Below are 137,231 nucleotides of genomic sequence, written 5' to 3' on the forward strand. Positions count from 1 at the left end.
AACAATTTTTTTCCGATGTCTATGCTAGTGCTTTCAAGATTAACATAAATACTGAAAATCAAGGAAGATAACTGTAAACTCCATAGTTACACACTCGTACATACTCACTTGTTAGGTTATAATGACTTTGATCACAAATAGGAAAATCATGAATAAAGAGGAAAGGATGTGGAAGAGATGTAAAAGAAAACCTCTTCTCTTTTATAAGATGTTCCTTAATCTAACAGTTAGGATTAGATAGCTACTCAGAATAATAATAATAATAATAATACTTTATTGTACAACCCATTCAGCAAAATATTAGCTACTCTCCCAAGATGGAGTGAGGAATATATAACCCTCCACTGCCTAATGTCCTGATCTGATAGTTCCAGTCTTTATCTAGTAAATGAAAATGTGATCTTAAGGCTGTATCCATCAACATTTATTTCGTACACTTTGAACATTCTCTCCAAGAATGCTGAAACAATTCTGACCAAACTTTATGGAAATATTTCCTACTGCATGTTCTACATGTTTGTGTGTGACTTCTCTAGCAACCATCTGACTTCCTTAACTAATCTCCTGGTTATAAAATATTCGACATGTTTGTGTGTGACTTCTCTAGCAACCATCTGACTTCCTTAACTAATCTCCTGGTTATAAAATATTCGACATGTTTGTGTGTGACTTCTCTAGCAACCGTCCGACTTCCTTAACTAATCTCCTGGATATAAAGTATTCTACATGCTTGTGTGTGACTTCTCTAGCAACCATCTGACTTCCTTAACTAATCTCCTGGTTATAAAATATTCTACATGTTTGTGTGTGACTTCTCTAGCAACCGTCTGACTTCCTTAACTAATCTCCTGGTTATAAAATATTCGACATGTTTGTGTGTGACTTCTCTAGCAACCATCTGACTTCCTTAACTAATCTCCTGGTTATAAAATATTCTGCACATGTACACAATATTTAAAAAAGATAATGTACTTGTGAACTGATATCATAAAATATTTCACTGACTAATGTAGATGTATAAAATCAGATGGTAAACTGACTGGACAGAAATATTACATGGTTTGGTTGCTTTGATCACTGCATGACTGTCAGGATGTTTAGTACTGGAGGTTGATCTGGTATATGTAATGACATTTCAGTGCATTAGTTCTTGGTTTGGGTAGTTTTAAACTTAGGTTTGATGTTGATCTTAGATTACATACAGGTTTTATTGCTAGTTTGACCAAGAATATCACTCAAGTTAAATTATGAAGGGCTTTATAAACCATAAATAAATATATCAGAAGATGGCATCAGTAGATCAACATCTAGTACAATTCTAGCTGAATTATTTTCAGGTTTAATTAAACAATGTATGTGTGCATGAACCCCAAGTGGTGCAACTGCAGTCCATATCAGGTACTGTACAAGTTGAATAGAACAGCTTCCTTGCATGAACTGGTAGATATTTCTTGAGGATGTTTAGTATGTTAGTTTGGAAAGCTATAACATTCCATATGATGATCTGAAGTTAGTTTTTGAAAAAGATGGTAAACATATATTTTCCTGTAATGCAAGTTTCACCAAACCAAATCTACAATGATAGAGAGCTTAAGTTTCTATGAAATTTGATGCAAATGATTTTTTCAATGGATGAGAAAATACTTATATGTTCTGAATGGAAAAGAGATCACATTTCAGTAATAAAACCAAATTTCAATGAATGACTTGTAATTTAATGCCAAATAATTTTAAACACTGAATCTCCACTCTTTTATTAAAAGTTCTCTCAATCTAAAGTACCACAATGTTATTTCCATTCCTTCAAAATAAATATACAGATGTTTTTGGTTGAAATAAGATCTGTCCCATTATAGATGTAGAGTGGGTTAAATATTCAATAAATATTTATCTACAAAAAATATAGAGACATGACCAAAGCACACATTTTGCTGAGGGATTAAATTCAAAAAAAGAGTAGTAACTTTGACATTGCAAAAAAAATAAAGTGATATAAGCAGATGTGTGAAACGTAACTTCATGTTAAACACAAATGTCCTTTGAGCCAACTGCTGAATACAACCAATAGTCATTGTTAGGGAAGATGACAAAGGTGTACAGATTGTCTCCATTGTGATAGAAGCTATGCTCTCTTTGTCCCCAGGAAACAGGACTGTCCATGAAACCATGCACTGTCAGGCTGGCCCATGGCAAGTTCATCTTTTGTACAATTTGCCTAAGAAATAAATAAATTTGAGGTCAGTAATTAAAACAATGTTTATTATTACAAGTCCAGGTGTGGTTCTTAACAACAGTCTGAATTAAACTGGAAACTAAGATTTTATTTATTGGCATTAACAAATATAGAACAATATTTTTCACTGAGTAACAGAAATATCACCTGGAATACTAAGACAATGAGAATGTTCTTCGTATTACAAACAACAAAATTACTTCAAATGCATCCAAGGTTAATTTTCCTTAAAATGGAAACCAAATTTTTGTCTAAAAAATCAAAACCTGATGAGTCACAAGGCTCCAATAGGATAAGACACAGATTCCCCTCTTTGCCAAAAAAATGAAACCTGCCTTTAACAGCTGGCAACATCATATAAAGGACACATAGATTCTTCTTTGTATATCATCAATTTAACTTGTATATAAAGGACATCATTCTAATGGGACCACTTGGTGTGCATTTCTTTGGTCTTCTACAGACAGTTATTATTGTATTGTCTTCAGTCTGCATATTGATTAAAATCTACATACACATTCATTACAACTGTCAATCTTTACAAATAACCAACATTTATTCATTTTCTTTTGAATGAAATATTTCATGGAATTTAAAAAAAAAAAAAAAAAAATAGCGCATCTTGCAGGCACTGTCCTTAAAACATAAAAATGCTTTTTGAGTGCAGTGGTACATTACCATAGAATATTAATGCTGTATTGTATGACCAAAATTAATGTATTATGAATTCAACTGCTTTTCATATGTAAACATAATGACCACATGCAAAAGCTTTTATTCAGTTGTTAACAGTGGATGTTCCAAGTTGATTTCTTTTAATACATATATATGCTATTTATCTATTTATAGTTCAAATTATTGAATAATCACATAGCTACTAATAATACAATTTCAGGCTAGTAACTAACATCCCCTTACCTCAGTTTGGTCAGTACATCTTTTATTGAATTGCAAGTAAGCATTCCCTTGCAGACACAGGTCACACACCTGTCTTTCAGGCTAGTAACTAACATCCCCTTACCTCAGTTTGGTCAGTACATCTTTTATTGAATTGCAAGTAAGCATTCCTTTGTAGACACAGGTCATACACCTGTCTTTCAGGCTAGTAACTAACATCCCCTTACCTCAGTTTGGTCAGTACATCTTTTATTGAATTGCAAGTAAGCATTCCTTTGCAGACACAGGTCACACACCTGTCTTTCTGGCTAGTAACTAACATCCCCTTACCTCAGTTGGGTCAGTACATCTTTTATTGAATTGCAAGTAAGCATTCCTTTGCAGACACAGGTCACACACCTGTCTTTCTGGCTAGTAACTAACATCCCCTTACCTCAGTTTGGTCAGTACATCTTTTATTGAATTGCAAGTAAGCATTCCTTTGCAGACACAGGTCACACACCTGTCTTTCAGGCTAGTAACTAACATCCCCTTACCTCAGTTTGGTCAGTACATCTTTTATTGAATTGCAAGTAAGCATTCCTTTGCAGACACAGGTCACACACCTGTCTTTCTGGCTAGTAACTAACATCCCCTTACCTCAGTTTGGTCAGTACATCTTTTATTGAATTGCAAGTAAGCATTCCTTTGCAGACACAGGTCACACACCTGTCTTTCAGGCTAGTAACTAACATCCCCTTACCTCAGTTGGGTCAGTACATCTTTTATTGAATTGCAAGTAAGCATTCCTTTGCAGACACAGGTCACACACCTGTCTTTCTGTTCTTTGGGAGAGGGACAGGTGTAGGAGGAGGTGTAACTGTCCACAGATGTTGCACTCCTGCAATTGACATTCAAACACTTACATCAGTTTTCATAAGTATTGACTTGAAATATTTGTTATGGTGGTAGTTGCTAAATATATGCCTACAACATGACCAACAATCTGTCTCATGCAATGCTATGCTGATAGAACCATGAAAAAGACTGTCAACTTATATTGAATAGGAATACAAATCATATGATGAGTTTCCCAATAAACAGAACTGTCTTACCCTGAAAAAAATTAAAAAATCTGAGACTAGAAGGAATGACACATATATGATGGAACAGGCATATCTAGGTCTATGCAGTTTGTTAGGAGTGACCAGTAAAATGAACCAGATAGACTCCGACATGTTGGTACATGATGAAATGGCACATGAGGTTATATGCAGTTTATTAGGAGTAATCAATAGAGCAAACAACATGGACCCTGATCTGCTGGCACATTATACAACAAAAGATCAGTGTTTGTTTCTTTTGCAGTTAGACCTGATTTATAAGTGTGTCTGTCTGTCTGTCTATGTCTGATGTCTGTCTGTCTGTGTCTGATGCACTCCATGCATATACTGTGTGTCTGTCTGTCTGTCTATGTCTGATGTGTGTCTGTCTGTCTGTCTGTGTCTGACGCACTCCATGCATATACTGTCAGATATGGCTTACCTTTTTAAGAAATATGGTAAGAAAGAAAACAACATGAAGATTAGAATTATATTTTTATTTATAAAACATTATTATTTTACATAATTTGGTCATTCCCACTATATTGCAGTTCAGAACATAAGCAAGTTTTGCTATGCCATGGTTTGAGTACACAATGCCATTCTCATTATACTGTGGTTTGAGTACACAATGCCATTCTCATTACACTGTGGTTTGAGTACATAATGCCATTCTCATTACAATGTGGTTTGAGTACACAATGCCATTCTCATTATACTGTGGTTTGAGTACACAATGCCATTCTCATTATACTGTGGTTTGAGTACACAATGCCATTCTCATTACACTGTGGTTTGAGTACACAATGCCATTCTCATTACACTGTGGTTTGAGTACACAATGCCATTCTCATTACACTGTGGTTTGAGTACACAATGCCATTCTCATTACACTGGTTTGAGTACACAATGCCATTCTCATTATACTGTGGTTTGAGTACACAATGACATTCTCATTACACTGACTGTGGTTTGAGTACACAATGCCATTCTTTCTCATTATACTGTGGTTTGAGTACACAATGCCATTCTCATTATACTGTGGTTTGAGTACACAATGCCATTTTCATTATACTGTGGTCTGAGGACACAATGCCATTCTCATTATACTGTGGTTTGAGTACACAACATTATTCTCATTATACTGTGATTTGAGTACACAATGCCATTCTCATTATACTGTGGTTTGAGTACACAATGCCATTCTCATTATACTGTGGTTTGAGTACACAATGTCATTCTCATTATACTGTGATTTGAGTACAGAATGTCATTCTCATTACACTGTGGTTTGAGTACACAATGCCATTCTCATTATACTGTGGTCTGAGTACACAATGCCATTCTCATTATAATAATAATAATGAGGACTTTGTATAGCACCTAATCTTTAGAAGCTCTAAGAGCTTTACAACATTAGACAACCTCTGTAACATAAAAAACATATATAATGATATGATTACAAAAAACAAACACCATGAAATTAGAAAACATAAAAAACATGCTGAAAATATTTTAGTTAGGAAACATTATTAGGTCTTTGAGTTTGTTCTTGCAGTCGAAATAAGTGTTTTAAGAGCACTCTGTGTCTTTGTGTCTAAGTTCAGTGGGCAATTCATTCCACATTGCTGGGCCCTGGTATGCAAAAAAACATCCATATGACTTTGTTTTCATAGTGGGAATAATGAGTATACGATTGTCAGAAGAGGAGTGTAAGTATCTTGCTGGTGTGTACACATGGGTGAGGTCGGATAGGTATGTTGGACTGGAGTCCGTCAGTGAAACGTAGCACAGAGAACAAATTTTGTGTTTGATTCTGGATTGAATGGATAGCCAGTGTAGGGTACAGAGCAGAGGGGAGGTGTGCTCTGATCGTGGTACTCTAATTATGATCCAAGCAGCTGTGTTTTGAACTTTTTGAAGTTTCTGGAGTAGATATTGAGATGAACCAGACAGAATTGAGTTACAATAGTCCAGTCTTGAAAGTACTAATGGACACACAAGTGTTTTAGTGGCATCCACTGAAAGATATTTGTGAATGGAGCTGATGCGTCTCAGCTCAAGATATGTAGCCTTGCATATGTCCATGACATGTTGGTGCAATGTGAGAGTACTGTCCAGAGTAACACCTAGGTTTCATACGGACTGTGTGATTTTAATGTTGGTGTTGCTGATATCTATTGTTTGAGGTAAAGGATGTGAATGAGAAAGTCTTTGTGTTGTGATCAGAATGGCCTCAGTTTTATCATCATTCATCTGCAGCCTGTTACATGTCATCCATGATTTCACATCAGAAATGCACCTCTCTACACCTTATATGGTAGCATCAACTTCAGTTGGGTGGCTACATTTGTATATTTGAGTGTCATCAGCGTAAAATTGGTGAGACACTGGATGATGATCGATGACACCTGAGAGCGGCTGAGTGTATAGAATGAAGAGAAAAGGTCCAAGAACAGACCCCTGTGGAACACCACAAGATAGTTTAACTGGGCTGGAGTATATTCCATTTGCAGACACAATTTATGTCCTGTTGACCAAGTAGGATTTGAATCACAGTAAGGCTGTATCATGAATGCCAAATACATGCTGGAGATGGTGAAGTAATGAATCATGGTCTATTGTGTCCAATGCTGCAGACAAATCAAGGAGGGTGAGGACTGTAATCTTTCCGTTATCCAAAGCAGAGAGAATGTCATTAACTACTTTTAGAAGAGTAGTTTCAGTACTGTGGCAAGGGCGATATGCAGACTGTACATTGCTAAAAAGACTGTTTGAATTCAGATGAGATACTTGAATGGGAGATTAGAAACTGGGCGGTAGTTCTTTAAATTGTTATGGTCTAGTGTTGGTTTCTTCAGTAGAGGCTTTACAATGGCAGTTTTGAAAAATAACAGGAATTCCCCGGATGAGAGAGAGGTATTAATAACATCAGTTAATGAAGGCAATACTGGATCTAAGCACTCAAGCAGAAGTGAAGTTGGCATTGGATCAAGTTCACATGACTTTTTGTGAACTTTTCATCAAGATTTTACGTACGAAATCTATAGAGACAGGTTCAGATGCTGCTAATGGTTGCCGCTCAAATTGTGTATCCCAACTGTATGGTGATGACGAGTGAATTGAAATTGTGGTGTCAAGCTTATCTCTAATGGCATGTACTTTGTCACAGAAGAAATTTGCAAACATGTCTGGAAGGTTGACTGGAGAGAAGGTAGTTGGAAGTGGTGTAGATTTGTTCTTTGACATTAGCTTGTTAGTAATCTCGAAGAGCTCTTTGCAGCTGGAACTTTCCATGATCTTAGTAGTGCAGTGGGCTGATTTCACTGCATGGACTATATTTGTGACATTCTTCTTAGTGGCTTCATAGATTTGCTTATGAATATTGAGTCTGGTGGAAAGCCAAAGCCTCTCAGCTTTAAAGCGGTCTCTTTTAGTAGTGTGAAGCTGGTCCCTAACACTGCTATACCATGGAGAACACTTTTGAATTGATACTCTGCACTTGGTAGCTGGGGCATGTTTGTTGAGCAATGAATGCAGGCAGTTATCGAGTTGTTCTGCTGTAGTAGGTAAGCAAGTTGTTAGGTTTGCTTGGATGTCGTACATTAGTTTGGTTCTTTTTATCATACTGAGGTTTCTCTTAGTAGCAGATAAAGGTGGAGGGTTAGGGACTGATACGTCAAGATGGCATATAATGCAGAGGTGATCTGATGCAAGTTCATGGGATACCAGGGAGGACCTTAGAATGTTATCATCAGGTCTATGAAGAATCCAGTCTAAAATGTGACCATGTTTATGGGTGGGTTGGTTAACTGACTGCTTGAGGTTGAAAACATTAATGGAATCTAGGAGTTTTGATGTGCTTGGGTTTCCAGGACAGTGAAAGTTAAAGTTGAAATCTCCAAGAATAATCAGGTTGCCACTTATTGAATTTCCATAGTCCAGGAGATTCGGAAACTGCTCCAAAAAGAGAGATTCAGTCAGCATTTTTCCTACTAGGAGGAGGGTGGTATAGGCAGAAAAAATGGACTAACCTTTGCTTCAGTGTGAGTGTGGTTTGGACTAGTTTGATCATGGAGTTCTTTGTGATGACAGCAATTCCACCTCCGCGAGAGTGGTGGGGGAATGACTTGATGGAGTAACCAGTGGGTGTTAGTTCCACGCACTTGGGCTCATCGCCTGATTTTTTTAGCCATTTTTTCTGTCAGGAAAAAGACGCAGATATTCTGGTCGTTGATAAAATTAACTATTTCAGTGCGCTTTTCCGGTGGTCCTACTGATTTGGCATTGAATAATGCAATACACAGAGTTATCTCTTGGATAGTTCACACAAAGGTTGACGATTTAATAGGGATTTGAATTAGGTTATCTAAATTAATGGTCAAATTTTTAAATTGTTGAGTTGGAAAGGGCATAAGGGAGATAACTGGAATTCTTCTTCTTGTTCTACGCTGGCCAGCTTTGAAACAACGTTTCTTTTTTTAAACAACGTTTCTTTTACTGTGGTTTGAGTACATAATGCCATTCTCATTATGCTGTGGTTTGAGCACACAATGTCATTTTCATTATACTGCAGTTTGGTATATAATGCCATTCCCATCATACTGTGGTTTGAGTACACAATGCCATTCTCATCATACTGTCGTTTGAGTACACAATGCCATTCTCATTATACTGTCGTTTGAGTACACAATGCCATTCTCATTATACTGTGGTTTGAGTACACAATGCCATTCTCATTATACTGTCGTTTGAGTACACAATGCCATTCTCATTACACTGTGGTTTGAGTACACAATGCCATTCTCATTATACTGTGGTTTGAGTACACAATGCCATTCTCATTACACTGTGGTTTGAGTACACAATGCCATTCTCATTATACTGTGGTTTGAGTACACAATGCCATTCTCATTATACTGTGGTTTGAGTACACAATGCCATTCTCATTATGCTGTCAGTTTTTACCAAGGAGTTTTAGATTGTAACCAAATTTGGTGTTTTAGATTGATGAGATCTAATGTGTGTTTAATTTTCATTTGTCTGCATCTCGGGAGATTCATTGTAAGGTTACATTATCATTAATTACTGGATGGATTTATATTTTGTCACCTTTGGATTTTGTACACAATGCCATTCTCATTACACTGTGGTTTGAGTACATAATGCCATTCTCATTATACTGTGGTTTGAGTGCACAATGCCATTCTCATTATGCTGTGGTTTGAGTGCACAATGCCATTCTCATTATACTGTGGTTTGAGAACACAATGCCATTCTCATTATACTGTGGTTTGAGTACACAATGCCATTCTCATTACACTGTGGTTTGAGTACACAATGCCATTCTCATTATACTGTGGTTTGAGTACACAATGCCATTCTCATTATACTGTGGTTTACTGCACAATGCCATTCTCATTATACTGTGGTTTGAGTGCACAATGCCATTCTCATTATACTGTGGTTTGAGAACACAATGCCATTTCATTATACTGTGGTTTGAGAACACAATGCCATTCTCATTATACCATGTTTTGAGAACACAATTCTCATTAATCTGTGGTTTGAGTGCACAATGCCATTCTCATTATACTGTGGTTTGAGAACACAATGCCATTCTCATTATACTGTGGTTTGAGAACACAATGACATTCTCATTATACTGTGGTTTGAGAACACAATGCCATTCTCATTATACCATGGTTTGAGAACACAATTCTCATTAATCTGTGGTTTGAGAACACAATGCCATTCTCATTATACTGTGGTTTGAATACACAATGCCATTCTCATTATACTGTGGTTTGAGAACACAATGCCATTCTCATTATACTGTGGTTTGAGAACACAATGCCATTCTCATTATACTGTGGTTTGAGAACACAATGCCATTCTCATTATACCATGGCTTGAGAACACAATACCATTCTCATTATACTGTGGTTTCACACATGTGGTTGTTGACTATGAAACCCATCAATTGCCTTATAAGGTGGGAAAATGTACAATGTGAAAAAACTATTTACAACTTGGAATTGTTCTGATTAATTATGAAAATAATTTTTTATCTTCTGATTTTGGAGACATCCATATCCTTTAAAATTTAACCAAGAAGCTTGAAAAAACCCAGCAATTTATTGAGGTGTAATAAAACTGACTATTAGTTATTAATTTGTTCTAAATAGTACAAATATTACAGGGTTCATACAGGTAAAATATGAAAAAATTAAAGGACTTTTCAAGGACTTTCTTTTGATTTTCAAGGAGTCTTATATCTTAACTCACCATAGATATCTACTTTTTGGAACAACCTTCAGACTGACTTTTGGCTCATGTAACTGCATTTTTCTCTCACAATAAAGTTCACTAACATAGGCACCATAAACAAAAAAAATATCAAACTAACAAAAAGTTTATTAACAAGTTCTTCCTCTGTACTTAATTTCTCTTCAGCTCATTGATCTTAGCATCCAGCTTAATGCAAAGACCTTCATAAATTCCAAGTTTCTCCTCAGCTCCTTTTCTATTAGCATTGGCCTGTGCAAGAAGTTGCCACTTCAGTGTCTTTTATGCTTTTAAAGACAGTTCATCTGCTTTCTTCACAAGTATTTCATGATCTAATATGGCCTGCTTTTTTCTTAATTTCAGATCTTCAATGTCATCAAGAACATGCTTCCTCTGTCCAAACTCAGACTGCTTCTTTTCCCTCTCCTTTTCTAAATAAGTTTCATACTTCTGCCTTGCTGAAGCTGCACTTACAAGAAGCTGATTGATGACTGGAACATTCAGTACTCCTCTCAAATTTCTAACATAATCACATATGATCCTCTGTGCAACCACACTTTGCCCCTTCAAATTTTCACACTCTACTTCCTTGTTCACAGAAAAGCCATGTTCTACTGTATCTTGTCCATGGGGAAGGGTCAACAATAGCTTAACAATCTCCAGCAGCTTCTCATACCTAGCATCTGACAAGTGCTCCACAAAACATTTGCCCAGTCTATCCTTGTATGGATCAAAGCCTGTAAATGTATCAGTACCAATAACTATTATACTGTCAAGAAAGTCATTTTATTCTTGCAGTATGACCTCACCATCAAGCACATTGATTCTTTTTGTTGCAATAATCAACATCATAAGTTTCTTAAATTTGTCCCTGCTGAGATTTGTATGTCTGGCCATTTCCCTTGGACACAAAGATACCATATTTCTGACCAAAGAATAAGTGATGGGAGATTTCACAGTAATCTTTTTCAACACTTCACTTACAAAAGCCGTAAATTCCATTCTGAACTCCATTACTTCCTTTTCACTTGTAGTTGCACTTCTCAACTTTTCTTCGGCTAGTAAACCGATGTCCACCTTCTTGTATGTAAAAGATTGGAAGATTGGTCTTCTCTAAATCTATCCTTAGCAACTTTTCTGGTGTGGTTGCCTGGTCCAAAACTTCAGGCTTGACAGCTTTCTGCATATAGCATTTGATGACTGTAGTCCAGTCATCCACCATAAAAGGCACCATGGGCTTATCTGTTTGGTAGTTAGCTAGGAAAGGCTGCAATATTGTTGCAATGAAACAAAAAAACTCTAGCTTTGCTCTGATTAGCTTGTCCTTCACTGCTTGACTTTCTACATCATATGATTTGTTGGTAGGTTTAGGTAACTGTTTTGACTGAACCTTCTTTGACATAAAGTTCAACTGAATCCCACACCTGCAATGCTTGCTGAGAAATGGGTATGTTTTCTAACCATCTATGGTCTACAAATTTTAGTGGCATGATTATAATCTTCTCTCCTGGCAGGTGAATCTTTAAAAAGATAGTACAGACTGCACTGAAGTAAAAGCGATTCCCCATTCTGTAACAAGTGCACCTGCCTTAAATTTATCATGCAATGTATGCAGTCTACATTAATTAAATCATGGCCTATTTATCTGGTTTTGGATAATGTCTAAAACTTTCAAATTCACATGGGATAAGTATGGGCCTGTCCATACTTATTTGCACCATGTTGTGGATATTCAAGTGGTTCGTTGTTTCTTCTCTGAAATGATCAACTATGTCATCAGTTGTAGCATGGCCTGCAATCAGAGAGGATAAATACAGATAAATCTTCACCATCTTGGTCCATGCTAAATAATAATTAACATACAAAGTGTCAATTTATTTATTTTTAGTTCATGCACTTCATTATATAGGTATGATTTATGCTCATTTAGTTTATTTTTTTAAGTCACCTATCTTTAGTAATTCCAAGGAAAATGTGAATGCAATCAATATTTATAAACTTGACAGCTGATGATAAAAATTAAAACAAACTATAATTAAACTATAATTAAAAACAAAATAACAATAACAATAATAAACAATATACTTACCTAAAAACTGTGATTCCAAGTATCTGGTCACAACCTGTTTTGTACCACCATCCCATAATCTGACACGTAAGTCCATCTGCTTTTCTTGCATTTTCTTGTTCAAGGAGTCACCAAATAGAATCACAAACACACCACTGACACTTGATAGAATTAATTCTATAAGGTGTTCTCCAATGCAAAAAACACACAAGTAAGATGTTTTCCTTTCTGCACATGAAAACTTTGCAGCCAGAGCACTGTCTGGGAACAGAGCATGAGAAACGTCAGCAATATGTTCATTTAATTTGTAGGATGCATGTGTGACCACAGTATGCAATGTCCATAACATGTCTGACTTCAGAACATCGTTCTTGGAAAGGATGTTGACTGTGTGGTTGAAGCTGCATCAAACAGGGGTGGGGGTAACACCAATCCCATCATTAATTTATCGGAATGTGACTCGGTCTTAGATATAATGTCAGTGTCTCTGGCACATGTCTTGATTTTGTCTGTTTTTATTCTGAAATAATCCAAACTCACTGCTGACACTGACTCGTCACTTTTTCGGTATTTTGCACCTTTATGGTGTGATTTAAGGGCACTCTCACCCATAGCCCCAATGTCTATAACTTTGTTGCACACACAACACAAAGATTTATGTCTATCCTGGGTCTCCTTGACACACTTATAGGAGCCTTTCCATTCACAATTAAAAACACACTTCCCTGGTGGCATTTTCATGTAGAAACCAAGGCCAGGCGGTATGATGTTAGGTGGTGCTCTACAGTTTTTCATTTTGCATAGGGTTAGAATTTTAAAGGAAAATAATTTCCCCGGCCTTCCTCACTGGTTATACTGGCTATTTAAAAAAGACCTTGTATATCTTAGGTACAGTTCAAAGAACCTTTAATTCCCTTTATTTTGGGGTATGATCAATTGGTGTAATATGGGTTATAGAGTATACAGCTTGGACTTACTCTAGATGTGCACCTTCCAAAAAGTGCTAGCTCCACATGGTAATTTTCACTTATTGAACTTCAGAGGTAAATTGTATAAAAAAGAACTGATAACTTTTTTAAATTTTATATATTTGGTAATTCATTCATTACACTTTCAGAAGCTGGTATTGTTTAGTCTGGCAAAATTCATTTTCCCTATTTTAATAGCTGCTATGGATAGTGTACTTGAGACTAATTCAGGCTGATTTTTTGAGCACAAGGGAGCAGTCATTTTAGTTAGAAGTGTGCTTAAACCATGTGCAATTTCCATAAGTACAATATCCAAAGAAATGTCAGCCACACTACATTAAAGTAGCTTAGAGGTATGCCATCATTCTCTCCACTGTGCATGTTTTAAATGCAAACAACTTCACCTTACATACGTCACTCTCTAAAAACGGCATAATAACTGGTGAGCAGCCCCATAGAAATAGAAAGCCACCATACTGCCATTTCCACAATGCTGTTAAATGAAAATATTGAGTAATCTCCCCTTCCTTTGTTACCAACCAACCCACAAAGTAAAATGCATATAATCGATCGAACATTTTCTAAAAATTTTCAACCAAGGTTTTATTTTATAATTTTTTTTTTGTCTTTTATTTTCTTAAAACTGAAAACACTTTTTAAGGATTTTTGCTGATTTTCAAGCATTTTTTAAGGACTTTTTACCACTTACATTAAAAATAAGCACTTTTCCTCCAGCAGTTGAAAATTCAAGTACTTTTCAAATCTGTGCAAACCCTGTATAATTACTAAGCCCTGATATTTCGTTTTGTAATTACAATTATTACTGTCAATGTGGTTGCTGTTTATCAACCAAGTGCTCATGGCACTAAAATAAGGAAAACTTATATGTGTAGACCTTCACAAGAATACTATTTCATAGATTACAGACAAGACAAATTTGGCAAAGAAATATCTCAGCTTCAATTAAATGATCATTCACATTCTTTTGCTCTTCATTTAAGTGTAAAATTAAGACTCACAACATCCCTCTTGATTGTTTACTTTCAACTAGCAACATTATGTTTTGACCAAGCACCTGTTTCCGTTAGTCCTACAATGTAAGACATAGCACATGTTAATTTTGTTTCAGTGCTATGTCTTACTACCCAAATAACAGGCTTGTATAGCTTGTATAGCGTGTTCTGATGTCGGATGACATTGGAATGATTAGACAAAGTTTCAGGAATATCTTACACACTTGGCAGCCCATATCAACACTCTTCCACAAATTGATATGTAATTAATATACTTACTGTGCTGTTTTTATCCTGGTGGAATCAAAATCTGAGACTAGTAAATGGATGCATTTTCATGTTCCGCTGACATACATCTGAATTTGTTGAAATGTGATAGTAGTTAAGGTAGGGGATAATGAATGAAATGAAATGTTGCTTACAGTAGGCATAATACATGTTTATTCGTTTCATTAATATTTCAACTTAACCTGATTTTGGCTTTCATCGCTTGCCAGCAAACTGAAATGTAGGCCAATGAAACTTTAAAACAGGTCCATTTCTTTTGTGAGAATTTGAATTTATTGGAGAAAAGACAGCAGAGTAAGTAAAGTCTGACTAAAACACTATGACTTTGCTTTGTAGAAAAGCATCGTTATTTTAGTTGTCAGTTGTGTGAAATATTCCTGAAAATTTGACTTTCGTAACGATGTTAGTCGACATCAAAACACGCTACACATCGCCGTTAGTTAGGCTGTAAGACCTTGATGCTCACAACATAAATATCAACGTCAGGTCCTACATGTAAGACTACTGTTTATGTTAACATCACTCAAAACTGTTTGCTCTCCATCTACAACAATGTGTTTTTGACCAAGCACCTGTCTCTGTTAACATCACTCAAGATTGTTAACTTTCCATTAACAACAATGTGTTTTTGAACAAGTACCTGTCTGTTAACATCACTTTAGATTGTTTCCTTTCTGTTGTCAACAAAGTGTTTATGACAAAAGCACTTCTCTATGTTAACATCACTCTCAATTGTTCATTTTACACTTACTCAAGATGTGTTTTTGACAAAAGCACACTTCTTTATTAAGATCATTCTAGAAAAGAACAGAACAGACCAAACCTTTTATTAATAAAAAGAAAATCCTGGCCACACATAGGTGGAAAATGGGAATATCACAACTGCTACAATATTGTAAGGCGACATCACTAACATATGGAGATACAAATCATGTCATAGGTCAATATTTACAACCAGTTCAAGTATATACATTCTGATGTAATGTGAGATCATTTCGGCATATAAATGTAACATTGTTAGGGTAGAATCCACTACTAGGGTGGCCTAAGAGGTTAGAGCATCTTGCTCAGATGGAGGAGGTTGTGGGTTTGAGAACCCTGGCTGGGTATGAAAGATTTATAAAAATGGTACTAACAGCTGCCTCGCTTGGCGCTCAACATTAAGATGTTAATGTTAGGACTGGTCAGCCTGGTGTCAGGATAATGTAACTGGGTGGAATATGATGATACATATCTGCGGCATGATGCCCAGTGCTAGACATCACTATAAACTGCCACACTGTAGGCATCATTGCGATATGATGTTAAAGCTACATTAAAAATTCAAAACAAAACACACATTATGGTAGAATACAATAGCCCAAGATTGTTTACTTTTCATTTGCAACAATGTTTTTGACAAAAGCACCTTTTTCTGTTAACATCATTCAAAATATTTTACTTTCCATCTGAAACAATGTGTTTTTGACAAAAGCACCAGTCTCTCATCAACTTTCATACTGCTTGAAACTAATAAACTGATCCCATGTTATATCATCTAGTACTGAAACAGAAATGGGAATCAATGCAATCTCTATCATCTAGTACTAAAACATAGAAATGGGAATCAACACAATCTCTATCATCTAGTACTGAAACATAGAAATGGGAATCAATGCAATCTCTATCATCTAGTACTAAAACATAGAAATGGGAATCAATGTAATCTCTATCATTTAGTACTAAAACATAGAAATGGGAATCAATGTAATCTCTATCATTTAGTACTAAAACATAGAAATGGGAATCAATGCAATCTCTATCATCTAGTACTGAAACATAGAAAAGGGAATCAATGCAATCTCTATCATTTAGTACTAAAACATAGAAATGGGAATCAACGCAATCTCTATCATCTAGTACTGAAACATAGAAATGGGAATCAATGCAATATCATCTAGTACTAAAACACAGAAATGGGAATCATTGCAATCTCTATCATTACGTACTAAAACATAGAAATGGGAATCAATGTAATCTCTATCATTTAGTATTAAAACATAGAAATGGGAATCAACGCAATCTCTATCATCTAGTACTGAAACATAGAAATGGGAATCAATGCAATATCATCAAGTACTAAAACACAGAAATGGGAATCATTGCAATCTCTATCATTTAGTACTAAAACATAGAAATGGGAATCAATGTAATCTCTATCATTTAGTACTAAAACATAGAAATGGGAATCAACGCAATCTCTATCATCTAGCACTGAAACATAGAAATGGGAATCAATGCAATCTCTATCATCTAGTACTGAAACATAGAAATGGGAATCAATGCAATCTCTATCATTTAGTACTAAAACATAGAAATGGGAATCCATGTAATCTCTATCATTACGTACTAAACATAGAAATGGGAATCAACGCAATCTCTATCATCTAGTACTGAAACATAGAAATGGGAATCAATGCAATCTCTATCATCTAGTACAGAGGTTCCCAAACCACGGCCCGCGAACAACTTGTGGCCCGTCAGCTCTCAGAAAGTGGCCCCTGGGGCCTCTATATTTACTATAATGTATTTTAATAATTTCAAAAAATTATTGACGTTCAAATAAATAAATAATAACTAGGCAAAAGTTGCAATAATGCGTGATCTACAGTATTCTAGAATCTAGAATGTTATTTCTAAGAAGTCTGTCATTTTGGTCGAGCACTCGGAGCTCTGTCAGCATTCGATAATTCACTCTGCGCATGGTTGTTGTGCTCGGATATAATTATCGAATGCGCCCGTTGAGTTAGCGAACGAAACGTTTGGAAACACCCTTTTCCCAGCCTTGTCGACCAATTAGAGTGCGCAAGACGCCATGATGTCATCTGTTACAACTGTTTAGTAGTCTGCAGTTTCGTGTTGAAATTAGATTTTTCAAATAAAAATTTACCCTTAAAGCCAATAAGCATGAATGTGGATAACATAGAATCAAACAATGCTAATAAGTGAAAACGTGAGGATGTTGCTTGTCGTGAATTCAACGCAGATTGGACAGATAAATTTGTCTGTGCCTAGTCGTAGTGGTAAACCGGTTTGCTTAATCTGCGGATTTGATTTAAAACTGAAAATGAATGTAGTGCAGGACTGACACTGACTGCTTTTAAAGTTTTAGAATTTGGTTGCTGAAAGTTAATATATATAAGAATGATATTACACGACTTTTATAATTTTATAAACAATGATAAACATCTATAATTTTATAACGTTGTGGCCCGCTTAATTACCGAAAATAGTAGATATGGCCCTCTACTTGAAAAGCTTGGGAACCACTGATCTAGTACTAAAACATAGAAATGGGAATCAATGCAATCTCTCAGAGATTAATTTTTCAGTGCTCTGAAATAAGATAATATAAAATAAACATTAAAAAAAACAGTTATTTATTGGCTTTTGCAAAGTGTGGAAATGATAAAAATATTCTCAATGTGCTGGTTTCATATGTCTGTTGAGAACAGGGCAAAAGAGGAAGGCTTTTAGTGGATAATAGTCTGAAGAAATATACTACAATGATTTACACAAATGAAATTGGTTTTGGTCTATATACTACAATGATTTACACAGATGAAATTGGTTTTGGTCTATATACTACAATGATTTACACAGATGAAATTGGTTTTGGTCTATATACTACAATGATTTACACAGATGAAATTGGTTTTGGTCTATATACTACAATGATTTACACAGATGAAATTGGTTTTGGTCTATATAGTACAATGATTTACACAGATGAAATTGGTTTTGGTCTACATATTACAATGATTTACACAGATGAAATTGGTTTTGGTCTACATATTACAATGATTTACACAAATGAAATTGGTTTTGGTCTATATACTACAATGATTTACACAGATGAAATTGGTTTTGGTCTATATACTACAATGATTGACACAGATGAAATTGGTTTTGGTCTATATACTACAATGATTGACACAGATGAAATTGGTTTTGGTCTATATACTACAATGATTTACACAAATGAAATTGGTTTTGGTCTATATACTACAATGATTGACACAGATGAAATTGGTTTTGGTCTATATACTACAATGATTTACACAGATGAAATTGGTTTTGGTCTATATACTACAATGATTGACACAGATGAAATTGGTTTTGGTCTATATACTACAATGATTTACACAAATGAAATTGGTTTTGGTCTACATATTACAATGATTTACACAGATGAAATTGGTTTTGGTCTACATATTACAATGATTTACACAAATGAAATTGGTTTTGGTCTATATACTACAATGATTTACACAGATGAAATTGGTTTTGGTCTATATACTACAATGATTGACACAAATGAAATTGGTTTTGCTCTATATACTACAATGATTGACACAGATGAAATTGGTTTTGGTCTATATACTACAATGATTTACACAGATGAAATTGGTTTTGGTCTATATACTACAATGATTTACACAGATGAAATTGGTTTTGGTCTATATACTACAATGATTTACACAGATGAAATTGGTTTTGGTCTATATACTACAATGATTTACACAGATGAAATTGGTTTTGGTCTATATACTACAATGATTTACACAGATGAAATTGGTTTTGGTCTATATACTACAATGATTGACACAAATGAAATTGGTTTTGCTCTATATACTACAATGATTGACACAGATGAAATTGGTTTTGGTCTATATACTACAATGATTGACACAAATGAAATTGGTTTTGGTCTATATACTACAATGATTGACACAAATGAAATTGGTTTTGGTCTATATACTACAATGATTGACACAAATGAAATTGGTTTTGGTCTATATACTACAATGATTGACACAGATGAAATTGGTTTTGGTCTATATAAAGGTTGTGGTTTTGTGGGTCTATTGTCCTTTCATCAGCACATGCTATTCTATACATGGTGACCAGCATATTTAGTGACCAGCATATTTAGTGGAGGAAGAACATGGCAAAACCCTTGCAAGAATCACATACCAACAGGAAGATACTGGTAAGTTTTCTCATATACCAATGTTAGCCAAGCAAAGACTTGAACTGACACAGCAATGAGGTGTCAGTGATCTGTAAAGGCGAGTGCATTAGACCACTTCACCATCTGGAGCCCTTCGAAATAAAGGATTTTTTTTATCTTGCCAGAATAATTGATGCAGTTTAAGCAATGGGTATAACAAAAATTTCAGCATTATTACTTTGCGACAGAATGAACTTTTAGTACCATTATACACTTTTATAAGTTAAGTCCAACTGTAAACAACATATGTTGTTTGTTCTATTGATTACTCATAACAAACTGCAAAGATCCAAATCTGCTAGTGAATCATGAGACAGAAATATCCAATTCCTAACAATTCTAGTTCTTGTAACAAACTTGTTCATTAAAACAGTGAACATACATATAAATTTGTCCTGGAGGTTTTACGACTTGTCCTAAGCATCTGGGCAATTGATTTATCCTGCACAGAGAGAGACAGAAAGATATGTTCTGAACCACTCAAAGAATGCCATGTAACCATTCTGACATTCTATGTTCTCTGGCAAACATACATGTATGGTCACTTCTTTTGCAAAATTTCGTAAAATTATACTCAGTGTATCCTGAACTGAGAGAGAGAGAGAGAGAGAGAAAAACTGAAAGTTTCTTACAAATCGACCTCTGTGGCACATGCCCCAAGCCACTCATAGAATTCCATGGAATCACAGCAGCACTCAGCCTCCCCAGCAGGGTTGTCAGCAGAGATAACTGGTACTGCTAGATTTACATATTCTCTCTGTTTCCTCATTACTGGTAGTCTGTTACATAGGAAGCCATTACACTGAAAATAATACTGTACAGATGCAGGGGATACCTTCTCATCTGCAAGACAAGATAAAACAAATTCTAGTTTTGATGTGATCATGTCTATTGTACACAGGAAAATTATTGTTGAAAGCCAGCAGCTATAGAATTCACTGTTTACAATGGGTTTTTTTCCTGGATAACTCTTCTAAGTTTAGCACCTGGCAATAAAGCCCAATGAGTCTAACAAAGATGGAAATACCTTCAAACTTCTTCTCAAAATCCCTTACCAGATCACCTTTCAGAATTTATGCAATGTCATACAAATAATCATGGCCTTTCAAATTTATACAAATGATGCCAATTCACTATAAAAAATATGATTTCTAAAAATCAAAAAATCAAATGACCTCTCAAATTCCTCTAAACAGAGATGGACCAATTTTCTACAAATGTTGAGTGTCTATTAAATATAACCACTGTTACTAAAACTTCCCAGAAACCACCAAGTGACCAAATTTTTAAAAAATTATCCAAGCAAAACTGCCTTTAGATTTTGTACAAATAATGCCAACCTGTCCAATTTGGTTGTCATTACTAAAGTGTAAAAACTTTAACAAAAATTTAAAAACTGATTAAGAGAAAATGACCAACTCTGACATTTCCTATGGCATAAGGTATCTGACGTTTGCACAAGCAATGTCAACTCCCCCCCGCCATCAAATATGATACCATTACTAAAAACAGAAGAAAAAAGTTTTTATGTCAAAATGCATTCCGCTAACACAAATTTCTTGGCAAAATGCCATGTCATTTGGCTCTGAGGTAGGTGAACCAGTTGGATTATCTCATGTTCACTTGACTTCCTGCGGAATAAGAAATTTTATATTTTGCTGCTTGTGAAATCCTTCATCATAGTTCATGATAGTCATAAGAAATAAGGCTTCTTATAAACCAATGAATTGTATGGCATCTTTGATATATAAATTAATCCTTCTACTTGTTAAGTTAATGTTTTTAATCTCTGATATACCATATATACTCATGTATAAGCCCATTCACGTATAAGCCCACACCCAAACTGAACAGATGTGATGTGATGTGATTTTTATTTTTAACGTAGATTTAACAATTTTTCAGTCATATCGCTACGATGTCTGCAATGTGGCAGTTTATAGTGATGACTAGCACTGGGGCATCATGCTGCAGACATGTAGCATGATGTCCTACCCGGTCACATTATCCTGACACCAGGCCGACCAGTCCTAACACTAACCTCTTAATGCTGAACGCCAAGCGAGGCAGCTGTTAGTACCATTTTTGTAAGTCTTTGGTATGACTCAGCCGGGGATCGAACCCACGACCTCTGTAAACACTATCAAGTGCATGACCCACGTATAAGCCGACCTACAACTCCGAGACATCTCTAGATGCACGAGGTAAGTTCTAAATGCATTTATTTAGGCAAACTTATATGTATACTTATCTCAAGGTTTGTGTGCATGATTACCAAAAAAGAAATGCATAGCTGCCAACCTTCCAGTCTCGCAATTAGTGAAAATAGGGATAAAAAGTAGTGAATTTGGCTATGAAATAGTGAAAAATACTACAATATATCAAGATCGCAATATAGAACTAAAACACTACATATATGCAGAAATATATCTGCATTTCTATTTATTATGGTATTCATAAACTTCATTTGTTCTTGTGGTTATTTATTAAGACATGATACTGTGGCAGACTTGAACTTCCTCAACTGCTTGATCATAAATTTGTTTTCTAAACAGTTTAGACTTCTTGCCTGCTGGTTGATCTTGGTGACTAAAATTGCTGACAAATTTTCTGCAGCTAAGGAGGCCCTAAAGTTTGTCTTATTTTTCCTCACTAGAGAAAATACTCTTTCGCTGTCACTGTTGCTGTGACGAGCTTCAGCACTTTTGGTTCTTCAACAGGAAAATTTGGAAGTGATTTTCGAGTCTGGGAACATTTGTCAGAACAAATGTTTAGCATGGTCTCCAGCTGATAAAGGAAGATTGTGTTCAACAAGAAAACTCACAAATAATGCTTCAGCGTTGGTAGCTTGCAGGTCTTCAGCCGATGGCTTAAAATATTCCAGAGCTGAAATCTGCGAATTCTTAATTTTCCCAACTTCTACGTGTTTTTTGCAACCGATGTGCTTCCTCACATCATCTCTGCCCATGCCCAATACTAAAATTTGTGTGCAAAAAGCATGATGTATATCAATGTTTAATGGCATAATGCACGGCCAATTTTTGATATATTCCAAATATTAAACTTCACTTTTTGAGCAATACATTTCTTTTTCCTTGGTGGTGAAGACATTTTTAAGATCTTACATGCGATGCCTAACGGTAATTCAAATCAGTGTTGTTGATGCATGCACGGAGCAAAATTCCAGTTAGGCCCCAGTTTCTCTCAAAAGCATTTGTAAAACTACTCTTACACATATAGATTAAAATAGGCTAAAATGCTTGCTACCGGGCCAACTGTACCAATTGGCTGCAGTTCTCCTAATATCACGACCAGCAGTACCGGACCGTTTTGGCAACTGCCAATATCATGACTAGCGCTTAAAGGGAAATCGGTTATTTTATTAAAGATTTAAAACAATTGAGAATTGGAGAATTTGTAAATTTTTTGCTTGCGGCGTGAATTCATGAATCGCTGAAAAAGCTATGTATGTATTACATACCATATTTACAGTACACTGTACGAAAAATTGAAATTTATTTTTGCTACTGATCTGGATCTACAGCTGGTCAAAATTCTTGGCAAAAATGGGTAAAACCCATGTTGATTAGAACCAGAATGCAAACAAAAATTACTGACAAATTATTTATATTCAACACTCACTTTAACTTGGGGCTACCTGAATGTTAAGTCTGTGCTACCATATAGTGAATTCAGGTAGGATTGAATGTTGGGTCTGTGCTACCACATGTTTAATTCAGATAGGCTGGGGCTACCAAAATGCTGAATTCAGATAGGCTGGGGCTACCAAAATGCTGAATTCAGATAGGCTGGGGGCTACCACATGTTGAATTCAGATAGGATGTGGGCTACCAAAATGCTGAATTCACATAGGCTGGGGGCTACCAAAATGTTGGATCTGTGCAACCTGCTACCATATATGCTGAATTCTGATAGTTCAGGGGTTGCCAGAATCTTGGGTCTGTGCTACCATATGTTGAATTCTGGTAGTTCAGGAGTTGCCAGAATCTTGGGTCTGTGCTACCGTATGTTGAATTCTGGTAGTTCAGGGGTTGCCAGAATCTCGGGTCTGTGCTACCATATGTTGAATTCTGGCAGTTCAGGGGTTGCCAGAATGTTGGGTCTGTGCTACCATATGCTGAATTCTGGTAGTTCAGGGGTTGCCAGAATCTTAGGTCTGTGCTATCTATGTTTAATTCTGGTAGTTCAGGGGTTGCCAGAATCTTGGGTCTGTGCTATCATATGTTGAATTCTGGTGGGTTATAACATCAGTTGATATTGTACAATATTTCATTACTAAATTATTTAACTTTGGAGAATTATATTTATTCAAAAGAAAGAAAACAAAAAGTCATAAAGCTCTGAGTTTAATGTTAACTGGGCAATTAATGTGAAATGGGCTATCAGAATACTTTGGTAATATATATTTTGAAATTCGGAAGACCCTGATGATGATGCTCTTGTTCATGGAGTTGTTGTTGTTAACTGTACTACTGCTACTCTTGTTCATGGAGTTGTTGTTGTTAATTGTGCTACTGCTACTCTTGTTCATGGAGTTGTTGTTAATTGTGCTACTGCTATTCTTGTTCATGGAGTTGTTGTTGTTAATTGTGCTACTGCTATTCTTGTTCATGGAGTTGTTGTTAATTGTGCTACTGCTATTCTTGTTCATGGAGTTGTTGTTGTTAATTGTGCTACTGCTATTCTTGTTCATGGAGTTGTTGTTAATTGTGCTACTGCTATTTTCTTGTTCATGGAGTTGTTAATTGTGCATCTTCTATTCTTGTTCATGGAGTTGTTGTTGTTAATTGTGCTACTGCTATTCTTGTGATATTATTTTTCTAAATCATTCAGACGGCTATCAAATGACTCACCTTCAGGGCACCAAGTCAGCAAAAAATCAAACTTCAGATTTAGATGTTCTGTCAAACATCGCTTGATTCTTTCATATCGCTTCTTGCCAGGCACAAAGGTGGGGTCTTTCACATTGATTTCTATCACTGAAAAGGAAGTAAAATTATCTGAAACAAAACTTACAAGATGATATATCAGTAATCAAGTTCAAAGATAAAGAAATTTTGTAAAAATACTAATGTATTCTTTTATAAATATAAACAAATTTGAGCTCTTTGAAAGTCAAAAACTTGTAAGCTGGTGGCTGCCATGACAACCATATTTACTTGTGTACATGTGGCACCATAGGCTGACAGCATAAGCAAGGACATGCCTTTGCATAATTCAGTATTGCCAATTTATGTGTGTGTGTGTGTGTGTGTGTGTGTGTGTGTTAATTCCCTAGTAGGGTAGTCTAATTCAACCAAACTTATACGGTTCTAAGAGACCTTCAATATAAAAGGGTCTGGCAAGAAACTTTTTTTTCTTCATATGGAGCTTTCGAAAAGTGATATCACTGGCTGATGAGATGAAATGACAAGATGATCACATGCTTCACCAACAAATCTGGACATTCGGAATGGCTGATTCAGACATGATCCATGCACTGGTAGTGGTGCTGCATTATATCTTTTTAAAGTAAATTTTATTTCTGGCTTGCAGAAAATATTTCTGGAAAAGTTCAGATACTGGGAAAGATGATTTATTCTCATGCATATATTATATATCCCATGTTATAGTAATACATATATCTCATACTATTGTATTATATATCCCATATTATAGTAATATATATCTCATGTTATTGTATTATATATCTCATAGTATTGTGTGAGTGTGCGTGATTTGGATTTTTAACATAGCTGTAACAAAATTCAGTCATATCGCTATGATGTCTGCAGTGTGTCAGTTTACAGTGATGTCTAGCACTGGGGCATCAGGCTGCAGACATGTAGCATGATGTCCCACCCAGGTCACATTATCCTGACACCAGGTCGACCAGTCCATACACTAACCTCTTAATGCTAAGTGCCAAGCGAGGCAGCTGTTAGTACCATTTTTTGTAAGTCTTTGGTATGACTCGGCTGGGAATTGAACCCACGACCTCCCTCAACAGAGGCAGATGCTCCAACCACTAGGTCAACAGAGCGGTCATCAAAGTATTGTATTATATATCCCATGATATTGTAAAATATATATCCCATGTTGTTGTATTATATATACCATATTACTGTATTATATATCCCATGTTACTGTAATCCAATATTATTATTTTATGTATCCCATATTATTATATGCTCATATTTTTCTCAATTAACTTGACACTGTCTGAATCATGCAGTATATTTTTATATTTTTTCATACTGCATGACACGTGTCTAAAAATAGTATAGTTTATTAGGAATTACTTTGCATACACTCATTTAGTACATGTTTTAACTTTTGATTTAACTGATTTGTTTGTGGATGAACTAAACAAGCTGTTTTGTCTAATTGAAAGTAGAGATGATAAAGTTAACAAGTTCACAGAGTCACAAATGAAACATTTAAACAAGCAAACAAACGAACATGATATCTGCAATATCAACAACAAACGTGAGTGACGCAGTAATTGAAAATACCATTCTCATAATTAAAACTAGGGGTCTCAAACACGCAGCCACCGGCCAAGCCATCCTGTGGCCCACAAAATGACATCACAAGGTGACCTGAGAGATAACAATGGTGGTGCGGCCTTGGGCCATCGAAAATGCCCTCATGCAGCCCTCAGGGTGGTTTGAGTTTGAGACCCCTGATTTAAACAGATTTTTAGGAGAAATATTTGTATCTTTTCACAAATATAATAGTTCAGACTATGACCAGTGTGCTCTAGGGTCCATAAAAATAGCACAGAAAAGCATACCGAGGCCAAAGGCTATTGCATATCAGAGACATACCATTTTACTAGTCAATCAAAACAATAAATTTGAGAAATAAATGCAACTGAAGATTTTGGTAGGAAACAATGAGCCTCAGAGCCAATAAACCAAGTCAACGAAAAAATATTATTTCCACTGGTTTAAATGGACTGTAACACAAGAGCTGCTTTGCAATTTTCACTGTTTAACTATTTTGATACAATGTTAGGCTAGCGATAAAAGACATACACTGTATGATACAGGTCATAATTGGGGTCCCTCCAACAGCAAGCATGCAAATGACAGGGCATACACATCTTCTTTACGTGATAATAAGAACGGTAGCAAATATACTTACATTTATACATTCTGAATTTCCTCAAAATGCACTTTCTTGGTTCTGCAAATCCGAATGAAATGGCCCATATCACTGAAAACTTGATACACACAAAAACTGTACTGTAACTTCAAATACATTTCCAACTGAAATCAATTCTCCTTACAGTACTGAACTGACCCTATAAATCCAGTCCATCATAAGCAGAAAAGCAGAATTGAGCTGGATCAAAAGAAAAACATGATCCATCCATTCCAGACCAACTGCAAAAGAGTTTTCAATGCACATTCTTTCCAAATATGACTCACTATAAATTTAAAGTTTAGATGAGAATTTTTTAAAAACTAATGTTGAGCAAGCTATGAAGTTCAAAGGTCACTGGGCAGTGCTATGTGCACATTAATATTGTTACTGTGTACCGATAAATCTTTGTGTATTTATTTTGAAATACATCATAAATTCAATTACCTTGTTGCCTTGGGTACGTGGGAAAGCCTGCCAGTAGCTTCTCGTGGGTCAGTGGTTCTTCCCTGGGTTTTCCAGGGTTCTTCCTCCACCAGTTATACTGGCCGCCATGTATTGCCTATCTTGTGCTGAAAATGGCGTTAAACCCTAGAACAACAACAACAACAACCTTGTTACCTGAAGCCTATTCCTTTATTATTAAGCCCTTAGTAGGAAAATGAAATGAGTATATTATAAAATGGTTATTGCATTGGTATGGAAAAATATGAACTAATTTTTTCAGACTAATAATGTACTCCCAAAGGTCATGCATTATTATTGTATTGTCTATCCCCGATTACTATAATATATATCCCATATTATTGTTTTAGATATTGCATGTTATTGTATTATATATCCCATTTAACTGTATTATATATCCAATGTTACTGTATTATATATCCCTTGGGGTGTATGGTGTGTCCAGGGAAGAGAAGCACCTCTGATTGCGGGAAGCAATTGTACTCTTTCAGGGTAGCTCACCCACCTTTGGTCCCCACTTGGCACTCAGCTCTCACCTGTGGCTCCAAGAAGCTGTGGCATGCACAGCAGCCACATCCCGGAAAACGGCCTCGACTGGCTGGCGAAACCAGACTGAGGGTAGTCGATGGGTCTTAAACCCTCGGTGAGTTAGGCTCTTTGTCGACCTAGCATGTGAAGACTGGATTTATCAGTCTGCATGGAGGAACCACCAGATGGTCACCAGAAAGAAAGGCGATTCCCAGCAAAGCGCTGTGGAGTGCTAAGAGCATGATGTCCTGGTCATCCACTGCACTCAACTCCATCTCCGGTCATCTTGACTTTGTCATGCTGCTGGACACAGATGGTTTTGGGCAAGATTATGATGTTGACAAACTGTGCAGCTATTCCTCACTTAACACAAAGTCTCACCATGCAAGTCACTCTTGTCATCCACCCATCCCATTTCATCACCCATCAAAGTCTTGTGGCAACAGGCAAGTGACAGAACAGCAGGTGTGGGTACACTGCTAGCAGTATCCACAAACCTGCATGCAGGGGGCTCAGGCCATTAGGGTCGTTCCCCACTGATATGGAGCAGCAGTGGAGTCTGACAGCCCCCTGAGCGACTGAGCAGCCCTTTTCAGGAATGCACTGCTCACCTCCTTGGCGTTAGGAAGGAGCTAGAAAAGGTGCCCTAAACATTGCCTGCTCTAAACCTTCCTAGTCAGCCTACCGTGGCTGGCAGGGACCCTACTCCAGTGGTCAAAATACAAAGAAGAAAATGAGGATTGTTCCTCTCACACTTGGCACATGGAATGTGTGCACCTTACTGGACAGAGAAGACTTGGAAAGACCCCAGAGGAGAACCGCCTTAATAGGAAAAGAACTCACCAGATATGTGGGCATTGCTGCCTTGAGCAAGACCAGGCTTGCAGGAGAAGGTGAACTCTGTGAAAGGGGCTCTGGATACACTTCTTTTGGAGCGGCAGAGGAAGTAAAGAGCATCGCGAGGCTGGTGTTGGCTTTGCAGTGAAACAGCACTGATTGGCAAATTGGCTGAATCTCCCAAGGGAGTAAACAACAAACTTATGACCATGAAACTCCCCCTCCTGTCTGGAAGAAAGCACTTTACCATCATCAGTTGCTATGCTCCAACCTTGACCAACCCGGATGAAGTGAAGGTCAAGCTCTATGAGGATCTTCACAGTCATTGCTGACATTCCAATGGCAGATAAGCTCATCATTCTTGGCAACTTCAATGGGATTGCATTGCCTGGGATGGAGTACTAGGAAAGTACGGAGTGGGTCACTGTAACAGCAATGGTCTCCTCTTGCTTCAGACTTGCACCGAGCATGAATTGCTGATCACCAATACAGTCTTCCACCTCCCTACCCAAAACTGGATCTCATGGATGTACCCTCACTCTAAGCACTGGCATCTCATTGATTACATCATTGTCAGGAAGAAGGACAAGCAGGATGTGCTTGTGTGGCACCCCTTGCTGAAGAGACCACCGCCGCATCATCACCAAGCTCAACATCTGCATTCTGCCCAAAAGACGCCCATAGGGAAAGGTTCCTAAACGACTAAACATCACCAAGCTGACATGTACCAGAACCAAACAGTCTCTTGTGGATGCCCCTGGAAGAATGTCTGAAATCCACCCCTCTGGACAATCAGAATGTGGAGACCGAGTGGCCGGCATTCAGAGAGCTGGTCGACAGCACAGTTTTGGAAATCCTAGGATCCTCAACCAGATAAGATTCTTCAATGTTGGGCTGAATACTTTGACAGTGTCCTGAATCGCCCTTCATCCATCAACGATGAAGCCATCAGTTGTCTCTCCCAATTAACCATCAACAAAGCACTGGATGACCCCCCCCACTTTGCTTGAGACACAGAAAGCGACACATCTGCTCTCCAGTGGCAAAGCCCCTGGTTTAGACTCTATCCCAGCTGAAGTCTACAAGAAAGCGGGCACAGCCCTAATAGAAAGGCTCCACCAACTGATTTTACTGATATGGCAGCAAAAGGCGATCCCCAAGGAATTCAAAGATGCTTCCATAATCCACCTGTATAAGCGCAAAGGGAACTGCCAGGACTGCGACAACAACTCGCTATATCCTTGCTCTCAATCACAGGAAAGATACTAGCCAGAATCCTACTGAACTGTCTCACTATGCACCTTGACCAGGGACTCCTGCCAGAAAGCCAGTGTAGATTCCGAAAAGAATGTGGGACTATTGACATGGTGTTTGCTGTGATGCAGCTACAAGAAAAATTCTATAGCAAAATGCCGACCTCTTCTCCATCTACGTTGACTTGACAAAGACTTTGATACTGTCAGCAGAAATGGCTTGTGGAAGGTAATGGCCAAGTATGGATGCCATATCCATGGTGCAGCACTTTCACGACAGCATGCAGGCACGAGTCCAGGACAATGGAGAGACATCTGAGCCATTCTCAGTAACTAATGGCGTCAAACAGGGTTCTGTTCTGGCACCAACACTGTTCAGTCTTTTGTTTTCAACCATGTTGACTAATGCTGTCAGAGATGGAGATGTTGGAATAAGCATTAGGTACCGTACAGATGGAGAACTGTACAACCCCAGAAGGCTTCAAGCAAAAACCAAGGTTATGACAGACACCATCAGGGAATTATTATTTGCCGATGATTGAACCATCAGCATGGACTTTGAAGCCAACATGCAATGCAGCATTGACAAGTTCTACAGCTCCTGCACAAGCTTCGGTCTCACCATCAGTACCAAGAAGTCTGAAGTCCTACATCAAGCAGCTCCTGGAAAACCCCATGCTGAGCCCAACATCACCGTCAATGGCCAAAAACTCAACGTAGTGAACTGCTTCACCTACCTTGGTAGCACACTGTCAAAAAGCGTCACTATTGACGATGAAATGAACCTCCACATTGCCAGAGCAAGCTCAACTTTCAGCAGACTGTATGCTAACATCTGGAACAGAAAAGGCATCAGCATCCAAACCAAACAGGGCAGTTGTGCTCCCCACACTACTTTATGAATGCGAAATGTGGACAGTGTGCCAATGCCATGCCAGGAAGAAGAACCACTTTCACACCAAAAGTCTCAGAAAAATCCTCAACACCAAGTGCAGATCTGCCAACCCTGATGTGTCCGTCTCAGTAAGGCAGTTGATTTTTTCCATAAGTTTCACCAGTTTTCAGTAAGGTGTAACAAAATATTAATAACTGCTATTTTAAAGCTGGAAAAAGTAATTAAAAGTCTGACGCATTGATGATAGACATAAGGTTCAACTGAAAAGTTTGTAAGTACGCGTGGACTTTATTTACCACTAGTACAGTGCACAAATTTTTGTTCCAAACCCTATGCAGCTCAATGGCTTGTTGCTGTCTCTAAACTTAGACTTAATTCCTGGAAATTCTTTTTCCATTTCACATGATGGCGGCAATCATATTTCCCACCATGAGTCATACTCAAATTGACACGTGATGTCCAATAAACATAATTATATCTCTTCCAGCTTTTATTCACAAGAATCTGAATATTTATTTTTATTTTTCCTCTGTTTATTATTAACACTTTTCAAGAGGCTTATTTTCCCTTTCATCTTTAAACATGCATTGCTTGCTGGACGCCATTTTGGAAAAAATTCTATGATCAACAGTTTGATCATGCCGATACTTCGCATGAACAAATAGGTGTAGCTAAAGTGTCTGATGTGCTGTTGTAAAGTTAGTCTGGTTCCCTTACCAATTTCACTCTTTCTAATATGAAACTTTGATCCAGATCAAACTGGGCCAAACCAATTTTCCAGATTTTTCGAACATTTTTCCGTAGTTTTTGATTTTATGCCATAAGTCCATATTTTAAGGGTAATTTTCATAAGACTTAAGGCAAAATCATAAGAGTTGGCAGGTCTAAAAATGGCAGGACAACGTTCAAGCAGGTCTACCCAGCACCCACACCATGCTGATGTAGTCCCAGCTACACTGGGCAGGACATGTTGTACACATGCCAGACCACAGGTTGCCTAAGAGACTCTTCTATGGCGAGTTTACAGAAAGGACAGCGATCCCACGGAGATCAGAAGAAACGCTTCAAAGACAATCTGAAAGCTGCACTGAATTGTTCAACATAAACCCTGATTCCTGGGAGCAAACAGCAAGCAATTGAGTCACTTGGCATTCCACCGTGAACAAAGGATCCAAGTTGTGTGAATCTAGCAGGACAGCAGCTGCAGAGCTGAACAGGCATGCTAGAAAAGTGCGTGCCATCAACACTCCTGGAGATGTCCCACTCATCCCTTGTCCCTTATGCAAACGAACATTCCATGCAAGGACTGGCCTCATCAGCCACCTGTGCATGCACAGAACAGAACCTGCCCCTCCATCCCTCAGATGACTAGAGTAGTCCTCATCAACTCTACGAACGAACAACACAATTATATATTCCATGCTATTGCATTATATATCACAAATTATTGTATTATATATCCCATATTATTGTATTATATATTCCATATTATTGCATTATATATCCCATATTATTGTATTATATATTCCATATTATTGAATTATATATCCCGTATTATTGTATTATATATTATTGTATTATACATCCCATATTATTGTATTATATATCCCACATTATTGTATTATATATCCCATATTATTGTATTACATATTCCATATTATTGTATTATATATCCCATATTGTTCTATTATATATTCCATATTATTGTATTATATATCCCATATTGTTGTATTTTATATCCCATATTATTGAATTATATATCCCATATTATTGTATTATATATTATTGTATTATATATCCCATATTATTGTATTATATATCCCATATTATTGTATTATATATTCCATATTATTGAATTATATATCCCATATTATTGTATTATATATTATTGTATTATATATCCCATATTATTGTATTATATATCCCATATTATTGTATTATATATCCCATATTATTGTATTATGTATCCCATATTATTGTATTATATATCCCATATTATTGTATTACTCTGGACAGTACTCTCACATTACACCAACATGTCATGAACATATGCAAGGCTGCATATCCTGAGCTGAGACGCATCAGCTCAATTCGCAAATATCTTTCAGTTGATGCCACTAAAACCCTTGTGTGTTCATTAGTACTTTCAAGACTGGACTATTGTAACTCAATTCTGTCTGGTTCATCTCAATATCTGCTCCAGAAACTCAAAAAGTTCAAAACACAGCTGCTCGGATCATACTTAGAGTACCATGATCAGAGCACACCTCCCCGCTGCTCTGTACCCTAAAGTGGCTATCCATTCGATCCAGAATCAAACACAAAATTTGTTCTCTGTGATACATTTCACTGTCGGACTCTAGTCCAACATACCTATCTGACCTCACCCATGTGTACACACCAGCAAGATACTTACACTCCTCTTCTGACAATCATATACTCATTATTCCCGCTATGAAAACAAAGTCATATGGACAGCATTCTTTTGCATACCAGGGCCCAGACACGTGGAATGAATTGCCCACTGAACTTAGACACAATGACACAGTGATCCCATTCAAGAGTGCTCTCAAAACTCACTTATTTTGACTGCAAGAACAAACTTAAAGACCTAATAATGTTTCCTAACTTAAATATTCTCAGCTATTCTCAGCATGTTTTTTATGTTTTCTAATTTTGTGGTGTTTGTTTTTGTAATCATATCATTGTATGTTTTGTATCTTATAGGTGTTGTCTAATGTTATAAAGCACTTAGAGCTTCTAAAGATTAGGCGCTATACAAAGTCCTCATTATTATTATTATTATTATATATTCCATATTATTGTATTATATATCCCATATACACCACTCCCTCGATAACTCGCGCACATCGGGGTCCAGAAACATTGACTGCACTATAAGTGAGGCGTGAGTTATTGAGGGACCTATCAAATAAGCCCAAAACCAATAAAGTGATTGACGACATAACGGAAAATAAGGGGAGGGTAGGCAGATTATACTGTTGAATGCTCACTTTATAATCGTTCTGAGATTAACTGTGAATAAATATCTCTTCATAACGGTGTACTTTATTATTTCCTCATAGGACAACATTAATTTCAGGATAAATTACAGTATATTGAGGCGATCATCGAAAACATTATTCCATGTGGTTTCCGTTCACTTAACATGTGTACCACTTTACACATTGTGTACTATGTCACTAATTTTTATGTTGAATTGGATACATTCTAGTTTTATTGTTTGATCCAAATTAGACATTTTTTTATATACAAAAGATCGACTCTTTTCGAGAAACAGTGTCGATCGAACGATAGATAGATATAGATTTGAATGCGACAGAAGTAAAATGGAAAACAAAAAAAACAAGGGTTAATCAGTACTAACATATTTAATTTGTCTACAAATTTAAAACTCCGTAAATTAGAACAAGTTAATACTTGCCGTTTGTGCCAAGCTTGACAAATATCAATTCACTTTTTGAAAAAAATCAGTTAATTTTTTTTGTGTGTGTTACTCCTTGGTTTCTCTGCCACCGAGCAAAATCCCTCAGATTTCTCAACTGCATGAGCTTTTATGTAGTCAACATTTTGGGTCTCCAGCCACCTTACGGCAATATCAAAATATTTGATTGCTTCCTGTGCAGAGGGGTGGGGGGTGCAACATCTGCGTCTGCATCACTTTCAACACTTGTGTTACTCCAGTTAGAATCGTCTTCTGCTGCAAATTTGTTCGTTATAGAATTAATTATAGTTTCATCTGACATGTATTTGGCTGTGGGGCAATCATTGTCAGCACAAATCCACCCCTCCATATCATCAAGAGAAACGCCCATCTCAGGACCATGAGTCTGTACGAATTTCTCCCAAACATCCTCGGCATTAATGACATCAGTTTCACTGAAACATTCGAAGTCACTATCATCGTCATTGTCTCTGTTACTGTTTTGCTTTACGTCAAAGGCAGCTCTAAGACCCTTAATCCAGCACCCGAGGTCTCTTGTAATCATTTTTTTTTAATGCAACAAACACTTCCCCAAGTTGTTGATCAAAATAAAGCTGGCATGTACATGTAATTAGGTTCTCACAGAAGTACTCATGGGTTTCGATGTGACGGTCGATTGACTCTTTTCATGTTTTCAATGAACAGAATATGTTGTGATTATAATGTTTACACTGAAACGGAATTAAAGGATTAGAACGTGACTTTCACACAGGAAGACGTTTAATTGGTGTTTATTTCATTCTCTGTTGCCACCTGTTAGCATTTACCAGAAGTTTTCATTGATCGCTGATTCACCAGACTGTTCATTTACAGTATACTGACATCTATTTATCATAAAAACTTACATAATATATGATATCTTTAAACAGAAGTCTTGCTAGGATTTTAAAACTGGGTCTTTCTGCCTCTGAATTCAATCACTAAATATCAGTACATTTTCTCACTCGGCCACCAGTCAAAGCCTTTGAACTAGTCGCCTAGCTGTTGCATCATGTTTTTTTTTTTTTTAATGTACTCTTATAAATGGCAACAGTACATCAAAGAGTCTTTCAGTCACTGAATTCTGTCATTGTAAATATCAGCACAGTTAACTGATCAACACATTTTCCCACAAAGCAGGTGGCTGAAACAGGACCAGGAAATCTTTGAATTTTCCCGCGCACCTATTACATGCGTACAGCGGATACCCGCCTCAGAGATTTTCTGCATCCCAGATCAAAAATTGGTGTCCAAATACAGGTAATTAAGCGTTTTCAAGATCTCTGAAATTAATTCTTCTTTAGAACTTGCAAATTTCAAAATACGGATTATATTTTTACGGGCATTAATCACCATTTTCGATGATAAAACGAGCAATGTATCAAGGTTTAATTTATCAATTCTTATTGTAATTTTTTCATGTTCAGCATATTTTAAAGATATTTTAAATACATTTTCTCTGGAAAAAATTGGGAGCCAAGATGGACACCGCGTTATAAGCAGGATCGCGAGTTATCCGGGCGCGAGTTATCTAGGGAGCGGTGTAATTGTATTATATATTCCATATCATTGTATTATATATTCCATATTATTGTATTATATATCCCATATTATTGTACTATATATTATTGTATTATATATCCCACATTATTGTATTATATATTCCACATTATTGTATTATATATTATTGTATTATATATCCCATATTATTGTATTATATATCCCATATTATTGTATTATATATCCCATATTATTGTATCATATATTCCATATTATTGCATTATATATCCCATATTATTGTATTATATATTCCATATTATTGTATTATATATCCCATATTATTGTATTATATATCCCATATTATTGTATTATATATCCCATATTATTGTATTATATATCCCACATTATTGTATTATATATTCCACATTATTGTATTATATATTATTGTATTATATATTCCATATTATTGTATTATATATCCCATATTATTGTATTATATATCCCATATTATTGTACTATATATTATTGTATTATATATCCCATATTATTGTATTACATATCCCACATTCTTGTATTATATATTCCACATTATTGTATTATATATTATTGTATTATATATCCCATATTATTGTTGTTGTTGTTGTTGTTGTGGGGTTTAACGCCATTTTTCAGCACGATAGGCTATACATGGCGGCCAGTATTAATGGTGGAGGAAGAACCTGGAAAACCCCGGAAAGAACCACCGACCCACGAGAAGCTACTGGCAAGCTTTCTCACATGCCCACATTGGCTGAATCTTAGACTCGAACCGCCGCAGACAGAGGTGAGATGGCAGTGATCCGTAACGAAGAGCGCTTTAGACCACTCGGCCACTCGGGGCCCCCCCATATTATTGTATTATATATCCCATATTATTGTATTATATATCCCGTATTATTGTACTATATATTCCATATTACTGTATTATATATTCCATATTATTGTATTATATATCCCATATTATTGTATTATATATTCCATATTATTGTATTATATATTCCATATTATTGTGTTATATATCCCATATTATTGTATTATATATCCCATATTATTGTATTATATATTCCATATTACTGTATTATATATTCCATATTATTGTATTATATATCCCATATTATTGTATTATATATCCCATATTATTGTATTATATATTCCATATTACTGTATTATATATTCCATATTATTGTATTATATATCCCATATTATTGTATTATATATCCCATATTATTGCATTATATATTCCATATTACTGTATTATATATTCCATACTATTGTATTATATATTCCATATTATTGTGTTATATATCCCATATTATTGTATTATATATTCCATATTATTGTATTATATATTCCATACTATTGTATTATATATTCCGTATTATTGTACTATATATTCCATATTATTGTATTATATATCCCATATTGTTGTATTATATATTCCATATTAATGTATTATATATTCCATATTATTGTATTATATATTCCATACTATTGTATTATATATTCCATATTATTGTATTATATATCCCATATTGTTGTATTATATATCCCATATTGTTGTATTATATATTCTGTATTATTGTACTATATATCCCATATTGTTGTATTATATATTACATGTTACTGTAGAGCTCCTAGCTCATCACAATCACTTACTGTAATATAATATTTTGTGACAAATCTGTACAACACTGACATTAAACAATTACGTATCCTAAAATCTCCATTATCAGTTCATGATGATTTACTTATTTAATGATGTTACCTGGTGACAAAACTCAAGATGACAAAATCATTTTATTGTTCCATTAGAACTATAAAGTCATTAATTACATCAAGGAATTATCCCTTGTTTAGAAACTTTGATCACAGAGTCAGCTTGGTGAACAAATTGTACCCAAGCTGGATGTACAAACATTACCAATCCAAACATTTGGTCACACTACTGCAATACGGTTAGACGTTTAACCACCCACCCCTAGGATATGTGCAATTTGAATGCTCCTGCTCCATGATAAAGTTTATCAAAGATGACAGATTCACTGAAATATGGCAATTATAAGCTTAGGAAACATTATGGACCTTTTCAAACATGCACTTTCACCTTGTATTATTATTTAAATAATATTTCAGAATATTTGTGCAGTCAATATCATCAAGGGGACATTTCATTTTACAGAAGGTAATAATTATCTGAATCATTAATAAAATAAGCAGATTAGCTTTTCAGAAAATTACTGAAATAGCACATTTTGTGCATTGATGTACTTATAGATAAATCAGCATTATGGCTGCCATGATTTAATTAGTCAGTACTGTTATATATTAATGACTGTGTGTTATCTTGTCAGTACTGTTATATATTAATGACTGTGTTATCTTGTCAGTACTGTCATATATTAATGACTGTGTTATCTTGTGAATTAAAGAGTTAATATGATACAGTCCCACCAAGTCTCTTTAAAGCACCTGGCTGATTTTTCATCAAACTCCTCAACTTAAATATCTAGTAAAATTTAGTTGTTTGAATATTTTGATAATGAACAAATTAGTTTAGATGCAACAGGTTGAAAGACAAATGTATATAGACTGAGAAATGAACTTTAACTCTACAAAGTTTATATTCTGAACATTTCAGATTACTTGTCGGTCAAAATAATTTAACTTAAATGAACACTGGATAATAAGCAGCTTTATAAATATGACCATTAAAAAATTCCGCCTTTAAGAAGTATATTTGTCTAATTTGTACAGTGCTTGTTGCTTTTTGTTGTACTCACCATATTTGCAAGTCTTCTTGTCCCCGAAAATTGCCACTTTTCCTTCAAGGCCAAGCTGTTCATAAGAATCTTTTGTAAGGTTGAGAATCAATATGCCTACAAAGAAGCAAAGTTTGAAACATAATTTATGGTAAGTGAAGATATTTTCAGTTACAACAAAAGGGTTCCATGGAACACTACATCTTAACTTTTTTTTTAGTGATGGACCTTAACAAAAATAGCAACAATTGCCTTGCATAAATATGACTACAACTGAGTTGATGCCAACGCAAAAATCTGTACCACAATGTCTTAAATTATTTTATTCTAAGAAAGGCCAGATAAAACCATAATGGATAAAATTAAGTGAATTTATGACAGTATCTGCATCTTTCTGTTCCATCGAATGTAATTTCTAACAGCTATTCTTTACTGACATCTACCCAACAAAATAGATCAAAGTATATGTATGCTCTAAAATCTACTATACCATATTTACCCCCCATCTGTGAACAGTAAGGATACATATCAGTGGTAAATAAACTGGCCCCAGATCAGGGTCAATGGTATTCATTCAAAATCACAAACACAATAAACAGCACAGACCCAGATCTATGATGAGATCAGGGGCAGTGGAACAGTGTCTGCCGCATTCACTCAAAATCATACCTGTGATGACATTAGGTGACAGTGGATCAGGGTCAACAGTATTCACTAACAACCAAAGCTATGATAAACATTGTAGACCTAGATATGTAGTGACAAAGTGGTAGTGGATCTGGGTCAACTGTTTTCACTCAAAATCATAGGTCTAGTAAAAACAGCATAGACAAAGGTCTGCCACAGCATTAGCAGCTCTAAGCTGATGCTATTTTAAAATGGCTACACATCAAAAACTGGCACATATGCAAATCAAAAGTACTGCTAAAGGAACAATCCAAATTACCTGTTGGAAGAAGAGCTGCACAGTCCTGAGTGTCAATCTGTGTTCCATGTGACAACATGTGTAATTTACCTGTAGCACAGAGAATAAATAACTTAATTATTTACATCAATTCAATTTAAATTCACTGGGGAAGGAGGTGGGATAATATTTTTGTAGGGTGGGGTGTGCACCTTTTTTTTCCTGTCATTGTATACCTAATTTGAATTCTTCTTATTAATGGTACCCCTGAAAAAAGTGCTGTGTTTGCCTCCCAGGTTGACTTAAAGTAATAGCCCCAAATATCTTCAACTTTTTTCGTATCAATGAATAACATCCTTGGAGAATGACAGGCATTTAGAGTTACCATGATATTGTTCCCATATTAACCGAACGTTTTATCTTTTTTTGCATACCTATTTTATCAAAATGTGGTACCTGGATTGCAACAACAATGCATACCTATTTCATCAAGATGTGGTACCTGGATTACAACAACAATGCATACCTATTTCATGAAAATGTGGTACCTGGATTACAGCAACAATGCATACCTATTTCATCAAAATGTGGAACCAAGATTACAACAACAATGCATACCTAGTTTATCAAAATGTGGAACCAAGATTACAACAACAATGCATACCTATTTTATCAAAATGTGGTGCCTGGATTACAACAACAATGCATACCCATTTCATCAAAATGTGGTAACTGGATTACAACAACAATGCATACCTGTTTCATCAAAATGTGGTACCAAGATTACAACAACAATGCATACCTATTTCACGAAAATGTCGTACCAAGATTACAACAACAATGCATACCTATTGCATCAAGATGTGGTGTGGTAACTGGATTACAACAACAATGCATACCTATTTCATGAAAATGTGGTACCTGGATTACAACAAGAATGCATACCTATTTCATCAAAATGTGGTACCAAGGTTGCAACAACAATGCATACTTATTTCATGAAAATGTGGTACCTGGATTACAACAACAATGCATACCTATTTCATCAAAACGTGGAACCAAGATTACAACAACAATGCATACCTATTTCATCAAAATGTGGAACCAAGATTACAACAACAATGCATACCTATTTCATCAAATGTGGAACCAAGATTACAACAACAATGCATACCTATTTTATCAAAATGTGGTACCAAGATTACAACAACAATGTATACCTATTTCATCAAAATGTGGTACCAAGGTTGCAACAACAATGCATACCTATTTCAACAAAATGTGGTACCTGCATTGCAACAACAATGCATACCTATTTCATCAAAATGTGGTACCAAGGTTACAACAACAATGTATACCTATTTCAACAAAATGTGGTACCTGCATTGCAACAACAATGCATACCTATTTCATCAAATTGTGGTACCAAGGTTGCAACAACAATGCATACCTATTTCATGAAAATGTGGTACCTGGATTACAACAACAATGCATACCTATTTCATCAAATGTGGAACCAAGATTACAACAACAATGCATACCTATTTTATCAAAATGTGGTACCAAGATTACAACAACAATGTATACCTATTTCATCAAAATGTGGTACCAAGGTTGCAACAACAATGCATACCTATTTCAACAAAATGTGGTACCTGCATTGCAACAACAATGCATACCTATTTCATCAAAATGTGGTACCAAGGTTACAACAACAATGTATACCTATTTCAACAAAATGTGGTACCTGCATTGCAACAACAATGCATACCTATTTCATCAAATTGTGGTATTCTAATCAAATAACCAGCCTGACAAAATCATTAGTGTAATGAAGAGTGAAGAAATTCTGTTATACCAAAACTAAAATGGATCAATCTAGTTTTATATACTGATTCAGCAATTTATCCTGTAATGAATATATAATGTTTGTGTAACTATATGACAATATCTTATAAATATTCATTGAGCATTCGTGTCTTTTTTTTATTGTTATTACTCTAGGTCTTAAACTGTGTAATAGAAAGAAGCAAAAGCAACAAGTTTAGTAAAAATCAACCAATAATTTATTTTGCTAACTTACAGTATTGTGAATTAAGTCCCATAAAATCCTAAATATCTTATCACAAGCCAGAAAGTATAGAATGTTCAGATGAATTCCAATACCCTTGAATGTCTTGATGTATCCATAATGATACAATACAGAATGTCTTTAAATGAGTCCTTAATAATCACAAAGCAGTGTTTTAGTCAAAAGTCAATGATGCCAATTAATAATTTAATTAATTCTTTTTAAGTTATATCAGAACACAACTATAAATGATTCCAAATACTGATCATCAAACAGGAATGAATAATCATTTACCTACCTCTTTATATAACAGACTGTCACCTAACCTATTATACAATATAATGTTCAGAAAAATAATCTTTTCTAATGGAAAAAATGACGAACTTTGTAAACAAGGTCAGATTTTGAACTTAAAGTTTAGGAAACATCTTGTTCACTTCTAAAAATCATGATGAAAATCTGGTAGGCACACCCCTCAATCATGACAAAAATCTGGTAGGCACACCCCTCAATCATGACTAAAATCTAGTAGGCACACCCCTCAATCATGACAAAAATCTGGTAGGCACACCCCTCAATCATGACAAAAATCTGGTAGGCACACCCCTCAATCACGACAAAAATCTGGTAGGCATACCCCTCAATCATGACTAAAATCTGGTAGGCACACCCCTCATTCATGACAAAAGACAGGTTGTTGTTGTTGTTGTTGTAGGTTTTAACGCCATTTTTCAGCACACAATAGGCTATACTTGGCAGCCAGTATTAATGGTGAAGGAGAAACCAGGGAAAACTACCAGAAAGAACCACCAACCCATGAGAAGCTACTGGCAAGCTTTCTCACATACCCACATTGGCTGAATCTGAGACTCGAACCCATGCAGACAGAGGTGAGATGGCAGTGATCCGTAACGGAGAGCGCTTTAGACCACTTGTCCACTCGGGGACCCCAAAAGACAGGTACATAATATAAATTAAATATACATAACATTAATGGATTATAATAAATGGTAAGACCACTTATATCAATGAAAAAAGCATATGAGCATGTGAAACAAAGTAAATAACATCAAACAATGGTATAAAATGTAATCTGGAAGAATGAAATAGGGTAAAACATGAATGAAGCTAAATTTGCTCATGATGATTTTAAGAATAAACAATGGTACAAGTGACACTAAGCACAATATGTACTGAGTAAGTACTGTATATATATATATATATATATATATATATATATATATATATATAGGCTGTATTATGTCTTATGTCTTATGTTGTGTACTAATCAGATTGTAAACTATGAAGTCCTCAATTATCTTTAATTTTAAACTGGACAAATCAGAAACAATTTACAAAGAAATAATAATATTAACACAATCACAGTAGTGTATAACACATTACTATCATGGTAATTGAAAAGAAGTAGTCGTTGTTGTGTGATGTTAAGCAGTTTTGGCAATTATGTCTTGACATTTTCATGTTTTTATATGTTGGGACACTGACAAGGTTATTTTTTTTAGGTGCTTACAAGTCTTCAGACAAGAAAAATAACATTGAGGTGACGGCCAAAATCAGCAACTGTTTCTACAGTATGTCATCTTTTCATATGTTTATTGGATGGAATAGTGGATTTCTATGAAGACAGCCATATTTACTGTATATCTTGATACTCAAATAAAATAAAATGATTTTTTTTTGTCCTAGAACATAAGGTGAAACTTTTTTCCACCTAGGTCATATGTCCCAAGTTTTAACAAAATAAATTTGTGGTTGAATTTGTTCCACCAGCCACCTGCATGTTACAATAAAACATAAACATGCTTATTTGATAATAAAATGAAAGAAACCTTGTATTGCTATAATTCATTCCTCTATTTATCCATCATGAGCATTTTATTAAAGACAAAAATATATCCATGAATTCTGTAAATGTAGCATATGCATCCATACTGTAATGTGTATCGCTTATGTCAGATAACACACAACATATTGTTCACTGATGTGTGTATAAAGAAACGGATCATGTTTGCTTGTACTCAAAGGTTTGAATATGTTATCTGACTGAAAATTGGATCCAACAAAATTGCAAATGAGAGAGAGAGAGAGCAATATTAACTGATTTCTTGAAGGCACCTGCCATTCACACATGACATGGTGTAAGATGCAAAATAACCAAGATTGTATTATACTCAGGTTAACTATATGACAGTATTTTGCAAATAAAAATCATTATTTGAAAGTACATTCACTGTGAGTGCAAATGATAATCTTTTCACTGGCATTGGTTACGAAAAAAGTATTATTAAAGCAAGCTAATGAAACAAATAGAAGCCTGGGTGGTGAATAACTACAACTGGTAACCAGCAATAAACTCACTGTTTGAACTTGCCGACAGGATATCTAATGTAAAGGTTATTTTATTACAACGCAAGCCAATCCCACAAACCGACTTTGGATTCTTTAAATGTGCCAAATTTATATATATATATATATATATATATATATATATATATATATATATATATATATATATATATATAAAATCGACCTTCGTAGGGAAGCCAACTTTGGTTCATTTTTACCAGTACTCGTGAATTTTAAAAATAAATTGAAACAATGGACCAGTTTTAAAGCCACACAATCAAGTGCTTCATGCATGGATGTCGATGATCCAGTGGCTCCCAGGAGATTTGGAGGAAAAAATAAAATCATTCGATGAATTCATGAAGGTCAGAAGAGAAGAAGATGATTTTGATAACAATATGATCATTAACATGGATTAAACTCCAGTGTACTTTGAATTCATTCCTGGATGGACTGTCAATTGGAAGGGGGTTAAAAGTGTGAAAATTCGCATGACTGGTGCAGATAAAAAATCTAACTTTAGTCCCTGCAGTTTCCGCAGCAGATATATTGTTGTTGTTGTTGTAGGGTTTAACGCCATTTTTCAGCACACGATAGGCTATACATGGCGGCCAGTATTAATGGTGGAGGAAGAACCCGGGAAAACCCCGGAAAGAACCACCGACCCATGAGAAGCTACTGGCAAGCTTTCTCACATACCCACATTGGCCGAATCGGAGACTCGAACCCACACAGACAGAAATGAGGCATGTATTGCCTCCGATGATAATTTTTCATAGTGTGAGGAAGCTAAAAAAATATTAATGCCACTGAAAGGACAGGTCATATGTATGTAGGAGGAAGGTTGGGTTGATGAGGTGACGCTTCAATGGATTAAGAGTTTTATCTCAAGTACTCACTTTAAAATTTTTAAAAAAATAAAATTTAAGCTTGAGTACATTTTCTGACATCTAATTTTCAAATGATCTGAAAGGTGTCCCACCACTTACAACTCAAATAAAATGATGTGTCCCAGAACATACAGTGCACAAAAATTAATTTATGGTATCCCAAGAAATACGGTATCCCAAATTATATGATAAATATGGTAATTTGTTTCCAATTGGGACACAAAACTTAATTCTACTTTAATTTTTCATGAAATTAAATTAATGGCATTTCTGATAATACAATTAGCACCTAAACTGACCACAGAACATAGCATAAAAATAAAGTTTCTTAAAACTAATTTTAATTATGCGATACCTACCCACTACTAATGTATTGCTTCCCTTTACTGGGAGTCCCCCGGTCCAAACTAAATATTTGCTCCTCCAATGAGTAAATTGAGTTCCACAATTGCAAAGAACATGATTCATTCAGTTTGATTCCTTAGTAACAGCCATCATACAAATTATCTTCCCCTTCATCAATGACTACAGTACATCAGAACAGTATGGGAGTAGTGAATCTTTGAAACAGGAATCAAGTCAGTATTAAATAATTAAAATTATTAATCCTCCCCCAACCCCAACCCCATCTTAATAATAGTTAATACCTTACCTGCTGCTCTTGAATTGTTGAAATTACTAGTTACAATGTCCCCAAACAAAAATAAGATCCTTCTTGGGAGAGGGAGACAATGAAGTGGGGAGGGGGTATGTTGTCATCCCATGACCACTCATGGGAGGGAATGAGACTACATACCAGCTCATCTCCAGGGCAAAGTAAAGGTGGAGGGGGGCACTAAAATGGATAAATGACCCAGTTGTCAGCTGAAGAGCAGGTTAGGTAACCACCTGGTTAGTCTGTGTTGCAAAATAATTGGACTGGCTAACTGGATCCCAATATAGCTCTGCATAACATGGTGGAATGAGCTCATATATGGCATAGTTCACTAAAGTGATGGCTTCCCAAACACTGATTGTGAAGTATAGACAGATGGCCTGGCTAGTTGACAGACGGGATGGCATTTTACAACCAAGACTAATGGCAGGACACATCTAACAGGCTAAGACCAAGCTCAGACATAAGTGGGATGATAGCGAAGAAATTCATCGTCAGCCAGCAATTGTTTCATTACCAAATCTATGACTGATAACGCCTGTCGAGAAAGTATAGAACCCCTTTATCTTCAATCTGTAGCTGACCCAATGTAGTGTTTTTAATGTACTGGATGTTATCACTTTCAAACTGGAAGAGACCTATGCTGACCAATGATGACATCTTCAGATGTAGACTTAGTATGTCCCAGACTGTCTCTCTGGACGTTAATGGTAATGTAATAATTTAACAACTGTGTATGAACAGTACTAGCTGCCTTATGCTTTCCTTTATTTAATTCACAGAATAACACAGTAATACACTGATAAGAAGAAATAATTATTTTGACATACAATACTAGACTTCTTATGACCAAAATGAGATGAAATTCAAAATCTCTCTCACGAAATATGGCACAATGATTATGAAAACAGCATGGCACACAGCCTGGACCCATGTTTATGAAAACAGCATGGCACACAGCCTGGACCCATGTTTATGAAAACAGCATGGCACACAGCCTAGACCCATGTTTATGAAAACAGCATGGCACACAGCCTGGACCCATGTTTATGAAAACAGCATGGCACACAGCCTGGACCCATGTTTATGAAAACAGCATGGCACACAGCCTGGACCCATGTTTATGAAAACAGCATGGCACACAGCCTAGACCCATGTTTATGAAAACAGCATGGCACACAGCCTGGACCCATGTTTATGAAAACAGCATGGCACACAGCCTGGACCCATGTTTTTTAAAGTTTTTAGAAAACTACTTTGGCTTAAGCTCAAAACTAAAACATTTGTAATACTTGGAGTACGTCATTGAAATTCTACAGTCAAAACTAAAACATTTGTAATACTTGGAGTATGTCATTGAAATTCTGCAGTCAAAACTAAAACATTTGTAATACTTGGAGTATGTCATTGAAATTCTGCAGTCAAAACTAAAACATTTGTAATACTTGGAGTACGTCATTCAAATTCTACAGTCAAAACTGAAACATCTGTAATACTTGGAGTATGTCATTGAAATTCTACAGTCAAAACTAAAACATTTGTAATACTTGGAGTATGTCATTGAAATTCTACAGTCAAAACTAAAACATTTGTAATACTTGGAGTATGTCATTGAAATTCTACAGTCAAAACTAAAACATTTGTAATACTTGGAGTACGTCATTGAAATTCTACAGTCAAAACTAAAACATTTGTAATACTTGGAGTACGTCATTGAAATTCTACAGTCAAAACTAAAACATTTGTAATACTTGGAGTACGTCATTGAAATTCTACAGTCAAAACTGAAACATCTGTAATACTTGGAGTATGTCATTGAAATTCTACAGTCAAAACTAAAACATCTGTAATACTTGGAGTATGTCATTGAAATTCTACAGTCAAAACTAAAACATCTGTAATACTCGGAGTATGTCATTGAAATTCTACAGTCAAAACTAAAACATTTGTAATACTTGGAGTACGTCATTGAAATTCTACAGTCAAAACTAAAACATTTGTAATACTTGGAGTACGTCATTCAAATTCTACAGTCAAAACTAAAACATTTGTAATACTTGGAGTACGTCATTGAAATTCTACAGTCAAAACTAAAACATCTGTAATACTTGGAGTACGTCATTGAAATTCTACAGTCAAAACTGAAACATCTGTAATACTTGGAGTATGTCATTGAAATTCTACAGTCAAAACTAAAACATTTGTAATACTTGGAGTATGTCATTGAAATTCTGCAGTCAAAACTAAAACATTTGTAATACTTGGAGTATGTCATTGAAATTCTACAGTCAAAACTAAAACATTTGTAATACTTGGAGTATGTCATTGAAATTCTACAGTCAAAACTAAAACATCTGTAATACTTGGAGTATGTCATTGAAACTCTAGTCAAAACTAAAACATTTGTAATACTTGGAGTATGTCATTGAAATTCTACAGTCAAAACTAAAACATTTGTAATACTTGGAGTACGTCATTGAAATTCTGCAGTCAAAACTAAAACATTTGTAATACTTGGAGTACGTCATTGAAATTCTACAGTCAAAACTAAAACATTTGTAATACTTGGAGTATGTCATTGAAATTCTACAGTCAAAACTAAAACATCTCTAATACTTGGAGTATGTCATTGAAATTCTACAGTCAAAAGTAAAACATTTGTAATACTTGGAGTATGTCATTGAAATTCTAGTCAAAACTAAAACATTTGTAATACTTGGAGTATGTCATTGAAATTCTACAGTCAAAACTAAAACATTTGTAATACTTGGAGTATGTCATTGAAATTCTAGTCAAAACTAAAACATTTGTGATACTTGGAGTATGTCACTGAAATTCTACAGTCAAAATTAAAACATTTGTAATACTTGGAGTACGTCATTGAAATTCTACAGTCAAAACTAAAACATTTGTAATACTTGGAGTATGTCACTGAAATTCTACAGTCAAAATTAAAACATTTGTAATACTTGGAGTACGTCATTGAAATTCTACAGTCAAAACTAAAACATCTGTAATACTTGGAGTACGTCATTCAAATTCTACAGTCAAAACTAAAACATTTGTAATACTTGGAGTACGTCATTGAAATTCTACAGTCAAAACTAAAACATCTGTAATACTTGGAGTACGTCATTCAAATTCTACAGTCAAAACTAAAACATCTGTAATACCTGGAGTACGTCATTGAAATTCTACAGTCAAAACTAAAACATTTGTAATACTTGGAGTACGTCATTCAAATTCTGCAGTCAAAACTAAAACATTTGTAATACTTGGAGTACGTCATTCAAATTCTACAGTCAAAACTGAAACATTTGTGATACTTGGAGTACGTCATTGAAATTCTACAGTCAAAACTGAAACATTTGTGATACTTGGAGTACGTCATTGAAATTCTACAGTCAAAACTGAAACATTTGTAATACTTGGAGTATGTCATTGAAATTCTGCAGTCAAAACTAAAACATTTGTAATACTTGGAGTATGTCATTGAAATTCTGCAGTCAAAACTAAAACATCTGTAATACTTGGAGTATGTCATTGAAATTCTGCAGTCAAAACTAAAACATTTGTAATACTTGGAGTACGTCATTGAAATTCTGCAGTCAAAACTAAAACATCTGTAATACTTGGAGTACGTCATTGAAATTCTACAGTCAAAACTAAAACATTTGTGATACTTGGAGTATGTCATTGAAATTCTACAGTCAAAACTAAAACATTTGTGATACTTGGAGTATGTCATTGAAATTCTACAGTCAAAACTAAAACATCTGTAATACTTGGAGTACGTCATTGAAATTCTACAGTCAAAACTAAAACATTTGTAATACTTGGAGTATGTCATTGAAATTCTACAGTCAAAACTAAAACATTTGTAATACTTGGAGTACGTCATTGAAATTCTACAGTCAAAACTAAAACATCTGTAATACTTGGAGTACGTCATTGAAATTCTACAGTCAAAACTAAAACATTTGTAATACTTGGAGTATGTCATTGAAATTCTACAGTCAAAACTAAAACATCTGTAATACTTGGAGTACGTCATTGAAATTCTACAGTCAAAACTAAAACATTTGTAATACTTGGAGTACGTCATTGAAATTCTACAGTCAAAACTAAAACATTTGTAATACTTGGAGTATGTCATTGAAATTCTACAGTCAAAACTAAAACATTTGTAATACTTGGAGTATGTCATTGAAATTCTAGTCAAAACTAAAACATTTGTAATACTTGGAGTATGTCATTGAAATTCTGCAGTCAAAACTAAAACATTTGTAATACTTGGAGTATGTCATTGAAATTCTACACTCAAAACTGAAACATTTGTAATACTTGGAGTATGTCATTGAAATTCTGCAGTCAAAACTAAAACATTTGTAATACTTGGAGTACGTCATTGAAATTCTACAGTCAAAACTGAAACATCTGTAATACTTGGAGTATGTCATTGAAATTCTGCAGTCAAAACTAAAACATTTGTAATACTTGGAGTACGTCATTGAAATTCTACAGTCAAAACTAAAACATTTGTAATACTTGGAGTACGTCATTGAAATTCTACAGTCAAAACTAAAACATTTGTAATACTTGGAGTACGTCATTGAAATTCTACAGTCAAAACTGAAACATCTGTGATACTTGGAGTATGTCATTGAAATTCTACAGTCAAAACTAAAACATTTGTGATACTTGGAGTATGTCATTGAAATTCTACAGTCAAAACTAAAACATTTGTAATACTTGGAGTATGTCATTGAAATTCTACAGTCAAAACTAAAACATTTGTAATACTTGGAGTATGTCATTGAAATTCTACAGTCAAAACTAAAACATTTGTAATACTTGGAGTATGTCATTGAAATTCTGCAGTCAAAACTAAAACATTTGTAATACTTGGAGTATGTCATTGAAATTCTGCAGTCAAAACTAAAACATCTGTAATACTTGGAGTATGTCATTGAAATTCTACAGTCAAAACTAAAACATCTGTAATACTTGGAGTACGTCATTCAAATTCTACAGTCAAAACTAAAACATTTGTAATACTTGGAGTACGTCATTCAAATTCTACAGTCAAAACTAAAACATTTGTAATACTTGGAGTACGTCATTGAAATTCTACAGTCAAAACTAAAACATCTGTAATACTTGGAGTACGTCATTGAAATTCTACAGTCAAAACTGAAACATCTGTAATACTTGGAGTATGTCATTGAAATTCTACAGTCAAAACTAAAACATTTGTAATACTTGGAGTATGTCATTGAAATTCTGCAGTCAAAACTAAAACATTTGTAATACTTGGAGTATGTCATTGAAATTCTAAAGTCAAAACTAAAACATTTGTAATACTTGGAGTATGTCATTGAAATTCTAAAGTCAAAACTAAAACATTTGTAATACTTGGAGTATGTCATTGAAATTCTACAGTCAAAACTAAAACATTTGTAATACTTGGAGTACGTCATTGAAATTCTGCAGTCAAAACTAAAACATTTGTAATACTTGGAGTACGTCATTGAAATTCTACAGTCAAAACTAAAACATTTGTAATACTTGGAGTATGTCATTGAAATTCTACAGTCAAAACTAAAACATCTGTAATACTTGGAGTATGTCATTGAAATTCTAGTCAAAACTAAAACATTTGTAATACTTGGAGTATGTCATTGAAATTCTACAGTCAAAACTAAAACATTTGTAATACTTGGAGTATGTCATTGAAATTCTACAGTCAAAACTAAAACATTTGTAATACTTGGAGTACGTCATTGAAATTCTACAGTCAAAACTAAAACATCTGTAATACTTGGAGTATGTCATTGAAATTCTAGTCAAAACTAAAACATTTGTGATACTTGGAGTATGTCATTGAAATTCTACAGTGAAAACTAAAACATTTGTAATACTTGGAGTACGTGATTGAAATTCTACAGTCAAAACTAAAACATCTGTAATACTTGGAGTACGTCATTCAAATTCTACAGTCAAAACTAAAACATTTGTAATACTTGGAGTACGTCATTGAAATTCTACAGTCAAAACTAAAACATTTGTAATACTTGGAGTACGTCATTGAAATTCTGCAGTCAAAACTAAAACATTTGTAATACTTGGAGTACGTCATTCAAATTCTACAGTCAAAACTAAAACATTTGTGATACTTGGAGTACGTCATTCAAATTCTACAGTCAAAACTAAAACATTTGTGATACTTGGAGTACGTCATTGAAATTCTACAGTCAAAACTAAAACATCTGTAATACTTGGAGTACGTCATTCAAATTCTACAGTCAAAACTAAAACATTTGTAATACTTGGAGTACGTCATTGAAATTCTACAGTCAAAACTAAAACATTTGTAATACTTGGAGTACGTCATTGAAATTCTGCAGTCAAAACTAAAACATTTGTAATATCTGGAGTACGTCATTCAAATTCTACAGTCAAAACTAAAACATTTGTGATACTTGGAGTATGTCATTGAAATTCTACAGTCAAAACTGAAACATTTGTAATACTTGGAGTATGTCATTGAAATTCTGCAGTCAAAACTAAAACATTTGTAATACTTGGAGTATGTCATTGAAATTCTGCAGTCAAAACTAAAACATCTGTAATACTTGGAGTATGTCATTGAAATTCTACAGTCAAAACTAAAACATTTGTAATACTTGGAGTACGTCATTGAAATTCTGCAGTCAAAACAAAAACATCTGTAATACTTGGAGTACGTCATTGAAATTCTACAGTCAAAACTAAAACATTTGTAATACTTGGAGTATGTCATTGAAATTCTACAGTCAAAACTAAAACATTTGTAATACTTGGAGTATGTCATTGAAATTCTACAGTCAAAACTAAAACATTTGTAATACTTGGAGTACGTCATTGAAATTCTACAGTCAAAACTAAAACATTTGTAATACTTGGAGTACGTCATTGAAATTCTACAGTCAAAACTAAAACATTTGTAATACTTGGAGTATGTCATTGAAATTCTACAGTCAAAACTAAAACATTTGTAATACTTGGAGTATGTCATTGAAATTCTACAGTCAAAACTAAAACATCTGTAATACTTGGAGTACGTCATTGAAATTCTACAGTCAAAACTAAAACATTTGTAATACTTGGAGTACGTCATTGAAATTCAACAGTCAAAACTGAAACATTTGTGATACTTGGAGTATGTCATTGAAATTCTACAGTCAAAACTAAAACATTTGTAATACTTGGAGTATGTCATTCAAATTCTACAGTCAAAACTAAAACATTTGTAATACTTGGAGTACGTCATTCAAATTCTACAGTCAAAACTAAAACATTTGTAACACTTGGAGTACGTCATTGAAATTCTACAGTCAAAACTAAAACATTTGTAATACTTGGAGTATGTCATTGAAATTCTACAGTCAAAACTGAAACATTTGTAATACTTGGAGTATGTCATTGAAATTCTACAGTCAAAACTGAAACATTTGTAATACTTGGAGTATGTCATTGAAATTCTGCAGTGAAAAACTAAAACATTTGTAATACTTGGAGTATGTCATTGAAATTCTGCAGTCAAAACTAAAACATTTGTAATACTTGGAGTACGTCATTCAAATTCTACAGTCAAAACTAAAACATTTGTGATACTTGGAGTACGTCATTCAAATTCTACAGTCAAAACTAAAACATTTGTGATACTTGGACTACGTCATTGAAATTCTACAGTCAAAACTAAAACATCTGTAATACTTGGAGTACGTCATTCAAATTCTACAGTCAAAACTAAAACATTTGTAATACTTGGAGTACGTCATTGAAATTCTACAGTCAAAACTAAAACATTTGTAATACTTGGAGTACGTCATTGAAATTGTGCAGTCAAAACTAAAACATTTGTAATATCTGGAGTACGTCATTCAAATTCTACAGTCAAAACTAAAACATTTGTGATACTTGGAGTACGTCATTGAAATTCTACAGTCAAAACTGAAACATTTGTAATACTTGGAGTATGTCATTGAAATTCTGCAGTCAAAACTAAAACATTTGTAATACTTGGAGTATGTCATTGAAATTCTGCAGTCAAAACTAAAACATCTGTAATACTTGGAGTATGTCATTGAAATTCTACAGTCAAAACTAAAACATTTGTAATACTTGGAGTACGTCATTGAAATTCTGCAGTCAAAACAAAAACATCTGTAATACTTGGAGTACGTCATTGAAATTCTGCAGTCAAAACTAAAACATTTGTAATACTTGGAGTACGTCATTCAAATTCTGCAGTCAAAACTAAAACATCTGTAATACTTGGAGTATGTCATTGAAATTCTACAGTCAAAACTAAAACATCTGTAATACTTGGAGTATGTCATTGAAATTCTACAGTCAAAACTAAAACATCTGTAATACTTGGAGTATGTCATTGAAATTCTACAGTCAAAACTAAAACATTTGTAATACTTGGAGTACGTCATTGAAATTCTGCAGTCAAAACTAAAACATCTGTAATACATGGAGTATGTCATTGAAATTCTACAGTCAAAACTAAAACATTTGTAATACTTGGAGTACGTCATTCAAATTCTGCAGTCAAAACTAAAACATCTGTAATACTTGGAGTATGTCATTGAAATTCTACAGTCAAAACTAAAACATTTGTAATACTTGGAGTACGTCATTCAAATTCTGCAGTCAAAACTAAAACATCTGTAATACTTGGAGTATGTCATTCAAATTCTACAGTCAAAACTAAAACATTTGTAATACTTGGAGTACGTCATTCAAATTCTGCAGTCAAAACTAAAACATCTGTAATACTTGGAGTATGTCATTCAAATTCTACAGTCAAAACTAAAACATTTGTAATACTTGGAGTACGTCATTCAAATTCTGCAGTCAAAACTAAAACATTTGCAATACTTGGAGTATGTCATTGAAATTCTACAGTCAAAACTAAAACATTTGTAATACTTGGAGTACGTCATTGAAATTCTGCAGTCAAAACAAAAACATCTGTAATACTTGGAGTACGTCATTGAAATTCTGCAGTCAAAACTAAAACATCTGTAATACTTGGAGTATGTCATTGAAATTCTACAGTCAAAACTAAAACATTTGTAATACTTGGAGTACGTCATTGAAATTCTGCAGTCAAAACTAAAACATCTGTAATACTTGGAGTATGTCATTGAAATTCTACAGTCAAAACTAAAACATTTGTAATACTTGGAGTACGTCATTCAAATTCTGCAGTCAAAACTAAAACATCTGTAATACTTGGAGTATGTCATTGAAATTCTGCAGTCAAAACTAAAACATTTGTAATACTTGGAGTACGTCATTGAAACTCTGCAGTCAAAACTAAAACATCTGTAATACTTGGAGTACGTCATTGAAATTCTACAGTCAAAACTAAAACATTTGTAATACTTGGAGTATGTCATTGAAATTCTACAGTCAAAACTAAAACATTTGTAATACTTGGAGTACGTCATTGAAATTCTACAGTCAAAACTAAAACATTTGTAATACTTGGAGTATGTCATTGAAATTCTACAGTCAAAACTAAAACATCTGTAATACTTGGAGTACGTCATTGAAATTCTACAGTCAAAACTAAAACATTTGTAATACTTGGAGTACGTCATTGAAATTCTACAGTCAAAACTGAAACATTTGTGATACTTGGAGTACGTCATTGAAATTCTACAGTCAAAACTGAAACATTTGTGATACTTGGAGTATGTCATTGAAATTCTACAGTCAAAAATGAAACATTTGTAATACTTGGAGTATGTCATTGAAATTCTACAGTCAAAACTGAAACATTTGTAATACTTGGAGTATGTCATTGAAATTCTACAGTCAAAACTAAAACATTTGTAATACTTGGAGTATGTCATTGAAATTCTGCAGTCAAAACTAAAACATTTGTAATACTTGGAGTATGTCATTGAAATTCTACAGTCAAAACTGAAACATCTGTGATACTTGGAGTATGTCATTGAAATTCTGCAGTCAAAACTAAAACATTTGTAATACTTGGAGTATGTGATTGAAATTCTACACTCAAAAGTGAAACATTTTTAATACTTGGAGTATGTCATTGAAATTCTGCAGTCAAAACTAAAACATTTGTAATACTTGGAGTACGTCATTGAAATTCTACAGTCAAAACTGAAACATCTGTAATACTTGGAGTATGTCATTGAAATTCTGCAGTCAAAACTAAAACATTTGTAATACTTGGAGTACGTCATTGAAATTCTACAGTCAAAACTAAAACATTTGTAATACTTGGAGTACGTCATTGAAATTCTACAGTCAAAACTAAAACATTTGTAATACTTGGAGTACGTCATTGAAATTCTACAGTCAAAACTGAAACATCTGTGATACTTGGAGTATGTCATTGAAATTCTACAGTCAAAACTAAAACATTTGTGATACTTGGAGTATGTCATTGAAATTCTACAGTCAAAACTAAAACATTTGTAATACTTGGAGTATGTCATTGAAATTCTACAGTCAAAACTAAAACATTTGTAATACTTGGAGTATGTCATTGAAATTCTACAGTCAAAACTAAAACATTTGTAATACTTGGAGTATGTCATTGAAATTCTGCAGTCAAAACTAAAACATTTGTAATACTTGGAGTATGTCATTGAAATTCTGCAGTCAAAACTAAAACATCTGTAATACTTGGAGTATGTCATTGAAATTCTACAGTCAAAACTAAAACATCTGTAATACTTGGAGTACGTCATTCAAATTCTACAGTCAAAACTAAAACATTTGTAATACTTGGAGTACGTCATTCAAATTCTACAGTCAAAACTAAAACATTTGTAATACTTGGAGTACGTCATTGAAATTCTACAGTCAAAACTAAAACATCTGTAATACTTGGAGTACGTCATTGAAATTCTACAGTCAAAACTGAAACATCTGTAATACTTGGAGTATGTCATTGAAATTCTACAGTCAAAACTAAAACATTTGTAATACTTGGAGTATGTCATTGAAATTCTGCAGTCAAAACTAAAACATTTGTAATACTTGGAGTATGTCATTGAAATTCTAAAGTCAAAACTAAAACATTTGTAATACTTGGAGTATGTCATTGAAATTCTAAAGTCAAAACTAAAACATTTGTAATACTTGGAGTATGTCATTGAAATTCTACAGTCAAAACTAAAACATTTGTAATACTTGGAGTACGTCATTGAAATTCTGCAGTCAAAACTAAAACATTTGTAATACTTGGAGTACGTCATTGAAATTCTACAGTCAAAACTAAAACATTTGTAATACTTGGAGTATGTCATTGAAATTCTACAGTCAAAACTAAAACATCTGTAATACTTGGAGTATGTCATTGAAATTCTAGTCAAAACTAAAACATTTGTAATACTTGGAGTATGTCATTGAAATTCTACAGTCAAAACTAAAACATTTGTAATACTTGGAGTATGTCATTGAAATTCTACAGTCAAAACTAAAACATTTGTAATACTTGGAGTACGTCATTGAAATTCTACAGTCAAAACTAAAACATCTGTAATACTTGGAGTATGTCATTGAAATTCTAGTCAAAACTAAAACATTTGTGATACTTGGAGTATGTCATTGAAATTCTACAGTGAAAACTAAAACATTTGTAATACTTGGAGTACGTGATTGAAATTCTACAGTCAAAACTAAAACATCTGTAATACTTGGAGTACGTCATTCAAATTCTACAGTCAAAACTAAAACATTTGTAATACTTGGAGTACGTCATTGAAATTCTACAGTCAAAACTAAAACATTTGTAATACTTGGAGTACGTCATTGAAATTCTGCAGTCAAAACTAAAACATTTGTAATACTTGGAGTACGTCATTCAAATTCTACAGTCAAAACTAAAACATTTGTGATACTTGGAGTACGTCATTCAAATTCTACAGTCAAAACTAAAACATTTGTGATACTTGGAGTACGTCATTGAAATTCTACAGTCAAAACTAAAACATCTGTAATACTTGGAGTACGTCATTCAAATTCTACAGTCAAAACTAAAACATTTGTAATACTTGGAGTACGTCATTGAAATTCTACAGTCAAAACTAAAACATTTGTAATACTTGGAGTACGTCATTGAAATTCTGCAGTCAAAACTAAAACATTTGTAATATCTGGAGTACGTCATTCAAATTCTACAGTCAAAACTAAAACATTTGTGATACTTGGAGTACGTCATTGAAATTCTACAGTCAAAACTGAAACATTTGTAATACTTGGAGTATGTCATTGAAATTCTGCAGTCAAAACTAAAACATTTGTAATACTTGGAGTATGTCATTGAAATTCTGCAGTCAAAACTAAAACATCTGTAATACTTGGAGTATGTCATTGAAATTCTACAGTCAAAACTAAAACATTTGTAATACTTGGAGTACGTCATTGAAATTCTGCAGTCAAAACAAAAACATCTGTAATACTTGGAGTACGTCATTGAAATTCTACAGTCAAAACTAAAACATTTGTAATACTTGGAGTATGTCATTGAAATTCTACAGTCAAAACTAAAACATTTGTAATACTTGGAGTATGTCATTGAAATTCTACAGTCAAAACTAAAACATTTGTAATACTTGGAGTACGTCATTGAAATTCTACAGTCAAAACTAAAACATTTGTAATACTTGGAGTACGTCATTGAAATTCTACAGTCAAAACTAAAACATTTGTAATACTTGGAGTATGTCATTGAAATTCTACAGTCAAAACTAAAACATTTGTAATACTTGGAGTATGTCATTGAAATTCTACAGTCAAAACTAAAACATCTGTAATACTTGGAGTACGTCATTGAAATTCTACAGTCAAAACTAAAACATTTGTAATACTTGGAGTACGTCATTGAAATTCAACAGTCAAAACTGAAACATTTGTGATACTTGGAGTATGTCATTGAAATTCTACAGTCAAAACTAAAACATTTGTAATACTTGGAGTATGTCATTCAAATTCTACAGTCAAAACTAAAACATTTGTAATACTTGGAGTACGTCATTCAAATTCTACAGTCAAAACTAAAACATTTGTAACACTTGGAGTACGTCATTGAAATTCTACAGTCAAAACTAAAACATTTGTAATACTTGGAGTATGTCATTGAAATTCTACAGTCAAAACTGAAACATTTGTAATACTTGGAGTATGTCATTGAAATTCTACAGTCAAAACTGAAACATTTGTAATACTTGGAGTATGTCATTGAAATTCTGCAGTCAAAACTAAAACATTTGTAATACTTGGAGTATGTCATTGAAATTCTGCAGTCAAAACTAAAACATTTGTAATACTTGGAGTACGTCATTCAAATTCTACAGTCAAAACTAAAACATTTGTGATACTTGGAGTACGTCATTCAAATTCTACAGTCAAAACTAAAACATTTGTGATACTTGGACTACGTCATTGAAATTCTACAGTCAAAACTAAAACATCTGTAATACTTGGAGTACGTCATTCAAATTCTACAGTCAAAACTAAAACATTTGTAATACTTGGAGTACGTCATTGAAATTCTACAGTCAAAACTAAAACATTTGTAATACTTGGAGTACGTCATTGAAATTCTGCAGTCAAAACTAAAACATTTGTAATATCTGGAGTACGTCATTCAAATTCTACAGTCAAAACTAAAACATTTGTGATACTTGGAGTACGTCATTGAAATTCTACAGTCAAAACTGAAACATTTGTAATACTTGGAGTATGTCATTGAAATTCTGCAGTCAAAACTAAAACATTTGTAATACTTGGAGTATGTCATTGAAATTCTGCAGTCAAAACTAAAACATCTGTAATACTTGGAGTATGTCATTGAAATTCTACAGTCAAAACTAAAACATTTGTAATACTTGGAGTACGTCATTGAAATTCTGCAGTCAAAACAAAAACATCTGTAATACTTGGAGTACGTCATTGAAATTCTGCAGTCAAAACTAAAACATCTGTAATACTTGGAGTACGTCATTCAAATTCTGCAGTCAAAACTAAAACATCTGTAATACTTGGAGTACGTCATTGAAATTCTACAGTCAAAACTAAAACATCTGTAATACTTGGAGTATGTCATTGAAATTCTACAGTCAAAACTAAAACATCTGTAATACTTGGAGTATGTCATTGAAATTCTACAGTCAAAACTAAAACATTTGTAATACTTGGAGTACGTCATTGAAATTCTGCAGTCAAAACTAAAACATCTGTAATACATGGAGTATGTCATTGAAATTCTACAGTCAAAACTAAAACATTTGTAATACTTGGAGTACGTCATTCAAATTCTGCAGTCAAAACTAAAACATCTGTAATACTTGGAGTATGTCATTGAAATTCTACAGTCAAAACTAAAACATTTGTAATACTTGGAGTACGTCATTCAAATTCTGCAGTCAAAACTAAAACATCTGTAATACTTGGAGTATGTCATTCAAATTCTACAGTCAAAACTAAAACATTTGTAATACTTGGAGTACGTCATTCAAATTCTGCAGTCAAAACTAAAACATCTGTAATACTTGGAGTATGTCATTCAAATTCTACAGTCAAAACTAAAACATTTGTAATACTTGGAGTACGTCATTCAAATTCTGCAGTCAAAACTAAAACATTTGCAATACTTGGAGTATGTCATTGAAATTCTACAGTCAAAACTAAAACATTTGTAATACTTGGAGTACGTCATTGAAATTCTGCAGTCAAAACTAAAACATCTGTAATACTTGGAGTACGTCATTGAAATTCTACAGTCAAAACTAAAACATTTGTAATACTTGGAGTATGTCATTGAAATTCTACAGTCAAAACTAAAACATTTGTAATACTTGGAGTACGTCATTGAAATCCTGCAGTCAAAACTAAAACATCTGTAATACTTGGAGTATGTCATTGAAATTCTACAGTCAAAACTAAAACATTTGTAATACTTGGAGTACGTCATTGAAATTCTGCAGTCAAAACTAAAACATCTGTAATACTTGGAGTATGTCATTGAAATTCTACAGTCAAAACTAAAACATTTGTAATACTTGGAGTACGTCATTCAAATTCTGCAGTCAAAACTAAAACATCTGTAATACTTGGAGTATGTCATTGAAATTCTGCAGTCAAAACTAAAACATTTGTAATACTTGGAGTACGTCATTGAAACTCTGCAGTCAAAACTAAAACATCTGTAATACTTGGAGTACGTCATTGAAATTCTACAGTCAAAACTAAAACATTTGTAATACTTGGAGTATGTCATTGAAATTCTACAGTCAAAACTAAAACATTTGTAATACTTGGAGTACGTCATTGAAATTCTACAGTCAAAACTAAAACATTTGTAATACTTGGAGTATGTCATTGAAATTCTACAGTCAAAACTAAAACATCTGTAATACTTGGAGTACGTCATTGAAATTCTACAGTCAAAACTAAAACATTTGTAATACTTGGAGTACGTCATTGAAATTCTACAGTCAAAACTGAAACATTTGTGATACTTGGAGTACGTCATTGAAATTCTACAGTCAAAACTGAAACATTTGTGATACTTGGAGTATGTCATTGAAATTCTACAGTCAAAAATGAAACATTTGTAATACTTGGAGTATGTCATTGAAATTCTACAGTCAAAACTGAAACATTTGTAATACTTGGAGTATGTCATTGAAATTCTACAGTCAAAACTAAAACATTTGTAATACTTGGAGTATGTCATTGAAATTCTGCAGTCAAAACTAAAACATTTGTAATACTTGGAGTATGTCATTGAAATTCTGCAGTCAAAACTAAAACATTTGTAATACTTGGAGTATGTCATTGAAATTCTGCAGTCAAAACTAAAACATTTGTAATACTTGGAGTATGTCATTGAAATTCTACAGTCAAAACTGAAACATTTGTAATACTTGGAGTATGTCATTGAAATTCTGCAGTCAAAACTAAAACATTTGTGATACTTGGAGTACGTCATTGAAATTCTGCAGTCAAAACTAAAACATTTGTGATACTTGGAGTACGTCATTGAAATTCTACAGTCAAAACTAAAACATTTGTAATACTTGGAGTACGTCATTCAAATTCTGCAGTCAAAACTAAAACATCTGTAATACTTGGAGTATGTCATTGAAATTCTACAGTCAAAACTAAAACATTTGTAATACTTGGAGTACGTCATTGAAATTCTGCAGTCAAAACTAAAACATCTGTAATACTTGGAGTATGTCATTGAAATTCTACAGTCAAAACTAAAACATTTGTAATACTTGGAGTACGTCATTCAAATTCTGCAGTCAAAACTAAAACATTTGTAATACTTGGAGTATGTCATTGAAATTCGACAGTCAAAACTAAAACATTTGTAATACTTGGAGTACGTCATTCAAATTCTGCAGTCAAAACTAAAACATCTGTAATACTTGGAGTATGTCATTGAAATTCTGCAGTCAAAACTAAAACATTTGTGATACTTGGAGTACATCATTGAAATTCTACAGTCAAAACTAAAACATTTGTAATACTTGGAGTACGTCATTCAAATTCTACAGTCAAAACTAAAACATTTGTAATACTTGGAGTACGTCATTCAAATTCTACAGTCAAAACTAAAACATTTGTAATACTTGGAGTACGTCATTCAAATTCTACAGTCAAAACTAAAACATTTGTAATACTTGGAGTACGTCATTCAAATTCTACAGTCAAAACTAAAACATTTGTAATACTTGGAGTACGTCATTGAAATTCTACAGTCAAAACTAAAACATTTGTGATACTTGGAGTACGTCATTGAAATTCTACAGTCAAAACTAAAACATTTGTAATACTTGGAGTACGTCATTCAAATTCTACAGTCAAAACTAAAACATTTGTGATACTTGGAGTACGTCATTGAAATTCTACAGTCAAAACTAAAACATTTGTGATACTTGGAGTACGTCATTCAAATTCTACAGTCAAAACTAAAACATTTGTGATACTTGGAGTACGTCATTCAAATTCTACAGTCAAAACTAAAACATTTGTGATACTTGGAGTACGTCATTGAAATTCTACAGTCAAAACTAAAACATTTGTAATACTTGGAGTACGTCATTCAAATTCTACAGTCAAAACTAAAACATTTGTAATACTTGGAGTACGTCATTCAAATTCTACAGTCAAAACTAAAACATTTGTAATACTTGGAGTACGTCATTCAAATTCTACAGTCAAAACTAAAACATTTGTAATACTTGGAGTATGTCATTGAAATTCTACAGTCAAAACTAAAACATTTGTAATACTTGGAGTACGTCATTGAAATTCTACAGTCAAAACTAAAACATTTGTCATACTTGGAGTATGTCATTGAAATTCTACAGTCAAAACTAAAACATCTGTGATACTTGGAGTACGTCATTGAAATTCTACAGTCAAAACTAAAACATTTGTGATACTTGGAGTACGTCATTGAAATTCTACAGTCAAAACTGAAACATTTGTGATACTTGGAGTACGTCATTGAAATTCTACAGTCAAAACTGAAACATTTGTGATACTTGGAGTATGTCATTGAAATTCTACAGTCAAAACTGAAACATTTGTAATACTTGGAGTATGTCATTGAAATTCTACAGTCAAAACTGAAACATTTGTAATACTTGGAGTATGTCATTGTAATTCTGCAGTCAAAACTAAAACATTTGTAATACTTGGAGTATGTCATTGAAATTCTGCAGTCAAAACTAAAACATTTGTAATACTTGGAGTATGTCATTGAAATTCTGCAGTCAAAACTAAAACATTTGTAATACTTGGAGTATGTCATTGAAATTCTGCAGTCAAAACTAAAACATTTGTAATACTTGGAGTATGTCATTGAAATTCTGCAGTCAAAACTAAAACATTTGTAATACTTGGAGTATGTCATTGAAATTCTGCAGTCAAAACTAAAACATTTGTAATACTTGGAGTATGTCATTGAAATTCTACAGTCAAAACTGAAACATTTGTAATACTTGGAGTATGTCATTGAAATTCTGCAGTCAAAACTAAAACATTTGTAATACTTGGAGTATGTCATTGAAATTCTGCAGTCAAAACTAAAACATTTGTGATACTTGGAGTACGTCATTGAAATTCTGCAGTCAAAACTAAAACATTTGTGATACTTGGAGTATGTCATTGAAATTCTACAGTCAAAACTAAAACATTTGTAATACTTGGAGTACGTAATTCAAATTCTGCAGTCAAAACTAAAACATCTGTAATACTTGGAGTATGTCATTGAAATTCTGCAGTCAAAACTAAAACATTTGTAATACTTGGAGTACGTCATTGAAATTCTGCAGTCAAAACTAAAACATCTGTAATACTTGGAGTATGTCATTGAAATTCTACAGTCAAAACTGAAACATTTGTAATACTTGGAGTATGTCATTGAAATTCTGCAGTCAAAACTAAAACATTTGTAATACTTGGAGTATGTCATTGAAATTCTGCAGTCAAAACTAAAACATTTGTAATACTTGGAGTATGTCATTGAAATTCTACAGTCAAAACTGAAACATTTGTAATACTTGGAGTATGTCATTGAAATTCTGCAGTCAAAACTAAAACATTTGTAATACTTGGAGTATGTCATTGAAATTCTGCAGTCAAAACTAAAACATTTGTGATACTTGGAGTACGTCATTGAAATTCTGCAGTCAAAACTAAAACATTTGTGATACTTGGAGTATGTCATTGAAATTCTACAGTCAAAACTAAAACATTTGTAATACTTGGAGTACGTAATTCAAATTCTGCAGTCAAAACTAAAACATCTGTAATACTTGGAGTATGTCATTGAAATTCTGCAGTCAAAACTAAAACATTTGTAATACTTGGAGTACGTCATTGAAATTCTGCAGTCAAAACTAAAACATCTGTAATACTTGGAGTATGTCATTGAAATTCTACAGTCAAAACTAAAACATTTGTAATACTTGGAGTACGTCATTGAAATTCTGCAGTCAAAACTAAAACATTTGTAATACTTGGAGTATGTCATTGAAATTCTACAGTCAAAACTAAAACATTTGTAATACTTGGAGTACGTCATTCAAATTCTGCAGTCAAAACTAAAACATCTGTAATACTTGGAGTATGTCATTGAAATTCTGCAGTCAAAACTAAAACATTTGTGATACTTGGAGTACATCATTGAAATTCTACAGTCAAAACTAAAACATTTGTAATACTTGGAGTACGTCATTCAAATTCTACAGTCAAAACTAAAACATTTGTAATACTTGGAGTACGTCATTGAAATTCTACAGTCAAAACTAAAACATTTGTAATACTTGGGGTACGTCATTGAAATTCTACAGTCAAAACTAAAACATTTGTAATACTTGGAGTACGTCATTGAAATTCTACAGTCAAAACTAAAACATTTGTAATACTTGGAGTACGTCATTGAAATTCTACAGTCAAAACTAAAACATTTGTGATACTTGGAGTACGTCATTGAAATTCTACAGTCAAAACTAAAACATTTGTGATACTTGGAGTACGTCATTCAAATTCTACAGTCAAAACTAAAACATTTGTAATACTTGGAGTACGTCATTGAAATTCTACAGTCAAAACTAAAACATTTGTAATACTTGGAGTACGTCATTCAAATTCTACAGTCAAAACTAAAACATTTGTGATACTTGGAGTACGTCATTGAAATTCTACAGTCAAAACTAAAACATTTGTAATACTTGGAGTACGTCATTGAAATTCTACAGTCAAAACTAAAACATTTGTAATACTTGGAGTACGTCATTGAAATTCTACAGTCAAAACTAAAACATTTGTAATACTTGGAGTACGTCATTCAAATTCTACAGTCAAAACTAAAACATTTGTAATACTTGGAGTACGTCATTCAAATTCTACAGTCAAAACTAAAACATTTGTAATACTTGGAGTACGTCATTCAAATTCTACAGTCAAAACTAAAACATTTGTAATACTTGGAGTACGTCATTCAAATTCTACAGTCAAAACTAAAACATTTGTAATACTTGGAGTACGTCATTCAAATTCTACAGTCAAAACTAAAACATTTGTAATACTTGGAGTACGTCATTCAAATTCTACAGTCAAAACTAAAACATTTGTAATACTTGGAGTACGTCATTCAAATTCTACAGTCAAAACTAAAACATTTGTAATACTTGGAGTACGTCATTGAAATTCTACAGTCAAAACTAAAACATTTGTGATACTTGGAGTACGTCATTGAAATTCTACAGTCAAAACTAAAACATTTGTGATACTTGGAGTACGTCATTGAAATTCTACAGTCAAAACTAAAACATTTGTAATACTTGGAGTACGTCATTCAAATTCTACAGTCAAAACTAAAACATTTGTAATACTTGGAGTACGTCATTCAAATTCTACAGTCAAAACTAAAACATTTGTAATACTTGGAGTACGTCATTCAAATTCTACAGTCAAAACTAAAACATTTGTAATACTTGGAGTACGTCATTGAAATTCTAGTCAAAACTAAAACATTTGTAATACTTGGAGTACGTCATTGAAATTCTACAGTCAAAACTAAAACATTTGTAATACTTGGAGTACGTCATTGAAATTCTACAGTCAAAACTAAAACATTTGTAATACTTGGAGTACGTCATTGAAATTCTGCAGTCAAAACTAAAACATTTGTAATACTTGGAGTACGTCATTCAAATTCTACAGTCAAAACTAAAACATTTGTGATACTTGGAGTACGTCATTCAAATTCTACAGTCAAAACTAAAACATTTGTAATACTTGGAGTACGTCATTCAAATTCTACAGTCAAAACTAAAACATTTGTAATACTTGGAGTACGTCATTCAAATTCTACAGTCAAAACTAAAACATTTGTAATACTTGGAGTACGTCATTCAAATTCTACAGTCAAAACTAAAACATTTGTAATACTTGGAGTATGTCATTGAAATTCTAGTCAAAACTAAAACATTTGTAATACTTGGAGTACGTCATTGAAATTCTACAGTCAAAACTAAAACATTTGTAATACTTGGAGTACGTCATTGAAATTCTACAGTCAAAACTAAAACATTTGTAATACTTGGAGTACGTCATTGAAATTCTGCAGTCAAAACTAAAACATTTGTAATACTTGGAGTACGTCATTCAAATTCTACAGTCAAAACTAAAACATTTGTAATACTTGGAGTATGTCATTGAAATTCTGCAGTCAAAACTAAAACATTTGTAATACTTGGAGTACGTCATTGAAATTCTACAGTCAAAACTAAAACATTTGTAATACTTGGAGTACGTCATTGAAATTCTACAGTCAAAACTAAAACATTTGTAATACTTGGAGTACGTCATTGAAATTCTGCAGTCAAAACTAAAACATCTGTAATACTTGGAGTACGTCATTGAAATTCTGCAGTCAAAACTAAAACATTTGTAATACTTGGAGTATGTCATTGAAATTCTACAGTCAAAACTGAAACATTTGTAATACTTGGAGTATGTCATTGAAATTCTGCAGTCAAAACTAAAACATTTGTAATACTTGGAGTATGTCATTGAAATTCTGCAGTCAAAACTAAAACATTTGTGATACTTGGAGTACGTCATTGAAATTCTGCAGTCAAAACTAAAACATTTGTGATACTTGGAGTATGTCATTGAAATTCTACAGTCAAAACTAAAACATTTGTAATACTTGGAGTACGTAATTCAAATTCTGCAGTCAAAACTAAAACATCTGTAATACTTGGAGTATGTCATTGAAATTCTGCAGTCAAAACTAAAACATTTGTAATCCTTGGAGTACGTCATTGAAATTCTGCAGTCAAAACTAAAACATCTGTAATACTTGGAGTATGTCATTGAAATTCTACAGTCAAAACTAAAACATTTGTAATACTTGGAGTACGTCATTGAAATTCTGCAGTCAAAACTAAAACATTTGTAATTCTTGGAGTATGTCATTGAAATTCTACAGTCAAAACTAAAACATTTGTAATACTTGGAGTACGTCATTGAAATTCTGCAGTCAAAACTAAAACATCTGTAATACTTGGAGTATGTCATTGAAATTCTGCAGTCAAAACTAAAACATTTGTGATACTTGGAGTACATCATTGAAATTCTACAGTCAAAACTAAAACATTTGTAATACTTGGAGTACGTCATTCAAATTCTACAGTCAAAACTAAAACATTTGTAATACTTGGAGTACGTCATTGAAATTCTACAGTCAAAACTAAAACATTTGTAATACTTGGAGTACGTCATTGAAATTCTACAGTCAAAACTAAAACATTTGTAATACTTGGAGTACGTCATTGAAATTCTACAGTCAAAACTAAAACATTTGTGATACTTGGAGTACGTCATTGAAATTCTACAGTCAAAACTAAAACATTTGTGATACTTGGAGTACGTCATTGAAATTCTACAGTCAAAACTAAAACATTTGTAATACTTGGAGTACGTCATTGAAATTCTACAGTCAAAACTAAAACATTTGTGATACTTGGAGTACGTCATTCAAATTCTACAGTCAAAACTAAAACATTTGTAATACTTGGAGTACGTCATTCAAATTCTACAGTCAAAACTAAAACATTTGTGATACTTGGAGTACGTCATTGAAATTCTACAGTCAAAACTAAAACATTTGTAATACTTGGAGTACGTCATTGAAATTCTACAGTCAAAACTAAAACATTTGTAATACTTGGAGTACGTCATTGAAATTCTACAGTCAAAACTAAAACATTTGTAATACTTGGAGTACGTCATTGAAATTCTACAGTCAAAACTAAAACATTTGTAATACTTGGAGTACGTCATTGAAATTCTACAGTCAAAACTAAAACATTTGTAATACTTGGAGTACGTCATTCAAATTCTACAGTCAAAACTAAAACATTTGTAATACTTGGAGTACGTCATTCAAATTCTACAGTCAAAACTAAAACATTTGTAATACTTGGAGTACGTCATTGAAATTCTACAGTCAAAACTAAAACATTTGTAATACTTGGAGTACGTCATTGAAATTCTACAGTCAAAACTAAAACATTTGTAATACTTGGAGTACGTCATTGAAATTCTACAGTCAAAACTAAAACATTTGTAATACTTGGAGTACGTCATTGAAATTCTACAGTCAAAACTAAAACATTTGTAATACTTGGAGTACGTCATTGAAATTCTACAGTCAAAACTAAAACATTTGTGATACTTGGAGTACGTCATTGAAATTCTACAGTCAAAACTAAAACATTTGTAATACTTGGAGTACGTCATTCAAATTCTACAGTCAAAACTAAAACATTTGTAATACTTGGAGTACGTCATTCAAATTCTACAGTCAAAACTAAAACATTTGTAATACTTGGAGTACGTCATTCAAATTCTACAGTCAAAACTAAAACATTTGTAATACTTGGAGTATGTCATTGAAATTCTAGTCAAAACTAAAACATTTGTAATACTTGGAGTACGTCATTGAAATTCTACAGTCAAAACTAAAACATTTGTAATACTTGGAGTACGTCATTGAAATTCTACAGTCAAAACTAAAACATTTGTAATACTTGGAGTACGTCATTGAAATTCTGCAGTCAAAACTAAAACATTTGTAATACTTGGAGTACGTCATTGAAATTCTACAGTCAAAACTAAAACATTTGTAATACTTGGAGTATGTCATTGAAATTCTGCAGTCAAAACTAAAACATTTGTAATACTTGGAGTACGTCATTGAAATTCTACAGTCAAAACTAAAACATTTGTAATACTTGGAGTACGTCATTGAAATTCTACAGTCAAAACTAAAACATTTGTAATACTTGGAGTACGTCATTGAAATTCTGCAGTCAAAACTAAAACATCTGTAATACTTGGAGTACGTCATTGAAATTCTGCAGTCAAAACTAAAACATTTGTAATACTTGGAGTATGTCATTGAAATTCTACAGTCAAAACTGAAACATTTGTAATACTTGGAGTATGTCATTGAAATTCTACAGTCAAAACTGAAACATTTGTAATACTTGGAGTATGTCATTGAAATTCTACAGTCAAAACTAAAACATTTGTAATACTTGGAGTACGTCATTGAAATTCTACAGTCAAAACTAAAACATTTGTAATACTTGGAGTACGTCATTGAAATTCTACAGTCAAAACTAAAACATTTGTAATACTTGGAGTATGTCATTGAAATTCTACAGTCAAAACTAAAACATCTGTAATACTTGGAGTATGTCATTGAAATTCTCCAGTCAAAACTAAAACATTTGTAATACTTGGAGTATGTCATTGAAATTCTACAGTCAAAACTAAAACATTTGTAATACTTGGAGTGTGTCATTGAAATTTTGCAGTCAAAACTAAAACATTTGTAATACTTGGAGTACGTCATTGAAATTCTACAGTCAAAACTAAAACATTTGTAATACTTGGAGTAAATCATTGAAATTCTACAGTCAAAACTAAAACATTTGTAATACTTGGAGTGTGTCATTGAAATTTTGCAGTCAAAACTAAAACATTTGTAATACTTGGAGTGTGTCATTGAAATTTTGCAGTCAAAACTAAAACATTTGTAATACTTGGAGTATGTCATTGAAATTCTGCAGTCAAAACTAAAACATTTGTAATACTTGGAGTATGTCATTGAAATTCTGCAGTGAAAACTAAAACATTTGTAATACTTGGAGTATGTCATTGAAATTCTGCAGTGAAAACTAAAACATTTGTAATACTTGGAGTATGTCATTGAAATTCTACAGTCAAAACTAAAACATTTGTAATACTTGGAGTATGTCATTGAAATTCTGCAGTCAAAACTAAAACATTTGGGATACTTGGAGTATGTCATTGAAATTCTGCAGTCAAAACTAAAACATTTGGGATACTTGGAGTACGTCATTGAAATTCTGCAGTCAAAACTAAAACATTTGTGATACTTGGAATATGTCATTGAAATTCTACAGTCAAAACTAAAACATTTGTAATACTTGGAGTACGTCATTCAAATTCTGCAGTCAAAACTAAAACATCTGTAATACTTGGAGTATGTCATTGAAATTCTACAGTCAAAACTAAAACATTTGTAATACTTGGAGTACGTCATTGAAATTCTGCAGTCAAAACTAAAACATCTGTAATACTTGGAGTATGTCATTGAAATTCTACAGTCAAAACTAAAACATTTGTAATACTTGGAGTACGTCATTCAAATTCTGCAGTCAAAACTAAAACATTTGTAATACTTGGAGTATGTCATTGAAATTCTACAGTCAAAACTAAAACATTTGTAATACTTGGAGTAAGTCATTCAAATTCTGCAGTCAAAACTAAAACATCTGTAATACTTGGAGTATGTCATTGAAATTCTGCAGTCAAAACTAAAACATTTGTGATACTTGGAGTACATCATTGAAATTCTACAGTCAAAACTAAAACATTTGTAATACTTGGAGTACGTCATTCAAATTCTACAGTCAAAACTAAAACATTTGTAATACTTGGAGTACGTCATTCAAATTCTACAGTCAAAACTAAAACATTTGTAATACTTGGAGTACGTCATTGAAATTCTACAGTCAAAACTAAAACATTTGTAATACTTGGAGTACGTCATTGAAATTCTACAGTCAAAACTTAAACATTTGTAATACTTGGAGTACGTCATTGAAATTCTACAGTCAAAACTAAAACATTTGTGATACTTGGAGTACGTCATTCAAATTCTACAGTCAAAACTAAAACATTTGTAATACTTGGAGTACGTCATTCAAATTCTACAGTCAAAACTAAAACATTTGTGATACTTGGAGTACGTCATTCAAATTCTACAGTCAAAACTAAAACATTTGTAATACTTGGAGTACGTCATTCAAATTCTACAGTCAAAACTAAAACATTTGTGATACTTGGAGTACGTCATTGAAATTCTACAGTCAAAACTAAAACATTTGTAATACTTGGAGTACGTCATTCAAATTCTACAGTCAAAACTAAAACATTTGTAATACTTGGAGTACGTCATTGAAATTCTACAGTCAAAACTAAAACATTTGTAATACTTGGAGTACGTCATTGAAATTCTACAGTCAAAACTAAAACATTTGTAATACTTGGAGTACGTCATTGAAATTCTACAGTCAAAACTAAAACATTTGTAATACTTGGAGTACGTCATTCAAATTCTACAGTCAAAACTAAAACATTTGTGATACTTGGAGTACGTCATTGAAATTCTACAGTCAAAACTAAAACATTTGTAATACTTGGAGTACGTCATTGAAATTCTACAGTCAAAACTAAAACATTTGTAATACTTGGAGTACGTCATTGAAATTCTACAGTCAAAACTAAAACATTTGTAATACTTGGAGTACGTCATTGAAATTCTACAGTCAAAACTAAAACATTTGTAATACTTGGAGTACGTCATTGAAATTCTACAGTCAAAACTAAAACATTTGTAATACTTGGAGTACGTCATTGAAATTCTACAGTCAAAACTAAAACATTTGTAATACTTGGAGTACGTCATTGAAATTCTACAGTCAAAACTAAAACATTTGTAATACTTGGAGTACGTCATTGAAATTCTACAGTCAAAACTAAAACATTTGTAATACTTGGAGTACGTCATTCAAATTCTACAGTCAAAACTAAAACATTTGTGATACTTGGAGTACGTCATTCAAATTCTACAGTCAAAACTAAAACATTTGTGATACTTGGAGTACGTCATTCAAATTCTACAGTCAAAACTAAAACATTTGTAATACTTGGAGTACGTCATTGAAATTCTACAGTCAAAACTAAAACATTTGTAATACTTGGAGTATGTCGTTGAAATTCTAGTCAAAACTAAAACATTTGTAATACTTGGAGTACGTCATTGAAATTCTACAGTCAAAACTAAAACATTTGTAATACTTGGAGTACGTCATTGAAATTCTACAGTCAAAACTAAAACATTTGTAATACTTGGAGTACGTCATTGAAATTCTGCAGTGAAAACTAAAACATTTGTAATACTTGGAGTACGTCATTCAAATTCTACAGTCAAAACTAAAACATTTGTAATACTTGGAGTACGTCATTCAAATTCTACAGTCAAAACTAAAACATTTGTAATACTTGGAGTACGTCATTGAAATTCTGCAGTCAAAACTAAAACATTTGTAATACTTGGAGTACGTCATTGAAATTCTACAGTCAAAACTAAAACATTTGTAATACTTGGAGTACGTCATTGAAATTCTGCAGTCAAAACTAAAACATTTGTAATACTTGGAGTACATCATTGAAATTCTGCAGTCAAAACTAAAACATCTGTAATACTTGGAGTACGTCATTGAAATTCTGCAGTCAAAACTAAAACATTTGTAATACTTGGAGTACGTCATTGAAATTCTACAGTCAAAACTAAAACATTTGTAATACCTGGAGTATGTCATTGAAATTCTACAGTCAAAACTAAAACATTTGTAATACTTGGAGTACGTCATTGAAACTCTACAGTCAAAACTAAAACATTTGTAATACCTGGAGTATGTCATTGAAATTCTGCAGTCAAAACTAAAACATTTGTAATACTTGGAGTACAAAACTGAAACATTTGTAATACTTGGAGTACGTCATTGAAATTCTACAGTCAAAACTAAAACATTTGTGATACTTGGAGTATGTCATTGAAATTCTACAGTCAAAACTGAAACATTTGTGATACTTGGAGTATGTCATTGAAATTTTGCAGTCAAAACTAAAACATTTGTAATACTTGGAGAACGTCATTGAAATTCTACAGTCAAAACTAAAACATTTGTGATACTTGGAGTATGTCATTGAAATTCTACAGTCAAAACTGAAACATTTGTAATACTTGGAGTACGTCATTGAAATTCTACAGTCAAAACTAAAACATTTGTAATACTTGGAGTATGTCATTGAAATTCTACAGTCAAAACTAAAACATTTGTAATACTTGGAGTACGTCATTGAAATTCTACAGTCAAAACTAAAACATTTGTAATACTTGGAGTACGTCATTGAAATTCTACAGTCAAAACTAAAACATTTGTAATACTTGGAGTATGTCATTGAAATTCTACAGTCAAAACTAAAACATCTGTAATACTTGGAGTATGTCATTGAAATTCTCCAGTCAAAACTAAAACATTTGTAATACTTGGAGTATGTCATTGAAATTCTACAGTCAAAACTAAAACATTTGTAATACTTGGAGTGTGTCATTGAAATTTTGCAGTCAAAACTAAAACATTTGTAATACTTGGAGTACGTCATTGAAATTCTACAGTCAAAACTAAAACATTTGTAATACTTGGAGTACGTCATTGAAATTCTACAGTCAAAACTAAAACATTTGTAATACTTGGAGTGTGTCATTGAAATTTTGCAGTCAAAACTAAAACATTTGTAATACTTGGAGTGTGTCATTGAAATTTTGCAGTCAAAACTAAAACATTTGTAATACTTGGAGTATGTCATTGAAATTCTGCAGTCAAAACTAAAACATTTGTAATACTTGGAGTATGTCATTGAAATTCTGCAGTCAAAACTAAAACATTTGTAATACTTGGAGTATGTCATTGAAATTCTGCAGTCAAAACTAAAACATTTGTAATACTTGGAGTATGTCATTGAAATTCTGCAGTCAAAACTAAAACATTTGTAATACTTGGAGTATGTCATTGAAATTCTACAGTCAAAACTGAAACATTTGTAATACTTGGAGTATGTCATTGAAATTCTGCAGTCAAAACTAAAACATTTGTAATACTTGGAGTATGTCATTGAAATTCTGCAGTCAAAACTAAAACATTTGTGATACTTGGAGTACGTCATTGAAATTCTGCAGTCAAAACTAAAACATTTGTGATACTTGGAGTATGTCATTGAAATTCTACAGTCAAAACTAAAACATTTGTAATACTTGGAGTACGTCATTCAAATTCTACAGTCAAAACTAAAACATTTGTAATACTTGGAGTACGTCATTCAAATTCTACAGTCAAAACTAAAACATTTGTGATACTTGGAGTACGTCATTCAAATTCTACAGTCAAAACTAAAACATTTGTGATACTTGGAGTACGTCATTCAAATTCTACAGTCAAAACTAAAACATTTGTGATACTTGGAGTACGTCATTCAAATTCTACAGTCAAAACTAAAACATTTGTAATACTTGGAGTACGTCATTCAAATTCTACAGTCAAAACTAAAACATTTGTAATACTTGGAGTACGTCATTCAAATTCTACAGTCAAAACTAAAACATTTGTAATACTTGGAGTATGTCATTGAAATTCTACAGTCAAAACTAAAACATTTGTAATACTTGGAGTACGTCATTGAAATTCTACAGTCAAAACTAAAACATTTGTCATACTTGGAGTATGTCATTGAAATTCTACAGTCAAAACTAAAACATCTGTGATACTTGGAGTACGTCATTGAAATTCTACAGTCAAAACTAAAACATTTGTGATACTTGGAGTACGTCATTGAAATTCTACAGTCAAAACTGAAACATTTGTGATACTTGGAGTACGTCATTGAAATTCTACAGTCAAAACTGAAACATTTTCTGATACTTGGAGTATGTCATTGAAATTCTACAGTCAAAACTGAAACATTTGTAATACTTGGAGTATGTCATTGAAATTCTACAGTCAAAACTGAAACATTTGTAATACTTGGAGTATGTCATTGAAATTCTGCAGTCAAAACTAAAACATTTGTAATACTTGGAGTATGTCATTGAAATTCTGCAGTCAAAACTAAAACATTTGTAATACTTGGAGTATGTCATTGAAATTCTGCAGTCAAAACTAAAACATTTGTAATACTTGGAGTATGTCATTGAAATTCTGCAGTCAAAACTAAAACATTTGTAATACTTGGAGTATGTCATTGAAATTCTGCAGTCAAAACTAAAACATTTGTAATACTTGGAGTATGTCATTGAAATTCTACAGTCAAAACTGAAACATTTGTAATACTTGGAGTATGTCATTGAAATTCTGCAGTCAAAACTAAAACATTTGTAATACTTGGAGTATGTCATTGAAATTCTGCAGTCAAAACTAAAACATTTGTGATACTTGGAGTACGTCATTGAAATTCTGCAGTCAAAACTAAAACATTTGTGATACTTGGAGTATGTCATTGAAATTCTACAGTCAAAACTAAAACATTTGTAATACTTGGAGTACGTCATTCAAATTCTGCAGTCAAAACTAAAACATCTGTAATACTTGGAGTATGTCATTGAAATTCTGCAGTCAAAACTAAAACATTTGTAATACTTGGAGTACGTCATTGAAATTCTGCAGTCAAAACTAAAACATCTGTAATACTTGGAGTACGTCATTGAAATTCTACAGTCAAAACTAAAACATCTGTAATACTTGGAGTACGTCATTGAAATTCTGCAGTCAAAACTAAAACATTTGTAATACTTGGAGTATGTCATTGAAATTCTACAGTCAAAACTAAAACATTTGTAATACTTGGAGTACGTCATTCAAATTCTGCAGTCAAAACTAAAACATCTGTAATACTTGGAGTACGTCATTGAAATTCTGCAGTCAAAACTAAAACATTTGTGATACTTGGAGTACATCATTGAAATTCTACAGTCAAAACTAAAACATTTGTAATACTTGGAGTACGTCATTCAAATTCTACAGTCAAAACTAAAACATTTGTAATACTTGGAGTACGTCATTCAAATTCTACAGTCAAAACTAAAACATTTGTAATACTTGGAGTACGTCATTCAAATTCTACAGTCAAAACTAAAACATTTGTAATACTTGGAGTACGTCATTGAAATTCTACAGTCAAAACTAAAACATTTGTGATACTTGGAGTACGTCATTGAAATTCTACAGTCAAAACTAAAACATTTGTAATACTTGGAGTACGTCATTCAAATTCTACAGTCAAAACTAAAACATTTGCGATACTTGGAGTACGTCATTCAAATTCTACAGTCAAAACTAAAACATTTGTGATACTTAAAGTACGTCATTCAAATTCTACAGTCAAAACTAAAACATTTGTAATACTTGGAGTACGTCATTCAAATTCTACAGTCAAAACTAAAACATTTGTAATACTTGGAGTACGTCATTGAAATTCTACAGTCAAAACTAAAACATTTGTAATACTTGGAGTACGTCATTGAAATTCTACAGTCAAAACTAAAACATTTGTAATACTTGGAGTACGTCATTCAAATTCTACAGTCAAAACTAAAACATTTGTAATACTTGGAGTACGTCATTCAAATTCTACAGTCAAAACTAAAACATTTGTAATACTTGGAGTACGTCATTCAAATTCTACAGTCAAAACTAAAACATTTGTAATACTTGGAGTACGTCATTGAAATTCTACAGTCAAAACTAAAACATTTGTAATACTTGGAGTACATCATTGAAATTCTACAGTCAAAACTAAAACATTTGTAATACTTGGAGTACGTCATTGAAATTCTACAGTGAAAACTAAAACATTTGTAATACTTGGAGTACGTCATTCAAATTCTACAGTCAAAACTAAAACATTTGTGATACTTGGAGTACGTCATTCAAATTCTACAGTCAAAACTAAAACATTTGTAATACTTGGAGTACGTCATTCAAATTCTACAGTCAAAACTAAAACATTTGTAATACTTGGAGTACGTCATTCAAATTCTACAGTCAAAACTAAAACATTTGTAATACTTGGAGTATGTCATTGAAATTCTAGTCAAAACTAAAACATTTGTAATACTTGGAGTACGTCATTGAAATTCTACAGTCAAAACTAAAACATTTGTAATACTTGGAGTACGTCATTGAAATTCTACAGTCAAAACTAAAACATTTGTAATACTTGGAGTACGTCATTGAAATTCTGCAGTCAAAACTAAAACATTTGTAATACTTGGAGTACGTCATTCAAATTCTACAGTCAAAACTAAAACATTTGTAATACTTGGAGTATGTCATTGAAATTCTGCAGTCAAAACTAAAACATTTGTAATACTTGGAGTACGTCATTGAAATTCTACAGTCAAAACTAAAACATTTGTAATACTTGGAGTACGTCATTGAAATTCTACAGTCAAAACTAAAACATTTGTAATACTTGGAGTACGTCATTGAAATTCTGCAGTCAAAACTAAAACATCTGTAATACTTGGAGTACGTCATTGAAATTCTGCAGTCAAAACTAAAACATTTGTAATACTTGGAGTATGTCATTGAAATTCTACAGTCAAAACTGAAACATTTGTAATACTTGGAGTATGTCATTGAAATTCTACAGTCAAAACTAAAACATTTGTAATACTTGGAGTACGTCATTGAAATTCTACAGTCAAAACTAAAACATTTGTAATACTTGGAGTACGTCATTGAAATTCTACAGTCAAAACTAAAACATTTGTAATACTTGGAGTATGTCATTGAAATTCTACAGTCAAAACTAAAACATCTGTAATACTTGGAGTATGTCATTGAAATTCTCCAGTCAAAACTAAAACATTTGTAATACTTGGAGTATGTCATTGAAATTCTACAGTCAAAACTAAAACATTTGTAATACTTGGAGTGTGTCATTGAAATTTTGCAGTCAAAACTAAAACATTTGTAATACTTGGAGTACGTCATTGAAATTCTACAGTCAAAACTAAAACATTTGTAATACTTGGAGTAAATCATTGAAATTCTACAGTCAAAACTAAAACATTTGTAATACTTGGAGTGTGTCATTGAAATTTTGCAGTCAAAACTAAAACATTTGTAATACTTGGAGTGTGTCATTGAAATTTTGCAGTCAAAACTAAAACATTTGTAATACTTGGAGTATGTCATTGAAATTCTGCAGTCAAAACTAAAACATTTGTAATACTTGGAGTATGTCATTGAAATTCTGCAGTCAAAACTAAAACATTTGTAATACTTGGAGTATGTCATTGAAATTCTGCAGTCAAAACTAAAACATTTGTAATACTTGGAGTATGTCATTGAAATTCTACAGTCAAAACTGAAACATTTGTAATACTTGGAGTATGTCATTGAAATTCTGCAGTCAAAACTAAAACATTGGTAATACTTGGAGTATGTCATTGAAATTCTGCAGTCAAAACTAAAACATTTGTGATACTTGGAGTACGTCATTGAAATTCTGCAGTCAAAACTAAAACATTTGTGATACTTGGAGTATGTCATTGAAATTCTACAGTCAAAACTAAAACATTTGTAATACTTGGAGTACGTCATTCAAATTCTGCAGTCAAAACTAAAACATCTGTAATACTTGGAGTATGTCATTGAAATTCTACAGTCAAAACTAAAACATTTGTAATACTTGGAGTACGTCATTGAAATTCTGCAGTCAAAACTTAAACATCTGTAATACTTGGAGTATGTCATTGAAATTCTACAGTCAAAACTAAAACATTTGTAATACTTGGAGTACGTCATTGAAATTCTGCAGTCAAAACTAAAACATTTGTAATACTTGGAGTACGTCATTCAAATTCTGCAGTCAAAACTAAAACATTTGTAATACTTGGAGTATGTCATTGAAATTCTACAGTCAAAACTAAAACATTTGTAATACTTGGAGTACGTCATTCAAATTCTGCAGTCAAAACTAAAACATCTGTAATACTTGGAGTATGTCATTGAAATTCTGCAGTCAAAACTAAAACATTTGTGATACTTGGAGTACATCATTGAAATTCTACAGTCAAAACTAAAACATTTGTAATACTTGGAGTACGTCATTCAAATTCTACAGTCAAAACTAAAACATTTGTAATACTTGGAGTACGTCATTCAAATTCTACAGTCAAAACTAAAACATTTGTAATACTTGGAGTACGTCATTGAAATTCTACAGTCAAAACTAAAACATTTCTAATACTTGGAGTACGTCATTGAAATTCTACAGTCAAAACTAAAACATTTGTAATACTTGGAGTACGTCATTGAAATTCTACAGTCAAAACTAAAACATTTGTGATACTTGGAGTACGTCATTCAAATTCTAGAGTCAAAACTAAAACATTTGTGATACTTGGAGTACGTCATTCAAATTCTACAGTCAAAACTAAAACATTTGTGATACTTGGAGTACGTCATTCAAATTCTACAGTCAAAACTAAAACATTTGTAATACTTGGAGTACGTCATTCAAATTCTACAGTCAAAACTAAAACATTTGTGATACTTGGAGTACGTCATTGAAATTCTACAGTCAAAACTAAAACATTTGTAATACTTGGAGTACGTCATTCAAATTCTACAGTCAAAACTAAAACATTTGTAATACTTGGAGTACGTCATTCAAATTCTACAGTCAAAACTAAAACATTTGTAATACTTGGAGTACGTCATTCAAATTCTACAGTCAAAACTAAAACATTTGTAATACTTGGAGTACGTCATTGAAATTCTACAGTCAAAACTAAAACATTTGTAATACTTGGAGTACGTCATTGAAATTCTACAGTCAAAACTAAAACATTTGTAATACTTGGAGTACGTCATTGAAATTCTACAGTCAAAACTAAAACATTTGTAATACTTGGAGTACGTCATTCAAATTCTACAGTCAAAACTAAAACATTTGTGATACTTGGAGTACGTCATTCAAATTCTACAGTCAAAACTAAAACATTTGTGATACTTGGAGTACGTCATTCAAATTCTACAGTCAAAACTAAAACATTTGTAATACTTGGAGTACGTCATTGAAATTCTACAGTCAAAACTAAAACATTTGTAATACTTGGAGTATGTCGTTGAAATTCTAGTCAAAACTAAAACATTTGTAATACTTGCAGTACGTCATTGAAATTCTACAGTCAAAACTAAAACATTTGTAATACTTGGAGTACGTCATTGAAATTCTACAGTCAAAACTAAAACATTTGTAATACTTGGAGTACGTCATTGAAATTCTGCAGTCAAAACTAAAACATTTGTAATACTTGGAGTACGTCATTCAAATTCTACAGTCAAAACTAAAACATTTGTAATACTTGGAGTACGTCATTCAAATTCTACAGTCAAAACTAAAACATTTGTAATACTTGGAGTACGTCATTGAAATTCTGCAGTCAAAACTAAAACATTTGTAATACTTGGAGTACGTCATTGAAATTCTACAGTCAAAACTAAAACATTTGTAATACTTGGAGTACGTCATTGAAATTCTGCAGTCAAAACTAAAACATCTGTAATACTTGGAGTACGTCATTGAAATTCTGCAGTCAAAACTAAAACATTTGTAATACTTGGAGTACATCATTGAAATTCTGCAGTCAAAACTAAAACATCTGTAATACTTGGAGTACGTCATTGAAATTCTGCAGTCAAAACTAAAACATTTGTAATACTTGGAGTACGTCATTGAAATTCTACAGTCAAAACTAAAACATTTGTAATACCTGGAGTATGTCATTGAAATTCTACAGTCAAAACTAAAACATTTGTAATACTTGGAGTACGTCATTGAAATTCTACAGTCAAAACTAAAACATTTGTAATACCTGGAGTATGTCATTGAAATTCTGCAGTCAAAACTAAAACATTTGTAATACTTGGAGTACAAAACTGAAACATTTGTAATACTTGGAGTACGTCATTGAAATTCTACAGTCAAAACTAAAACATTTGTGATACTTGGAGTATGTCATTGAAATTCTACAGTCAAAACTGAAACATTTGTGATACTTGGAGTATGTCATTGAAATTTTGCAGTCAAAACTAAAACATTTGTAATACTTGGAGTACGTCATTGAAATTCTACAGTCAAAACTAAAACATTTGTGATACTTGGAGTATGTCATTGAAATTCTACAGTCAAAACTAAAACATTTGTAATACTTGGAGTACGTCATTGAAATTCTACAGTCAAAACTAAAACATTTGTAATACTTGGAGTATGTCATTGAAATTCTACAGTCAAAACTAAAACATTTGTAATACTTGGAGTACGTCATTGAAATTCTACAGTCAAAACTAAAACATTTGTAATACTTGGAGTACGTCATTGAAATTCTACAGTCAAAACTAAAACATTTGTAATACTTGGAGTATGTCATTGAAATTCTACAGTCAAAACTAAAACATCTGTAATACTTGGAGTATGTCATTGAAATTCTCCAGTCAAAACTAAAACATTTGTAATACTTGGAGTCTGTCATTGAAATTCTACAGTCAAAACTAAAACATTTGTAATACTTGGAGTGTGTCATTGAAATTTTGCAGTCAAAACTAAAACATTTGTAATACTTGGAGTACGTCATTGAAATTCTACAGTCAAAACTAAAACATTTGTAATACTTGGAGTACGTCATTGAAATTCTACAGTCAAAACTAAAACATTTGTAATACTTGGAGTGTGTCATTGAAATTTTGCAGTCAAAACTAAAACATTTGTAATACTTGGAGTGTGTCATTGAAATTTTGCAGTCAAAACTAAAACATTTGTAATACTTGGAGTGTGTCATTGAAATTTTGCAGTCAAAACTAAAACATTTGTAATACTTGGAGTATGTCATTGAAATTCTGCAGTCAAAACTAAAACATTTGTAATACTTGGAGTATGTCATTGAAATTCTGCAGTCAAAACTAAAACATTTGTAATACTTGGAGTATGTCATTGAAATTCTGCAGTCAAAACTAAAACATTTGTAATACTTGGAGTATGTCATTGAAATTCTACAGTCAAAACTGAAACATTTGTAATACTTGGAGTATGTCATTGAAATTCTGCAGTCAAAACTAAAACATTTGTAATACTTGGAGTATGTCATTGAAATTCTGCAGTCAAAACTAAAACATTTGTGATACTTGGAGTACGTCATTGAAATTCTGCAGTCAAAACTAAAACATTTGTGATACTTGGAGTATGTCATTGAAATTCTACAGTCAAAACTAAAACATTTGTAATACTTGGAGTACGTCATTCAAATTCTGCAGTCAAAACTAAAACATCTGTAATACTTGGAGTATGTCATTGAAATTCTGCAGTCAAAACTAAAACATTTGTAATACTTGGAGTACGTCATTGAAATTCTGCAGTCAAAACTAAAACATCTGTAATACTTGGAGTATGTCATTGAAATTCTACAGTCAAAACTAAAACATTTGTAATACTTGGAGTACGTCATTGAAATTCTGCAGTCAAAACTAAAACATTTGTAATACTTGGAGTATGTCATTGAAATTCTACAGTCAAAACTAAAACATTTGTAATACTTGGAGTACGTCATTCAAATTCTGCAGTCAAAACTAAAACATCTCTAATACTTGGAGTATGTCATTGAAATTCTGCAGTCAAAACTAAAACATTTGTGATACTTGGAGTACATCATTGAAATTCTACGGTCAAAACTAAAACATTTGTAATACTTGGAGTACGTCATTCAAATTCTGCAGTCAAAACTAAAACATCTGTAATACTTGGAGTATGTCATTGAAATTCTGCAGTCAAAACTAAAACATTTGTGATACTTGGAGTACATCATTGAAATTCTACAGTCAAAACTAAAACATTTGTAATACTTGGAGTACGTCATTCAAATTCTACAGTCAAAACTAAAACATTTGTAATACTTGGAGTACGTCATTCAAATTCTACAGTCAAAACTAAAACATTTGTAATACTTGGAGTACGTCATTGAAATTCTACAGTCAAAACTAAAACATTTCTAATACTTGGAGTACGTCATTGAAATTCTACAGTCAAAACTAAAACATTTGTAATACTTGGAGTACGTCATTGAAATTCTACAGTCAAAACTAAAACATTTGTGATACTTGGAGTACGTCATTCAAATTCTAGAGTCAAAACTAAAACATTTGTGATACTTGGAGTACGTCATTCAAATTCTACAGTCAAAACTAAAACATTTGTGATACTTGGAGTACGTCATTCAAATTCTACAGTCAAAACTAAAACATTTGTAATACTTGGAGTACGTCATTCAAATTCTACAGTCAAAACTAAAACATTTGTGATACTTGGAGTACGTCATTGAAATTCTACAGTCAAAACTAAAACATTTGTAATACTTGGAGTACGTCATTCAAATTCTACAGTCAAAACTAAAACATTTGTAATACTTGGAGTACGTCATTCAAATTCTACAGTCAAAACTAAAACATTTGTAATACTTGGAGTACGTCATTCAAATTCTACAGTCAAAACTAAAACATTTGTAATACTTGGAGTACGTCATTGAAATTCTACAGTCAAAACTAAAACATTTGTAATACTTGGAGTACGTCATTGAAATTCTACAGTCAAAACTAAAACATTTGTAATACTTGGAGTACGTCATTGAAATTCTACAGTCAAAACTAAAACATTTGTAATACTTGGAGTACGTCATTCAAATTCTACAGTCAAAACTAAAACATTTGTGATACTTGGAGTACGTCATTCAAATTCTACAGTCAAAACTAAAACATTTGTGATACTTGGAGTACGTCATTCAAATTCTACAGTCAAAACTAAAACATTTGTAATACTTGGAGTACGTCATTGAAATTCTACAGTCAAAACTAAAACATTTGTAATACTTGGAGTATGTCGTTGAAATTCTAGTCAAAACTAAAACATTTGTAATACTTGCAGTACGTCATTGAAATTCTACAGTCAAAACTAAAACATTTGTAATACTTGGAGTACGTCATTGAAATTCTACAGTCAAAACTAAAACATTTGTAATACTTGGAGTACGTCATTGAAATTCTGCAGTCAAAACTAAAACATTTGTAATACTTGGAGTACGTCATTCAAATTCTACAGTCAAAACTAAAACATTTGTAATACTTGGAGTACGTCATTCAAATTCTACAGTCAAAACTAAAACATTTGTAATACTTGGAGTACGTCATTGAAATTCTGCAGTCAAAACTAAAACATTTGTAATACTTGGAGTACGTCATTGAAATTCTACAGTCAAAACTAAAACATTTGTAATACTTGGAGTACGTCATTGAAATTCTGCAGTCAAAACTAAAACATCTGTAATACTTGGAGTACGTCATTGAAATTCTGCAGTCAAAACTAAAACATCTGTAATACTTGGAGTACGTCATTGAAATTCTGCAGTCAAAACTAAAACATTTGTAATACTTGGAGTACATCATTGAAATTCTGCAGTCAAAACTAAAACATCTGTAATACTTGGAGTACGTCATTGAAATTCTGCAGTCAAAACTAAAACATTTGTAATACTTGGAGTACGTCATTGAAATTCTACAGTCAAAACTAAAACATTTGTAATACCTGGAGTATGTCATTGAAATTCTACAGTCAAAACTAAAACATTTGTAATACTTGGAGTACGTCATTGAAATTCTACAGTCAAAACTAAAACATTTGTAATACCTGGAGTATGTCATTGAAATTCTGCAGTCAAAACTAAAACATTTGTAATACTTGGAGTACAAAACTGAAACATTTGTAATACTTGGAGTACGTCATTGAAATTCTACAGTCAAAACTAAAACATTTGTGATACTTGGAGTATGTCATTGAAATTCTACAGTCAAAACTGAAACATTTGTGATACTTGGAGTATGTCATTGAAATTTTGCAGTCAAAACTAAAACATTTGTAATACTTGGAGTACGTCATTGAAATTCTACAGTCAAAACTAAAACATTTGTGATACTTGGAGTATGTCATTGAAATTCTACAGTCAAAACTAAAACATTTGTAATACTTGGAGTACGTCATTGAAATTCTACAGTCAAAACTAAAACATTTGTAATACTTGGAGTATGTCATTGAAATTCTACAGTCAAAACTAAAACATTTGTAATACTTGGAGTACGTCATTGAAATTCTACAGTCAAAACTAAAACATTTGTAATACTTGGAGTACGTCATTGAAATTCTACAGTCAAAACTAAAACATTTGTAATACTTGGAGTATGTCATTGAAATTCTACAGTCAAAACTAAAACATCTGTAATACTTGGAGTATGTCATTGAAATTCTCCAGTCAAAACTAAAACATTTGTAATACTTGGAGTCTGTCATTGAAATTCTACAGTCAAAACTAAAACATTTGTAATACTTGGAGTGTGTCATTGAAATTTTGCAGTCAAAACTAAAACATTTGTAATACTTGGAGTACGTCATTGAAATTCTACAGTCAAAACTAAAACATTTGTAATACTTGGAGTACGTCATTGAAATTCTACAGTCAAAACTAAAACATTTGTAATACTTGGAGTGTGTCATTGAAATTTTGCAGTCAAAACTAAAACATTTGTAATACTTGGAGTGTGTCATTGAAATTTTGCAGTCAAAACTAAAACATTTGTAATACTTGGAGTATGTCATTGAAATTCTGCAGTCAAAACTAAAACATTTGTAATACTTGGAGTATGTCATTGAAATTCTGCAGTCAAAACTAAAACATTTGTAATACTTGGAGTATGTCATTGAAATTCTGCAGTCAAAACTAAAACATTTGTAATACTTGGAGTATGTCATTGAAATTCTACAGTCAAAACTGAAACATTTGTAATACTTGGAGTATGTCATTGAAATTCTGCAGTCAAAACTAAAACATTTGTAATACTTGGAGTATGTCATTGAAATTCTGCAGTCAAAACTAAAACATTTGTGATACTTGGAGTACGTCATTGAAATTCTGCAGTCAAAACTAAAACATTTGTGATACTTGGAGTATGTCATTGAAATTCTACAGTCAAAACTAAAACATTTGTAATACTTGGAGTACGTCATTCAAATTCTGCAGTCAAAACTAAAACATCTGTAATACTTGGAGTATGTCATTGAAATTCTGCAGTCAAAACTAAAACATTTGTAATACTTGGAGTACGTCATTGAAATTCTGCAGTCAAAACTAAAACATCTGTAATACTTGGAGTATGTCATTGAAATTCTACAGTCAAAACTAAAACATTTGTAATACTTGGAGTACGTCATTGAAATTCTGCAGTCAAAACTAAAACATTTGTAATACTTGGAGTATGTCATTGAAATTCTACAGTCAAAACTAAAACATTTGTAATACTTGGAGTACGTCATTCAAATTCTGCAGTCAAAACTAAAACATCTCTAATACTTGGAGTATGTCATTGAAATTCTGCAGTCAAAACTAAAACATTTGTGATACTTGGAGTACATCATTGAAATTCTACGGTCAAAACTAAAACATTTGTAATACTTGGAGTACGTCATTCAAATTCTACAGTCAAAACTAAAACATTTGTAATACTTGGAGTACGTCATTGAAATTCTACAGTCAAAACTAAAACATTTGTAATACTTGGAGTACGTCATTGAAATTCTACAGTCAAAACTAAAACATTTGTGATACTTGGAGTACGTCATTGAAATTCTACAGTCAAAACTAAAACATTTGTGATACTTGGAGTACGTCATTGAAATTCTACAGTCAAAACTAAAACATTTGTAATACTTGGAGTACGTCATTGAAATTCTACAGTCAAAACTAAAACATTTGTAATACTTGGAGTACGTCATTGAAATTCTACAGTCAAAACTAAAACATTTGTAATACTTGGAGTACGTCATTCAAATTCTACAGTCAAAACTAAAACATTTGTAATACTTGGAGTACGTCATTCAAATTCTACAGTCAAAACTAAAACATTTGTGATACTTGGAGTACGTCATTCAAATTCTACAGTCAAAACTAAAACATTTGTAATACTTGGAGTACGTCATTCAAATTCTACAGTCAAAACTAAAACATTTGTAATACTTGGAGTACGTCATTCAAATTCTACAGTCAAAACTAAAACATTTGTAATACTTGGAGTACGTCATTGAAATTCTACAGTCAAAACTAAAAGATTTGTAATACTTGGAGTACGTCATTGAAATTCTACAGTCAAAACTAAAACATTTGTAATACTTGGAGTACGTCATTGAAATTCTACAGTCAAAACTAAAACATTTGTAATACTTGGAGTACGTCATTGAAATTCTACAGTCAAAACTAAAACATTTGTAATACTTGGAGTACGTCATTGAAATTCTACAGTCAAAACTAAAACATTTGTAATACTTGGAGTACGTCATTGAAATTCTACAGTCAAAACTAAAACATTTGTGATACTTGGAGTACGTCATTGAAATTCTACAGTCAAAACTAAAACATTTGTGATACTTGGAGTACGTCATTGAAATTCTACAGTCAAAACTAAAACATTTGTGATACTTGGAGTACGTCATTGAAATTCTACAGTCAAAACTGAAACATTTGTAATACCTGGAGTACGTCATTGAAATTCTACAGTCAAAACTGAAACATTTGTGATACTTGGAGTATGTCATTGAAATTTTGCAGTCAAAACTAAAACATTTGTAATACTTGGAGTACGTCATTGAAATTCTACAGTCAAAACTAAAACATCTGTAATACTTGGAGTATGTCATTGAAATTCTACAGTCAAAACTGAAACATTTGTGATACTTGGAGTATGTCATTGAAATTTTGCAGTCAAAACTAAAACATTTGTAATACTTGGAGTATGTCATTGAAATTCTACAGTCAAAACTGAAACATTTGTAATACTTGGAGTATGTCATTGAAATTCTACAGTCATACTTGGAGTACGTCATTGAAATTCTACAGTCAAAACTAAAACATTTGTAATACTTGGAGTACGTCATTGAAATTCTACAGTCAAAACTAAAACATCTGTAATACTTGGAGTATGTCATTGAAATTCTCCAGTCAAAACTAAAACATTTGTAATACTTGGAGTATGTCATTGAAATTCTACAGTCAAAACTAAAACATTTGTAATACTTGGAGTGTGTCATTGAAATTTTGCAGTCAAAACTAAAACATTTGTAATACTTGGAGTACGTCATTGAAATTCTACAGTCAAAACTAAAACATTTGTAATACTTGGAGTACGTCATTGAAATTCTACAGTCAAAACTAAAACATTTGTAATACTTGGAGTGTGTCATTGAAATTTTGCAGTCAAAACTAAAACATTTGTAATACTTGGAGTGTGTCATTGAAATTTTGCAGTCAAAACTAAAACATTTGTAATACTTGGAGTATGTCATTGAAATTCTACAGTCAAAACTAAAACATTTGTAATACTTGGAGTATGTCATTGAAATTCTAGTCAAAACTAAAACATTTGTAATACTTGGAGTATGTCATTGAAATTCTGCAGTCAAAACTAAAACATTTGTAATACTTGGAGTATGTCATTGAAATTCTAGTCAAAACTAAAACATTTGTAATACTTGGAGTATGTCATTGAAATTCTACAGTCAAAACTAAAACATCTGTAATACTTGGAGTACATCATTGAAATTCTAGTCAAAACTAAAACATTTGTAATACTTGGAGTATGTCATTGAAATTCTGCAGTCAAAACTAAAACATTTGTAATACTTGGAGTATGTCATTGAAATTCTGCAGTCAAAACTAAAACATTTGTAATACTTGGAGTATGTCATTGAAATTCTAGTCAAAACTAAAACATTTGTAATACTTGGAGTATGTCATTGAAATTCTGCAGTCAAAACTAAAACATTTGTAATACTTGGAGTACGTCACTGAAATTCTAGTCAAAACTAAAACATTTGTAATACTTGGAGTACGTCATTGAAATTCTACAGTCAAAACTAAAACATTTGTAATACTTGGAGTACGTCATTGAAATTCTACAGTCAAAACTAAAACATTTGTAATACTTGGAGTACGTCATTGAAATTCTACAGTCAAAACTAAAACATTTGTAATACTTGGAGTACGTCATTGAAATTCTGCAGTCAAAACTAAAACATTTGTAATACTTGGAGTACGTCATTGAAATTCTGCAGTCAAAACTAAAACATCTGTAATACTTGGAGTACGTCATTGAAATTCTACAGTCAAAACTGAAACATTTGTAATACCTGGAGTACGTCATTGAAATTCTGCAGTCAAAACTAAAACATTTGTAATACTTGGAGTATGTCATTGAAATTCTGCAGTCAAAACTAAAACATTTGTAATACTTGGAGTATGTCATTCAAATTCTGCAGTCAAAACTAAAACATTTGTAATACTTGGAGTACGTCATTCAAATTCTGCAGTCAAAACTAAAACATTTGTAATACTTGGAGTATGTCATTGAAATTCTACAGTCAAAACTAAAACATCTGTAATACTTGGAGTATGTCATTGAAATTCTGCAGTCAAAACTAAAACATCTGTAATACTTGGAGTATGTCATTGAAATTCTACAGTCAAAACTAAAACATTTGTAATACTTGGAGTATGTCATTGAAATTCTACAGTCAAAACTAAAACATCTGTAATACTTGGAGTACGTCATTGAAATTCTACAGTCAAAACTAAAACATTTGTGATACTTGGAGTATGTCATTGAAATTCTACAGTCAAAACTGAAACATTTGTGATACTTGGAGTATGTCATTGAAATTTTGCAGTCAAAACTAAAACATTTGTAATACTTGGAGTACGTCATTGAAATTCTACAGTCAAAACTAAAACATCTGTAATACTTGGAGTATGTCATTGAAATTCTACAGTCAAAACTGAAACATTTGTGATACTTGGAGTATGTCATTGAAATTTTGCAGTCAAAACTAAAACATTTGTAATACTTGGAGTATGTCATTGAAATTCTACAGTCAAAACTAAAACATTTGTGATACTTGGAGTATGTCATTGAAATTCTACAGTCAAAACTGAAACATTTGTAATACTTGGAGTACGTCATTGAAATTCTACAGTCAAAACTAAAACATTTGTAATACTTGGAGTATGTCATTGAAATTCTACAGTCAAAACTAAAACATTTGTAATACTTGGAGTACGTCATTGAAATTCTACAGTCAAAACTAAAACATTTGTAATACTTGGAGTACGTCATTGAAATTCTACAGTCAAAACTAAAACATTTGTAATACTTGGAGTATGTCATTGAAATTCTACAGTCAAAACTAAAACATCTGTAATACTTGGAGTATGTCATTGAAATTCTACAGTCAAAACTAAAACATTTGTAATACTTGGAGTGTGTCATTGAAATTTTGCAGTCAAAACTAAAACATTTGTAATACTTGGAGTACGTCATTGAAATTCTACAGTCAAAACTAAAACATTTGTAATACTTGGAGTACGTCATTGAAATTCTACAGTCAAAACTAAAACATTTGTAATACTTGGAGTGTGTCATTGAAATTTTGCAGTCAAAACTAAAACATTTGTAATACTTGGAGTGTGTCATTGAAATTTTGCAGTCAAAACTAAAACATTTGTAATACTTGGAGTATGTCATTGAAATTCTACAGTCAAAACTAAAACATTTGTAATACTTGGAGTATGTCATTGAAATTCTAGTCAAAACTAAAACATTTGTAATACTTGGAGTATGTCATTGAAATTCTGCAGTCAAAACTAAAACATTTGTAATACTTGGAGTATGTCATTGAAATTCTAGTCAAAACTAAAACATTTGTAATACTTGGAGTATGTCATTGAAATTCTACAGTCAAAACTAAAACATCTGTAATACTTGGAGTACATCATTGAAATTCTAGTCAAAACTAAAACATTTGTAATACTTGGAGTATGTCATTGAAATTCTGCAGTCAAAACTAAAACATTTGTAATACTTGGAGTATGTCATTGAAATTCTGCAGTCAAAACTAAAACATTTGTAATACTTGGAGTATGTCATTGAAATTCTAGTCAAAACTAAAACATTTGTAATACTTGGAGTATGTCATTGAAATTCTGCAGTCAAAACTAAAACATTTGTAATACTTGGAGTACGTCACTGAAATTCTAGTGAAAACTAAAACATTTGTAATACTTGGAGTATGTCATTGAAATTCTACAGTCAAAACTAAAACATTTGTAATACTTGGAGTACGTCATTGAAATTCTGCAGTCAAAACTAAAACATTTGTAATACTTGGAGTATGTCACTGAAATTCTGCAGTCAAAACTAAAACATTTGTAATACTTGGAGTATGTCACTGAAATTCTGCAGTCAAAACTAAAACATTTGTAATACTTGGAGTATGTCATTGAAATTCTACAGTCAAAACTAAAACATTTGTGATACTTGGAGTACGTCATTGAAATTCTACAGTCAAAACTAAAACATTTGTAATACTTGGAGTATGTCATTGAAATTCTACAGTCAAAACTAAAACATTTGTAATACTTGGAGTATATCATTGAAATTCTACAGTCAAAACTAAAACATTTGTGATACTTGGAGTATGTCATTGAAATTCTACAGTCAAAACTAAAACATTTGTAATACTTGGAGTATGTCATTGAAATTCTACAGTCAAAACTAAAACATCTGTAATACTTGGAGTACGTCATTCAAATTCTACAGTCAAAACTAAAACATTTGTAATACTTGGAGTACGTCATTGAAATTCTACAGTCAAAACTAAAACATTTGTAATACTTGGAGTACGTCATTCAAATTCTACAGTCAAAACTAAAACATTTGTAATACTTGGAGTATGTCATTGAAATTCTACAGTCAAAACTAAAACATTTGTGATACTTGGAGTACGTCATTGAAATTCTAGTCAAAACTAAAACATTTGTAATACTTGGAGTATGTCATTGAAATTCTGCAGTCAAAACTAAAACATTTGTGATACTTGGAGTACGTCATTGAAATTCTACAGTCAAAACTAAAACATTTGTAATACTTGGAGTACGTCATTCAAATTCTACAGTCAAAACTAAAACATTTGTAATACTTGGAGTACGTCATTGAAATTCTGCAGTCAAAACTAAAACATTTGTAATACTTGGAGTACGTCATTCAAATTCTACAGTCAAAACTAAAACATTTGTGATACTTGGAGTACGTCATTGAAATTCTACAGTCAAAACTAAAACATTTGTAATACTTGGAGTACGTCATTGAAATTCTACAGTCAAAAATAGAAACCCTAGTTAAGGAAATAAGAACATTTATTGTCACTTAAATTCTGCAGTCATGGAGAGGGATGCAAGTTAAGTAAATAATGTTTAAATCATAGAATGATGCAGTCCAAGAGAGCGACCAAAGTTAAGAAATTAGGTACATCTATGTCACTGAAATTATACACTCAAGGAGAGGGATTTAAGTAATGAGAATAAATACAGCCCTTACTTGTTATAATGTGGTCAGAGTTCATAACTGCCACACGTGTTATGTACTAAACCTTGTTAAATTGAGAACTGCAGTTATATATGGAACCATGATATATTGAGAACTACAGTTATATATGGCACCATGATATATTGAGAACTACAGTTATGTACGGAACCATGATATACTGAGAACTGCAGTTATATATGGAACCATGTTATATTGAGAACTGCAGTTATATATGGAACCATGATATATTGAGAATATAATAATATGCTGAACTGTGGTAAGATGAAAACTATCCAAATTTGTTAATAACCATTCTGAAATGGAAATAAAGATACAACTCTAAGCTTCATCTTGTCTTCTTATACATTAGATATATTAGTATGAATTTAGTTATGCAGTCCTACTGTGTTCAGAAGTTATAATGTCAGAGATCTGCATTATCTATGATACTGAAATTCTGCAATCAAGGATATAGCAAAGTTTGGCAGTACCATAACTTCTGATGTACAGTAAAACCTGTCTTGAGAGACCACTGCTATGAGAGACCACCTGTCTTGAGAGACCAGGTTCTCCATGTACAGATTTAGAGATTATATAGTGTTATAACCTGTTATGAGAGACCACCTGTCATGAGAGACCATTATGTTTTGGCAGAAGGGGTGGTCTCTCAAGACAGGTTCCACTGTATAAGTCGATACTTTTTGAGTTGAAAGTCAGGTCTTCGTCTTATACACCAAATCGACTTATAGATGGATTATGTCATTGAAAATGCATCGACTTACATATGGATTCCAGTACCCGGTATGCTTTTAAAATTGCTCTATAATAGGCATAATCGAAAACAGGTCACATAGAAGTACAGATTCTTGTTTAATTACTGTGTCAATAAATTATTATAAACTATTATCACTGCGTTTATATTTATACGTTTTGTCATTATTTAGTTTGCATTCTGCATGTATTTTCTTATTTCTCAAACATGAAATAAAAGAAAACAATTAGTTTACTGTACTAATTCAAAGCTTATTGTTTGTCCTAAAAAAGATATGAAATAATTTTGTTTTTTCACCCTTTTTAACCATAACTCATTCTTCCTGATCACATTTTAGCCACTGGTCCATTGATATTTGATTTTCCAGTATACTGTTGGAGATATGCAAGCGATTATCGGCATAGCTTTTTCAATGATCTAATTGATCCTACAAAGGGATGCAATCCATATTAACTAGAGCGTTCTATGATTATTTAATAAATACTGTAGATTATGCTTTCTACTGAATCCCCCAAATCATGTGTTTGTAATTTTATTTGACAAAGTTTCTCAAATAAATATGGTTTACACTAAACTAAAATCAGATATATAGATGGACTACTCACAGATCTTCAATGATCCATTTTTAGTTTTGCATTTCAGTTTAAAGCAAACTGAAATGTCAACACATCACCTATATTCATTCTCAACCTGCTGTCATTTCAGTGTCTCTCTTTGATTATATTGGCAGTTGATAAATTAGTCTTTGGTTTCCAACAACAATCAAAGCCAGTTGCCGCAATTGTTTAAACCCTGATATTGGCTTTGGCTACCAATACTAGTTACCACAGTACCCCACTGTCCTTTATCATTAATCCGCATCAATCCCATTTTTAATATCAAGTGGATTAAGAACCACAGGAAATGATGCACTCTACCTTCTTTGGATGTAAATAATAAATTTAGCCATGGAGCATTGTTTTCATTGCTATAGTACTGGCACATTTTAATGAGTTAGGTATGTTTTGATCAATCTTTTCAGTCATAATCATTCATATAAATATCCCTGTACAAGTCTTACACAGCAGCTTTTAAGCTAGAAGTTGTAAAGTTCACAGAAGAAAAAGGTGGGAATATGGCTGCTCACAGGAAATACGGTGTAAGTGAAAAATGTGTCCAGGATTGACGTAAAGCTAGGGTTGCATTACGCACTACAAAAAAAGCAAATCATGGCTGCAAAGCAAGAGGGATTAATAATGAGGATAAATTAGAAGAATATGTCTTGACACAACATGCATGTTGTGGAATGAACTCTGTTGATCTCAGACTCAAGGCAAAGGAAATTGCAACAGAATTAGCAATTGAAAGTTTCAGTGGAAGTGTGTCATGGTGTTTTAGGTTCATGCAAAGAATGGGACTTAGTATAAGACAATGCACTACTATGGCACAGAAACTACCATACACTTTCTGGAAAAATTAAACAATTTCCGTGAGTACGTCCAAGACATGATTAAGACTGACAATTTGGAAATGACCACCATTTTTCATTCTGATACGGAAGATGATGACTTCAAGAGATTTTCAGATACTGGAGATGATTAAGTGAACTCTTAATCATTATTTTCTTAATTAGAATGTGGAACAGTTCTACTACAGGTAATAAAATGAATTACAACTTCGATTTCAATCATAATTGACATGTTAAATAATATGTATTATAAAACTATTCATTTGTGTAAATCTGATACAGCATTTCACAGATATGTAAAAGTATTATAAAAAGTATTTTTATTTATTTTTTGTTTGTAACTTTTCGTTTTTCTATCTCTTAATTTTCTTCAAATTTCTGATTTCCCTATGGATAGCCTCATTTCTTTATTGTTAGGCTTACTGAGTTTATCTCATCTATTGAATCTTGCACTCAAGACTGGTTTCAACTGGAATAATCAGGTTTAAGCTTTAGACCTTTAATTAACATGTACATAGCATGTACAGCCATGTGACTCTTGTTGCAATGGATACCATAATTAAAACAAGCATGGACTATTTATTCAGCTGTGTCAATTGATAAAAGAATGAAGCAGTGCCTTGTACAGGAGTAAAATCACAAGCATATTAGCATCGGTGATGCAATTTCACGATTGCCGGTAATATGGAATATCATACAGTGATACCAATATTATTCATGAAACTAAAGTTACTAGTGTAAAATACGAAGCCAAGTTATTGACCTGGCCTCGTCTTATACTCTGAATCAACTTATATATAGAAAAAGGAAGGAAAATTTAATGAATTAATGAATTCGACTTATACTCCGTATTGACTTATAGGCCGGAAAATACAGTATCTCCCTAAAATTCTGCAGTAAAGGAGATGTGATTTTAACTAAATTTTAATTAAAATTGCAGAAAGTCAAAACTTCCAGACTTTATGCCTAAATCTGAGTTCCATGCTCTTTAAGTTTTGAAACTAAAAGGCCAGTTAAATAAGAATCCATACCTCTTTTTATAAAACCTCCTAAAAAATCTGGCCTAATGATTTCAGCTAGAGGGAGCATGTATGTCACAAAGGCTTCCACCTCTGTCAGTGGCATCTGTATATCCAAGGGCAGAACTCCACAACCTGGCAACATGGTCTCCACCTGTAAAAAACATGGAACATCTGTTATGAAATCACACTTAGAAGTATTCTGCAAAATCATATACATGTACAGATACAACACATGCATCCAAACCACAAAAAGCCAAAAGGAGAGTTTTTCCACCAGCTTATTTTACAAAGCAGTAGCCATTTCATTATCAAAGTTATCTTTGCAACCAATTTACAAAACTATGCAATACGATAATTTCTTTCACTCCAGAATAGTGGTGGCATGTTGACCTGTCATGCATGAGAACCATGTTCAAATCCCACTGTGAACAAAAATTTTAAAAGATTTCTTTCAAAGCATGCACTTTCTTACCTGAAATTAGCAAAGAAATTTTATATGTGAATGTAAACAAAACACAGCAGAATATAAATGGAAAACAGCACTGTAATACTGTAAGAAATCAGCTACTTCATTCATTTATGTGCTTTAGCTAGCCAACACGTTTGAGCATAAAATAAAAAGAAAATTTGCTTGCTTCAATTGAATAATCAACATATTCCATATTGTGGGTGAATAACTCTAGTATTTTCACACACAGAAAGAAATAAGTTATCCACTCGATATGAGCAAACATAATTTGATCAAAATCAATAACAAGTTGAATTCTTTTTACAATAACAATACTGTTTAAGGTTTGGAACCACTCCAGAGTAATGTCTACATGCCCTGAATGGAAATTTTTATGAAACAGCGATAAAATCTAAATTTCTCCTTCATTTTCTATCCTGGGCATGCATCAGAAAATGTTAATTGCCAAGTTTAACCTCCATCTTGTCCTCCAAAGGCAATGAAATTTTCCACCATTAATTGTGTAGTAGTCTTAGGAACCATGTTCTCCTACTTTAATTTACTTAATACTTAAAAGATAAGATTGTTTTGTTGCCATTCTTTTGTTCTGAAGTTTTAAAAAAGTTCATTTTAGTATTCAGACAATATCCCCCAAGGGCACAGGTTAAAAACTGAACAGTGTTGTTGTCAATGGAACTCACAAAGTACAGGATTGAACCAATCAAGTCTCATGACAGTTCTATAGCAGTACATGTCATTAGACTATAGCTGTACATGTCATCAGACTATAGCTGTACATGTCATTAGACTATAGTGTACATTTCATTAGACTATAGCAGTACATGTCATTAGACTATAGCTGTACATGTCATCAGACTATAGCTGTACATGTCATTAGACTATAGTGTACATTTCATTAGACTATAGCAGTACATGTCATTAGACTATAGCTGTACATGTCATCAGACTATAGCTGTACATGTCATTAGACTATAGCTGTACATGTCATTAGACTGTAGTGTACATGTCATTAGACTATAGCAGTACATGTCATTAGACTATAACTGTACATGTCAACAGACTATAGCTGTACATGTCACTAGACTATAGCTGTACATGTCATTAGACTATAGCTGTACATGTCATTAGACTATAGTGTACATGTCATTAGACTATAGCTGTACATGTCATTTAACTAATGACCCCTTATTCTTCAACCATGCAATCCGTTAGAACAATGGATGGAAAATAGAACTTTTGTACAAAAATAGTTCAAACTGATCAACCTTTGGAACATCCAGCAGTTACTGATGGAGCGAGGGTTTTCAACAGATGTGTACTTGTGGGTTTTGATATGTGGAATCTAAATTTTGTCCATTTCTGATGCATGGAAATTCCAACATGTGCATTTTTTCAAATGTTTTAATAAAATCTGGCAACCTTTGAACATTTTTTATTCTTTTATTGTTCATACATTACTCAAGATTTTTATATAGGAATATTTAAGGAAGATGATATGTTTTAATTCAATTCATATAAAAATGGATAAGAAATAAGAAATTCATGTCCAACTCTGAAACTTTCTCATTAGGATGAACTTAGCCTGAAGGAAACATTAAAAACCCAGTACACGTATTAGGAAGCATTAAAAACCCAGTACATGTATTAGGAAGCATTAAAAACCCAGTACATATATTAGGAAGCATTAAAAACCCAGTACATGTATTAGGAAGCATTAAAAACCCAGTACATATATTAGGAAGCATTAAAAACCCAGTACATGTATTAGGAAGCATTAAAAACCCAGTACATGTATTAGGAAGCATTACAAACCCAGTACATGTATTAGGAAGCATTACAAACCCGGTACATGTATTAGGAAGCATTACAAACCCAGTACATGTATTAGGAAGCATTACAAACCCAGTACATGTATTAGGAAGCATTACAAACCCAGTACATGTATTAGGAAGCATTACAAACCCAGTACATGTATTAGGAAGCATTAAAAGCCCAGTACATGTATTAGCAAACATCAAAAACCCCGTACATGTATTAGGAAGCATTAAAAACCCAGTACATGTATTAGGAAGCATTACAAACCCAGTACATGTATTAGGAAGCATTACAAACCCGGTACATGTATTAGGAAGCATTAAAAACCCAGTACATGTATTAGGAAGCATTACAAACCCAGTACATGTATTAGGAAGCATTACAAACCCAGTACATGTATTAGGAAGCATTACAAACCCAGTACATGTATTAGGAAACATTAAAAGCCCAGTACATGTATTAGCAAACATCAAAAACCCCGTACATGTATTAGGAAGCATTAAAAACCCAGCCACAGAAAAACTGAAGTTGGATCTTCTTGCAGACTGAACATGGTTGTTTCATAATTGTTACATTCTAATCCAGATAAAGAAATGACCTTCTCCATTCTTCACAAAATAAAATTATTTAATGGGAAATTTGTAAAGTGAGAAACTTAATAAGTATAGTTAATGTCATCAGTGGTCACCAGTCAGTTATATTTTGAATGAAACAAAAATTCTTGTAGATTTTTTTACACCTCTTCCTTTAACAAGACAGGTCTTCACTGAATTTTAATACACTGGCTCGTATTAATTTGTCACAATGGCACAAGAAGTGTATATATTTTCTGTCATGTCTCAGTCTCTGAAACAATGATCATTCTGACCCTCAGGCTCCAAAGAAACTGAAAGTTAGTAACAACTGCATGCAGAAAGAATAAATCTCCTGAAATCTTAAGCATCAGTTACAAAATACTGTACAAGTTTTTCTCTTTATTCAACATGACATGAAATCTTGAGCATCGGTTTTCCCATGAATAACAAATAATCCCAGCTATGAGACCAAATAATTCCAGCAATGAGATCAAATAATTCCAGCTATGAGATCAAATAATTCCAGCTATGAGATCAGGACTAAACAATAAATGACACTTAAGATTTCAGTTTTGACTCCAGAGATTTTCATTTTGCTTCTTGAGATTTGGGTGTCAAAGGTCAGTGACTCTTCAGTTTTAAGATTAATTTATTGAGAACCCTGTGAGCTAAAACTTGGTGCTACATTATAATGACACACAGCATCAACATTAAGAAAAAGACTTCTTTTAAAAAAAATGTAACAGTACTATTCTGAAAAGGCATCAATTTGGTTTTCTGAAAATTCAGCAGTTGTGATTCTCAAGCAAGGTGGGGCTAACTCTATGCGTCTTTGGAAAGTTAACATTATTCCCAGAAATCAAAATAAGTCTTTTTTCACACCATACCCTGTTACTCGACTGCTCCAATGGCCTAGTGGTTAGAGCATCTGCCTCGGATGCAGTAGGTCGTGGGTTCAATCACTGGCCAAGTCATTTCAAAGACTTACAAAATTGCACTAACATCTGCCTCGCTTGGCGCTCAACATTAAGAGGTTAGTGTTAGGACTGGTTGGCCTGGTGTCAGGATAATGTGACTGGGTGGGACATTATGCTACATGTCTGCAGCATGATGCTCCAGTGCTAGACATCACTATAAACTGCCACACTAAAGACACTGTAGTGATATGACTGAGAAATTGTTAAAGCTATGTTAAAAATCCAAATCACACACACACCCTGTTGCTCATGTGATAACATCTCGCAAGAATTATTAGTCTTTATTTATTGCGAAAAACCTAAATCTTGCATATCTGACCTTATCATTTTTGCATGCATTTTAAGGTGTGATCTGTGCACATTTCAAGCTACCTTGAGCATAGCTAATTGTATCATGCTCCCCTATTTTGATGCAGTGTCATAAACTCACAGTTCTTGAGAGGACATGTCTCTGATGGACTTTACAAACACAAGATCTGTTTACATTAATCAACATCAAGTCACACCCACAGAAACATTTGTCTAAAATCCTATTTGTCAAATGAAACAAAGATACATACCATGAAAAAAAAAAATGCATTTCTCCAATTCTCTTTTTTCCAATTACCAAGTTCTCATAACAATCCTTATTAGCTATTCTGACAAAGCAAATCAACTTCCTGCCATAATATGCATCCAGTCTGCTACTCAACATGTCTGGACATTTCTCACAGCTGATAAAAGCATCAGTAACACTGTTTAGAATGGTGTACAACATTAAAAAGTTTTCTATGGATCTGTCATTAGTGATATTCTGAGGTGCTTCTTTTGTTATTATATTATGGCAATTTCTATGAAACATAATTTTATGATATATTTCATGACTGAATCAGTGTCTTGTACATTATTTATTATTTAAAAAAATTGTAGAATTTTTGTACCTGGCAAATAAGAAATTTTACATTAACAGTAAATTTTTAATCAGTTTTTTAGAGAATCTTGATTTTTAACTTATTTAAAAAAGTTTCTTACTTATAAATTAGTTTGATAATGGTTAATAATCATAATAAATAAAAAATAAAAAAGTCTCTGTAACATTATGTTGTTTGTCTCTGATTATCTGCATTTTTAAAGACATAAGTTAGGAAGATGCAAACCAGTTTTAAAGTTTTAAAAAATATTACATTCAAAGATGAGATTCTGTTCATTAACAATGTCAATTTAAGTATCTGAAAAAATCATACACTAACTCTATTTCTTTTAACCATAAGTAAAACATTTTATCATAATCTGAACATGTTTTCCCCAAGCTGATTATTTTAGCTTTGGTGACAAAATCTAGCATGAATAACGTAACTAGCTGACACTTCAGTTCAACCGAGTGCTACCATCTTCCACTTTTTGGACAGAGGGTACCCCTCTTTATGAGGCTCCCATTCTTTTAACTTTGATTGTATAATTTCATGAATAGCAGGAAAATTTTACATCATAACCTGCACAAAGGTAACTATTTGGATTTTTTTTAAAACTATAAGTCATTGGTAAGAATTTGATATGGCTCAGAGAAAATTTTCCTGAAAAATCCACAAAATGGATAGTTTCATGAAGGAGAGGTTTTATTTATGTATCTAAATATGGAATGTCAGGAACGTTTTGGTACTTAATTCATTTGTGGGAATAGAGCTGTATTATAACATACCCCCACCTGTCTCATCTTTAACCAGAAATGCATGTCAGTTCTCTCCCTTGAGCAGCTGGTAGAGGTAGCAACCACAGAGTCTGATCTTTTATCAATAAAGTACAACGAAATCTGTGATAACATTAAATCACTTTATATGTAAAATAAATATACATATATTTATAGTACATATAAGGTGATTTATTGTAAGGTACTTTACTGATAAAATGTCAAACTCTTTGGTAAAAACTACATACTCACAAAATATAAATATTGTTGCTACCACAACCAGTAACCAGCAGTTTGTTTTTATTATTACTTCTTAGCTTGGTTGATAAATATATAGGGGTACACCAGAAGGGGTTATTATCAGACATTTGAAATACATGTTGCAGGTTATGAAGTACAACTAGTTGGTTAATATTTTAAATAAATTAAGCTTGTAAAGAAGATAAAAACCCTTCAGCTGATATTGTAGATGATTTAGTTGGTATTCCCAGCAAAACTGCGTTGATAACATTTGTGATTAATTAATTAATTATGAATCAAATATGTCAATACTCTACATTAACCCTCAACACTGACAACTGAATAAAATCTTATCACCATCTTGTTTGTTATTATTATTATTATTAAGATATTTCATTTTAAATTTTTTAGCTGTCTCATGACATGTCATCAAGACTGTTTACATAACAGTGTAATAGACATTATTAAGAAATAATGAAATATTCATAACAATCCCATGCTTGATAATTCATAAACTAGTAATGTAAAAAAAAAAAACCCAGATTATCTTGAAGCTTAAATGATGTAATTTCTTTTATTGCACTGGGATATTGGGAAAAAAAATAGTAATAACCTTTCTGGCAGTGTTGACATTAGGAATAACTGTGTGAATATTTTTTGTTACATGGTTCATTTAAACATTGTTGAAACACCATTATGCAATTTTGATAGCAACAGTAATAATCATGATAAATATAACCAAAATTATATTTTGAATATTTACATTGTCTTAATTTACTTCTTGTGCTTGATTAAATTACATATGTTAAGGTTTAAACATTTAAAAAAAATACAAATAAATGTCCAAGAATACACAGAGGTGTCAGATTTTACCTTGTGTTCAGCCTCTAATTTGCTAGTCCTACAATGTAAGACATATCACCCGATATTTTTGTTCTGGGGGGTGATGGTTCTTACTGTCTAACTAATGGCACTGGGTAGTGTGTTTTGATGTTGACTAACAGTGTAAATGAAAGTCAAATTTTCAGGAATATCACACACAACTGGCAACCAATAATGACGCTTTCCTACAAAGTAAAGTTATAACGATTTTTTTAGACTTTACTTACCCTGATGTCTTTTCTCTAATTAATTCAAATTCTCAAAAAAGAAATCCACCTGTTTTAAAGTCTCATTGGCCTATATTTCAGCTGGCTGGAAAGCAATGAAAGCCAGGATTGCCAAAATTGGGTTAAGTTTAAATATTATTCTATAACGAAACTTTTGATAGGGATACACAGTCGTATGCCTGAACTAAATATTGGTACCAAATTTATTAAGCAACGATACTAGTCCCTGTGGGTAGTTTAGGATAACATGTGGAAATGAATTATGATCATTGTTCTTGAAGATAAATGCTCAGTGCGTTCTAAAACTCACGCTGTAATTGAAATAGTGATCAGTTATGTGTTGCAGATGTCTACTTTTCTTGTCATTGAAATTTGACTTTTCAAATACGATTTTTCCCAACGGTGCAGCATGCTTCATGGGCGCCGCCATCTTGAAATTTTATCTGTAGTTATTTACTCCTCCACCTTCTGAGCACCTCTGATAAAGGAACACCCAGCATACGTTACTTACATCTCAGCCTCTAGGAACCATACGGACAGGGAAAAGAAAGTAGCGACAATATTATCAGACTGTATCAAAAGATATGATTCAAACCACAAATACAAATAAAATTTGGAGAATCCGTCAGTTAATTGAGGGCTGGGTCGTGTGTGTGGTCTAACCTTTAACAGTATAAATTGGACTCCCAGCCTTCAATTAATTGACGGATACTCCTAATTTTTCTTTTAACAAACCCATGTGATTCAAACGGGTATTTGGTGGTGATAGTGGGTAACATTCCTACTGATCCACCCATTAGGAGCTTCTACAGTAATGTTTCCTGCTTTGGTTGAAACCAATATATATGAACAATTTTTTTTTAAATAATTTTTTTTTATTTTTAAATTGAGGTGGGGACATCCACCCCATCCTTCAAGAATATCGGCTTTTTCTACTGTACCATTCCGTTTTGTTTTATTAGTGGCGACCGATAGACATACAAAGCTCGTTCTATCCTGTCATCTTCGCCTGTAAGCCACAAAACTATAATTTCCCACAAATAAAAAGAAGAGCCTCTATATTGTTTGTCGGAATGATCTGTAGGAGTATAAAGAGTATGAATACAATTAACACGTGATATAAATGCTTTCCACAAAATGCTATGTTTCATTGAAACAGTATTTAATCCGCTTAATATTTTATGACATAAGTGATATTTTAAAGGAGAGAACCAAGACGATAATTTGTTATTGTTGATAAAATGGGGTGGTTTAACGCAAGTATCTGTGATGTCATTTTGTCAAGAGCTTCTAAATCTACGTATACGGGCTTTTAAAAAAAATGGTTGGAAGAAGTCTTAATGCCTACCAATTACCTTATATCTACGGATACAAAGTGACTGTCACAGAATATTAGCTGGAAAGAATAACATATCTATCTGGATGATTTGGAAATGATAACTTGGTTCTTTTTCGAATTGGTGGACTTTTTATTATAATTACTGATAAAGTGATGATATAAATAAACATATAAAAAGGTTTGCAGACACTATGTAATTCGCAGGCATCGTGGCTTTAACGACTTATTAATATTTGTAGACGTTGAGGACAGGTATAAATTAATATGTCGACAATGAATCAATATTCAAGAACAGAAAGACGTGTTGAATGAGGAAAACACACACACACACAATGAGAGAGAGAGAGAGAAAGAAATGAATGAATACATAAAAAATTATCAAGTAGTGTTTGAGTCCAAAAAGTCAATAGGCACTTTGTAATTCCAATGAATAATTTAAATAAACTATTCCTCTCAGATTATATTTGAACACAACAGTGACATATTCCACACTGAACTTAAAAAAGATAAATTAATACTTGTTTACCCCATCCTATAAATAATAATTTCACTTAAGAAATAATAAACTGCCTAGGATGTGTCATTTTGAATGGAAAATGGCATAAAATTGTAAACAAGTTCACTTCTAGAACATTCTAAGTTCGTAAATAATATTAGACATTGAACTTAAATCGAAGTAACAGCTTTTCTTATATAAAAAAAGTCAGGTAGTCTGGAATTCTACACTGAATCACGGACAAAGGTCAAACACACTATATATTAAATATACATAAAATGTATAATCCTTGTTTCCGTTGCGCTTTCCCATCTCTTATTAATACTTGCAATCAGAACATTATCTGCCTTTTTCGTCGCCGAGAAAGAAACATTAGATGTAATTAATCACCATTTAGAACTATATTCTAAATTACTTTCGTTCACATGGAACCATATGGCGACGGAATGAGACAATGTCAGAATCGAAACAATCTCGGTCTTTGCTGTTGTAATATATGTGATACACGCGGTCAGAGGTGAATTGGCAAACACATCAAAATGATACGCATTCCTTCAACAACTTCCGAGATTGTTTCATGACCAGATGTAAATGTTCGTTAATATTTGGACAGTTATGTTCAAACTTAATTTTTTCTTCAAATCCGGTCACAGCTATTAATCATTATGGGACCACAGACAAGATGAAATATTTACATACCTCTGAAAGTTAAGAGCTTGGCAGCAGGTAAAAGTGTGTACCGCCAGAACTAACAATTTTACAACGGAAATGCTTTAATGAGCATGATAGATGTAGTTGTTTTTTTTAAAACCCAGACGCAAACACATTTTACGAAGGGTTTTAGGAAGTTTAGTTTACAACGAGGACTTATTAGCTGTAGCCTTAGCAAGTCAAGAAAGTAAACAAAGTAATATGGAAAAGTATTTAGAACTATTTTGTTACTTTTAACATAGTTGCATATCCTCTGAGCTGGTCAGTGTAGGTATAATATCCTAAATGGAATAGTAATTCGCCATATAGCGGAGGCGCTTACTTACCGTTGATGATACAGAATACAGTTATGATTTGCAGTGGTCACTCCAGAGGCGTGTTGATGTTACCGTATGAGTGTTGGATAGTAGATAGCTGGATTTTTGTCACTCAGATCGGGATGTTGATGATAAGTTTTGTGATGATGTATAGTATGGTATTAGACATTGGTTACTCCAAGGCGTGTTGATGGTATAGTGCGTGTTTTATATAGTAGATAACTAGTTACTGACCACTTTAAAAATGGCGTGTTATATAGTAGATGAGAGGGTGTTGGATAGGTCACTGGATATTGGACAGTGGTAACTGGTGCTAGTCTAAATAGCCCCATCAGTAGCCCTTGTATTACTGAGACAATACATTCTTTCTATTTAGTAACACTAGAAAACAAATAATCAGGAGAACATTTTAATATTAATCCTTAGAGATGGATTTGATTGCCTCAGTTTTAACATGAACATTGATTCTATTCGTGTTTCGGTACGGAAACAAGCATAAATATGTTAATCGGAGAGAGAATGGTTGACATTCGAATATATTTCATAATCAGGACTATGAATCCAGATAGACTCAAAATTTTACTAACGCAAATTGTTCACGACGTCAAAGAAAAGAAACATCCAAGACAGGGTAAATGAGAGACAAACATAGATACCTGTCAAGAAAAATGGCAAATTTCTACACAGTGTTATCAAAAGTGAACAAATAATAAAAAGGGGTAACCTCAGAAGCATAAAAAGAAGGACGAAGAAACAGAAGAAGTTATTCTAATTGGAAATTTGTGAAAAGCAAGATATAACGAAGAAATGGCAGAGAAAGATTCCATGTCGGTGAACAAATTCAGAAAGTAAGCAAACAAGAAAAAAAGGATTTCGGTGATTTTTAAACAATATGTTAACATTCCTATTGATAAAAATATAACAATTAGTAAGCATCTCCGTGTCCTAATTGGTTTTAGTAAGTATGGATAACACACACACACACACACACACGCACACAGTGAACCATATTGATTGTATTGTCTTCATCAACGCAGTCTTTTATTCCCCGTAGAACATGCACTGGCAAGTTTTGGAAATGATTTTTCTAGAAACGATGACAAAATAGAAAAGTGGGTTTTTTTTAACATGATGGGTATCTGTGATCATAGAAGCGTAGTGTGCATCAGTCATAACAATGACACTGCACTAGATTTTTGGAAGTTTAGTCATTGTAAAAACGTTCATGTTTTAATATTTGTTTTGTGTATCGGCTGTACATGAAGAGGAAGCGATTAACTTTAATCCCCCCTCTTTAATGGGAATTCTTAATGTTTACATTAGGGGCTTATTTGTTGCTAACCCATGTTTGGAGTAAAACACACACACACACACACACACACACACACACACACACACACTCTCTCTCTCTCTCTCTCTCTCCAAAAAGCCTAATGTTAAGAGAACGAAAGGTGCGATGTATAAGTTCGATGTCACAACTTAACAGAATAGCTGTAACTTCACGCCAGATTCTGACTTTAGTTTGGCGATGTGGCGAATTTAACTCCTCTCAACTCAGTGTTTCATAGGTCTCATTTCCCTAATCGTATTAAATCACAAGCGAAAGACATTGGAAACCCCACTTAGTGTCGTGCAGCGTTAATGTCAGAGTTGGGTGTGTTTGTGTTTGAATTGTAAAAGTAAACCAATCACTGTCCTAAAATATGTGTTTGTTCTTCTATTTATCTTATTTAATATGTACGACGCGTAACTTCGATGTCACAAACTATGAAGAAAACGTAGACTCACGCCAAATTCTGACTTAGTTTGACAGTGTGGCAAATTTAACTCTACTGACTCTCTTCAAAGGTTACATTTTATGCAGCGTATTAAACATAAAACAATCAAACAAGCAGATATCCGTGACGATATGAACAGACTTTGTATAAGGTCAGTCAGTGTACTAAAACCTGTTAGAAACACTTAAGTTTCTGACAACTTGAAGAACCAGCTCTGACTAGTAAAGCATTGGTATTGCAACAAAGCTTTCTACAACTATGTTTTACGAGCGACATTGAGTAGTAGCGTTTAACGAAAGAATTAAAATGTAGTAATGCAGAACCGAATACAGCATTATAAATTAAAAAACCCGACTTGGCATTCTCCACGATTTACATCAGTTGGTATATTTGTGTTTGGATTGTGAAAGTAAGTTAATGTCTTTGTTTCCTCTCTATCCTGTTCTCTCCGTTGTAAACCACGTGTAATAGGTTATAAGTATGTTTCTCTATGTGTGAGCACTCCCATCCGTTGATTATAAGATGAGTGGCTGTTGGTCACTCCGAAGGTGATAATAGGGAAGTTATAGGTGGATAGGGTAATTAGTGTTTGTATATAACTAATTTAAATTATATTTTATACTCCATCTGTTACATCCTTCTTAGTCCGATAAATCAACCCACCCCCCAAATCGGTGTTGATACTGACAGACGATATGTGGGTTTGATGTCACCTGTTTATTAAAATGTGTAATTTTGCTGCATGCAAATCTGTCCGGAACATACATACATACATACATACATACATATATATATATATATATATATATATATATATATATATATATATATATATATATACACACACACACACACACACACACACACACGCACGTACAGTTTAGACATTTACCGGTAGGCTACTTGGTAACAGCCATATCTTGCTCAAAAATCTTGCTAAAAAATCAAAATGGCTACAGGACAGAGGGTTGTACTGTTCCACGTGGATTTACAAGTCGTACAAAAATAGGACTGATCCGAAATTATTATGTACATATCGCCAAAAGAAATCGTCGCCCGACGGCAACCATACAGCCGCAAGAAATACCGGTAAGTGTATCAAATGTACACCGATGTGTACAGACAAGATTGATCGTAGATTTGTGCAGGTGTTAATGAACAGGCGATATCATCCCCAAAACAGCCAGTCAGTATCTTTATTGGTGTGGGGCTAATTTATCGGTCGACATCCCTCTCTGTGTTGGTTACTTCAAACGGCGTGGTGAATACAACATGTGGAGGTATTGTATAGCATTTATGCGGGTAATGGACAGTACATATATAAGTCAAGTGTATGTTAAACCTAAGGATGTTTTTTACATTAACTTTCCCGGTGTCGCAATAGTGTTAATATTTATATATGCGTATTAATACGACATGGGTGGATCACAGTTTCACATGTGTTTATGGCGCAGCATTAATACGTATATATAAATTGTTTCAATATTATGTTACAATTCAGCAGTACGCTATTGCTTCTATATTCTCTAACTCTGTGATGAAGTTTTACTGATCAGTCATATGGTTTGTAATATATTAAATATACCCGTCTTCTAAATGAATTAAACATGGTGCAGAATTTAATTTTATCGGAATCCTCTCTGCTTCTCTACCTCCCCCCAGCCTCTCTCTCTCTCTCTCTCTCTCTCTCTCTCTCTCTCTCTCTCTTGAGCATGGAATTGCCATTGTTGCCTTAGTCATTTTTGTTGCCATATCTCCACATACTACTGACAAAACAATATGGCGGTTATCTACATCCGAGAGTTTTTTTCTTCTTTCTTCGATGCTATGGTAAAGGCTGAGGACATTCAAGTTGGATTGACCATGTTGCAAAGTAGCTTACAGCATGCGCTACAATATGCCTATGACGTGACAGTGGAACATAGTTGGGCCGCCTTAAATAGTTTGGTTCTCCACAATGTTGTTTCTTTAATTCCAATTTGAGAAAAGGGTAGAAAAAATACAATCCAGTCAAGGTTATTATCTTTGCTGGTGGGTGGTTACGCAAAACCATTCTGACCATAACATGGAAGCGATTCGTGAGCACGAGACTAGCTTAAGTTATTTTGAGAGCCAGCCAGAATATACTTTTGAATCATAGTATCTCTGTAACTCACGTAATCAATCTCTCCACTAAGCACGATTGAACTCTCACTTCTCAAAATCGAGCAGGCCAACAAGACAATAGATGAAATCGATTTGAGTTACAAACGTTTCGTTGCTTGTATTCGAAGCTCGAATTCGTAAACTTGGGAGAGCCAAACGGAAATGCTTTTGTTCTTTTATCTTCATTATTCGAGATAACAGGAATGCGTATTCTCCAATACCAAGGTATTGGTACTGTTGGTGATGTTGCTAGTAAAACATTCTCAGCAATCAAGGACAGACTAGCACGATTAATTTGACGAAAACCGCAGCCAGTATAATTACCCAATATTGAAGTTATGCCTTCAAATGCTAGTAAAATAATAAACCAGGCTGTAAATAAAAACACTAGCAGAGTTAGCTGGTATACCACTATCAGAAAAAAAAAATACTGCTAGTCTGATAGCTGGAAAAGGAATTTCCCGAATCGGTATTCGTGTTAAACGATAATAATTATAATAAAATGTTCAAACGTATATCTGATCCAGCATTTGACATGGAATCATCAATTCTCAAAGACGAATCTATGTGCGATTATCAATATTATTCTTATGATGCACCTATACATAACGCACGTGGAAGAATCGAATTATAGGTTCAGGATACAAGTAGATATTTCTTACCCGCTGAAGCATTTATTGAGATCGAAGGAAGGCTTCTGAAAGTAGATGATACAGCGTACAGACTTTAAGATCGACCTGGGTTTGTTAACAATGGTGTTATGGCATTATTTAACAGCGCCATATACACGATTAACGGGATAAAATATTGAATCATGCCTGGAAAACGTCGACGTTGCCACGACGATACTGGGTCTGGCAAGATACAGCGATAAATTACTCGAGGTCAGCTGGTCCGTCCATGATGTTTGCAAAGGATGCCACTGATCAGCCAGAGAGTAGCAACGTGAGACTAAATGCAGCTGGCGGCGCAGTGACATCGATGAATAACGATTTCAACTGAGGATTTGCCGCACGCAGATCAATGTTAAATGGAGAAGAAAATTTTTCATGAGTCATTCTACTATCATATATATTTGGATTCTTTAGAAATGTCAGAAAAGTTTTATTTGGAGCTAAACACACCGTGGTACTTGTCAGAAAAGCCACCGACAATGATACAATATGGCGATCCAGCGCAGTTGATGCTGGTAAAGTAATACTAACAAATCTTTCGCTGTTGATGCAAGTAATGACCCCATCGATCGACGAAGAACAAAAATTACTTTCTTTTATGAGTAAGGGTGGTAAATCAATGTTATCATGGTTGACAATGACCACAGAAGGTATTCAAAGTTATGCTGATGGATTAGTCACATGTCAGATAGCATCACAGCAGGGAGTGTCAGTATCACGACATATTTTAATCGCATTTCAGGAAAATGCCAGAATAGACTCGCAGGAACGAAATCCAATGGTATTTGACACAATTTGAGTTTCTGAAGTTGCTTTGAGGATAAACGGACATCAAGAACCTTCTGAAAACGTTTTGCTGAGTTTTGATAAAAATCATATTGCACGTGCTTATCATCGGTTGATGACATTCATAGGCGTGATCAGAATGTTGATTCTGGTTTGCAAATATCTCAGCGGGATTTCACAATGCTGCATCCGATCTATTACTTTTCGTTGGAACATTTAGATTTATTCAGGCAATCTGTCGCTGATATACACCTCCGTAGCTCGTATAGCTCGATTACCCGCTAGTGGTTACAGAGCAATTGCTGTTATACTCAGAGATAAAACAATGTTACTTGAAGATGTTGGTGGACGAATGAGAGTCATTGGTGTCCCAATACAAAACATGTAATTAAATCGCTCATGATATTGTAACATCCCGTGTGTTATATATCAATAAGACCTGAGTTCTAGACTTAAAAATGCTTTTTATAAATAATAAATGTGAGATATAACATGCTTTTCAATCTCGCATAGTGACTTTACATAAATACAGTGCCTGTCACAACACTAAATTTCTGATAATATAGAGCAGGCTTGCTTGTCTAAATGTCAAATGTTATAATACACCATATTATGGTGAAATTAATTATATTAATAAATTCATGCGTGTATTAATAGCTAAATTTATTAGACTGACTGTAATACATTCTGACATAGTAGCGTGATCTCAATGAAAAAAATAATTGTAGCACTTGTGTACTTAAGTAGTGTGGTGGGAGAAATCAGCGGCTTTATAACGAATTATTTAATAATTATAAAGCATTTAAATTCAATAGCAATTATGTAACAAATCTATTAAAGGTTTCTCATAATAATTTGATTCAGATTTAGGATTTTAAAGTACCAAAGTTAATATTGATTATGTAAAAATGTATTATAAGTGATGATTTTAGAATACATGGCCGAAATTCTTTTCTACTTAGATATTCATACTTTGCCGCTCTGACAACTATCTGCCAGTATACTGTCTGCACTCGTATTTATAGACTACTATTCAGGTCATATGATCTTAGTTGGCCAATCAGTGTTTGTCCTTCTCGTGGTTAGCCATGGCGGTAACCGAGTTAACTGTTCAAACTGCATGGAAAAATCCCTCTGCACACACAAATTAGACAAATTAAGTTGTCTTCTCAACGTCCCTGTAGTGCGTTTTTACTTTTAATCTTATTTATATATTCATACTTATGATTACGTAGAACTGAACAAAACGGACAAGTGAATTTTGATGCGAACCGACCAAGAGTGCAACATACTGATGATGCAATGAGTCGTAATACGGTTAGAAATAGACCCTATCAAATGCATACTATTTTGCACATTAAGGTAAAAATAACAAGTTCTACATAACCAAGAACTTACAATAATGAATAGTAACATTAGTTCTAACTTACTGTTCAACAAAAGTCTGGCAAGAGAAATGTGATTCTTCGGCTGGGCACATTGATTCCATCACTATCAGCAGCAGAGAGGGTGAACAGACCAAATTACCCGAGCAAAACCCTTGTGTTAGACCAAAAAAAATCCGTGCTCGTTCATATAGGTCATACCACGTCTACGATTATTGTTTGTCCCAAACAAGATTGTAGACGAACCCTCTCTGCTGCTATTCATGTTGCAAAAGAAATTTTTACCACCATATCAAGTTTGATGAATATTTCTCAACGCGTTCTCTTCATCTGTTTCATCTTTATTTGTTCTATGTTTCAAGTAATATTCAAGTTCTGATGGTGGTTTTGGATTTATGTTCTTTCCTTTTCTGTAATAGTTCATCAAACTTCTGTATCGATCTCCACCGCAATTTTTGCAAATCTGATATAATCCTCTAACGCCGTTGTTACATCCAACACAACTTCGTGGACCAGCATGAGGATTTTTCTTTAAAATATAATTATGATTTTTACAATATTCTCCACGACACCTTTTGTTGCATTTATTTGTTGTTCCTTGAATTAACCACGCACAGTTGTTCATTATATGAATGATATCTGTTTAATTAAATTTATTAATTTATCCAAATATTTTATCAAGACCTACACGATATCTTGTTCTAGGATCATGTAAATTTATTGTTATAAATCCATGCGGAGTAGCTTGCGCTCGTGAAAAGAAATTTCTGAATTTAATTATATCCATGTCACCGCTGCACCAAGTTTGATGAATATTTCGCAGCGTGTGTGTGTCTACGCCATTAAACACAACTAAAATATTACAATTGTCCCTGATTACTTTTGGTATTTGTGTATATCGTTGAGTAACATAGATAACATCTGTATTTTTATGTCTGCCGCGAGAAAATATCCTGGCTGGATTTGATTGTTTATCCTGCATCACATCATCATACACAACTAAATTATTAATAAATCCGTGTAAAAAATCAACGGAAGGTGCTTCATCAATATCTGTTATAAACTCTATAACATCATTATCTTCGTCCAGTAATCTTGCATTTTCGTTAAAATCTTTTAATACTTCATAACATCGTTGATCATCAACGGATGGTGCTACTAAATAAAATTTATCCCATTTCAACCATCTCATTATCAGATTAAGTAATAACTGCGTCTTACCCGATCCAGATGGTCCTATGATAATCATTCTGATGGAATTCGGTAGCGCAGGATGATGCTTAACAGGTTCTCGCTGCCGAGTTGCTGAGAAATCAATTATATCCATATATATTATAACATGAATTTATATTGTTTACGCTGTAGAGTTAAAACTCCGACTACCGATTTAGCTACAGTTATAACAAAAAATAAAAAAATAGCGTATGGTGGAAAATGTTCTGTATGCGGTAGAAAGAAATTTTCGTTTTTACCTAATAAGCGCGGTGGTGATGTTGCTAATTTGATGTCAAAGTTTCCGGGTACTCCATGGGCTAAATACCCAGGAGAAAAACATCTACCAGGATATAGTTATTGCGGTCCTGGTACTCGACTCGATATCAGGCTCGATAATCAGGATCAACCAAAACCAGGCGAGGAACCAGTAAACGCTATTGATCGAGCTTGTCATATTCATGATGTAGCTTATAAAAGTAAAAATCTACAGGATAGGCATATTGCAGATATGAAATTAATTCACGCGTTAAATTCCATAAAAAATAAAAATATCAGAGAATCATTAGATAGTTGGTTAGTAAGATCTGCGATGAAAAGTAAATTAGCGTTTGGGGCTGGTAATTAATAATGGAATTAATTTATTATTCACCAAAAGGATATTGGAGAGGCAAAGCAGCAGTTGGTAAACTCGCTGATGCAGCAGCGGTTAAACATTCTACTGCTAGCGCGTGGTTATCCAAACAGGCAATATGGCAAATTTATCTACCACCACCGAAACGAATTCAGTACGCGTATTTCGATGTTAGTGTTCCTAATGAAGTTCATCAAGCAGATATTCTGTTTTTACCACATGATACTGTGCGTGGAAAAACGTACAAGTACGCGTTAACTGTAGTTGATGTTGCAAGTAGGTATAAAGAGGCAGAGCCGCTATCAACGAAAACATCATCTAAAGTAGCCGATGCGTTTGAACGAATTTATCAACGAGGTGGTGGACCACAAGGTGGTCTGCGATGGCCACAGCTGCTACAGGTTGATAATGGTAAGGAATTTCTTGGTCCAGTATCATCGTTGATGAAACGACATAATACCAAAATACGACGAGGTCATACTGCAATTCACCGTGATCAGGCAATTGTTGACCGATTTAATCGAACACTTGCTGAGCGGTTATTTGGATATCAATATGCTAAGGAATTTATTCAAGATAAAAGATCTCGTGAATGGGTTGCAAGATTACCAAGCGTGATAGCTGCATTAAATAGCGAGATCACACGAACAACCAACATGAAACCCATTAGCGCAGTCACAAAAAATAAATATACCAATACAACGAAAGGATATTGAAAAACAAAAAATATTGGGTGATGTTACAGTTAGATATTTGTATGAACCGGGTGAACTTGAAGGTGGTAGCGCGAGAGCGACTGATCCTATTTGGAGTGTTACCACACACAAAATATCCACCGTGACAAGATCGCCAGGTAGACCTGCAATCTACAGATTAGATTCGGCTGCTCCTCAACGTGGATTTGTACGTGAGCAACTACAAATAATTCCCAAGGATACACAACTACCACCGCGATCACTTAACTAGCACTAGTGCCTGCACCCCGACGTCGATTACACTCAAGACAGGTCAACATGGTATTTTCTCGTGTATGACCGCGACTATTATCTTTTCTGTCTACGGTAAATTGTCTTGAATCATTACTCGAATACCTCCACAGCATTATACAATTGCAACTTGCGCAATGATTATTCTGCTGCTGTTTTAACTCAATAATAAATTCAACATCAAGATCAAAGTCGCGATTATTTTTTTTAATCAGATTGTTTGTATCCGATTAATTTTTTTCTTATTATATCATCATCAATGACGTTGAATTTATTAACGATTTCAGGAATTATAATTCTACGTAATTGAGATATATTTCTCACCCTCGATACCGCTAAATAGACTAAATTTGACCACTCGATGTCATCGTCTACAATCCAGACTCGTGTGTCAGAAATAGTTAATCCCTGAGACGAGTGGATCGTCATAGCGTATCCCAACACCCATGGAGATTTGTCAGCGCGTAATGCATCTTCGACCACACTGATATCAACAGCGACAATATCATTTAATACGAGATTTTGTTTCTCAGTCTGTCTTGGAATATCAACATTAATATTCTGTTTTCGTGTATCTGATGGTCTATAACACAACGGTACGGATAATTCTGAATATCTTTCTTTATGCAGCTGAAATAACTGCTGTTGTAAATCGTCTCTGATTATTTTTCTGCTTGCTACGATCAAATCGTTGGGTCTCCATAAATTCAAAAAATCACTCATTGAGGTCTCTGAGATTACTCCGCGTATTATTTGACACTGAATTTTGTTTGATTGTAATCTGATTAATTTTTTAAATTCCTTTAAATTTGCATCGAGAGCTCTCTGATCATCATCTATTTCTTCGTAATAATCAACGAAATTTTTTAACCAATCATGTGGAGATGGTCCAACAAAGGGCGGAGGTTGACCATGATCGCCACACACCACCACAGCGGTATTTTTCGTCAACAACCAATCAAGAAACATTTTTAATGTATCCAATGACACCGTACATATCTCGTCCCAAATAATTATTTTAGGTATATACTTTTCTCCCATTCGTTCAGGAGTCCATGTATCTCCGCGCCACCGAAAGAAACTATGATACGTGCACGATTGTACTTGCCGTTGTTTCATCTCCCGTGCAAGTCTATGTGTGGGTGTCAGTACGATCATATCTGAATTTCTAAAAACATTAATCGCTCGAGTCGTCTTGCCGCATCCACCAGGTCCATTGAGATATACTGTCTTATATCTAGTTATTGGATCACTCAACGATGGCACTTTCGACATTTCTGATATTTTATAGCACTTACGATAAAAATGTCTCATCGGAACATCTGCTGATTCTGTATAATTGTGTAATATTTCCTTTTTTATTCTCCACGAACTCCATCGTTCATCATTACTTGTAAATTTTATAACAGACTCTAAATATTTACTCGAAATATAAAACGAATCTGTTGCGACTCTGACTGCGGTCTCAGGAAATCTATTAATCATCGATAATAAATTTATAGAAACATAAGCCAACATGGAAGATCTTAGATGAGTATACTGTGGGGAGATATCATTTATGTAACTAACGATCGTACCCAATTTTGTTCCGTCGGATAAATAAACACTTTCTCGATTTACAAATATATTTCTCGCTGTTGTATCAGCGATTATAAAATCGTACTCGGCATCATCTAAAATTAATCGTGTGTAATGTCTTTTATGATCATATGCACCACCCTGAGTAAATTTACCTATAATTTTTCTACCGAGATCTTTTGCGGTTTTGAGTTTAATCTCGAGAATTTTAGGAGCTTCTTTGATAATATCATCTTCGGAAACATCAGGACATTTTTCCTTAAACTCGCTAATAACTTCATCAGCACTGATAGAATCTGACATGGTTAACCAAACTTCGATCTGCGCGTGATATGATATAATTGCCTCACTGACAACCAACGATGTCAGTATCGCACAATCCAGCAAATATCGTAATAAAACTATAGGCGCCCAACGTTTTTCACAAAAATGTCTGCCAAACCAAACATAACAAATCTTGTGAAGATTTTCCTTAAGCTCGAATGATTCAACACAAGCGAATCCAGTCAGATCAAAATCAGGTAATGGTCCATTAATTGCCACTCGCGTTATCTCGTTTGTGGGGTGACCGAATCTTTTAAAGTATACAGAACAATCTCCGCATCCTGGAAAACTTCCTGGATAACATGCAACCATATCAACCGAAATAACATCGTTGTAATTATATATGGTATTCCACAATCCACCGTGTCCGTATTGGACGCAACTTGCGCGTACATCTTCAAGTAAATCAAATCGTGTTGGTTTCCATGAATTTCTTTCTCTAGCGAAATGAGCCGCAACAGATGGAACGGTAAAGCAATTAGTTAGCAATTTGTCAGTATTTTCCGCGTGTTTGCACTCTAAAAACTTATCCGCGAGATTTTTCATCTCGTCGTGGAGAGATTCTGTTCGATATATTTCACCATTTGGTCTAACAAACTGATCAAATTCACCTTCCTCATTACTTTTAAATAACCATACCGATACAGGATCGTTTTTACTTATTTCTTTGATAAAATCAAACATATCTGGGGGGTAAAATCTAATAGTTCGATCACGTGGAAATATTGTTACTGCGCTGGTCCATGCGTGCGCGTTATGCTCAATAATATTTATTGAAGCTCCTTTCGATTTATATTTCGATTTGTACAGTACTTCTCCCGTTATTGTCGCTACGGTTATTGGAAATTTTAATAGTTTTCCTAACTCAGCAACATCTTTTATTGTAGCACCGGTATCCTTAACTGAATCAGCCCACGAGTTTATTTTTTTACGTCTTAAATCAGTTAATCCGTTTCCACGCATCGCGTTTGTAAAGTGTTCTATTACTCGTTCGGCTACACAATTTAACCTTGAAAATTTCATGGGTGTCAGTTTATCAACGTTGGGTTTTTTATTTATCTCATAGATTCCATAAATAACCGCTGTTACAGGATACGCTCGCTCATAATACGGTTTGTCAATACCCGTCAATAGACCCGGTCTGGAATTTTTACTTAATATGGCGATTTTATTATTGCCAAGGACAGGATCATATTTGTCACGGATAATCCAACTACCTGTTTCTGTTAATACAATAAATTTTACTCTGAAGAAATATTTTTGATTGCCCTCATACTCAGCGATGTAGTTAATGATAGTTGCCGCTCGTTTGTCATTCATTGTGGCGTCCTTGACAGTATTGCGTATAATCTTGAACGTTGACCATGTATGAGATGCACCATCCGTGTAAAAAAATTTCTTGGCGTCGTGAATTTTATTGATCAAACTTTTATTTTTCGGATCAACCAAATCTCGTACTGGTAAATCAGAAGATAGTCTGTCGAGGTTGAATTTATATTTAACAGGCCTAGTTTGGGATAATCTCTCAAACTCATTCATATAATTAAAACAAATATTTAAATAAAGAAAATTGTATATATACAATGTCTCAATGCAAATGGTTGATGATCGGCTCAGTAAATCAATGCAACAAATCCTGCAGAAAGGAATTTTGTTGGATGCACTTACAAAGTATACGACGAGGAAGTCTAGGACAAATACCGTGTCTGCGATGTGGTATTGAAGTGCGAGGAAAAACAGGATTATGTGGAAAGTGCGGTGGAAAACGGTTCAGAGAACTTAAAAGATATTATGACAAAAAATTTAATAATAGTGAAAACGCTATAAAATCCGTGGAGGATTAAATATCAAGATTTCAGACAAACAATGATTTAAACAAATAATATTATTGCATATATGGAGCAAAATATATTTGTCCCACATCCCACAATAACAAACTATGAATCAGATCGTAATGGTGTCATCAGACACTGCAGGTTGAAGAGACCGGTTGGCGTTGTTTCTAATACTGGCTATCTTAGATTTACAGTTGGGAAGAAAAGATATCTGTGTCATCGATTCACGTATAAGTGTTTCTTCGGAGTGATCAAAGATGACCTTGTTATTGATCATGTTGACGGGGATCCTCAGAACAACTCCTTATCCAACCTTCGTGTTGTCATACAAAGCGTGAACTCTGCATGTGGTAATACTGGAAGATGTAAAACAATCGGAAAGAGGGCGGTAAATTCCACAAACACAGAAACTGGCGAAGTAATATTTCGTTCGATATGTTCTGCTGCGAAATACTTTAATATTAATCCACGTTCAGTACAAAAAGTAGCAGAAAATATATATAAAACCGCTTTCTCAAAAAAATATAAGCCGAAAATCACCTTTCAGTATTGTTAACTATCATCACCACCTCGAATTATATTTATTTTTTGGGGGCTCAGAAATTGTCATTATTATACTACTTATTTTTTGACTCATGAAAGGGAGGTAATTTATGGTCATAAACATATACAACATCCAAGGTCTGTGATGCCTGGTGGAGCAAGTTGAAGAGTATGCATTACAGATTTCTAACTCACAAAAATATACAGTTCGTGTATTTTTCTGCCCTATCAGAACAGCGCAACACATAGACATTACATCTAACCTACAGAAAACCGACATGTATATTCCAGCCTACTGAGTGCAGAATCCAGCGTCTAGTCTGTATCGTGTGGCGGGTTAATTTTAGATCCAATGTACAATGTACTGACTCATAGGTCCACGATAGTGTTTGGAATTAAAAATCAGTTGCATTTTCCTTGTTCAGTGCAGAAATATAATGCGAGATTGTGTATGTATGTGTGATTATTTATTTATCGAGTAATAGAGAGGATGGAAAAATCTGGCATTTAGATGATCTAGACCGGATGTTCTATCATACATGGCGTGGTATAGTAAATAGGAAATTCCTTAATTTAGCTTTGTTTGGTGAAAATATATCATATAAACGTATTTCTTGAATTCAGAATTGTATTATTCGAAATTAGTTCCTTTTCAATGATTATTAGCTATATATTAACTTCCGAAGCATATGTTTGTAACAAGATTTGATAGCTCAATCGGTATCGTATTGGACTGTGACGCTCGCGGTTCAGGATCGAATCCCCATGGCTGACAACATGTTGGTGGTTTGCGCATAATTGCGATTTTTATAATAATTGGGGGCTCCGCCAGATCCCCCCGCTCAGCTAAACTCAACACGTATCAACCGGTGGTTGATACATATTTTCGTATCACCCACGGGCTTGATTATTGTGGGTGGGATTTTGCCGAGCGTATATGTTTGTGCCGTCCTTTATTCAATTATTCATTGTATATATTTCATTTCATACTTAATGAACTTGCTAAAAACCTCGTTTCATAATATATGTTTGTAATGTCCTTCATTCATTGTACATACCCATTTCATTGTACATACCCATTTCATTGATACTTAATGAACTTGCTAAAAACTCGTTTCATAATATATGTTTGTGTGCCGTCATTCATTCATTGTATATATCCATTTCATTGTACATACCCATTTCATTGTATATATCCATTTCATTGTACATACCCATTTCATTGTATATACCCATTTCATTGTATATACCCATTTCATTGTATATCTTCACCAAACACACCCTCTTGGGCCTCTAGACCGTTGTTTGACGGGTTAGGGGCTCTCATGGCGGGGTAGTGTTTCGTGTACCTGTACCTTGAACTCGCTAAAGACTCGATAGGGCGTTCAGGGATAAATTTTTTTTATTTTAAAGATTTACATATTATATAATGAACCATGAAAATATCAAAGACATTATTTCTGCTATTAAAAAACTAGAAGAAAACGGAATTAATATATCTGATGAACTGAATCCTGAAAAAATAATATCTGATTTTGAAACGTTCAAGGATCTTAAAAATGAAAATAAGTATGTTCTATCATCTCAATATAAGTTCATAAAGCGGATTCAGGCAGCTATGTTTCAGTCACTGGCTATGGTGAACGATGATCAAGTAAATGAATTTATTCCTCTTTCTGTTGCAATAGAAAAGATCAGGTCGGAATTATCCAGCGAATATGAAACAAAAAAAAACAATCAGTACCCGCATAAGATACTTAAGAAAAAATATGTCAGCGGGTAACGACTTAGTAGTAGTATAATTTCCCTCACTGTATATCACATCAGAATTAATTTACATAAAAAATAAAATATTTCAGAATAATAATAAAATATTTTTTGGAAAACTGATTGATTTCTATACTTTTAAGTACCAAACACCCCATCAGAATTAGCAAACTGATTGATTTGTATACTTTTTAGTAGCAACCACCCCATCAAAATTAGCACACTGATTAATTTGTATACTTTTGAGTAGCAACCACCCCATCAGATTGATTCATAAAAAAATAAAATATTTCAGAATAATAATAAAAATATTTCAGAATAATAATACAATATTTTTTTGTAGTATTTTTTGGAAAACTGATTGATTTGTATAATTTTCAGTACCAATTACCCCATCAGAATTAACAAACTGATTGATTTGTATAATTTTCAGTACCAATTACCCCATCAGAATTAGCAAACTGATTGATTTGTGTAATTTTCAGTACCAACCACCCCATCAGATTGTACAAAATTGATTAATTTATCCCATCAGTGATTATATTTATTTATTCTGAAATATTATTTTTTTAAGTCGGTCGAGTTTAACACAGGAGTGTGTATAATTTAGAATCTGATCTCTCTACAGATGATCTCGGCGGAGTTCATCTAACTGTTCTCGCTTCCGTATTCATCAATAACTAAATTAAAGCTAAATTGCTCTGTGTTTTGAAAACACTGTTCTGATGGCGTTTTTGAAGTGTATTAAAAAACAATCACGTGCTGGTACATTATATAACATTTGCTGGATTAATTAAGATTTCACATACAGATTTATCACAAGCTCTTCTCCACGCATGCCAATTAAGCGATTAAGGTGGTCTGTGAGCATAAAATTTATTCGTGTCAACATATTATTGTGACACCGCAGATACACAGGATTAGTTGGTTCTTGCACGATTAAACTTCCAGGGGGAACTTGTGGTGTAAATGTATATAGGATGTATCCTTGTTGAGCCTGATTTGATTTTCCGAGGTCTATTTGATAGCTGCCATCGACTACGTCACAAACCAGATTGACCACGATCGTACTGGTTATATTAACGATTCCCGGAGATACGTGCCTGCCGCCGCCATGTGGATCATTATTATGTCTGAGAACAGTTGGAGGTGGTGTTAGTTTTTTTCCATGCCTCGAGTATTTTAGGAAAATATTCATCAATGACATCACTGACAGATTTTCTCCGAGCGTCCGGGTCATAATCGGGAAATTTGAACGTCGGTATATCAGATTTCTTGATTTTATATTTATCAATTAAAAACTTTTGGGGGGCAGGAGATGATTTTAAAATTATGTCTATAATTTTGTTGTGAGTGCGTTCCATAGCTTCTGCGATATAATTCAGAATTTCTATTGGTTTGATAATTTCCCCTCGTGTCTCGTGAGATGTTATATCGAAAAGATACTCAGTGAGACGTTCACGTAGTTTATTTAGTTGATCTTTATGATCAAGATTGGAAACGTCAATAGTTCTTTCAATTTCGTGTTCATGAATATGGCCAGGGGTTTTATCTTCTGGTAAAGCTGAAAATATGTCACTACCATAACCAATTAAATCATCCAAACTATCATCCCAAGTTCGAGGTCCACGCCACCACCACCAAAGATCTCTCATTGTAACTTCGTGACGAGAGCTACTTGTTGACGTAAAATCAGATTTTTTCGTTTCTGGTGGTCCTTCATACACCGAGGGAACATCTGGCCAACCTAGTACGGATCTTATCGTGGATTGATAGATATCAACGGCATAATCAGGAGAATGTATCTCAACCGTCGAGGACAGCGTTGGCTCATGAACGTTAATTGATATTTTTGCTTCTTTTCCGGTTATTGATTTTATTCTACGTTGAAATTCCTCATTGATTTGTTCGATCTCATAACTACCAGTGGGTATTCCAACATCTATCCAGTCAGGAGTACCATCTGGTTTGTTCTTGTTAGCAAATACAAGCAAATTATTTGCTGGTGTACCATTAAATGATTTTGATCTGATATTTGGCCAGCTGTAATATACTCGTAATTGAGCCAATGCTATTTCTTTTACTGGAATTGCAGTAGGAAAATTAATACTAAATTCAGGATTAGTTGAACTTACCGAGATCATCGTTATTTTTGGCGGAGTGGTGTTAGTCACGATCTGCTGGAGTAATTCTGTAATTATTAGTATTTATGTCTTTAATACCGATACCTTCGTCGTATATTTTAGTCATCATTGAAAACTCGACATCAGATATAATTCCATCACTGAGACTCGCTGATAACAACGAAGATAACTTCGAGTATGCGACCGTCGCTGTATGTAATCTTATCATGTAATCGGATAATTTTTCATTCATGCAAGTACATATTTTTTTGTGATGATATTAAGCACACCTGCAATCGTTGTTGCTGCTGAAATACAAATAGTTACGGCTGCTGGTGCCATCATTGTCACCGCTGATAATATAACACCGGTTCCAGCAACAACAGCGGATACTGAATAAACAATCACGTCCACGATAACTAATCGTCGTCGATATTTTTATACTTTTACTGTATATTGTTCGACTTGATCTTTTAGCGCCGCCTGCCATTCACGCGCTTGATTGTATCTGTATTGTGCAACGCCCATATATATTTATGCAGCAACCAATTGAGGTGTTTCAGCTACAAATTCCAAACACCACCAGTAAGATGTTGCAGTTAATTTCTTATCATCTGCTTCCAGGATAAATATTTCTTCGGTTCCGCTATTTATATAACAGATACAACCCCGGAAAACCTATCCGTTGAATGACGCCATGGATACGTTGTAAATATCTCAAATCGCGCAGCACTGAACACAGACAACCTGTACACGCCAGTGACGGTTGCGGTATATTTGATGGTTTTATTTTGCTGCGACCATGTTGCGAATCCCGATGATACAGTGCATACGATGTTTATGATATGCCCAGGAGTTATTCCGGCTGGAATTTAATCAAATTGGTTTTATTAACGATATCAGGAATCCCCGCTACGATGTTTTGCTGTGTTTGTTTGATCGTGTCGATGTTCGTCTTGATATCAGAAAGTTTCATGTCAACGACAAACGGAGTGCCGAAGAATTCTTCTCCGGTTCCTTGATGGTTTCTGCGAAATCTTGCAAAAGCGCCCACGTGAACGTCATACTCAGCCCGCAACGTGGATAATTTACCATCTACGGTGTCGACGTATTTTTTTGTTGCTGCATCTTCGTCGGATGTTGGATCTCTTAAAACTACTATTTTATTTCCGTTCATGCTGAGTTCACCTGTCATTGTGTCACCGGTATTTTTTACGCGATTAGCAACGCTTCTTGCAATTTCATCTCTGATGGTTGTAAATGATACACTTGAATCTCTGATTCTACCACCGTCAGTAAACACAGGAATATTATCTGTAACTGCACCAAGTACTCGTCGAACTATATCATACCATCTGATATTGCTCGTTTTTAGTTTACCATATCGATCTTGAAAAATAACGACCTCATCTGGATCAACTCCAGCCAGGCTCATGACATCAGCAAGTTCATCTTTAGTCGCATGCTTCGACAGATCAACATCGCCGGATTTTCTCTTAACGCGGGAAGATCTTCTTCCGTAAATATCAAATATTATATTTTAAGATCCAAGATCTATTTAAAACGCTTTACGCGCAACGAATCGGTTGCTTGTATAATCATGCACAACTTTATGTGGCGGTTTGGATGATTTTTATATAGCGTCGAGTACATTAATTACCTCACGGCCGCATATTGGCGGATCTGTCATTGTTTGTGTGGGTAGCGTTGAATACCAAACTTGCGCGTGGAGTGGTGCGACATACTTGATAAATTCAGCAGGTGGAGGTAACCTGTACGAATCAAAATAAACGATTCCACGTGGATCAACCGCGTATGATACCCAATGAGTACCAGGTCCTGAAGTCGAGTCTAGATTAATAATACCTGTTTCGAGTTTATTTGGTTGTTTTGGTAATTGGTCTCGCATAAAAACGCCTCTAAAGGCTTTTATTTTTAATCGTTTAGCAGCATCAAGTAAATCAAAATTTGATGCTGGAACATCTAACGTGGGAGCCTCAGACCGCTTCCCCAGCGAGATCCCGGTAATCTTAGACCGCGTCCCTTTTTTGCTATATCGTCCACCAGTTGCTTTCTTTAGAGCCATTTCAGCAGCTGTTCCAACAGCACCTAACGCGGCTGCTTTTGCTACGGCTGGAGCGGCAGCAGCTATTAACGCTGGAATAGCCGCAAGAAGTGGAAATATACCACCCGTTTTAACCATGTCTTTGATGGCGCTCGGAGAAAGACGTAATTGAACTCAAGTTTTTGATTCTAGGGCTTTATTGAAATGTTTAATCTGATTATTTGTCAACGATAATTTGTTTGGACCACCACCCATCTGATCTCGTTTTAGTGATATTTTAGTTCCGCATTTGCTGGTGGTTTTTGATTGAAGCTTTTTGACCTGACCGGGAGTCAGAGTAACATTAACATGACTATACGACATTTTTATATAAATAATATTTTTCTGAATAATTAGAGATTTTCCACTGGTGCATCAACGATTCTCATTTGACCACTACCACCTTCAAGTAACATGGCTTTATCGCTGAGTATGACCGCGATTGCTCTATAATTAGCACCACCTGTATTCAATGTTGCTTTAAGATGTACATCAACGACAGATTGTTTTGATAGATCAAAATGTTCCAGTGAAAAATAATAAATCGGATACAAAGTTCTGAAATCATATTGTGATATTTGCAATCCAGTATCAACATTTTGATCAAGTCCCATGAATGACATTAAACGATGATATGCACGTCCTATACGATTCTGTTCTTAATTTAGTTGTATATTTTCTGTTGGTTCTTGTTGTCCGTTTATCCGTAAAGAAATATCTGTGATACCTAGTTTATCAAATATCATATGAGAGTGAACTTGTGAGCCTAATCGATTAGTTTCCTGAAACGCAACAAAAATATGTCGCGGTGCAGAAACACCCTGTTGTGATGCTATATGCCATGTAAACTGACCGTTAACGTTAGTTTGCATACTATCTGTGCTTGTTGTTAACCATGACAATAAGGATTTACCACCTTGTGTCCATGAAAGAAATTAATTTTTGTTCTACTGCGATCGTTGGAGTCATTACCGGCATCCACAGTGAAAGTTTAGACAATATTACTTTACCAGCATCACCAACAGGTCTCCACAGAGCATCGTTATCATCACCTTTTCGCACAAGAACAACCGTGTGTCTAGCTCCAAAAATAACCTTTCTAAAATTTCTACAAAATCCAAAAATATGCGATAGTGGAATTGCACATGAAAATCTTCTATTGTCTCCTATCAACATACTTCTACGTGCTGCAAATCCCAAGTTGAAATTTTCGCTAGAACCATGAACCACTGGGGCCACATCAACATCAGCGTTATTGGCAAAATTTCTTGGTCGTCTTATATTATACGGATCGCTTTCAGGGTTATTGGAGTTATCTTTCACAAACATCATTGTAGGACCTGCTGATCTTGTATAATCATCAGAATATCTTGCTAATCCTATTATTGTTGTAGCAACGTCTACATCTTTCTGAATCGATTCAATATTTGTTCCATCGATCATATAAGTGGCGCTATCAAACAACGCCATAATCCCATTGTTGACAAAACCAACTTTTACTGCACCTCCTTAATTAGTGTTATCCGTTTTTATAATTGTACCTTCTACCTCAAAAAAAGCCTCAGCGGGTAAAAAGTATCTACTTGTATCATGAACTTGTAGTTCAATTCTTCCACGTTGATCTGGTATTCGTGCCTCATAAGAATAAATCTGATAATCACGTACCGATTCATCTTTAAGGACAGGTGCCTCCATATCAAATGCTTCATCGGATTCACGTTTAAACATTTTATTATAATTATTTTCGTCTAACACGAAAACCGGGTTTGGACACTCCACTTCCTGATATCATGCTTGAAATATTATTTCCTGATTCACTGAGTCTTTGATCTATCAAATTTGATGTTATATTTCTTTCTGCCTCTTTAGATAATTCCGCTAGTTTTTGATTTGCAGCCTGATTTATTATTTTACTTACGTCTGCGGGCATAATTTCAGTACTTGCCAGTTTCACTGGTGGTTGTTGTTTTCGTCGCAATAATCGTGCTAGTGTTTCTTTGATTGCCGAAAACGCCTTACCAGCAACATTGACAATTGCTCCAGGAGCTTTTTCACGAACAATATCGATAGCTTTCATCGATATTTGTTTTGCAACGGGTGCTGCTTTTGGAGCTATCCTTGTGAATAATCCCCGCACAACATCACCAAGTCCATCTCCGTAAGTAGCTCTGTAGATTGGTAATCGTGAGTTCATCGCTCTGACCTGTACAGGTTTACGATGATTATTATGTATGATCATCTTTTTTAATTTATGATTTATCTAACAATTAGTCATCAACAAGTTCACGATAAGTTCTCGGTAAACTCCGATATCCATGATACCACCTTGAAATAATCGCCGACAAATATCAGCTGCTTCTTTAATTATTTCTGGTGAATTATTTCGGCACGTTTTTCTCCTATGAGAACTTCTAACCGTGACACGTCATTGAGGATATTATCAGGACAAATAAAATTATTTCCTTCTGATGTAGTCAGGAACCCACTTCCTACAGCGCTTGGAGGATCATCGTCAGGATCTCTTTCTTTACCCAGTGAACGTAATTTCTCCTGTTGTTTAGTTTCTATATCTCTAAATATTTCTTCTTCTTGTTTCCATTTTTCTTCTGCTTTTTGCTTCATTTCCTTTGCCATCTGCTTCCTTTTCTCTCTAGATGGTTTCAACATCAATTGCTGTTGTTCTATTTGTTGTAAAGGTGGAGGAAGTTTCTGCTGGGCGATTTGTTCTTGTTGTTTCAGTCTCTCTATATAAAGTCTTTTTACTTCTTCATTAATAATTTTATATTCTTGACCTTTAGCTTGTTTTTTGTTGTAATATACGCGATATATATATTTAATAAGATTATCATCATTTACTTTTTCATAATGGGGTTTTAAAATACTAGAGTTATTAAATAGTATATTTAATATTGCTTCGGGTAATTTTTCTCTTTTAGTATTTCTAATTTCTTCAACAACCCCTTCCTAAATTTTGCAATCAATTCTAAGTTTTTTTTCTACTAGTTCGGGTTCAGGTGCATGTTTTTTTTGCACGTTGGCGACTTCAGCACGAAGTTTTCCAATACTTTCAAGTATTTCTTCGCCAACAGGTGGAGGTTGAGCCGCAGCTATATCAGTTGGAAGATCTCGTAAAATCTTCTTTGTCTGTTTAGTTCTTCTTGCTATTTTTTCAGTTTGTTCTGCTGTTTGTTTTGATACCGGAAGAAGATCTTCTTTGATGACAGCTGTAACCTTTTCAGTAGCTGCAGTGACGGGTTTAAACAGTTTTTTAATTTCTTCTTCGTACTCAACTTGTGCTTCTTGCTGCGCTTGTAGATTTTTTCTAAATGAGTCTCTGACAGGAAGAAATTTTTTAATTGCTTCTAATCGTTCTCGTGCCATTCTTGCAGTATGAGATTCTGGATGTACCATTATTTTAAATATAACAATTTTTTAATTGATATCAGCAGAGAGGGTGTAAATTTAATTAAACAGATATCATTCATATAATGAACAACTGTGCGTGGTTAATTCAAGGAACAACAAATAAATGCAACAAAAGGTGTCGTGGAGAATATTGTAAAAAACATAATTATATTTTAAAGAAAAATCCTCATGCTGGTCCACGAAGTTGTGTTGGATGTAACAACGGCGTTAGAGGATTATATCAGATTTGCAAAAATTGCGGTGGAGATCGATACAGAAGTTTGATGAACTATTACAGAAAAGGAAAGAACATAAATCCAAAACCACCATCAGAACTTGAATATTACTTGAAACATAGAACAAATAAAGATGAAACAGATGAAGAGAACGCGTTGAGAAATATTCATCAAACTTGATATGGTGGTAAAAATTTCTTTTGCAACATGAATAGCAGCAGAGAGGGTTCGTCTACAATCTTGTTTGGGACAAACAATAATCGTAGACGTGGTATGACCTATATGAACGAGCACGGATTTTTTTTGGTCTAACACAAGGGTTTTGCTCGGGTAATTTGGTCTGTTCACCCTCTCTGCTGCTGATAGTGATGGAATCAATGTGCCCAGCCGAAGAATCACATTTCTCTTGCCAGACTTTTGTTGAACAGTAAGTTAGAACTAATGTTACTGTTCATTATTGTAAGTTCTTGGTTATGTAGAACTTGTTATTTTTACCTTAATGTGCAAAATAGTATGCATTTGATAGGGTCTATTTCTAACCGTATTACGACTCATTGCATCATCAGTATGTTGCACTCTTGGTCGGTTCGCATCAAAATTCACTTGTCCGTTTTGTTCAGTTCTACGTAATCATAAGTATGAATATATAAATAAGATTAAAAGTAAAAACGCACTACAGGGACGTTGAGAAGACAACTTAATTTGTCTAAATTGTGTGTGCAGAGGGATTTTTCCATGCAGTTTGAACAGTTAACTCGGTTACCGCCATGGCTAACCACGAGAAGGACAAACACTGATTGGCCAACTAAGATCATGTGACCTGAATAGTAGTCTATAAATACGAGTGCAGACAGTATACTGGCAGATAGTTGTCAGAGCGGCAAAGTATGAATATCTAAGTAGAAAAGAATTTCGGCCATGTATTCTAAAATCATCACTTATAATACATTTTTACATAATCAATATTAACTTTGGTACTTTAAAATCCTAAATCTGAATCAAATTATTATGAGAAACCTTTAATAGATTTGTTACATAATTGCTATTGAATTTAAATGCTTTATAATTATTAAATAATTCGTTATAAAGCCGCTGATTTCTCCCACCACACTACTTAAGTACACAAGTGCTACAATTATTTTTTTCATTGAGATCACGCTACTATGTCAGAATGTATTACAGTCAGTCTAATAAATTTAGCTATTAATACACGCATGAATTTATTAATATAATTAATTTCACCATAATATGGTGTATTATAACATTTGACATTTAGACAAGCAAGCCTGCTCTATATTATCAGAAATTTAGTGTTGTGACAGGCACTGTATTTATGTAAAGTCACTATGCGAGATTGAAAAGCATGTTATATCTCACATTTATTATTTATAAAAAGCATTTTTAAGTCTAGAACTCAGGTCTTATTGATATATAACACACGGGATGTTACAATATCATGAGCGATTTAATTACATGTTTTGTATTGGGACACCAATGACTCTCATTCGTCCACCAACATCTTCAAGTAACATTGTTTTATCTCTGAGTATAACAGCAATTGCTCTGTAACCACTAGCGAGTAATCGAGCTATACGAGCTACGGAGGTGTATATCAGCGACAGATTGCCTGAATAAATCTAAATGTTCCAACGAAAAGTAATAGATCGGATGCAGCGTTGTGAAATCCCGCTGAGATATTTGCAAACCAGAATCAACATTCTGATCACGCCTATGAATGTCATCAACCGATGATAAGCACGTGCAACATGATTTTTATCAAAACTCAGCAAAACTTTTTCAGAAGGTTCTTGATGTCCGTTTATCCTCAAAGCAACTTCAGAAACTCAAATTGTGTCAAATACCATTGGATTTCGTTCCTGCGAGTCTATTCTGGAATTTTCCTGAAATGCGATGAAAATATGTCGTGATACTGATACTCCCTGCTGTGATGCTATCTGACATGTGACTAATCCATCAGCATAACTTTGAATACCGTCTGTGGTCATTGTCAACCATGATAATGTTGATTTACCACCCTTACTCATAAAAGAAAGTAATTTTTGTTCTTCGTCGATCGATGGGGTCATTACTTGCATCAACAGCGAAAGATTTGTTAGTATTACTTTACCAGCATCAACTGCGCTGGATCGCCATATTGTATCATTGTCGGTGGCTTTTCTGACAAGTACCACGGTGTGTTTAGCTCCAAATAAAACTTTTCTGACATTTCTAAAGAATCCAAATATATGCGATAGTGGAATGACTCATGAAAAATTTATGCGAACTTCTTTCCACTTAATGTTGATATCTCAGGGCTTGTAGAACTGTTGCTGTCTTTGGATGAATTTCTTGACGAATTCATTAATACTCATGACAACAGCGTGACATTACGAGGACCGGAGCAAGGTTTTATACTCACATTTAGCATAAAACACGGAGTACACATTTAGGTGGTGCTCTACAGTTTCGTATTTTGCTATGGGAGGGTTAGGATTTTAAAGAAAAAGAATTTCCCCGGCTTTCCTCACTGGCTATACTGGCTATTTAAGAAAGACCTTGTCTGTCTTATGTTTCGTTCTAAGAACCTTTAATTCCCTTTATTTTGGTGTATGATTGATGGGTGTACTATGGGTTATAGAGTATACAGCTTGGCCTTACTTCAGATGTGCATCTTTCAAAAAAGTGCTAGCTCTACTTTGTCATTTTCACTTCCTGAACTTCAGAGGTAAATTGTATAAAAAAGAGCCGATAACGTTTTTTTACATTTTGTATATTTGGTAAGTCATTCATTGCACTTTCAGAAGCTGGTATTGTCTAGTCTGGCAAAATTCACTTTCCCTATTTTAATAGCTGCTATGTATAGTGTACTTTACACTAATTCAGGCTGATTTTTTTAACACAAGGGAGCAGTCATTTTAGTTAGCAGTGTGCTTAAATCATGTAAGATTTCCAAAAGTACAATATCCAAAGAAATATCATCCACATTATATTAAAGAAGCATAGAGGTATGCCATCATTCTCTCCACTGTGCATGTTTTAAAGGCGAACTACTTCACCTTACATACGTCACTCTCTCAAAAGTACATATTAACTGGTGAGCGCCCCCTTATAAGAGGTGTAGATGGCGATCTAAAAAATGTTGGGTGGGTGGCATACGTTCAGGAACGGAAGAAGTAATTCACACGTGGTAGATGTTTTCAGTGACAGATAAAAATGACATGATCAAATATGCCAAAGTCTCGTAGGTCAAACATCATCTCACATCTCAACGTTTAACATCAAATGATCTTCAAATATTAATTGGACAATGTTTGTGCATGCAAACTCCATTTACAATACCATTAAGGTATTGCAACATAATGAACTGCATCATGTTTTTCTGACTTTGTTTCATGTTTTTACATTATCATTATTAGTATTACTATTGGAAAATGAATGTAGTTCTTAATAGTGCCAAGTATTTTGGCTTGCTGAGTTAGGAATTACAATAATATAGTATCTTATCATCATGTTAGTGTTACTCTGGCTCCTCGTGAGATTAAAAAGCTACAATCAGTATAAAAAGGAATCGTGGAATAAAAATATCACTAAAAAAGAACAAATCGCAGGTGATCCGAATAAACTATCACTGTCAATACGTCAACTCAGGCACGCCAATGAGGTCAAACGACCAAAGACCGGTGTGCACTTAATATTTCTGCTGACGTTATTAAAGACATCGCTAAGACGTTTGGCATATTTCCACTTCTTGCAGCTATACCAGCATTAATAGCCGCTGAAGCCCCATCTGTTGCAAAAGCAGCTGCACTTGGTGCTGTTGGAACTGATGCTGGGTGGCATTAAAGAAAGCAACAGGTCATGGAATAAATACTTCTAAAACATTGCGAGGTCTATGACTACCAGGAACCCCTCATTGGTACGGAAAGGAATTAAGACTCCCCGGGACAATGTAAAGCGTCTTCTTCCTATAACCAATTTCGATTTACCTGATGCTGCTAAAAAATGCGTGATCAGTTACCAAAACAACAATGTTGAAACAGGTATCATTAATCTCGATAAAACGTTCCCGCCCTGGTACTCATTGGGTTGCATACGCGATTGATCCACGGGGAATTGTTTATTTCGATTCGTATGGACTGGCGCCACCAAAAGAATTTTTAAATTATGTCAACACTGGAACACGTAGTATTCATGCAGTCTGGTATTCAACATTACCAAGATAGACAATAACCGATCCACCAATATGTGTCTGTGCAGTAATTGCTGTACTCGACGCTGTGCTGTCATCAACAATACCACCTCATAAAGTCGGGCACGAGTATACAAGTAGACGGTAAAACCGTCCACCTTCATTTTAAACAGATTTTAAAGTATAATTAATGATATATATTTATGGAAGATCATCTGCGCAAAAACAAAAACTAACGGAATAACCCATGAAAATGTAAGTAAACAGATTAGTGATGAAATATCTGAATCATTAAATCTTGCAAATATAGATCCAAACGAAGTGGTTTTATTTCAAGATAAGCTATGAAAATTAAAAACAAGTAATCTTTCATTGCAAGATATTATTGTGAGAATTAAGGGAGTAACTGAAAATAGCATAGCTGTGTTTGAAAGTAATAGAAAAAGTAAACCTGGTGTTATTATGTCAAAGATATCAGATAATATTCGTGGTCGAGTACAAAAATCCGGTGATACAATGACTGGTTCTCTCAATATGTCTAATAATATAATTACTGATCTTGGAGAACCAGAATCAGACGATGTTGCTGTAACAAAGAAATACATCGACAGTAGAAACTTCCCAAAGATGAACTCGTTAGTTTTAATTAATAATGAAATGACCACATTTAGATTTGATTATAATACTCATATAAATACATTTTTGAATTATCGCAAGAGAATAAATTGAATTATTGATGATTTATTTGGAAAGCCAACATCTGTTGGTATTAAACTCTCCGACATAATAATTAGCGACAGTGTAGTATATACAGTTGCGCCTGGACAAGCATTATGGTCACTACTGAATAAATCCATGAAACATGGCACTGAGGTTACCGGTGTATACAGGTTTTCAGTACTTGGCGTTACAACATTTACAATATCCACCATAATACCACGGCGTTATCCATTAACTGGATCATCTGGATCTACGTTATTGAGGATGGAGAAAAACGACGAGAAAACATTTGTAGCTGAACCCGAAGGAAATAAATCGGCTTGATTTTACTATTGCTCTCTTGTAGTAGTTGAATTCCCACCTACTTAAATTATCAGATCCCCAATCGACGTATGTGAGTGGCAAACCAAACTAAAAAATATCGTTGACGAGTTCAGTAGAAGTAAACAAATATCGCAGATGTGTAGTTGTTGACATGATTGTGTATTCGGCGTCCGCTGTTATTGCTGGAACCGATGTATTCATATCAACAATAACAATGACATCACCAGCAGTTATAACATTTTGTGTTACAGCTTCAACAACAATCGCTGGTATTCTTAATATCATCGCAATTAAATATGTACGTGCACAAAAATATATAAATATATAACAAAGTTTCATACAGCGACGCTGGCATACTCCAAACTATCTTCCTTGATATCATCAGGTCTTAACGATGGAATGATATCAGATACTGAGTTCACAGAAATGATTCAGATTTACGACGAAGCAATGACTATATCAGAATCTACGTCCGATTTTTAAAAAAATCGAGATTTAAAATCAGGGGTTTAACAATAATGTCATCGCAAGAATTACTGCAACATATCGTCGCTAATACAACTCCGTCAAAACCCACGATGATATCAGCGAGCTCAACCAATCCTGAGTGCAGCGTCAACTTTCTAACTGCAATTTGGGCGAATGAAATCGCACTAGCACAATTACGAGTATATCATAGTTGGCCAAATATTAGATCAAAATCATTCGATGGATTGCCAGTAAATAATTCACTGGTATTTGCAAATAAAACTAAACCAGATGGAACCCCCGATTGGCAAGTTTTTGTTATTCCCACCGGTAGTTATCAAAATGAACAAGTGAATGATGAATTTCAGCGCAGATTTAAATCTATTGGGGAAAAGAATCTAAAATAGCTATCACTATTCACGAACCAACATTATCAGCGGCAATAGAAATAAAATTGCTAGATTATGCTGTAGATATATATCAATCGTCAATCCGCACAGTATTAGGATATCCAGAGACACTACCTGTTTATCAAGGACCGTTAGAACCATAACGCGATGTAATCCTGACGGATAAGAAAATATTTATAAAATTTCCAGAGTGTCGAAAAACTCATCCATGGAACGTAACAAATATATACAGTATATTACTGATTCTGATGGCACAAGACATCCTATATCATTATATACAAACGATGTACAAGATATAGACGAGGAAAATACATTTTTCATCGACAAAAAATCATTTTCCGACATCATTAAGTCTAAAGATAAGTAACAAACTACAAAATGTAATTTCCAGTGTCGCACAACGATGATATAAAGCAACAGATCATTGAGCCAATGCATCATCTAAACCAGGTTGCATCAGACCTCGAGTTTATCAACAAACAGATCCTTGCAATTGTGATTGAGTGGGATGATAATGTAATATATTTAATTCTTCCATTCCCTAACGTAAAAACATTTGAACAGTTAATTCTAAGACAATACGCGATCACAGAAGAACAGTTACCAACATTCATAGTACCAGGATTTGCCACTGTTGAGCTGAAGAAATCATTCAACGATCTTATCACTAAATATTTTCCTAAAATCGTAGAGTAGTGGTGAAAAATAACCCCGCCATCAAATATTCTGAAACATAACAATGATCCATACGGTGGAGGTGTCATGTTTCACCATGTATTGTTAATATAACATCAACAATCGCAGTCAATCTTGTATATAATGCAATTGATGGCAGCTATTAAGTTGATCTTGAAAAATCTAGTCAGGATCAGCAGGGATATATTTTATATAAATTTACACCTCAAGTGCCTCCTGTATATTTGATTGTAGAAGAACCTATTAATCCGGTTTATCCGCGATGTCATAGTCCGCTATTATTGAGGATACATTTCAAACTTACTAGCCAATCCAGACACCTTCTTGGATTGCAATATGAAGTTTTGACTTTGAATCTGTATATACGATCATAGATCTTCAGGCTTGTTATTGATTTTCAATCCTGATTCCTAACCAGGGGAAAGAAAATATACTATCCTTGACAAAGTCAAGGCAGAATTTATTTTTTTACTGTTTTTTGTTCAGATTTCAGGTAAATGCTACACAACCTAGACAAAGTCAAGGTAGTTGCATTTTATACCATGATGGGGTAAATGATATTAGAAATTATGAAAATCCCACTGAAAAACAAAAAATTACGTAATAAATATTATTATCAGAATAAATATCATTTCAGAAATTATTATCAGAATAAATATTATGATCAAAAAAATGTATTATTTACTGATCATTGAATTTGCTGTGGTAAATGGTACCCGAAATTGTGAAAATCAGTCAGAGTTTATAATTTGATGGTGTAAATGGTGCTCGAAATTATGGAAATCATTCGGATTTTATAATTTGTTTGGGTAAATGGTATTAAAAATAATAATTAAAGACTGAATCAGAATAAATATTATAATCGGAAAAAACTGAATCCCTTGACAAAGTCAAGGATAAACATTATAATCTGAATAAGTATAATCTGAATAAATATTATTATCAGAATAATTTTATTCTTCACTGATTAT

At 33.6% G+C, this 137,231-nt stretch overlaps 1 protein-coding gene across 1 annotated transcript; it reads right to left on the bottom strand.

Annotated features, from left to right (window-relative positions):
- Window positions 1–257: 257 nt before the first annotated feature.
- LOC149779862 (ribonuclease P protein subunit p40-like) lies at window positions 258–103,514 on the bottom strand. The gene is made up of 8 exons (XM_089936535.1): window positions 103,386–103,514; window positions 96,234–96,375; window positions 39,746–39,814; window positions 38,821–38,916; window positions 24,765–24,890; window positions 20,523–20,733; window positions 3,873–4,010; window positions 258–2,215 (listed from the first exon to the last, which is right to left on the bottom strand). Exons 1-8 carry the CDS (start codon window positions 103,503–103,505, stop codon window positions 2,023–2,025), a joined length of 1,095 nt encoding a protein of 364 aa, XP_089792661.1. The 5' UTR covers window positions 103,506–103,514; the 3' UTR covers window positions 258–2,022.
- Window positions 103,515–137,231: the final 33,717 nt, after the last annotated feature.

This window comes from Sinohyriopsis cumingii, chromosome 16 (assembly GCF_028554795.1).
Source record: "Sinohyriopsis cumingii isolate HCF-2022 chromosome 16, ASM2855479v2, whole genome shotgun sequence".
NCBI lineage: Eukaryota > Metazoa > Mollusca > Bivalvia > Unionida > Unionidae > Sinohyriopsis > Sinohyriopsis cumingii.

Bases quoted from the DNA above. Each gene is read 5' to 3' on its own strand.
- LOC149779862 (XM_089936535.1), bottom strand. From the start codon at position 103,505: ATGGCGGCGCCCATGAAGCATGCTGCACCGTTGGGAAAAATCGTATTT. The intron at 96,376-103,385 runs GTGAGTTTTAGA...TGTTTTTTACAG, and splicing joins ATCACTATTTCAATTACAGC to GTGGAGACCATGTTGCCAGG. The intron at 24,891-38,820 runs GTGAGTACAACA...CTTCCTTTTCAG, and splicing joins CAAGAAGACTTGCAAATATG to TGATAGAAATCAATGTGAAA.